The sequence below is a fragment of the Trachemys scripta genome, chromosome 1 (genome assembly GCF_013100865.1).
Source record: "Trachemys scripta elegans isolate TJP31775 chromosome 1, CAS_Tse_1.0, whole genome shotgun sequence".
NCBI classification, from domain to species: Eukaryota; Metazoa; Chordata; order Testudines; family Emydidae; genus Trachemys; species Trachemys scripta.
In genome coordinates this window covers 107,797,509-107,941,687 of record NC_048298.1, presented here as the reverse complement: position 1 = coordinate 107,941,687, position 144,179 = coordinate 107,797,509, and the positions used below count along the sequence as shown (strand labels likewise).

The 144,179-nt window shown below is 45.3% G+C and overlaps 3 protein-coding genes across 5 annotated transcripts in view; 1 reads left to right on the top strand and 2 right to left on the bottom strand.

Annotated features, from left to right (window-relative positions):
• Positions 1 to 19,405, bottom strand: part of ADIPOR2 (adiponectin receptor 2) — a 73,595-nt gene extending 54,190 nt beyond the window's left edge. The window contains exon 1 of the mRNA XM_034780911.1: positions 19,257 to 19,405. The gene's annotated coding sequence lies outside the window, so the exon portion shown is untranslated. The remainder of the gene's footprint in view (positions 1 to 19,256) is intronic.
• An 8,639-nt stretch (positions 19,406 to 28,044) lies between these two features.
• WNT5B (Wnt family member 5B) lies at positions 28,045 to 126,240 on the bottom strand. 3 transcript variants are annotated; one of them, XM_034780886.1, is made up of 6 exons: positions 125,821 to 126,239; positions 64,063 to 64,134; positions 48,829 to 48,977; positions 47,846 to 48,093; positions 38,001 to 38,293; positions 28,045 to 29,612 (listed from the first exon to the last, which is right to left on the bottom strand). In XM_034780886.1, exons 3-6 carry the CDS (start codon positions 48,906 to 48,908, stop codon positions 29,154 to 29,156), a joined length of 1,080 nt encoding a protein of 359 aa, XP_034636777.1. In that variant the 5' UTR covers positions 48,909 to 48,977; positions 64,063 to 64,134; positions 125,821 to 126,239; the 3' UTR covers positions 28,045 to 29,153. The 3 variants fall into 3 exon arrangements, with proteins under 3 accessions (XP_034636777.1, XP_034636768.1, XP_034636788.1); XM_034780877.1 differs by lacking the exon at positions 64,063 to 64,134 and having other exon boundaries at positions 125,821 to 126,240; XM_034780897.1 differs by lacking the exons at positions 64,063 to 64,134; positions 125,821 to 126,239 and adding an exon at positions 51,053 to 51,414.
• Positions 70,744 to 73,130, top strand: FBXL14 (F-box and leucine rich repeat protein 14). The gene has a single exon (XM_034780863.1). The coding sequence runs from the start codon at positions 71,422 to 71,424 to the stop codon at positions 72,622 to 72,624; it is 1,203 nt and encodes a 400-aa protein (XP_034636754.1). The 5' UTR covers positions 70,744 to 71,421; the 3' UTR covers positions 72,625 to 73,130.
• Positions 126,241 to 144,179: the final 17,939 nt, after the last annotated feature.

Sequence of the window (144,179 nt, the reverse complement as noted above, 5' to 3'; positions counted from 1 at the left end):
GAGAAGAGGACACAAAACAAAAAACCCACTAGCCTAGAGCACTCCCATACTTCATAAGGCTTTCACTGCAACCTCCAACAGATACCAAAGAGCAATATGCACACCAACTTCAAACTTGCACTCTAGCACAGAAGTTTACTCATAAGCTCAATACTGTTAAGGCAAAAACAACTTCCTAAATATATGCAATGTGTGACAGATTTGAGGAATACGAGTTATGCATTGCTTTGTGTGATCTATTGGAGGTTGAAGTGAAGGGTTCTAGAGCAGGGGTTCTCAACCTCTCTCTCTCTGAGGCCCCCCTTGACATGATATAAAAACTCCAGGGCGCAGCAGGGGGGCGCCTCGGGCCAGGGGCCTTGAGCATAGACGTAGTTTGACTTCTATCTGAGGGGGACAGGGGCCAGTGGGGCTCAAGCCACCTCCGCATGGTAGGGTCCAGGGAGAGAGTGTCACCTCCGACTCACCTCAGCAGGCCACCCAGCCTGTCTGGGTTGGGGCGGGGGGGGGAGGGTGCACCAAAAATTATAAAACTCAAAAGGTGGGGGGCTTAGCTCAAAAAGTTTGAAAACATCTTAGGGTGCAGAGAGGGGGTAGCTAGGGGCTGTGTGCAGGCAGGGGAGTAGCTCAGGGTGCAGGGAGAGGGGTATAAGGGCTGTGTGCTGGGAGGACTACCCTGAGGTCCCTGTTCCCGGAGGGGTCTGCCAGCCATGGAGCCAGGTCTCCCCACCCAGGGGAATCTTATCAGCTGCCTCTGCAGGAGCAAATGGGGCTGAGAGCTGAGAAGCAGCTTCAACTAGGGGCACCAGCAGGAGAGGAGGGAACACTGCTGCTGCCTGCTCCATAGCACCAGCCAGAGCAGCAGCCGCCCGTCTTCCTGCTTCCGACCTGTCCAGGGGGTGCGGAGAGGTAATGGGGTGGGGAACTGTAGAGCCACCCCCAGGACTGCCTGCTCTTGCATTGCAGTTTGAGGGGTGGGGGGGTGGAGGCGGGAAATGCCCTCCATGTCCCCAACTCTGCCCATGGGCTCAGGGCTCCTGCCCCACAGGGAGCACCAGGGCTCAGGGATTCAGGCCCATGCCTTCCAGCTTCAGTCCCGCGCCTCCCAGCTTCAGCCCAGTGGGGGACACTGGGGGGAGGGGTGAAGGTGGCACCGCAGATTGGGGCTTCAGGCCTTCGCCGGGCACCAGGGCTTCAGCCCCGTGCCTCCCAACTTCAGCTCCACGGGGGACACAGGGAATCAGGACTTCAACCCTGGGGCCCCGTGGCCCCCTTGAAAGGGCTCATGGACCCCCCCATTGAGAACTACTGTTCTAGAGTATTATCAGCAATGTTGTGAGCAATGTGAAAGCAATAAAGAATGCAAGAGATGACTTTTCCTTTAACTTATGTCCATGTGTTTCAGGTTTTGAATTGAGGGGGTTTGCCCTTATGCAACCTTAACTGTCACTAACTGAAGTTTGTGTGGGTTTATATAAGGGACTACAGTATCATTGGAGTTGCGAAGTATACAGAGCACTTATTAACACACACACACACACACACACACACACACACGCTTACTGGCCAACTTGAGACCACCTTTTATGTATATCCTCACCTCAGCCCAAGAGAGGGGAGTAAAAAGATGAACTTTTGAAACAGAGCAGAAGAGGACTATATGTACAAATATCTCAGAATAGAAAAGGAGAGTTGGAACAGATGTGACAAGAGATCACTAAAAACACAAATAATAATGTAGTAGTTTGAGAAGTACCAGCCACATCCCTATCTAAAGTTCATACAATAGGTTTCTCACCCCAGCAGTCTGTTGGCAACTGAAGATGGAAAGCCTTGGTACTCTCAGTATTCCAAAAATTCAGCGGGACTTGTTATCACTATACTGAAGGGAGAACGAAACCTTTAAGCTAAGTTGTCTGTCCTTCACGCTACTCACCAAAATAGCCTTTGACTTTGCCTATATTTCAAGCAAAGAACTCAACTGACTGCCCAGCTGATTTCATTCTTTTCTCAGGAAAAACAAGTAGAATGCACTTCCTGTGACTTTCCTTAGCAATCTGTATATGCAGTCAGTATAACATTCTGACACATACCCATTAAATGTCACATCCCTTAAAAAAGTATGACCTCCAATTCAAGATTAAGTAATCCACATACCATATAATTCTCTCCTTTTTCATTATGTTTGCTGACTCACTAATTTGAGAGTGCCAGTAACTCATAGTCACAGTAACAATACAGTCATTAGGCAACATTCTACTGAAAGACAAATTATACAAATGGGTGTTAGTCATCCCCAAGATGTCACCATTATTGCTAGACCACAGACAGTCTCTCAAGTTATACATCTGTAACAGATGTTTACCTACTACCAAGAGCTACTTGTCTCCTAGAAGGGACAATATAAAGTTGGTCTATCCTATATGATCACCTCATTTTGGTTTCCCCTCCCCCACCCATTGCCAAGGGCACATAGATGGAAGTTGTTCAAGTATTCCACTTATCTGAATAGATGACATTTTAGTATGTTTACCGATATGTGCTGAATGCCCTCCCAAAAGGCAACATTATGTGCTATTTATAGTACATTTAAAACTTCAGATGGGAATGTGTTGATAAAACTTAGTGTGGCTGTTGGGACATTGATTGCATATTGGTAAAGGTACTGGAATTTGGGATTTTAACTTCTGTAGGTCTTCAAGAGATTATGTGAACAGAATATTCATGAGTCTAACTGCTAGATAAATGCTAAGGTATTTACATAAAGAACTACTGAAGCAGAGAGAATAAGTCATGGAGTTTGTAATCATGTTTTGTTTGTTGCAACAACTTTATTCTGATGTGTGACAGGAGATTCATTTGGACTGTCTACGTTTGATACAACTACATTAAAGAATCAGCTGAAAGGGATGATATCAGATAGCATGAGAAGTTACCTTCATCCACAGACAGTGGGTTGTACAGTCACTGAATCATAGAAATGTAGAGCTGAAAGGGGCCTCAAGAAATCATCAAGTCCAGTCCCGAGCTAAGGCAGAACTAAGCAAACGGTCCTAGGCCACTCTGACAGGTGTCTGTCCAACCTGTTCTTAAATACCTCCAATGATACTGATTCCACAACCTCCCTTGGAAGCCTATTCCTATACTTAACCTGTTCTTTTCCTATTTTGGCTTGTGCTCCTTCCCCTTATTAAATGTTAAATTATGTTAAGTATCTGGTCACAACTAACTTTAGTGAAGACTGAAGCAAAATAGGGATTAAACACCTCAGCCTTCTTAATGTCATCAATTAGCAGCTCTCCTTCCACATTAAGTAGAAGGCCCACACTTTCCTTCATTGTATGTATATAAAGAACCTCTTATTGCCTTGTGTCCCTTGCTAGGTGTAACTCATTTTGTGCCTTAGCCTTTTTGATTTTGTCCCTACACGCTTGTGCTATTCTTTCATACATCTCCTTAGCAATTTGTCCGTGTTTCCACTTTTTGTAGGATTCCCTTTTGATTTTCAGGTAATTAAAGAGCTCCTGATAGGAAGAAGCCAATATGGCGCTTTCCTTCGCACTGGGATAGTTTGCAAGAGTGCCTTTATACGGTCTCCTTCAGAAACAGTCAGCTCTCCTGAACTCCTTTAGCCCTTAGAAGTTCTTCCCATGGGACCCCTACCTTCCTGTTCTCAGTTTGTTAAAGTCTGCTTTTTTGAAGCATCCCTGCAACAACTCCAAGACCCTGATTTCCAGTCAAAAAGATCAGAAGTGGACCCAGGTTACCCACACGATCAGTAAGGTCTGTACTATCAACCCTTAATCTCAGAGGATGTACTTTGGATTTATGCTAAAAGTGATGCACAAGATTGGTGCATCATCTCTGTTCCCCTGACATTGAGCCTTTCGTGCCATCCTTCCAAAGTAGTTACTGCACAATGAATACAGTAGAGTATTGACATACCTGATTATTCAACACCAGTTGAGCAAACGTTAACAACAGATAGTCTATATCAGAGATGGATAAAATGATAGGTAGAGTTTGCCCTTACAACAGAGTGAAGGAAGTACCATAGCTCTGGCATATCAGAACGTACAATAAAGGCACAGTTTGAACATAAATTTTACATCTCGAGCATAGAGCTAAAACTAAAATACCACACATCTTAACTGTCTTAGCAGCAATCCACCTCTTAATGAATGCTGATCTTTGGTGTGATTATTTCTTTCCTAGCCTTACCAAGCTTTAACACATTGCTACTACTCCTTTAACCCTCCATTCCACGTTGGCACAAGATGACCAGACACCTATGAGAATCCTACAAAAAAGGGAAGGAGGCCTTGGTTTGTATGCACTCAAAGTGATTGTAGAGAACAAGGTTACAAGTAAAATGAAATAACTGGCCCTTTATGGCAGATGCAAAGTATCACCAACAGATTCTGGACCATCATGCTGGGCCTTTGGAGAGGAGTGAAAGACAGAAAATATCAGATTGTCAAGAGTACTTAGTACTCCCTCTCCCCACCACACAAAAGCCCAGAAATTGCCCCAATAAGAGATGTATTACAAATTAAGTAGCATTAAGACACCAGCAGCCACTCTGGTGGTAGCAGAATAGTTAGAGAGAATGACAGGGACTCTTAGAATGCATTACTGTCATGTTATTTCTTTAACTCATGTACAATCAGTGCTGCGGCCAAGCCTCAAAAAGCCTTCAAAGGAAGCAGAAAACACAAAGTGGAACTACAAAAACAGAGACAGCAGCAACAAGGGCAAACATGAAAAACAGTACTGGATCTATACAGGCTGACAATTTGGATAAGGCTGTGTTCCTTATTTAAGCCATGAATCTTCCCCTGGCATCAGTTATAAAGCTAGTCAGTCAGTCTCTTAACTAAACCCTCTTGCTGTGTTTAGTTTGCCTATTCTCTTCAGGATATTACACCTTTTTCAGACCACAGATCTTGTTCCCCATTAAGGGAGACCAGGCTAGAAAGTCAGTGGCTAGCACCTAGCCAATCAGTTCCTTAAGAAGATTTCCAAACAAGCTCTTCCTTTTATTTCTACAGTAATGTCCCATTTATAAACAAGTGGTTTGCCTGAAAACTGAATCATGCATAGAACCACAAGAAAGCAGATCAGATGGTTTATATGCCTTTGTTTTACATTTTTGTTTTATAGTTCTTTTTGGATGTGCACCAAGCAGAATATGTAAGCCCAAATCAATAACCATACAAGATATGATGTTCCCCTTTAAAAGCTCTTTGTCTCATCCCCTGATAGGAGGCAACATTCCACCACCCTTACTTAATGCAATGATAATACAGAAAACACGGAGTTTAATATTATGGACATCCATATACAAGCTAAAATCTTGGCATAATTTACGCCTAAGCCTTTAAATCATGCCAAACAGCAGATGCCATTTCTGTGTTTCAAACAGAGGAAATGGATGTTGAATTACTACAACAGATAATTAGCTAGGCTTAGCCACAAATTCTTGCTAAGTTGTGAAGTCATTTCCTCTTACCTTTTTCTCCTATTTTATATGCTTTATGCCTATACATCTGTAATAGAGCTAGTTAGATCCAGATATGCTACTTGACACAAAATCAAGGTATAATGTTACTAGATAAATCAATCCAAAGAAACTCAGTTTTAATTTTCTATCTAAAGGCATTCTGTAAAAGACCCCTTTCCGTTTGAGGAAGTTTCATTGCGTAGGGAACCTGACCACATTCAAAATACCGTTGAACCCCAACTTTATCAACACTGATCTTATGAACAACCGGTTATGAGATCCATTTTTCTGCCACTGAAGTCATCTTTCTGCAGCTCAATGTGACTTCAATCCTTTAGCCAGCGTTCAAGCAGCTGTACAGATTTGGCAGCAAAGATGTAGTTCTCTCAAATAGGAAAAAAACCCAGACACACTATACATTTGTTCATTGATAGCACATATAAACAATAAGTTAACTTATGCACAATACCTAATATTAAATAGGGGCATCACTGTATTGCTAATAGTTCAGAGCCTGGTGTCTAATTTAAATAGAAATGCAATCAAATATAGTACTAATCTTTAATGAATGTATATCTAATAAGATATTTGTTTTGTATTAAAGAATCTGATACGTTCAAATGGTATGTTGAGGAGTTAATGTGAAGTGTAAATCTTTAAAGTGAACCACTCAAAATGCTATAAGATCTGATTAGCTGCATGACTCAAACCGTTGCTCAGTGTCACATATGAAACGTTCCTACTAACCTTACCACAAAATGTAGGAAACAATCAAGTATGGTACAGAGGAATGGACAGCTGTTCTGTATTATTTAATTAATTCTTATATCTACTGGACCTGGATCAAGCAAATGAATCAAATTATTTTATATTGCTGCAGGATGAACAAAAAACCATCCAGAAATGACTATGTAACAACTATGTTCTAGCTTCAAAATTGAAATTTCTGCAGATAGCTAAAGGCTGATGGAAAGAAGTTGGAGTCATGCAAAGTTGGTAGCCAAAGAACCACTTCACAAAGGGGTCCACCAAAAGTAACTTGCAGAAATAGGCTCCTGATCAGAGCTAAGACAGCAGTTGTTGAATATGGCCCAACATGTCTTTCATAAAATGCTATAGCACAGGATGTTCTGCACGAAGATACTGGAATATTCCAGACAAACTTGTCAGAAACCATAAAGGACAGGCCTTATTTTCTCATTAAATTATAAGGACAACTTGTATGCTGATTGGACATTTCAAGTCTTCCAAAAACGTCCCTTTCTGACTGGTCATGTCAGCATTGTTAAGAGGAAGAACCAGGCAATGCTAACAAAAAAACAAAACAAAAAAAGGTACAAAATGCCCTGTGTTGTTCAACATGTTGCTCCCTAAAATCAGAACATTTGGATAAGAGAGATTGAGCGACTGCTGCTGCCTAGCCAGCTAGAACACCCCCTGCTTGGAGACTTTACAACTAACACCTTGTTGCTGACAAGCACCTTATTCACTTTGTCTTTTAGGAGAGACCACTGAAAAATCTGGAAAGAGAATAAGAACACAGCGGTCATTAATTCCCTGAGTCACCTAAATGAACTCTCCCAAGAAACCAGCCATTGAGACTATGAAGCTGGTGAACTCACTTTTGTGCTAGTTCCAACTGATACTTAAGTTATTTTGCTACTTATTTACCCAAGTGATGACCGTTATTTTGTTAGAAGCATTTAGCTTAACATATGTACCTGAATTAAAAGCCTCTAAACGACTACAATGTATGATATGTACCTGTGTTTTACTAACTAGTTTAGTCTTAGGGTACATCCAGAAAAATTAGTTGCAAGAAACCCTGAGTGTTTCCAAAGAGTTCAGTCTAAAAAAAATAAATCACAGATTGTGGTCAAGAAAATTGATGGCTTTTTAGACAGATGGGAAGAAGCTTTAAATTGGCTCATAAGCTAAAGATTTTACCACTGTTTCACTGAAGTGGCATAAGAGTTTACTGAACTGATGGAACTGCATATAAATTAAAACATCAAAATAATTATTGTCATTAAATTTTGGAATTAATGTATGACATTTGTGTGTGTACAAGTGACAAACCTTGGCTATGAGAAACACCTGGACAAGTCAATTTTGACATTTTGATATTTAAGTAACTTGTCTATATTTCTAAATGCTACTTTGGAATTGTTTCAACTGACATGAGCAGGCTCATAATTCCAATGGCAGACAAGCTTGATTGAAGTAAATAAGGATGCATATTTAAGGATCCATAGTTCCATATTAATACCAAAATCATCTGGCTCAGACTAGTCAGCATAGATCTAGGATAGAATTTTGTCTTTGTACCAAGATTATGATAAAACCTTGAGTTAAATTGAACTGATTTATTGTTTCTTGAAAATTGCAATAACCAATGTCGAGTTCAATTTGACTTTATCTAACCATCTTTATTTTGCTCTCTGAATTTCCCATTGTCTTCAAAACTATTTTAGTTAATAACCCTAAAAATTCATAATAATTCTCTAGTCTATACTTTAGCCAAGGAACACAGATCCAAAGAACAGCAAGAAACCCAGTAGAGGTAACAGGTTAAATTTAACCTATCTTTTTCACAGCTCCAGGACACTGGAACGGGTTCTACATCACTGGTTCTCAAACTTGTGTACTGGTGACCCCTTTCAAATAACAAGCCTCTGAGTGCGATCCCCCTTATAAATTAAAAACACTTTTTTATATATTTAACACCATTATAAATGCTGGATGCAAGGCGGGGTTTGGGGTGGAGGCTAACAGCTTGTTTACCCCCCCCCCATGTAATAACCTCCGTGACCCCTTGAGGGGTCCCGACCCCCAGTTTGAGAACCCCTGTTCTACATAATTCAAGTCCCAGAACTCCACCAAACCAAGAGAGCAAGATGGTATTTAAAGCATTAGAAACTTGGTATGATCCAGTAAATTCATGGATTATAGATGATATGCAGTTTGCACCTGAAGCAACCCACTATGAAGTGCATTGCAGTAGTAGACCTGCATTGCAAAAACATGCTTCAGTTACCAGTTCAAACAAGTTAAACAATTTGTTCAGAGAGCGACAAAAAAAGTTAATCTCAAATTTTTTAGCCACCAGGCTTCTTGCTCCAACTACTAGATAACTTTCCTTTTCAGACTGTAACCTGCCAATATTCTTGAGATAAAAGCCAGTCTTGGCCATTCCCACATTTTCCATTGCACTGGCTTTCTGAAGAAACTCCACTTTCAGATTGGGAAGTCTAGATCTAGGCACTTTTACCAATACCAGAGTTCGACCAGCACTAACAAAAGGAATCTACTGATTAGATTCAAATGCATTATGCACATTAATTCTATAGAACCCAAGAGCTAGCTAACGAGTGCAAGTGCTTCTTTTCTTGCTCCATAGATTTAAAGCAGGGGTTGGCAAACTTTCAGAAGTGATGTGCCGAGTCTTCATTTATTCACTCTGATTTAAGGTTTCGCGTGCCAGTCATACATTTTAACGGTTTTAAAAGGTCTCTTTCTATAAGTCTATAATATAACACTAAACTATTGTTGTATGTAAAGTAAATAAGGATTTTAAAATGTTTAAGAAGCTTCATTTAAAATTAAATTAAAATGCAGAGCCCCTTGGACCGGTGGCCAGGACTCAGCCAGTGTGAGTGCCACTAAAAATGAGCTCACGTGCCTCCTTTGGCACATGTGCCATAGGTTGCCTACCCCTGATTTAAAGCCTCCACGTTCATTGAATGTTCCGTAGAAGGCAGCATGAATTTTAACAAAAGGCTTTGAATTAGCTGTATGGATCTTCATTACTGGAAGCTGTGCCCTAAGCCCCACTGCAACACTCCAAAGAATTCATGTAGAGATTAATCGAAATAGCACAAACGCGTACTTCAACAAAATCAGCAGGATTACAAAGTGACATCGAAGTTTAGCAAGCCAGGGTGGGTCCCATAATGCCCTCATATGGTATCACTTATCTGCTAATTAATTATATGAATGTGCACAATTGATTGAACAGTTAAATCAGGTCCCATTTTGGACCTTGCACTTCACATACGTAACAGTATTTTAAGAGTGCCATGCTATTCTAGCAATAAGCAGATATCAATACATATAATAATTGCTGCATTATACCAGGACAAACAAAAAACATTCCACTCATTCAGAGCAAGTAAGAAGCTATCATTCCCACCCTGTTCCAGGGGTCCTTTGTCTTATGTTTCACTACATCTGGGGATCTGGCCTAGAGGCAGCAAAAATGGCCTCATCTTTAAGCAAGGGGGAGCAGAACCCACAGTCCTCTGAAGGATGGGGAAAAATTACACCACAAGCAGAGAATCAGTGAAAGGTTTCCTATCTGGGGAAAGCTTGATAACGGAGTTTTGAAGAACTGCTGTCAAGTTTGATAGAGCTGATAAACTACAGAAGAGTACAGGTTAATTTGAAGTGGACACCAGGGGAAAAATTTATTAATTTGGAGACAAAAGAAATTGCAAAAAAAATTGGTTTTACAGGTGGGGAAAAACAGATTTGTTATAGGTGAAAAATAAATGTATCCATGTTTGCATGAACATATGAACAAGTATATATGGCTATATGTAAAAAGCAGGGCTTATACTTATTTGCAGTTAACTCAAGCGATCAATGCAAAACAAAATTAACTAGATTAAAAAATAGTCGTGATTAATTGCCGTTTTAATTGCAGTGTTAAATAGAATACCAATTTAAATTATAAATATATTTCAAAACATTGAAAATCAAATATTTATTTTAATTACAACAGATTATAAAGTGTACAGTGCTCACTTTATATTATTTTTATTAAAAATATTTGCACTGTAAAAATGAAAAAAAAATTATTCACCTCATACAAGTACTGTAGTGCAATCTCTACAATGAAAGCACACTTACAAATGTAGATTTTTGTTTGTTACATAACTGCACTCAAAAACAAACCAATGTAAAACTTTAGCGCCTACAAGTCCATTCAGTCCTACTTCTTGTTCAGCCAATTGCTAAGACAAACAAGTTTGTTTATATTTATGGGAGATAATGCTGCCCACTTCTTATTTACGTCACCAGAAAGTGAGAACAGGAGTTTGCATGGGACTTTTGTAGCCGGCATTGCAAGGTATTTACATGCCAGATATGCTAAACACCGGTATGCCCTTTCATGCTTCGGCCACCATTCCAGAGGACATGCTTCCATGCTGATGATGCTTATTAAAAAATGTGTTAATTAAATTTGTGACTGAACTCCTTGGGGGAGAATTGTATGTCTCCTGTTCTGTTTTACCCGCATTCTGCCATATATTTCATGTTATAGTAGTCTCAGATGATGACTCAGCACATGCTGTTCATTTTAAGAACACTTTCACTGCAGATTTGACAAAAGGCAAAGAAGGTACCAATGGGAGATTTCTAAAGATAGATACAGCACTCGACCCAAGGTTTAAGAATCTGAAGTGCCGTCCAAAATTTGAGAGGGACGAGGAGTGGAGCATTCTTTCAGAAGTCTTAAAAGAGCAACACTCGGACGCAGAAACTACAGAACCCAAACCACCAGAAAAACTGGTGGCACCGGACTCAAAGAATGAAAACGAACATGCATCGGTCTACACTGCTTTGGATTGTTATTGAGCAGAACCTGTCATCAGCATGGAAGCATGTCCACTGGAATGGTGGTTGAAGCATGCAAGGACATATGAATCTTTAGCGCATCTGGAATGTAAATATCTTGTGACAACGGCTACAACAGTGCCATGTGAATGCTTGTTCTCACTTTCAGGTGACATTGTGAACAAGCGGGCAGCATTATCTCCTGCAAATGTAAACAAACTTGTTTGTTCAGCCAATCGCTGAACAAGAAATAGGACTGAGTGGACTTGTAGGCTCTAAAGTTTTACATTGGTTTGTTTTTGAGTGCAGTTATGTAACAAAAAAATAAAAAAAATCTACATTTGTAAGTTGTGCTTTCACGATAGAGATTGCACTACAGTATTTGCATGAGGTGAACTGAAAAATACTATTTCTTTTATTTTCTTTTACAGTTCAAATATTTGTAATCAGAAATAAATATAAAGTGAGCACTGTACACTTTGCATTCTGTGTTGTAATTGAAATAAATACATTTGAAAATGTAGAAAACATCCACAAATATTTAAATAAATGGTATTCTATTTTTTAATTGTGTGCCAGCCCTAGTTTATGTGTTACCTTCATTCCCTCCACCCCAGATCTCAGCTCACACAGAAGAGCAGGAAGAGGAGCTCAGACACCCCAAAAGAAGTGGTGTTTCCCCAGATCCCTGAACACATGGTGGGCAGGGAGAAGGGCTCAGACCCCCTGCAAAGAACCAAGACTCCCCAGATCCCAGCACATATAGGGAAGGGGAGAATTCAGGTCTGACAGGCCCCCACCACATCTAAAATCCCCCACTCCCTCTGCTACTCACAGTTCTCCAACCCCTCCCATCTTCTCCCCTCCCATTCCCCTTAATCCCTACCCCCACTCCATCCCCTAAGCCTCCAGATCCCTCTTCCCTCCCCTAAGCCTCCGGACCCCTCTTCCCTCCCCTACCACTCATTCCTATAATACACCCATTCCATGCTGCAGACCCAAACCCCTCAGGCCCTATTGCCTTTCTTGCACACCTAATCACCCCTCCTCTCCCAGTAAGCATTTTCATGTGTAAATTTATTTTTTTTTAAAGACAGTTTCAGCATCTTCTGACTATTTTGCTGTACTCAACTTTTTTTTTTTTTTTTGGAGAAAACACACCACACCCAACAGTGACACAGGGTGATTTTTCCCAAATGTTTTCAGTTCATTCTCAGTTTTCTGCCCAGGGTGGATTTCAAAATTCAAGACGCAGGCTCAGAGAGGTGTCCCATTCATCTCAATGGGATGTTCTCATCTGATAGAGAATACCCCCCATGGTGATTAAAACAGCTTGAAACAATAGTTACGAAACAAGTGAACTGATTCACTCATGTCAATAGGTGTTCCCTTTCCCCCATCCCCAGGCTGGAATTTTTCATTGTTTCATTTTCATTTCATTGTTCTCATCTCCTGACCCCAGCCTCAGCTGTGTTCTTGGTGCATGTCTTTTCTAAGGTCTCCAGAGAGGGGCAGGGTTTACCCAGATCCTGGCTCACAAGGGATGGGAGTTGGGGAAAAGGGCTCAGACACCAACAGAAAGGCAAGCCCCTCCCAGACCCTGGCTCACAAGAGGGGAGCAGGGAAGAGAGTCACACCCCCAAAGATAGGCAAGATCCCCCAAGATCCTGGCACCTACACAGGAGAGGAAGCAGCCTTCAGGAACCACTGGTGGGACAGATCCCAGCTCACATACGGAGTAGGTAGAGGGATTCAGACCCCCCAGATAGGCAAGCCCCCCCTAAGACCTGGCTCCCTTGAAGAGGAAAAGGGGGGGTTACATCCCTATAGATGAGCTGGGGCCACTAGATTAAGGCACACAAACAGAAGAGGAATGTGGGACCTGACAGGCACTCCCAGCCCCTCTATAACTCACTCTCATGTCCCCTTCCCAGTGTCCCATCTCCTTATTCCACAACCCCTCTCTCATTATTCCCACCTACTCTTCCATCCTTAATCACCTTTTCTTCTCAGTATTTCCTTGTGTAGTTTATTTTATTTTCAAAAAATAGTTTCAATACCCTCTGAATGTTCAGTTGTGCTCAGATTACATCTGACCCAAATAAAAACCTCCTTTTGATAGAAGCAGATTGGGGCAACATGCCTCTTTTATTTCGGATTTCTGCCTCAGTAGATGATGCTCGGATTCAATGACCACAACATGTCTTTGAAGCCACCAAGGTCCTGTGATGTAGAAGTAGTTATCCAGAGAGTTAGCCTCTTCGCACATGCTCAATAGGCACAGAAATAACCATGAGGCTTATGATGAGCTTAATTGGAAAAGCAAAATCTTTTGAATTAAGATTTAAATTTGATTTCCCTCAGAGGGTGCATGTAATTTGGGGGTAACTGTAAAGCATGGGACATCCTGGTGTGATTAGCTGAGCCCTGGTTTGATCTCAATCTGTGAGCATAAAGAGGCTGCCAGAATCTCTCAACTTTAAGAAAAGCTGTCTTCCCCTCCCCTTCTTCCCCCCCATGGACTGTATCCCTTGGTCAAATGGCCCCAAATTTAGATCACTAACAGAACCCCACACCTCTGATGAGACACACTACATTTCAAAACAATTCAAGTAAACATGTAGATTTTACAGCATTTAGAGACAAGCTTGAAACAGAAAGCTTTCATTCTGCTATAATTTTTTGTATTACAATAACAGTCGGGTGCCAGGTACTTTTGGCCAGTACTCTAGCCGCTCCAAAGCCCTCTTTTTCCTTTTATCTTCTGTTCTCAGAGGGCTTTGTTAGCCCTGTAATAGTGAGTTACAGCAAGTGTCACATTCCCAGAGGATTCCATTAAATTTCATGGCCAAAGCTGAGTACTCTAATGATACTGAAATCCATCCTAATGCAAGTTTTCCCTACATGGACATAACTTCATGCCAAGAACCCTGTACTGATCCATAGGTGTAAGGATGTGTTTCTGCAAGTGATCCTGCACTAAGTCACGTGACCCCCATAAGCAGCTAGTCAGCATCCAAGATTCCCCATCATTCAAGTGCTTTTATTTTACTGAATGTTATCTCAAACAGCTTCCAGAAAACTGAGGAAATCCTTATGGACTGGAAAGAAAGAGGCTAGTATTCCTCCATGAGGAATGTTTCATTACAGCAGCACACACAGACCCATAATTCTGGAAAAGAGAAAAGGAACTCATAATGAATACATGCCACCATGCATACAATATCTTGTATCTAATCTGCTCATCTTTATTCCATGGCTGTCTCACCTCTATGCCAGATGGTGTCCACTCAAGCAATACTAAGCAAGTCAACAAGTCTAGAGCCCAACATTTAGACTGTGAAAAATTGTTTTGGTTTTTAGCCACTCCCTTCTTCCCCCACACCAGGATGTGACTCAGACACACAGTGATTTAGACATTTCCATGCAGTGTTGGAAATTCAAACAAAATAGCACCATGTGTGTCAAGAAGGAGTAAAACTGACTAGTAAATTAAATCATTAAAACTGAAATTTAAAAATCTGAGTTAACATGTGCAAGGAAGAGTTTGTTTTTAAGTATCAACATTGAAAGTGCTCATTTAAATTCCTGAGCTCCCTAACTCTGCCAGAGCTCCCCTGTTTAAGTTCAGTTATTCATCACCTCTCAAACCAAGGCCATGTCTACACTACAGTGCTACAGCAGCACAGCTACAGGCTGCACCTACACCACTGTAGTGCCACAGCACAGATGCTTCCAACAGCAACAGAAGGGTTTTTCCATCACTGTAGGTAATCCACCTCTAAGAGCGTCTAAGAATTATTCCATTGACCTAGCCACATGCACACAGTGGATTAGGTCAGCATAGCTGTGGTGCTCAGAGATGCGACTTTCACACCCTGGAACATTGTAGTTACATTAAGCATAGACCAGGCCCAAGTGAAAAGCAGCCTTAGCAGATGAAACTACTTTCCAGAAGGCAGCCAGCAAAACATCTCACACTGATCACAACCTTGCATGCAATACATAGCTTTCTATATACACAAAGGTTTTTGCCATTTCATGTGCCCCCAAAATAAACCTGGAGGTTTGTCCTGTTGGCCTGAACTGGGTTAAGTTAGCCCTTTTATTCCTACATAGACGATTCAGATAACTTGTCCAATAAGCACATATCTTGAAACATTTATGCTCCAGCTAGTTTTTCTGATTGATCTTCTGACATTAGAATCACAAGTCTCAGATTCCAGATTGACCACACAGTTACTGCCAAATGGTGGGCAGAAACAACCCTTCCACACATCTTATTGCAAGGCTTTGAAGAGGCTCTTCTCTTGCTTTTAATAAACTATGCTCTGAAAATAGGATGCTGTGTACTGAACCCATGTGATTTGAATAATAGAAGCCTATGTTAATTATCAGAAGTGAATGCAGTGGGGGGGAAATCTAGAAACTTGCATTTCAAATACTAAGAATGGGTGGCCAAAAACAAAACTAATTTTGCCACCACACCCTTACTTTTTGCAAACTGATTTCTTTCATAAGCCTTATTTATCAAGACCAATTAATTGTTTAGAGCCACTAACCCACCATCCAGGCACAACCCTAAAAAAATCAGTGCGCCTGCTGAAAGCAAGGGGAAAACATTTGTTTAAAACAAATTCAATTTTATACTTCCAAAGCTCTATCAAAGAATGAAAAGATGTAAAGTGATACAGTCTTTCCCCCAAACACTTTCCCCAAAGGGCTTTTCATAACTGCTTCATACTCCTGTGTAGCAGGTTCTTTTCTCAGCTACCCACCGAAGTATTAAAGTCCAGACTCTCAAACCATAAATACATTAGCCTTTGAAAAATGACTTCTTTCCATTTGAAAATGTAAATTTTACTTAGACACTTAGTTCATTGAGTACATTACTTAATGTAAACCCTGAAAACTTGCCCCACAAAATTTCTTTGTCAAGATTTTTCTGGGGTGTAGACAAACAGGGTCTCCGGAGAGGGAGAAGCGAGTCTATTCCTTTCATATATTTCACAGCATGATTACACAACTACATGCCTTAGAATGGCTTTTCAGAAAGCTATTAGTGTTCTAATACTTAGTACATTGAGACACAAGAATGTTGCAGTGTCTGAAACAGCAGCACAAGTGCTGGTCTGATGACACCATCAGAGGGGCCTCACTTTTTATTTTGTAATGTGTTGGAATGAAGCTAGATCACTCAAAATTCACCACCTCAAATATTCAACTGAAGGTTCTCTATGGTCAGTTTTGACTAAGTCAGGGGTTGGCAACGTTTGGCACGCGGCTCGCCAGGGTAAGCACCCTGGCGGGCCGGGCCAGTTTTATTTACCTGCTGACGCGGCAGGTTCGGCCGATCGCAGCCCCCACTGGCCGCGGTTCGCCCCCATTGACCCGGGACGGTGATGGGAAGCCGCGGCCAGCACATCGCTCGCGCCGCTTCCTGCCGCCCCCATTGGCCCGGGACGGCAAACCGCAGCCAGTGGGGGCCGCGATCGGCCGAACCTGCCGCGTCAGCAGGTAAATAAAACTGGCCCGGCCCGCCAGGGTGCTTAGCCTGGCGAGCCGCGTGCCAAACATTGCCGACCCCTGGACTAAGCATTATGAGCCCACTGCCAAGTGCAGTTACTGATAACCACCCCTTCACTAACTAAACAATGGCAACTCAAGCACCTGTACAAACAGGCTTTTAAGGATCCCTTGTGATGTCTTGTCCTTTACACCCAGTGTAAAGGGGTCAGAGAGTTTGCAAGAATTCTTGCAATTATTAACATGCTAGTGGGCATCAGCATTTGCCCACACTAGTACCATCACTATTACTACTCGTCATGGAACGTTACTGGTGGAAAGTTAGAAGAAAAATGGTCAAGTTGTTTAGACAGGCCTTAAGACCTGACAAGGTTTAACTAAACTGTTTCAGCAGTGACGATAGTTAATGTTCCAAGGGTGACCATGTAGTGACCCAATGAACCATACATATTACTGGTAGGTAGGTTATTTTACAATGAGAGGTTTCCCATTAGGAAAGCACTTTTGTTAATCAAGTGTTTTCTCATCGATGGTAACTCAGATCACTAAGAGAAACAAACATTCACCATAGGAGTTGCTGCTATATCAGTCTGCTGATAAACAATCCCTTCCCCTCCTCACCTCACATTTTAACTGCACTTAGGAAAGATCAGTTCGATGGCCTGGACTGAGTTGGGATTGATAGTGGGACTGAGCCTTTCACCTCTACGTCACTGGTTCAGATTCAGCCCAGCTCAATAGTTACCCTTCAGAGGCCAGATCAAATACTATGACATTTTACCATGCTTGAACTCTTGTCTACAATCTGATTTACTAACCTGGTTTAACAGGTTAAATTAGAATATTAAATATTTCATCAACTATCAATCACTGACATAATACTAAACAGGACCATCCTGTTCCACACTTGACTACTAAGCTGATCTCTAGGCTGAACGCAGTTAACAGAACCATTGGCAAGTGTACAAATATGGTAACGTGTCGGGATGTAAACAAGGCCTAACTGAAATGACTTATCAATAAAATCCCTACAAAACACGTCCTCGCGACAAAACCATCACTACAACAGGCACTAACTAGAACCCCTGCTGGCCAAGTAACAAATGAGACAGGGTGACAATGTTTCCTTCTCCCCTAAAGGCAGTCCTTCCAGACATAGTTGAAGCATGCAGAAGGGTGGTATGGGGAAACTTACTCTGCTTTCTGCCTGTGCTCCACCTGAAATCCCAGGGAGCAATTCCCAGTTGTCAATTCAGCACTTATCAACATGAAAGTTAGTAATTTTTCTATTCTGAAGTATTTTATAGACTGCTTTTGGTAAGGTATGAAAGTTACACATCACATAATTAAGAATTTCAAAGACTGATTTCTGGGGAGACCATAATTATTTTCCTCAGAAGTTAAAGTGTTTTGACACTGTTAATGTTCTACATCCATACCCTATTGCAGTAAAACATGCCAAGTAAAGACTTCATTTCCAAGTCTTAAAGAGAGGGTTATACCATAAGGACAATTTTAACAAATTAAATCATTGAAGAGAAAATTAGCTACTCACCTAAAAACCTCCTCAATTATACTAATAGGTGCAATTTTAAATAAGGAATAAATATACAGAACAGTTTCTGCAGTGACAAATGTGAATGGCAGTTTACAGATGCAAGATGGCAAAGTACACGTGTCAAAGAGATTATAATCTAACATTGAGTAATAGTTGAATATTTGTTGACATATAGCCAATATGGAGACATGTCCAAGAAGTCATGGAATCAATTCCACCTTTTTGTCTTATTCAATGCTTTAAATATCCTGAAACACTTATAGTATCCTCTACGCAGAACAGTGACCCTCTCACCTTTTACATTTTCATTGTATTGTTGTACATAATGGGTGAGCACTTGGTTGATTACATATTCTGTAAGTCTGTAGGGATACCACTTTTGTATCTCTGTACAGTGTTATGGCAAAAAAAATATATACAATTTATTTTTTAAAAAAAGTAACTCATTTAAGGCTCAATCAGAACTGTTTGGGTTTTGCTTATTTGGCTGTACTGAGCTTCAACCAGAATGACTGTTTTTCCTCCCACACAGAAAGTTTTCAGTATCTCCCTCAATCTGCTGAACTACCTAACATTAATTCTGGGGTGTAGACAAGTTCCCAAGGGCAGGCAAACTAAAAACCTCCTGATGCTTATGTTACATAGAGTTTTAGTCCACCCGTAAGGATCAGGAAGGCAGAATCCCCCTGCCAGACGGACAACAAAGTTCATAGCTTATAGGAGGCTTCGTGACCCACTTCCAATACTTCACGCATATAAAGCACTCTTCAGCGAGGGATCTCAGAGTGCTTTATAAATGTAAGCAAACACTATTTACTCCAACTTGATTTCTCGCCAGCCCTGGTGCTGGCATCAGTTCCGATACTTGTTGGGGGAATTGGAGTCTCCCCCGCCCTCGCACCAGTGTCCGCATCCCCTGCCTCGCCGGAGGGGGATGAAGGATGCCCCAGCCCCACTGGAACGACACGGGGAAGGCCCAACCCCCACAGCCCCCCGCGCAGGCCCCGGCGACCCTGGCGTAACGTCCCGCGCCGCGCCGCAGCCCCTCACCTGCCACTTCCCCCTTCCGGCGACCGCCTCCGTCCGCGCACTCGGGAGGCCCCACGGTGACACCGCCTCCTCCGCCACCGGGAACGCCGCTGCAGCAACGGCCACCGCCTCCTCCCTCCCCCTCCGCTGCCTTATCGCCTAGCTACTAGGACTTGCCCCAGAGCGTCATCATCACGCGGGCTGCCACCGCCAATGCCTACTCACCCTCAAGGCGCACGCGCAGGCCTCTACGGACACGTGCTTACGGGATGCCCAAGTAGATCTTGGGTGATGTAGTCAGAAACTAGTCCGCGCCGGGCTGGGGGAGTATAAGTGCGCATGTGCACGCAGCGCGCTGTGAGCTACGGCGCTCGTGCGCTTTCACCCTAACCTTTAGTACAGTTACGTAATTTGCGTAGTGATTCCCAATCCCTTCCTCAGGCTTATTATAGCTGCGTGTCGAGCGGCATCACTCTTTGGTTGGCTGAATGAAACGCGTGATGATCGCGCGGGCTTTTAGTGTCTTGTGAGCGAGGCTCGCGCCGGGAGGTTTTTGAAACCTGAGAAGCGGGGGGGTGTGGGGAGATGCCAGAGACTGCCTCACAAACACACGTTTGCCTTCCTCTGCGGGGGGAGTCCCCCCCCCGTCCCTGTGAGGGCTGCTGCTTTGACACGAAGGGGGAAGTATCCCAAGTGGGCAAGTCTCTCAGACACCCTATGAGGGGTAACGTCCTCCCTTTGGGGGACAAGTTTGTCACAATGCAGTTAGGGACAAGGGGATCTCTACATAACACTGCCATCCCCCCTCGGTGGAAGTGTGTGGGGGGGGGTCACCATCCCCTTCCCTCCACCCCCGAAAAAAATCTCCATAGTAGTAGCAAAGTATCCACATGCATAAGTATTTGCAGCATCTTGCCCAAAGCAACAAAGATTTAATAGAAACATAGTGCACATTATTTAAACATATATTTAAAAAGTTAAGATTCCCAATATAGCAGTCCTTGTTATAATACAAAACCCACCGCAACATCGCACCCAATCATATTTTTAAAATACAAAGCTCTGAGGGCAGGGGAATGTATGCATTAAACTTCTATCACAATTATATTTGTACATATATGTACAACATACACCACACATCAAAATATATTTATGAGACTTCCCTTGTGATGGTAAATTCATATGTATGCAGTACAGTACGTCAAAAAGGAAAATACAGATAGACAAATACTGTTCCACTATATAATTTAAAAGATAAAATTTAAGAAGCAACTATGGAAGTAGTTCAAATAGAGGGACAAGAATGATTCAAGGTCTCAAATACCTGCCTTACCATGAAAAATTTAAAATCAATTTATATAGTAGAACTGATCAGAAAAAATTCTTTAAAAAAATGTTCATTGGCATGGGCCTGGCCGCTGCTTCCCGCAGCTACCATTGGCTGGAAACGGCAAACCGTGGCCACTGGGAGCTGCGGGCATACAAATGGAAACAAACTGTCTGGCGGCCCGCCAGCAGATTACACGACGGGCCGCAGGTTGCTCACCACTGATCTAAATCCTCTGTGAGACGGAATTAGCTTTCTCTGCCCAGCTCTACTACTTAGTTATCAAAGAGTAGGTTAAGAGGTGACTTGATCACAAGCTGTAAGTACCTACACAAGAAGTTTTCTGATGGTAGTGAGGCTCTTTAATCTAACAAAGGCATAAGAAGATCCAGTGGCTGAAAGTTTAAACTGCAAAATGGAAACCAGGGCACATTTTTAACAGTGTGGGGTAATTAACTGATGGAACAATTTACCAAGAGATGTGTAGCGGATTCCCCATGACTTGACATCTTTAAATTAAGATTGGATGTCTTTCTATAATATATGCGCTAACCCAAAAAATTATGGACTAGATGGAGGAATTATTGGATAAAATTCAGGGGAGTAAAAAATAAGGAACAGGACTCGGACTGATTTTTAAAAGAACTAAATATGTCCATCCTAATCAAATAACCTTTTAAGAAAAGAAATGATAACTGTCTACAAGTTTTACTAAGGAAGGAGAGGAATTATTAACAGCAATGGAATTAAAATAAGCAAAGAAAAATATATGTATTAGCCAGCTAGTCCACAAAAACTGGCGATAGAAGTATGGGGTTCTAGTGCAGGGCATTTGTTCCCTCTTGGAACCTATTCAGAATTGTTTTCTTAGAAGAGTTCTTGGTGTTCCAGGTTACTTACCTATTTGTACTGAGGTGGCAACTTACTACAATTTGTACTGAAGCAAATTATGTATCCTAGAGCCAAATAATGATGTTTTTCCTTTTAAATACTGTATTGGAGTTACTATAATGCTGGATACCAGACTTCCAAAAATGTTCATTTGCTGAAGGAGAAAATTAATAGTTCTAATTGGCTAAAAATGGTGAGATTAAATTCAGCCTTCCACATCTCACATTCTTGGGTCTATGGGCAAAACTGCCATTTGTCCTTATGTGGCAATGCCACGGCCTGCCCCAGTCATGATTCTGTGCTTAGTTAGGGAGAGAAAGCAGGCGCTGCAAAGAATCTGCTGCTTCCTTCCTGCAAGGAAGAGGGAAGAGAAAGGACAGAAGGGTTGGGGATTGGGGAATGCCCTGTCAAAGACTTCAGTAATTTACTTCCCCCGGGATCAATTCCTCTCTGAATCATAATCCCTCCCCAGAGCTGCTTCTAGGGTGGCACATAGTTGTGCTGCCCTTAAACAAGGTGAGAAGTTAGGTCATAATCTAGACTTTATTGAATTGATGAGACTATGAAAGAGCCAGTCAATTGTTTCTTCGCTGGATTAAAAACTGCAGTGTTTTTCTCTGGACACTACTGTGAGCACAGAGCCAAGATTGACTGTTGTGGATGGAGAAATGGAAGTCTGGCTCTACATTAAACAGAAACACTAACAGTTCATTTAGCATACAAGCCCAGTCTAAAAAAGAAAATAATAATTTTACCTTCATGCCCCACCCTGAGTGAATTGTATTGTAACATACTAATATGTATGTATACCACTGCTCCCTATTGATGAGATGAAGAACTACTCATCTGTGTGTCATAGGCTATATAAAGTAAATAGCTAATGGAGATTCTCCTGTAGTTCAGGTACTAGGGGACTGTGTAGTTTGTGTGAAGCATAGTGACAGCTGTGATTGTCCTAGGTGGCAATGGATTCATTACTATATTATTCTAATTGTGCCTCTCATCCTGGTCATAAGCAGGGGTGCTGGAACAATTTGTATAGCGGGGGTGCTGAGAGCCATTGAATCAAACTTTAAATCCTGTATATAATGGAAACCACTTCAAGCGAGGAGGTTCAGCAGAACCCCAGCACTCCTAGTTCCAGTACCTATGGTCATAAACAAAGGTCCTGCCCTGTGCCCTTGATATCATCGGAAGATAATGATGCTGTGCTTATAGCCAAGAGAATTTTGCCTCTTGTTGCTGCTGCTTCACATCAAAGGAAGTCCGCAGGTGATCACTCACCATACCCCTCAACTTCAGCGCATCCAGATGAGGGAGTACTCAGAGAAACTAGTGCTTCAATTGAACATGAGGACTATCCATTTCTAAGTATTGTCACAGATGGGTTGTATGGCAGGCTGATGTCTGCAGAAGGCCATGCCTGTTGAATGTAAAAACAACCAAACAATATGGCCCCATCCCTGGGGCATTTCTTTCTCTGTACAATCGAGACTCTTCCCAGAGATCTGGTGGCAAAGTCCAAACAAACAGACAGACAGAAAGTCTTGTAATAAAGTACAAAACAAACAAAATGGTCCCATCCTCAAATATCTTCCTCCCAGGCACTCCTGGTAAGATTCCAAACTCTCCCCAGAGATCTGGTGGCTAAAGTAAATAATAAACAGCTAGAATTTATTTGCAAAAAGAAGAGAAAGCCATTGCAGAATCTCCCTACCCAGACTCTCCTACTATCAGGCAAGAGGCTGTCCCCTTCTCAGCATGTCTTCCTGTGGAGCCCTACAAATCCCAGAAACCCCAGGGGGATCTGTATTTCCCAGATTCCATTTCGTTGAGAGAAGATGGGAACATTGACCTCCCAAACTTCAAGCGTTCTTGACAGACTCAGCAGGCTGAGTTTTCTCCCACAAACTACTCCCTCCCAAAACCATTTTTTCTCTCTCAGGGCTTGTGTCTGTTGACCCACACATTTGTCTTTGAACAAGCCCCTTGGAATGAGGTAATATGGCTCTGCACACTTTCCCCCTTAGATCTTAAGGAGCCAGTGTACCCCATGACAGTACACAATTTACAGCCCTACCTGTCCCTCTTATGGCTGTCCAGTGTTGGGGAAGGAGGGGAGAAGTAGCTGTCCTCTGCTTCCCACAGGGAAAGAGAAACTGTTCCTGTTGTTGGTTCTCCTTCCTCTGTTCTAGCAGGTGCCAGTGTGCCTTTCACACTCTCTCATGCTCTCCTGATGAGAGTGGTAGAACTCCTGTGTCATCTGAAAAGGGAGAGGGAGAAGCGGGATGGCAACAGCTACACCTTTATCTCCTGCAGGAAGAAGTCTGGCAAAATGGAGATATGACAATAAAGCTTTACGGTGATCTTCATATTTGTTATATTGTTTTTAATTATTTTTATCCTTGGGTATAAAAGGCCATGCTTGTGCTCTGTTTTTCCTGGTGCATATTCTGGTGGCTGTAAGCATTTTGTCTTGTTCATCTTTGATAAGATGGGGGAGGTGGTTGCGGTCCAGTGGATATGGCACGTGAATGGGAATCTGGGATCCTATTTTCACCTCTGTCACTGACTCACTGTGACCTTGGGAAAGTCAGTATTCAAACCTCTGGTTTCAGGAAATTTAAGTTTACAAAATCTGATACTTACCCCACTGACCTATCTCCTCCAGCTCTGCCTGAGGTAGAATATATCAGATCAGCTCATGTATATAACATTTCCCTTTGCAACTTACAGTGCAATGCAACTTTATTTCTTAGAGTCTTCAATATAATCTGTATCCTAAAATGCAGTTAAATAAAAGCTGAGCGAGAAAATGTGTGTGATTATACACAGCTCTGTGTAGATATCATTGGGATAGCCACTTTAGAGATGCAGGTAGACACCTGCCCTCTACCAGATGGAAGATATCAGACTTCCTCCAAATGGAAACCTGAGGTTTCTTTGGGATGCTGTGTGAACACCGGCAGATGATGGCAATTGACAATGCTGTCTGTATTTCTTTGTCCAGAGGTTACAGATTGGTCCCACAGGGTGCACATTCTTCACAATAGTTTAGGGATGGAAAGGGCAGAATATCTTATGCATTTGAATTGCAAGCAAAATTTAGGCAATCAGGTATTTGGCTCAGAAACCAGACTAACATCTTTAATCTTACAGGCTACCATGAGCTATTTAATTACCATGAATGATCAAATCATTACTTCCACATTTCATTCAGAAAACAGCATCTCCCGCTAACACCAGGCTGGTATAGGGCATTTGTTCAATACAGACTCAGAGAAAAGAGTGCTTCTTGCTGAATCCCCAACACCACCTTAGTGTTTCTTTGATATCCCTCATTTAGGTACCAATCTAGCCTGCCTCTGTGCTGTTTTGTTAGAGCGATGAGTGTTATGGCGCAATGCCGTATGGCTACAATAATTAATAGTAAATATTAGTTATTAGCATTCTTAATTCATACACCTCAAAGTGCTTTACAAGGGAAGGCAAGTATCATTACTCTCGTTTTATATATGAGGAGACTGAGGTACAAAGATGTAAAGTGACTTGTCTAAGGTCAGTGGCAGTGCTGGAAATAGAACCCAGGTCTTGACTCCCCATCCTGTGCCTCTGGATCACACTGTCTACCTAGCAATGTGCAATTTAAAATCCACTACTTTCTCTCTCATTGGAAAGGAGTAGTTCCTCTTTGGTTTTCATATGCTGCTTGCCCTTCCTTGGCTTTGCACACATCAAGCCAATCTAAATATGCTCTGATTTACATTCTTATTACTATCGCAAGGAGGTTCTTCTGTGTGAGGGTGCCACATAAATTGTTCTTTAGCTAGAGATGGGCTGAACCAAAATTCTGGATCCCAACCCCCTGAACTTTGGGAAAGCTCAAAGCCAGTTCATTTGAAAAAAATCCAGGGAAAATTCTCTGAAAAACTGGAGGATGGCGATTTTTATTAGAATCCTTGTGTATGTTAGGTTATTTTTAATATAATTCTCAATGATCAAGGCCTCCAAATAACTGGGGTACAGAAACGCTTCCAAACATTTGGATACTTCTCTGAGCCTATAGAACAGTGGTAGGCAAATTATGGCCCGCGAGCCGAATCCGGCCCACCAGCCGTTTTAAGCCGGCCCTCAAGCTCCTGCCGTGGAGCGGGGTCTGGGGCTTGCCCCACTTCGGTGCTCCAGCCGGGACGCAAGGTCGGGGGCCACTCCACGTAGCTCCTGGAAGCCGTGGCATTGCCCCTCTCCAGCGCTCCGGCCAGAGAGCATGGTCGGGGGCTGCTCCACATGGCTCCCGGAAGCGGAGGCATGGTCCCGCTCTGGCTCCTCCACACTCCAATGGCCCAGCTCCAGTGGCTCCCTCCAGCGCTCCAATGGGAGCTGAAGGGGCAGTGCCTGCAGACGGGGCAGTGTGCAGAGCCACCTGGCTGCGCCTCAGCATAGAGCTGGAGAAGGGACATGCTGCTGCTTCCGGGAGCCGCTTGAGGTAAGTGCTGCCCGGAGCCTGCACCCCTGAACCTCTCTCCCTATCCCGCCCTGATCCCCCTCCCGCCCTCCAAACCCCTTGATCCCAACCTGGAGCACCCTCCTGCACCTCAAACCCCTCATCCCCAGTCTCATCCCAGAGCCCACACCCCCAGCCAGAGCCTGCATCCCTTCCTGCACCCCAACCACCTACCCCAGCCCTGATCCCCTCTGCCCTCCAAACCCCTCGGTCCCAGCCCAGAGCACTCTCCTGCACCCCAAACTGCTCAGTCCCACCCCAGAGCCCACACCCCCAGATGAAGCCCTCCCTCCCCGCACTCCACGCCCCAGCCTGGAGCCCCCTCCCGCACCCTGAACTCCTAATTGGTGGCCCCACTCCAGAGCCCACACCCCCAACCAGACTCCTCACCCCCTTCCTGCACTCCAACCCCAATTTTGTGAGCGTTCATGGCCCGCCATACAATTTCTATTCCCAGATGTGGCCCTTGGGCCAAAAAGTTTGCCCACCCCTGCTATAGAAGAAGCCCTTCAATAAGCCTCAAACAACTCCATCCATCAACAGGCTCCCGCTACTGGCTGTTGTCTTCATGAGGGAGGAAACCCAGTCATCTGCTACCCTCCTGATACCTTAAGGAGAGGATGGCAAGTCTGTATATCCTTTCTGGCATAGTCATGTAACATTTCCCACACTCTAGTTGGTGAAGGGGGTTGTGGGGCACATCATTCCATATCTTTCCAACAGAAGGCCTCCAACTTCTTCCCTGTTTGTTTCTTTCTCTTAAAAGTTGGAGAGGCTTGACATTTCCCTCCTCCCTTGGGTCTCCACTGTGTCATCACTTCCACTTGCAATTATTTACACCCACAAAATTTACTGTGGTGCAATGCTGGAATATGTGTTAAGATTCCCTTACATGTATGGTCTTTAATGTAAAAGCCAAGTGAAAAGACTTTGAATTACTGGATATATTAGCAGTGCCTGGGGGGTGTCATATACAAGTATTTAACACCTTTAAGCACTGTTGCAGTAAGGATGGAACAGAACAGGGGGGTGAGCTTAGAAGAAAGAAAAAATCTTTTTAGATATATCCAATGTGCAGTGAGTTTTATTACTGAACAGGAAATGTATAGTATCCCCAGATTGGATAGCTCACACATTTGAACTGATCTTGGGCTCAGGCCAGTTCCCGTTGAGGTTTAATTGGAGTTGGGTCAGGCCACTGTATTCACATTTTTCCATGCAAGGAAAATTATTTCTGTTACTTTGAATTACTATACCATTGGCTTTGGATTTTGTATAATAAAATAAATTTAGGCCACCTTTTGTATTCCAAGAAATTGCTCTCTGCAATGCCAACAAATATCTTGACTGTTGAATAAGAAACAAAAATTGGATTACAAAAATAAAAAGTGGACACATCTGTAAAAATAGGCAAACTAATCACTAAGCGTAATTTTTCTTTCTTGTGGATTTCTGGACTCTTCCAATACTTTAAATATGAAATATACATTTGCAGGATTTTCTGATGGTTGAAATAGTGGGTTCTGTAAAAGTTGCCATGTTTGATCAGAAATAGAAGTTGTAAAGATTTAAAAATCTAGCTTTCTGGACTATGGATCTTGTCCATTAATTGGAATTTTTTGTTCATTTGAAATTTGTCAATAAAAAACTTGGAATGTCAGTAAAAAATGGGAAGTATATTAGTAAATGTTTACATTTTGAGGTTCACTTCTCTGATTCCTCTATGCCTGCAAATGAACTCTGCAGATGCCATGAAGGGCAGGAAGTGTCCTGTGCTAGGATCAGCATATGTTCCATCCATATTTTACTAATTGAATTCTGTTATAATTGCAAGAAAGTTAAGAGAGATTAGTAGATTTTGCTAATGGGCCTCTGTTCAAGCACCTTTTCATTATTCTCCATTATCACCACAAGAGGGTGCAGAATGGACCTCACTCCTTGAACGGCTAGCCCACATTCTGGTGACAAAGTCATCCTTGGTACAGCTCCAATGATTATAGTGGGTTTACACCAGAGAAGAGTTTGGCCCCTTGGGCTCTGAAATAAATAACAAAACAGAATAAAACAAAACACACACATATACAAGCAAGAGAGAAAGAAACCTCAGTGAGGGGTTTTTAATGGTAAAGAGAAACTGTACATCTGGGACAAAAGAGGTGAGGAGGATTGAAAAGAGCTGGGCAAGGTGACCATTCATGTCCACTTTGAAGGGGAGAAATGGCAACAATGGTAAGGACTGAGGTTCAGTGTTCATCCAGTCCCCTTCCTGTATGTATGGCTCTCTCACACACTCCACTGACATACACATGAAGTATATTTCTTTCCCAAAGAGCCCAATAGGGCCAGGAGGCAGGTAGCAACTCCTCATCCGCAAAGACAAAGTGGGTTACAGTAGAGGGGAAAAAGGATCTCCTTGATAGACTACCCTAGACAGGGCTTTGGCAGATTTTTCTCATTGCCCTTGAGGTACAGAAGAGCTAGATGCTAGTTTCTTTTAAACTCTCAGGATACAGTAGTTCTTCCCAATTGAAGATCACACCTTCCTCCCTCACTTGGAACAGGTGGTCTCCCCACCACTGTGCAGGAGTCCCTGCTCTGTCCTCATTCCAAGCACTCTACATGGTACCTTGTATTTTAATCCACATTCTTCAGCACGAGACCTGGGTGACTTTCCCTCTTGTTTGACAAAGCACCAGCACTTCCTTTATAGGGAGCAGAAAATGGGTCCAAGTCCTCTTGTTTTGCTTGTCCAAAGGGCTTGGGGCCTGGAACATGAATAACTAAGGCTCTTCCATGTCTGATTGTGACCCCAGATGTCCAACACCATATAAACTTTTGAGTTTTAAACCACGAGATAGCAAAGGGAACCCACTTTTCTCTTCCACGTCTCTAACCATGAATCAATCCCCTCCTTCTGGAATGAGGTGGCTATGGGGGGAGTTCCTTTTGAGCAACTCTTTGGCTCCCTTCACTCTGATTATAACATCCAGGGGGAGAAGGGTCAGAGGGCAAATTCCCCCTTTGCTCCACAGCTGAATAAAGGGAGTGGCAAACTGTCCAGTCTGATGGGGAAATTTCAAAACCAAAATGTCTCTTAAATAAGCTTCTTTAATTATTATCATCTATTTATTTATACAAATATAAAATATATTTATATAGATTTATATAATATAGATTTGTTGCTTTGGTGGCTCTTTCATTTACAGACGTACTGGTCGACGATCTCTGTGCACTTTTTACACTTGACAAAGCAGCACCAGTGGAACTTGCAGTGACAGCGCTCCACCTGGATGCTCTTGAATTGGTCATAGCCCCGGCCACAGCACATCAGCTCACAGCCATCCATGCCCTCTGAGGTCTTGTTACACAGCCGGCCCTGAGTGCCCAGTGAGCCAGTGGTCTCATTGCGCAGGCAATAGTCAGGGCTGGGGTCAATGTAGACCAGGTCCTCCTGCGTAGGTGAGTTGAAGCGGTTGTTTACCAGCTCCAGCTTGCCCTTGCGACTGATCCTCATAGCAGCTGCACTGTCATACTTCTCCTTCAGCAGGTCACCCACCTTGCGGAAGTCTGCCAGCTGCAACCAGCAGGTCTTGAGGCTGCAGGAACCTGAGACACCATGGCACTTGCAAGCCACATCTGCTAGCTTGTATACAGCCTGCAGGGAGAGCAGATGGAATCAGACAAGAGCTGCATTAACCTTTATAGCACTGGGAACTGGCATAATTGCGCTGAGTTCCTCTTCCTTGCATACTTGTCCTGACCATCCCCCCAGTTCTCTCTTTCCCCAGAACAGACACAATCCTCCTTAGACTTTTGGCATTGCCATCCCCAGTACAACTGATCCCCTAACACTTCCACTTCTGTCCACAGTCCACCCAGACGTGGGCCTGCCAACCACTTTATCTTTCCTAGTTCCAGACCTGAGGGCTGAGTCAAGCACAGGAAACAGCAAGGGGAGAGAGCCCTACTATTGGAAATGCTCCCCAGTCTTCAGGACTAATTTACTACATCCACCTCTCCTCAAAGCCCATAGAAGCAATCAATGCAACAAAACACCTGGGAACTTGTCAATTTCCTATAGGTAAAACAGGCAAACGATGCTATAATTCTAGCATTATATCCATATCCTCTTGAAATAAATCCATGTACCCAGGCTCTTTCCCTCTATCCCCATTCAAGAGCTTTGTTCACTCTAAATACAGTTTCTGGAGGAGTCATTCTCTGTCAAAGAGGAACAGCTGGGATTGTAATAATGGTGTGAAAAATTAATAGATTCACACCAAGCGTATATAAGCAAGGCATTCACTCTCCAAGGAAAATTCATGTTTCTTCAATGTGTCACCATTCTGTGTACTGAGACTAATAACTGCATAGGATTTACAGATTTAAGTGCAACTTTTGCACCACCTTGTGTCAAGTTATTCCTCTACACCAAAATAATCCCTCAGGGCTTGTCTACGCAGGGACTACAGTGGCATAGCCAAACTCAACTATGGTATAGACGCAACATACAGCAACAGAGGGGTTTTTCTGTCACTAGATAATCCAGTTCCCTGACTGGTAGTAGCTAGGTCAACAGAAGCATTCTTCATTGGGAGTAAGGTTGGCATAGCTACAGCATGAATTTTTCATACGTCTGAGCAATGTAGATATATCAATCTAAATTTTAAGTGTTGACCAACCTTCAGTTTCCTCATCTAGTGTCATGGTATGGCTGGCCTAAATTTTAAACATTTAAAAAGCAACCACTAGTTTTCAGAGCTTCATTTAGGAATGCTCAACTTGAGCTACTTTGAGCCTGCTTTTCAGATACCAATGGGCGCAGTACCTCTGAAAATCCAGCTCAAAGTATTTCAAGTTGGACACCCAAAATTAATTATTGCCTTTGAAAAATTTAGCCCAGTGTGCAATAATCTCTCAAAAGCATGTGTAGAGATGATGTGAGGAAGAAGAGTCATGATTCTTCTTACCCTAATAAGGAGAGAAACAGACAAAAAACCACAAGAATAGAAAAACTCAAAATCAGTGGGGAAAAAAATTAACAGGTTGGGTTTGTTCATTACACTGAACAGAACTGTGTAAGTGAAACCAATCTCTCAACTAGTTTAGAGATTCCACGGTATTGCTACTAAGACTACTAGTGAGTAGGTGTATAAAGGGTGCCTAAGCCCTAATACGGCTGACAGCTAGTAGAGATTCTGCTTTAGCTCAAGTGGTAAATCCTTTGGGGCCCAGTCCAACTCTCAGAGAAGACAATGCTCTGAGCCCTTAGAGATGAGGGGCTTTAGTTCCATTCCTCTGAGTGTAATTTACTGGTAATTGCCCTTCATAGTGTAACATAACAGCTAAAGATGTGAAGCCTCTGGACTTGCCTTGGATTTGACTATAACTGTGCAACACCAACTACATAGCTACCTAAGGATCCCTGTACTGTACAAGACTGAACTACACTTGAATTTTCAGAGCACCAGACACTTCCTATATCCTAACTGGCTTGCCTGTCTGCTTGTTATACATTTGTGTTAGCACTTCTTAGTTATTGTTGGGTCAAATCCCAAATTATTCATGCCTCTGTTGCCCTTGCATATGTTTTTATAAAGTAGTTTGTTTCTTCCTAATCCTTGGCTTTGTTCCTTTAGGAAAACATTGCAACTTGATCCCCCTCAGTTAATATCATGGGACTGTCAGCGTTTACTCTGACTTGGGTTTAAATGGCCGATTCTCAAAACATCTGGGTAATGATTATGCTGTGGAATGTGTATGCTACCAGTACTCACAAGCCCCTAAGGAGAAGTAAGCCTGGTCCCACTTGGCTTAGATACACAGTCCCCCATCCATTAACTGTGGGAGTCACCACTGCATTAGTCCCAAAATGACTCTCCCTTTCTCTATCCCTTAGCTGCTGGGATGGGGAGAGGGTGGGAGAAATTGTAGGTTCTTTACTGGCTGAGCTAGGTTCAAGGTGAAGAATAACAGACCCCACAGAATGCTGTAAAGACTGGGTCTGATCAATGGCCCTGCCACAGAATCAGTCTGAAAGTATGTTCAATAAAAATGTTTAAAGCCTCCTTTCCACAAGCCCAAGTTCCTTTCTGATTCCTCTCTCATAAGAAGGGGGATGGGAAGAGAATTAATGGAGAATTCCTACGTGGTTAATTAGATGGCCCCCTCCCAGTCTCACCTGGCACTGGATGGAGTGACTGATGATTGAGGCCTGCTATATGTTGACTGGGTAAACAGTGTGGAAGGACAGACTGCCACAGTCTGAGAGACAGGGAGATAGATAAGAAATTAGGGGAATGAGAGAGGGAAATGGAGACCAAGTGGAGAAAAAGACAGATGGAAGGAAAGGACACGTTGAGATAACAGTCAAAGACAAACAAACAAGGGCAATAAAGCCAGGAGCCAGTACCTCTGAAACTCCAGAGTGGAGTGGAGAGGTGATGGGGTCAAGACTGTGTCTGAAACAGAAAAGAACATTGTTCTCTTCACATCCTCACCCCGACCTCCCAGCTCCTCCCCGTTAATCTGGGTAGGGGAAAATTCCCCCTCTGCCATCAGAGCTCCACACACAAACCAGGCATTAGGGAGAATTCTCTCGCACAAGAATTCTGTCTCTGAACCAAGATAGGATGATATGGCAAAACTCTGCCCAGAAACCAGAGGGAAAAAATGTCTCCCTTCAATTCAAACTCTGTCCAGAAACCAGAAGACAGAAATCACACTCTCGCCTGAAAATCAGAATGGGGATAGAACTTGAAGGCCACTTGCCAATGACCACTGGTCCCTCAGAGAATGGGTACAGCTTATGGCCAGGTGAGCCATGCTGTGGTTTTTTGTATGGTCCCCACCCCTCTGACCCTCTCATGTTCTTCCCTTTCCTTTCTGTCTCTATTTACAATATATGGAGTGCCAAGATCCCATATTGCTTCATATTCCCAAGCATAAAATCCTTAACGTGAAAATTTAGCACAATATAGAGATTTACCACTGTGTGAGTAAGTCACAGGTGTAGGGAGACAGGCTGGGCCACTACTCCATGAACTGGACTCCATGGACTGCCACTCTGTGCATTGGCAGTATGCCAGGCTCAAGCACAGGAAGCTATTCTTCTTGCTCTCTAATTGTTCATGTTCAACTTCATCAGCTAGAAATGTGTGGGTGTGAGAGAGAGAGACACTTTCTGCCTCATTGGGTCTGATTGTGTCATTCTCTTCTAGGCTGCTTACCTGTAGCTTTCAGTCACTCATTGTAATGAACAGCATATTAGAGGATCATTATCCTGGAGATAGGCTCCACATTTAACAGCAGTCCCTAGAGGCTACGCTTTTGTTTTAATTTTTCACCTAGTTATCTCACCTCTCCCCACATCACCTCTATTCGGAAGGAACATGTCAGATGCTAGTTCCAAGGAAGAAACTCATGGGAATTAGTGTGTTCCCCACGGCAACCGCTCATCGCTAGAATTCAACCCAGCCAAATACATCTTTTAGCTCAAACATAGTCACTTTTAGGCTATGTCTACACTACAGACTTTACAGTGGCAAAGCTGTACCACTGCAGCTGCATCGCTGTAAGGTCTCCTGTGTAGCCGCTCTATGCTGACAGGAGAGAGCTCTCCCACCGCATAATTAAACCACCCCACTGAGCGGCAGTAGCTATGTTGGTGGGAGAGTGTCTCCCGCCAACATAGCACTATACATACCAGCACTTTTGTCAGTGAAACTTATGTCAGTCAGGAGGGTGTTTTTTTCACACCCCTGACCGACAAAGTTTTACCAATAAAAGTGCTCGTGTGGTCATAGCTTTAAAATGAGATGTAAGATCATGCTCTTTTCTATATTTTAAGACCAGAAGGGATGATCTAGTCTGACCTACATAACACAGTCCATAGAATTTCACCCAGTGATTCCCACATCAGACCCAATGGTATGTGGTTGATCTTCAGCATATCTTTTAGAAAGACACCCAGTCTTGATTTAAAGACTCCAACTGATGAAGAATGCAATATGTCCCTGGGTAAAGCCTTTGTTCAGGCTAGCCGCTAACTGCAGACCATGAAATCTCCTAACCCTTAAAGCGCTAGCTACAAATTCAACCATAACCACAACCATGTACAAAACAGCAGCCCAAACACAGTTAAAATGTGATTGTATCTAGTACTGAAGACAAGACCTGACTGTTTTAAGCTGAATCCCTGAACCATGATACAACCCAGCTCTGTACAAAGCTATAGCACGGTTTGAGCTTGTGACACAGTAAGATTCCTGTTCACATGACAAGACAGAATGGGATTTTAACCATGTTGTGGGACAAACGTCTACTAACTTGATCCCCTCACATAGCTATTATTATAGTCTAGATGAACCCCTAGTCTACTGGCTGCTATTTGCTATGTTTGATCCTAGTGAGAATAATTAAACATAATTTACATGGTTGTTTAATGAAAAAACTGCAGCGGCCTCTCCAAATGTAGGGCAGTTAAACCCTCAGCGCTTTGAAGAATAAAGAAATGTTAGGTGCCAGAGCTGTCAGTCTGCTGCCTTTCACCAACTGCAATTTTACCTCAAAATTGGTTTTCCAAAAGGAGTGGTCAGGAATGCAAAAGCCCATAGCAGTATGCTGACATCTGTGCTTATGACACATGATGATTCCACAATCAAGAAAGAGAACAACTCTGGCTAAAAGACCGTCCTAGTTCAGTGACAAAGTGAAAGCAGCAATTAGAAATAAAAAAGCAATATATAACAAATGGAAAAGGGGAGAAATAGATGGCAATCAACATAAATTAGAAGTTATGAAGTGCAGAAAATTGATAAGGGAAGCTTAAGACATCAGGGAAAAATACATGTCTGGCACAGCTAAGGACAATAACGAGGTTTTTTTAATATATTAGAAACAAAAGAAATCCTAGTTACTAACTAGAGAGAGTAAAATTATTAATGATGCAGAAAAGGCAGAAGTGTTTAATAAATATTTCTGATATGTATTTGGAAAGAAGCAGGATGATTTACTCATATCACAGGATACATAAGTATCTTCTAATCCATTAGTAACTGAGGAGGATACTGAACAACATCTATTAAACATTTTTAAATCAACAAGCCTGAATAACTTGCACCCAAAAATCCTAAAGCTGGTTGAGGAGATCTCTGGCACACTGATGTTCATTTTCAATAAACTTTGGAATACTGGGGAAACTCCAGAAAACTGGAGGAGAGCTAATGTTATGCCAATATTCAAAAAGGGCAAGTGGGATGACCTGCGTAACTAACTATAAGGTGGATTACCTGGACATTAGTCCCAGGCAAAATAATGGAAAAACTGATGCAGAATTCCATTGGTAAAGAATTAAAGAATAGGAATACAATTAATGCCAGTCAACATGGTTTCTTGTCAAACAAATCTGATTTCATTCTTTAATGAAATTACATGTTTAGTTGATAAAGCTAACTGCATAGATGTAATATACTTAGACTTTTGTAAGGCATTTATTTAACTTAGTACTGCGTGACATTCTGATTAAAAAACTAGCAAGATATAATATCAATAGAACACACATTAAATGGATTAAGAACTGGCTAACCGACAGATCTCAAAAAATAGTTGACAATGGGAATCATTATGTTTCTAGTGGGTTCCACAGGGAAAGGTGCTAGTCCCAACATTATTCAACATTTTCATCAATGATCTGGAAGTAAATATAAAAACACTCCTGATAAAATTTGCAGATGACACAAAGATTGGTAGAATGGTAAATAATAAAGGCACTCCTACAGAGCCATCTGGATCTATTCAAACAAAAGGCATTTTAATACAGAAAAATGCAAAGTTATATATCTAGGAATAAGGAATGCATGCCATACCCACAGAATGCCAGAAACCAGTGAATCTGAAAAGGATTTAGGGATCATAGTGGGCAAGCAACTGAACATGAGCTCCCAGAGCAATGCTGTGGCAAAGAGGGCTAGCGTGATCCTTGGATATATAAACAGGGGAATAGTGAGTAGGAGTAGAGAAATAATTTTACTTCTGTCTACAGCATTGGTGAGACCAATACTGAAACAATGCATACAGTTCTGGTGTCCACATTTAAAGGGGATGTTGAAAAATTAGAGAGGGTGCAGAAAAGAGATACAAATTATTTGAGGGCTGAAGAAAATGCATTACAGTGAGAGACTTAAAGAGTTTGATCTGTTTAGATTGTACCTCATGGGGAAAATACAGGGTACTAAAGGATCTTTAACCTAGTGGAGAAAAGCACAACAAGAACCAATGACTGGAAGCTGAAGCCAGACAAACTCAAATTAGAAATAAGGCACAACATTTTAACAGTGAGGATTATTAACCATTGGAACAAACTACCAAGGGAAGTGGTGGATTCTCCATCTCCTCATGTCTCCAGATCAAGACTGGATGCCTTTCTGGAAGATGTGCATTAGCCAAACACAAGTTATGTTTCGGTGAGCCAAAGGTTATTGGGCTCAGTACAGGGATAACTGGGTGAAATGTAATGCTCTGAAAGACTGGATGATCTTAAAGGTCCCTTCTAGCCTGAAACTCTATGAATCTATGAATGACACAGGTGAAAGAAAATTCAGTGTCACAGGAATACCCTCATGCCACCACCAAGATCCCACTTTGGCAACCCCAGTGAGGTTGTGTGTTGGAAGAAAAACTGACTGAGGCCCAAATCCCCAAATGTGCCAGGGCAGTACAAAATTGATTTAGCAGGGCTGAGGATCTGGCCCTAAATGTCCATGGCATCCAGTGGTTTAGCAGACAAAAGGTTTTGGACACACCTTGGAGCTCCTCACTGGCCCTAATTCACTTGCTGGCCGGAGAAAACTGCAGTAGAACCTCAAAGATATGAACAGCGGGGTTATGGACTTCCCTGTCTACTGGACACCCTGTGAAACCAGAAGTCCTCAAACAGGCAGCAGAGCACACCAACAAAAAAAAAAAAAAAAGCAAATACTGTACTGGTACTGCCCCAGTGCTTCAGCCATGGGGGGGGTGGGGGCTGCAGCTGCAGTGTCGGGGGGGTCAGGGCTCCAGAGTGGGGGCTTGGGGCTTCTGACCCTTGGGAGCACTGGGGCTCAGGGCTTTAGACTGGGGGGAGTGCTGGGGCTCGGGGCTTCAGCCCCGCGGCTCCGTTCCCAGCTTCAGCCCCACAGGGGACATCGGGGATTGGGTCTTCAGTCCCGCGTCTCTGCTCCTGGTTTCAGCGGGGGGGGGGGGAGGGGCGGGGACACAGGGCTTGGGACTTTAGCTATGAGGGGAGCGCAGTTTCAGCCCCAGCGCTCTCCCCATAGCTAAAGCCCTGAGCCCTGGCGGCACACCTGCCTCCCCGAGCTGAAACTGGGAGTGAAGCCACGGGGCTGATGCCCCGAAGTCCCAGCACACCCCCCACACCAGGCTGAATCCCCAATCCCTGGTGCCCCTCCCCCCGCCAGCTGTAATCAGGAGCAGACTTGTGGGATGAAGCCCCGATCCCCAGTGCCCCCCACAGGGCTGAAGCTGGAACAGAGCCGCAGGGCTGAAGCCCCAAGGCCCAGCGTTCTCCCCAGGTTTACAGCCCTGAGCCCTGGTGCTCCCGGGGGCAGAAACCCTGAGTCCCCCGCTGGGAACCCTGGCAGCCCCTAGGGTCAGAAGCCTTCCACTCCCCCCCCCCCCCCCCCCGCCCCGACACACTCCCCCCCCCCCGCCCAACCCTGCGGCTGCAGCCCCAACTCCCCCGTGGCTGAAGTCCACAACGTCTTGTTCAGAGTTACGGACAACCTCCATTCCCAAGGCAAGGCATCTATAACTCTGAGGTTCTACTGTAAGTGCCAAACTGATCTTGACTGTAGGATTCACAAAGAAATGATGAAACTAGGACCCTGCACCATACCAAGGGAGATACTGGTATCCTCTGGCCCATAGTTGACTGACTAATACTGTTCCTCATCGCCACCCATGAGTGACTTGACACCCAAACACATAATGAGTTCTTGATCTGCCTCTGCTCCAACCAAAAGGAAAGGGCCAGCATCCAGCTTACCCTGCGACCAGCCTCATTGTTCTGCAAGTTCATGAGTGTGCGAGCCTGCTCCTCTGATCCCTTCGCGTAGTTCTTCTCCCTCTCCCTGGCATCCACAAACTCCTTGGCGAAACGGTAGCCATACTCCACATTATCCCCGCAGCCACCCCATAGCCAGTCTCGGGGCAAGTCCTTGGGACGGGCTGTCCGGCTGCAGCCACAGGTGGAAAGTTCTCCTTCGCGACATGCACGGCTGATGGCATTCACCACCCCGGCAGCACTAACGGCATAGGTGAAGGCGGTCTCTCGACTACCTGGGAGAGCAGGAGGAGTATAAGATTAACAAAAGACAAACCTTGTTTGATAAATACAACACCCATCATGGGGAGACCTAATAGACTGTACAGCAATGGAAAGTGGTTTGAGCCCAATGGCACAGGACATTTGAAATTAGGTTGAGAAAAGGATGGGATAATGTATTGTAAGGAACAATTCTGCACTGGCAGATAGGAGATGGACAGGATGGGTAATTCAGATAGGAGCTGTTCATAACATAGGTTTGCATTCCTCACTTTGTTTGTATCCACAAGACTCTGACTATCCTATCCCAGCAGTTTTAGTGTAGTCAGTACCAATAGCAAACCTGGCTCTCTGACATATCTGGGCTGGGACTGGGGACACTTTTATGGCCTGAGGTTGTTTCCTGGTAATGATATACACAGTGAAAAATAAAACATTTAATGCTCTCATTTTGGGAGGAGGTATATTTGTGGAGGAGCTGTCAGTGAAAGGTTATTATTATTAATTTTATTATTTATTATTTGTATTCCAATAGTGCTTGCCCAGTTAAGCGCCCTGGAAGCAAAAGTTCTCTATTTACAGAAGAGACAGCAGCCGCTCAAGCTCCCCTCTCCCACCCCTCACGTGGATCCAATGTGTTTTGATCCTGACCTGGAGGGAATGCACAAGAAGTGGGAGGGTAGTTCACTCTCCATAAAAATTCAGTTCTTGACCTATCTGGTGAGACTGCAAATAAGCGGGGACGAAGTGCAAGTAGGCCTTGCCTACACAAGAAAGTTGCTCTGCTTTAACTAAAGATGATTTTAAACCAATTTAGTTAAACTGGTGTGAACCCCTTGAATAGACACTTCTGTTTCAGTTAAAACCATCCTTATTTTATTTTAGCTAAAGTCAATTAGGAACTGGCTTAATCTAAACCAAAATAAGCCACTCTTAAACCGAAGTAAGAATATCCACACAAGGGACAATGCCAGTGTAACTATAACCATATCTGTATAACTATATCAGTATTATTGTTAAAACTTTCCCATATAGACAAGACCTATATTAACTGGTCAACAACTTTTTTGTTTAGACAAGGTCTTAGTGTCAATGTAACTGAGGAACTGAATACCTGTCCTCTAGGAACTTCCCTGCTTTGAGGTGTCCACCTTCCTCTGCTCAAATTATATATCTTAACTGTATGGTCTGTCCAGTTTAGATTGTAATGCCTTGGGGCATGGATCATAGCTCCATCTGTGTATTGTACAGCATGGACAAGAATGTCAGCACTCAATATACAAATAAGGAACTGAACTGAGACTCTCCAAGTCTTGCATGTATGTCACCAAACAGCCTTCAGGTGATACCGAGAATGATTACCTGAGCTTCATTTGCACCAGCAACCTAAGTATGAAGAGCTACAGCTCCAAAGTACTAGTACCAAATCCCAATATCAAACTGCCCACTAATTTTCTCAGCTGAATTAGGCCTGGTCTACACCTAAAACTTAGTTCACCCTAGCTACATTGCTCAGGGGTGTGAAAAATTCACCCCGAGAGACATAGGCTATGTCTACACTGCTCTCTCCTGCCAGCAAAATAAAACCACCTCCAAGGAGGGGCAGTAGCTTTGTCAGCAGGAGAGCATCTCCCACCGACAAAGTGATGTCCACACCGGGACTTTTTGTTGTTACTTTTGTTGGTCAGGGTGTGTTTTTTTCACAGCCCTGACTGACAAAAGTTTTAACCACAAAAGTACAGTATAGACATAGTCTTAGCTAAGTCCACCTAAGAACTAAGATAGACACCACTAAATGGATGGACGAATTCTTTCATTGACCTAACTACAGTTTCTTAAGGAGGTGGAGTTACTACAGCGATGGAAAACCCCCTTCCATCACTGTAGCAAGTGTCTACATTATGGCACTACAATTGTAGTTCTTATAGTGAGATATACCCTTACAGTATCACCAAAAATGGATATTTTAAGAATACATTGTAAATCATGCATCAGGCCTCCTCGGCAGGACTGAGCTGGTAGTTGTGTGTCCTCTTTTTCCAATTTGCACGTCCTCAGAAACCGTCATTATTAGCAACTTAACACCAGTTTAGTGGTTAACGACCCAAGACAAAGGCAGGACTGTGAGGGGTACCACCCTTGCATAGAGTGGTTTGTTGGGAAAATTTTCTAGTGAAATGCAAACAAGGAGAGGACTTACCATATAAAGAGAACCCCCATGAAACCCAGTGGTACAGTCATTTGTTACATTTTCCGCTGGACTATGGGAGTGTAGGAATGATTCACAGATTCACTTTCTCTTATGGCAAAGCGAGATGCGGTATTATGTCTGGCTTTTGTTTTTCTACTTAGTTCAACACAGCATGTCAGCTGCTGTTATTGCATTGATTTCCTTGTTTCAGAAAGAGAGGAGGAATAGCTACTAAATAAGCTGTGAAAGAGGTCCACCCTCAAGCAGATAAGTATTTGTATGAATGTATAGCATCCATGCTGCAGCATATTTATGCCACAATGCATGTGGTGTGTGCAGCAACCACACTGTAATGTATCTGAGTAACTGTACCAGTATAGATAAGGCTTAAAAGTGGTACAACCCCTGTTAGTGTGGACGCAGTTATACTGGTATAAAAATCCTTATACAAGTAGAGTGAGAGAAGGTGGGTGAGGTAATATATTTTATTGGACCAACTTCTGTTAGTGAAAGAGACAAGCTTTTGAGCTACAGAGAGCTCTTCTTCAGGTCTCTCTAATAACCTGGGACCAGCATGTCTACAACAACACTGCAATATACAGTAGTCGTATCGGTCTCAGAATATTAGACAGACAAGGTGGGTGAGGTAATATCTTTTATAGGACCAACTTCTGTTGGTGAAAGAGACAAGCTTTCAAGCTTACACAGAATTGAAGAAGAGCTCTGTGTAAGCTCCAACGCTTGTTGGTCCACTAAAAACTATTACCTCACACACCTCGTCTCTCTAATATACAGGTGTAGTTCATTCCTATACAGAGAGGAGAATAAGCTATACTGATATAAGGCACTTTTATATCAGTTATTATAATTATATCCACACTACGGGTTTTATCAGGTACAGTAAAAGCTGTTTCTTCCAGCACTTCACCAACCGGAAAGCTCTATAAACCGGCATTTCTGATCTTCGTTGAAATTCCAGTTTATAGTCTGGTTGGCGCGGGGTCGGCAGGGGATTGGGATGCAGGAGGGAGTGTGGAGCGCAAGCTCTGGGAGGGAGTTTGGGTGCGGGAGGGGGCTCAGGGCAGCGGGTTGAGGCACATGGTGCCGGATCCGGGGGGACGCTCCCCTCGGGCAGCTCCCCGCAAGCAGCGACCTGTCCCAGCTGCTCCTAGGAGGAAGCGCTAGCTCCACAGCTCCCATTGGCTGGGAACCGCGGTCAATGGGAGCTGTGGGGGTGGCGCCTGCAGGCAGAGGCAGTGCGTAGAGCTGCCTGCCGCGTCTCCACCTACGAGCAGCCAGGACAGGTTGGCGCTTGCGTGAAGCTGCCCAAGGTGAGCACACCCTGGATCCGGCATCCCGCGCCCCAGCCGGCTGCACTGAGCACCCTCCCGCACCCAAACTCCCTCCCATAACCCACACCCCCTCCCGCACCCCAGCGCCACACCCCCTCCCACATGCGAATTCATTCCCTCTTAGTTAACCGGCATTTTTCACTTACCTGCACTCCCTACTCCCCCAACATGCCAGATAAAACAGCTTTTACTGTATAACTATATCAGTAAAAAAAAAAAAATCACACCTCTAACCAACATAATTATACTGGTACAAAATCTGTAGACCAGGCTTTATAACATATTCAGCTGAGGAGTCTGACAGCACCAGTGCCCCGTGCGCACCTGACTGATATATATTTAAGATCCATGTCCTGAAAGTATAAAGTAGACATAAACCTAAATTGCAAAACTCAAATCTGGATTTCAAACCCATTGAAGTTTGGGGGTGCTTGGACCTACAGTTTTGGTACACCCCAGATCAGTCATGAAGTTGCGATCAGGTTTAGATCAGGGTCATCTCTAGTACAAAGCAAATATGTAGATCTATCTATCGAGGTTTTTGTAAGGTGTGGCACAGTGGTGTGTGAACACACATGGGTGCATTGATATCACCCCATTCAATTATCCTTCATTACAACGGTTATCCCTCATTTCAGACCCAAATTTACCTCTGTTCCACACAGATATGGAGTCATGTCACATGTTTAGTAAGTTATTTTCATTAAATGTGAGCAAACATGAACAGAGGTTACAGAAAATGTTATTTGGACTAATGCAATAAACACCACAGCATTTTAAGCTTCCTGTTTTTATATCCCCCATTCTCTGTCTGCATGCCAAGGCCATCTGAGTACTGTGATTGTCCATGCAGCATTTGCTCTATGCTCTGCTCCCAGGTTCTCTCTGCCCAGGTGTTTAAGGTCTGTCTTCTGAGTGACATTAGCAATGGAGTGCTCCAGTACCTTCTCTGTGGAGCTCTACTGCCCTCCAGTGTCCACTGCACAATCAAAGCAGTGAGAATAAACTAGGCTAGGGCGATATTGGGATGTGATAAGACAGGCTGTAGGCATCAATTGTGAAAATGCTAACTTGAGCTTTAGACTCTCCTTTCTAGACTCAAAGGTGAACCAATCCCAGCAACTCTTTTCAAGGGGATTGCCTGGAAAGGAAGGAGAGGCAGACCTGAACTTGGTGGAAGAGTGAGGCAAAAAAAGATAATCAGAGCTGATTAAAAAGTGTATTTCTAAATTTTTATGATGAAAAATTCTTTTTTTTTAATTGCAGAACATGTTTATTTTTCTTACATTTTCCAATTTTGACAATTACTATAACAAATATTAAATATTAAAATTCTTTTGGTTTTTCACCTTCTCTCCCTTTCACCCCTTTTTCCTTTTCTCCCCTTTTCCTTTTTCCATGTCATCATTGAAAAGAAAGGTGGCCAGAAAGGAAGGAAAACCAACTCAAAATTCAGACATTTTTCGTGGAACATATCATTTTTCAACTAGCTCTAGAAATTATAGGGCTCAACTGGATGACTTGGGACAGCCCAGTCAGGAGAGAATGACTGGATTGGGGTGGGAACAAAATATGGTTTCCTCTCAGAAGATACTCCCAGTAGTAAATTCTTTAAATTACGTTATATGTTTCTTTATCCTCCCCCTTTAAGAAATGCAGCCTTAGGAATATATGAAATCTCTATTATAGGGCAGGGACCAATTTCTGAATGGCAATTTCTGTATCTCAGTGATCAGAAATTCCTCTTTGCCAGACTAGACTAGACCAAAACCTATAACAATACTCAAAGAAACACAGTCACTTAAAAAAACAAATATAACACAACCAGTTAAAGTGCTACGCATCCCTGAACAAAATCTGCATGCTAGCAGACTGCCTTACCACTGTAAAATATACAAAACTAAGGCAGACTTACTAAACATAGACCAAGTCTATGTCTACACTACCACTTATGTTGGCAAAATTTATGTTGCTCGGGGATGTGAATATTCCACCCCCAGAGTGACATAAATTATGCTGGCATAAGTGGTAGTGTGCACAGTGCTATGTCCGCGGGAGCTTCTCCCGCCAACATAGCTACCGCTGCTTGTTGGGGATGGATTAATTATGTCAAGGGGAGAGTGTCTACATAAGAAATCTTACAGCGTCACAGCTGCATCAGTACAGCTGCGCTGATGTAAGCTCTCTAGTGTAGATATAGCTCAAGTAACCGTAAACTAGGGCCTACCATTCTAAGCTGTGGCCAAACTGTGCTTGGTGTAGTCTTGCGAGGGTGAGGGGAAAAGCTGCCTTCACACAACAGACGTACTTCCTGGATTTGGGTGCTTATGGGCAGCCCCTAGCATAACCTACCCTGTTTCCCCGAAAATAAGACAGTGTCTTATATTAATTTTTGCTCCCAAAGATGCGCTAGGTCTTATTTTCAGGGGATGTCTTATTTTTCAGAAATGAAAAATGCCTTATTATTGGTGGATGCCTTATTATCGGGGAGGTCTTATTATCGGGGGGATGCCTTATATTACAACGAGAGGCAAAACTGTAAGTAGGCCTTATTTTCGGAGGATGTCTTATTTTCGGGGAAACAGGGTAGAACAGTGCTTGGGGCTTCTTTAATTTATGCTCTGATTGCTGGCTGACAGACAAGAACCCTTGGAGCATTCTGGCCAGACCCTCTTTCTCCTATTACTTATCCCTTCTCCTCTCCCCAGACTCTGACATGCTCTGTACCACCACTGGGGATATTCCCCAGTGAGGAAATGCATCTGGTTTCCAGCTCCTTTATGCCACTGGAACAGCATAAAGGAACCAGGATGCAATACAGAATTGAAGCCTACAGGTTAAAAATGGGATAAAAGCACAGTACAAACTCTGAGAAGAATGACTTTACATCAACATGTACAGAAGAGATTGAAATGGCTTGATTTCTACTCCAATATCAAAAACATATTTCCTCAAATTATCTGAAATTATAGAAGACATTTAATAAAAAAAACAATCCCAAACAACTGTGCCTAAGCCTAGGAGAAGAGAGACAGCAGCAATAACATCACCCTATGTAGCAGCTTGTCACTGACAAAGGGCAAGTCTACACCTCCCCCCCTTAAGTTGATCTAACTTACCTAGCTCAGGGGTGTGAAAAAGACACACACACTCTCCGAGTGATGCAAGTTACAGCACCCTAAGCGGTGACCACACCAGTGCTATGTCAGCAGAAGATGCTCTCCCACCGACATAGCTTCCATCACGCACAGAGATGGAGTAATCATGCCGACAGGAGCACACACTCCCATCGGCATAGAGCGTCTTCACCAGACGCGCTACAGCAGCACAGCTGCATCAGTACAGCTACGCTAAAGCTAAGTGTAGTGTAGTGTAGACATGACCTCAGTAATAGACAATAATGATGAATTATCATAAAACTCATGACACTGTGAAGCCCAGTCCTGAGCAAGAGAGACCTCAGATTTATAGATTTGTAATTTTTTGCAACACCTATATCACTTTTCTTGCCATTCTAGTATTTTCAGTTTGTATCTGAGTGTGCACCCTCATGAGAATATACCAGGAACAAGGTACAGAGGTGGCAGGTTCCAATATCTGTATTAGAAGTTAAGTTTTTAAATAGTGGACACACCACAAACCATGTCCCCACTAGCCAGCACCATACACACACTACTAGACACACATGCACACCACCATGCATAAACACACCCTCTCTACCACAGACACCCACCACCACCCATACCATAACTAGCAGAAACATCTACACCAATACTGCCACCAGACATCCAGCACCACAAACACAATAGCCATCAGAGACACCTACCACCACACCCACACTAGACACTCACACAGGCCACCACTGGTTTACCACCAAAACCAAAGAGTGGGCAAAGTTACCAGCATCATTGTAATTGAAAGGGTGGGAGGAGGGCCTTTCTCTGTTTCTACCCCTTCTCCATTTTATTTTGGCTCCTTCTCCCTAATAACCCCCACCCTCCCTGTGTCCCCTGTTCATCCCTTGACCCCCTTTTCCTTCAGCTCTGGCTCTTGCTTCCCTTTTGTTCACTCTGATTCCCCACCTGGGTTTGGACTTGTCTCCTAACTCATGGACAAAACTGTGATGGGTGGAGAGGCACTGAAGGGGAAGGGAATCTGTCTCTACATGGGACACTTCCCGAGCCTTTGTTCCTGTGGAACTGCTGTAACTTCTTCTGGGAGCCAAAATTTACCCCTGACTTTGAATCCAGATGAGCAATGCCCAACAAGGGCCCATACAAACTAAGGGGTGTGTCAGGGGGGTAGTTCCTGTTATTGTATTACATAGCTCCATCCTCAAATGCATCCCTTCATGGTGGATTCACTTTTCATTCCCTGGAGGGCAAATGTTAATGTTTTAGGTTCCTGTCCCTCCATCTGTCCTGTTTCCCACCCAGTGACTCAAGAACATAAGAACAGCCATACTGGGTCAGACCAATGGTCCATCTAGCCCAGTCTTCCAACAGTGGCCAGTGCCAGATGCTTCAGAGGTAATGACCAAAACAGGGAAATTATTGAGTGATCCATGTCCATCCCTTGTCATCCAGTCCCTGCTTCTGGGAGTTGGAGATATAAGGACACCTGGAGCATGCAGTTGTCACACTGACCATCTTGACTAATAGTTACTGATGGCCCTATCCTCCATGAATTTGTCATCTATCTCTCTAGCTACACTAGATATACTTTTAGCCTTGGCAACATCCCCTCACTCTCCTTCCGGAGGAGCACGGGAACGTGCATATGGCCCTGGGTATGTTCAGGAGAGCGGAGTGGGAGGCTGAAAGTATGAGTGGGGGAGGATCAGAAGGGGTGTGTCCAGGAGAGGCAGAGGAATGTGAGGGGGCTGGATGGCCAGAGAGAATCCGCTGGGGCTTGACAAGGTTGGGAATCTGCAGGCTCAGTGACAGTGACCAACCCTCCAGCGCGGTGGCGCAAAGCTCCGCCAGCGGCCCCCGCGCTCTGCGGCCGTGGGACAGAGCCGCCTGCTTCAGAGCAGAGACACACGGGCTGCTCTGGGGGCAAGGAGAAGCTAAAGCTGCATGTATTGTTCCCCGGGCCACGTCCAAGGGAGCCTAGCTAGGAATCTCCACTCCCAGGCCTCGGGTGCTGAAGACCGAGGATTCACGCCATGCGCCATTAAATGGTATCCCTGAGCTCATCGGGGGGGGGGGGGGTAGTGCTGCATTGGTCATTCAAAAGTAAATAATTGGCTTTGGGGGGGGGGGTGGGAAGCGTCCTGACTAAAGGGGGGGGATGGTGGGGGGTGGCCTACTACCATTTTAACACCTTCTCTTTATTGTCCTGGCGGTCGGACACATCAAACTGCGCCCGGATTTCTCAGTGCCTCGCCATCGGAGGATTGCATTTCAAAAGGAGCGGGGACAATGTCCCCAGGTCACACCTCGATTCCAGCGCGGCAATGGCCCGTCAATGCGCCTCTTACCGCCAGCGGGGTAGGAATTGCCCAAACCTCCTCCCAGGTAAACAAGGGCTCCCACGCCAGGGAGTGCACATCTCCCCGCTTAGCGGGGCTACGCTCCCTGGAACTGGGGGCTCTGGAGACAAGACGTCAACCTGGATCGGCGGTGACTGCTTTTATCTTCTTCCCTCACCCTCCCCGATCAATACACACAATCAACCCCCCCTCCAAAAAAACAAAACAAAAACACTAAACCCCAGCTCCGCATTAAGGCGTGAAATGGGCTAGGGGAGGCCTTCCAGGCTGGTGCCCCCGGCCAAGCGCGAACAGAGAGAGGTGGCCTTGCTGGACGCGACGGGTTATGAGCTCCCCGCTCAATTAAGAAGCACGCGTATTTCAGGAAATGGAAACCGTTCGTTCAATGCGGATTTCGAACCTCCGCTAATGATTAGCCCTGCTTCTAAATGTGTATTTGAACAGATCAGCCTTGATCTACATCGTCATGAGTATACGCAACAGCCTCCCAGGCACCCACTCCCCATCCTGCCTCTGCTGCCACCCTTACCTATTTTCATTACCCTGCCAAAGACAGAGGTATTGTCCACTGTGCTGCAGTTCCATCTCCTCTGCCGAAACTGGTATTGGCACTCCTTGATGGCATTTTTGGCTCCTTCTCCAATGTACACCATGTGTTCCTGGTAGAGCTGGCAGAGTTTCCTCTGGCCTGGGGAGAGCCCGGGGAGTTGGCTGCACACAGGCTGGGCTCCTATAATGTACATCTCGGGTCTCTGAACTGGGTTCATAGCCAAAGACCTGGAATGAGAAAAACATCAAAGGAGGGGGAGAGACCAAAAAAATAATCAGCGAGTTCCGATCTCGGAGTGTCTCCAGGCCTAATAGGGCGTCCGTGCCAGCACCTTCCTGCCAGCCAAGGGCTGAGGCTGGGGGCAGATCTCTGGTACGGCTCTACCAGATGCTAATCTTTTCCACGGCTTTGGCAGGAACAAACACAGCGCGTTTGTAACCTGAGTTCAAACATAAAGAGACACTCGGGATGGGGAAGGCGGTGGGCTGAGGCTTTGCAAAAAAAAAAAAAAAAAAAAAAAAAAAAAAAGAGTTAACCCGTTTCTATGAACTGCCAGTAAGCGCTGCCTCTAACTCGGGACATTTCCCTCTGCCTAGGAGAGGGGTTTGTCGAAAGTTGGACAATTAATAGGAAACCTTAACGATCCTTTCGCCTGGGCTTTACCGCAGAGGGGCAATCATCCGAGATCCCAGAAATTCTCTCAAGCAGAATTGGGTGGGGAAGGGACGTGGGTTTCTTTCCAAGGTGGGAGGGGGGCGGATCTGGAGACTTCTTGCAGGTACAGCAAGAAAACCACGAAACCCGCCGATTTTCACTCGAACATGGGCACAAAGCCCCTGGAGCCCGGGGGAAGAGCAGCCCTGACTCCCCTCGCAGGCTGCAAAGTTCCACTTCCCTACATTGGAAAATCACCTGCACCCCAAAGGAGGACAACGAATGGAAAGCAGTGACTTGAGACTCACCACCAGGAATTCGCCTCCGCCAGGAGCTGGGTGCAGCTGCAGAGGAGAGCGACGGTGAGCAGCAGCCTCGTCCCAGTCATAGTGCGCTTTTCCCGGCTCCGGCGCCCTTGGAAGAGCCCTTGAACCGACAGGCTCCAAGACAAGGCTCCCTGCAAAACGAGGAGAAACCCCAGAGAGGGGCCTGAGTCCAACGGGCGTGCGGGGATCACATCAGGGTCCTGATCCAGGGAAGCCGAGCGCCCCCTCCCACTTCTCTCTGCTCCAAAGCTCTCCGGGCGGGACCCCTTGCGCACAGCCAGCCCTGCCTGCAGACCCCTCCCCCGCCCTGCTCCCTTCCCCAGTGACCGGCCAGCAGCACTCAGGGACCTGCAGGGCTTTTATGAGGGTCCATCTGCCTTTGATTGGTCCGCACGCCAGGGTTCCTGGGAATGCACACTTCCAGGGTTTGTCAGCTAGTGACACTTGGGGAGGGGGAGGAGAGGGAAGAGCCCTGCAAAGGGAAGGACAAGGCAGTGTGAGGAGAGAGAAAAGGAAGGGACAGCGTGAGCGGGGAGAGGGTGCACTGGAGAGAAAAAGGAAAGGAGAGAAAAGCAGCAGCCCCCCCCCCCATTTTTACATAGCTACCCTAACATCCCCACCCCTTCTTTACGTGCACAGTAGGGTGCAATCCAGCCCTCCCACCTAGCCAGCCGCCTGGAGATCTTCCAGGAATGAGGGCCACTAGGAGATCCTGCAAAGCAAAGGGCAAAAAAGAGCTGTTAATGGGGCTAACGTTGGTGGGGGAAGAGTGAATCATGCAGTCCCCTCTTCATCGGGTCTTTCTCCTCCCTGCCTCAAGCAAAACCTCTCCAGGGGCCCCTTCCCGGGTCGAACAGAAGGCGCTGGGGGTTGTAATGACCCCAGAGGGAAAGACCTGACCTGAGGCCTTTTTGCAGTCGCAGATGTAATGAGGAAGCTCCTTCTGGGACACAGGAGTCACTGGGGCAAAGGGTCTGATCCCATCCAGGCTGACTGCAAAGGAACCGGCTGCTGGCCAAAGCTCTGTTCCAGAAGTGAATGGGACAGAGCTCGATCTGACAGTGGAAACCTGCATCCCTCCCTTCACCCAGCCCAGACTCGCTGACCTTCAGTGTGAAGCGCTGCAGAGAAGGGTGGGGGCTGGACAGGACAGCACCTAAGGGGCACCCATACCTAAGCCCTCCTGCCCATCCCAAGGATGCCTCACCACTTGACGTTCATATTCTCCAGCGATAATACCCCCATAAATACAGAGTGACAACCCCTGGGAAATGTACTCTGCCCCAGGCACCAGCCATGCAGAAATGCACCCCAGAGGCAATACTCCTGGACCCAGGCACGCTACTGTCTCTTCCTTTTATCTGGCCCCCCTCATTGAATCCGAAAGTCTCTCCAAGTTACTTAGCCCCAGCCCGAGAGGTGGGGATCCACAGACAGCCCCCTCCTCATGGTATTTCTTCCTCGGGTCTCTGTTTGCTGGGGCAGGACGCACAGGCAGGTGTGTGGGGTTGGCAGGGGGCAGATCAAAGGGAGAAACTCGCTCCTTCCCCTTTGTCATGCAGAGCCGCTTCGGAAATGATCTGGCCTCTACGGCAGCAAATGAACAGCCCCCCCTCTCCTCCCGAAAATAGTCCTCCCCTTCAAAAGGACCCCATATAATACCCCCCAATCCCGTTCCTCCAGGGCAGGAGGTCTGTGAATGCACTGGCTGGAACAGCTAGAGATGGAGCAGAGATAGGGCTGGCACCAGAGCCTAATGACTTTATAGGTGGGAGGAGGGGAGCCGGTCCAGAGAAGAGGAACGAGAGAACAGCTTCAAAGGCTCCTCTTGTCCAAACATCCTTCGCCATCCCCTGCTCAACCCCACCAGGCAGCTCTGCGGCAGGAATAACCAGACAGATCCTCACCCGCTCAACTCACTCCTCAGGTAGCCAAGGCAAACACCACACTTCCCCCCTGCCATCCCCACCACTGCTGTCCGCTCATCGGCCCTGCTCGCCGCTCCCACTGCCCCCCCCTTCGCACACACACCCAATACCCTCACAGACCTGCTAACAAATCCTTCCCCCCCCCTCCATCTCGCAAAGGGGAGGAAACCAGACGCCCTCTGCCTCATTGCACACACACCTCTGTCTCAGCCCACACCTAGCCCGCCCCTCCATTCGCGCTTCTCTATCCCTTCCCAGCTTCAATGGAGGACACCCACAGACAGACGCCTACGCCCCCAACCACGTCCTCCTCTTCCGGCCTGCCATCGCCCCAGAGGAGCGCAGGTGGCGGTGGTTCTGCTGCAGTGAGTTTGAAAGGTCAGCCTGCCGCTCCCCTCCAGTGACTGTCAAGTTGTGCCAGAAACATGTAGGTTCCAAGCTCTGCAAGTTACCTGCCTTTCATACAGCCTCATAAACACCAGCAGGGACATTAATCACCAGACTCAGCAGCTCATTCCACTCAAGGGTTTTGGTGTGTGTGGGGGGGGGTTTAACCCAAATTCCTATCGCCAGCTACGGTGAAGTTGCTGTGTTTGTTTGTACCAGGCTCCGCTTACTCCACAGTCCAGATGTGCTCTACCTGCAGCTGGTGACCTGTCTCACCTGGCAGGCAGATGTGAGACTGCCAGCGCCAGAATTAGCCTCAGGACAAAAAGGCCTTGTGTGACCCAGATCCCCGAAGAGAGGCAAGCCACGCTGCCCAGGCACAGCAGGATCCATGTCTGAAGAAAACAGGACTACATTATTCACATCTTATACCTCTTCCCTCCTCCTACTTGTGTGTGTTGGAGGGGCTGTGGGAGTGGGGGTGTTTTTCAGGACTGTTTTTGTCAGTGATGGCAAAATGGACAGTTTCTCTTTCCAGTCTGGGGAGGAAGGAAGTTATGTGGGGGTGGATGGTTTTTCCATGACAAACAATGAATCTGCACAGAGGTGGTGTGATGTCACCCAAAGGTTTCCAGACAGCCTCAGGTATACGAGCCCCTCTTCCTTAGTGAAGGAGAGACTGCCTATTATAAGTGAAGTCCCCCCTTAGCAACAGAGGCAGAAGGAGGGGAGACCTTTAAAAAAAAAAAGACAGATAAGGGAAAAAATAAGTATTTGTACCATGCTGTAGTAAATAAATGACTCATGCTGGGAAAGGAGTAACTGTCAGTTTACTCATAGCCAATACTCCCTACAGAGCCCTGCGCTGGAAGAATCTGGGAGTGGAGTAAGCTGTCAGCTCCCCACAAGCCATCCTCTTGATTCTTCCTGTTAAGAATGTGGGAATGGAGTAGTATGAACCTCTGTGAATAAGTGTACATGTGCAGAGCCATAGAAATCCAAGGCACAACTGTGGAGCTACTTACCACAGGCTTCATCTGTGATTTTGGGCCTGTGGCTTAATCTTTTGCATAGTAGAACTGTGAGGCTTAACTCATTAAAGTTTGTAAAGTCTTTTAAATCCTGAATAGACATACAAAGTATTCATTATTAATTAAATAATTGTTAATTAAGAAAAGTTTTAACAAAGCTGATGATATATCACAGTGAAATATCCTGCAATTTCCCAGCAGCATCTCAATGGGTAGTAGCTGACAGCAAAGCAAAGCAAAGCAGTGATCTCATTTTGAAGCATAGGAACATAGAAATTGCCATACTGGATCAGACCACTGGTCCGTAGTCCAGTATCCTGTCACCGACAGTGGACAGTACCAAATGCTTCAGAGAAAGGTGCAAGAAACCCTGCAACAGGATTCCAGGTGGATTCTGCTGCTAATGACTGTCATTGTTGTGTGGTAATCTCTGTGGAGTTAAAATGTGAATTGTGAAAGTGATTCCTCCTTCAGATCCCACAGATAACTAGTCTCAAAGGTGCCACAAGACCCTCTGTTGCTTTCTTTAGTGACTGTGTTTATGGCCTCAGCTAAAGTGCTAATAGCAGGTAAGGTTTTGTTGAATAGCTCAGCCTAGGCAAGCAGCTCCCAAACTGAGGCCTGCAGAGAAGTTGGGTGGTGGTCTGCAAAGAGCTGTTAGGTCCCATTGTGCTATTTGACTTCCTTACTGCCAGCTGCTTCTAAAGATGTCCCTAGGGTCTTTACTGCAAACTTCTTTTAAGAATCTTGTGCTACATTTTTTAAACCAGCATTTCTAAAGCTGGCCCCTATATTAATATTTAGGCACTCGGATAAGTGCCCTGATTTTCAGAGGGACCAAATATGGATTGACCTAATTTTAGGCATCCTAGTTTGAAATTGTAGCCTTATTTCATTCAATACGATCTATCAAAGATCCACCACCACTTTCCTATTATTGGTCCCTTTGCATGAGGGATGTTGCGTGATCACAACTAGAAGAGGGGTGTCCACGAGAGAATCTGCTAAGATTTGATACATACTATACGAAAGTTGAATCCTGACCCAGGCGACATTGAAATCAGACCTGACAAATCCGAAAAGCTATCCCTACAATCTTCTGATCCTTGCTTTTTACTTGGGGAGGTCCCAAGTGTGACACTTTATCAAATGTTGTAAACAAAACACTGAAAGAAGTTTTAAGTCTCTTTCTGCTGCAACTTGTGTGATCATCATTCCTGCTTCTTGTTCAGTTTCCTCCAGACTGGGCGGGACTGGACACACATTCCTCCCTTTGCAATCAGAGCCCCTTTCAAGCTCCTGTTTATTCTCACAACTTGACTCTGGAGCAATTCCTGTTTCTAAGTGCTCACGATGTCCAATGCATCCAGGAGCATTTACTGCTGTCTAGATGGATCCTTCCTCCCAGTATGGACATGAGCCCACTTATTCATCAGAAGAAAAAAAAAAAAGATTCATATAAGCAGAGCCTCAGGAAACCAAGATCCAGCAAGGGTTCCATTACTGGGGAAAAGCGCCCCACCTCCTAGCCTAAAAGGGGAGCTCTGGGTCCATTGTCTGGCAGGAGTACCTCATGTATCCATAAGGAGTGCTCTAACTTCTGTATCTGTAGAGAGGATTCCTAGGTTCTGTTAAGAGAGGCACTACAGGTGGCCCTAGAGCCATAGGCTCCAGCAGCCAGATTTATTTTTACTGCCATTTTAGCTAAGGGCTCAAGAGCCTTGTTGCTACCATCAATTCAACTGAACTGATGTTAGAACCAGTGGAGAGGTTGTTTTTTTTAAGGTTTCAGAGTAGCAGCCGTGTTAGTCTGTATCCGCAAAAAGAACAGGAGTACTTGTGGCACCTTAGAGACTAACGAATTTTAAGTTTCCCAAGGCCAAAGTGTCTCCACCTGCCAGAATTTTAAATCACCTTTTATTCCTCCACCTTGTGTTGGGCTGTACTCTTCACCCAAACTTGCTGAAGTTGAACTCTTCAGCTATTATTACTGAACTTCCAGCTCCTTGGGCCTAAGTGGATTCTCCTTTATAAATCTTTCGAAAGCTAAGTTTGTTGTTTTGTCTTTTCTTTAATTATTATTAACTGAACAGCAACCAGAGCTGACTGCATTATTTCAGCTCCAGCTGGGGTTTTACCAAGGTATTATAAAAATCTGTTGAATATCCCCAGACACAGATCCTCCATGTCTGGCTGTCTTGTGGCGTTCCCTGCCTTGTTAAATTGCTTCTCCACACAATCTCTCCATTTCCAGAGAAAGGGGCTATTATTCTTGCCAGACTCCTCCAGCTCACACTGCTTCTTGTCTCCTTTGGTACTTATGCACTGTAGTATTTTATCTTTTTAAGTGCTCATATGCTACCTTTTTCTGCATCTCAGCACTTGTCAGCCTCTCTGGCACATCCACATTTCCTTTCCTTGTTACTTTGCTGCTACTTTAACCTTATTCTTCTCCATACTTCCTCTGGTCAGTGTTATTTAGTTTCACTGTCATTAAGGTCAGATACAGTCCAGAAAATGCCAAGATATACCTGCCAGACTCAGCATACCCTGTGACAGCTGTCTCCGAGGTGCATAACCAGGGAAAGAGAATGGAAAGGAATAGTGAGAAAACATGTTTGTTAAAAGCAATCAAAAAAGGACCAGATAATAGGCTGGATCAGCCATGTTGAAGCCAGAGAAGTGGATGGTAATAAAAAAAATCACTTAACACTTACATGACACCGTCTTCCCAGACCTCAAAGCATTTAAAAAGGTGGGTAAACCATCTTCTACAAATGGGGACTGAGGCAAAGAGCAGCTAAGTGACTTGCCTAAGGTCACACAGCAAGTCAGGATTAAACTCAATAGCCTGTTCTTTCATTCCTGTGCCATGCACAGGAATTAGGGTGGCAGGCAAAGTAGCTTTAAAACACCTTTACTCTTACCCAGTTCCTGGCCCTGCTTGGGGCCTGCCCAGCCTCCTGCTTAAATTAAAGCAACTTCAGGGCTGCTGTAACTGTAACATTCTCCTAGAGCTGCCCACTACCTAAGAAAAGCAGAACTCAGTAAATTCTAGCCATGCTCTCAATTTCAGGGGCTGGGAAGGGGAGACAGCACAGAATCATTTTGGCAGCTGTACACCATCCTGGGAACCCCCTTATGTTCGAGGTATTCCCCAGAGAATGAGGTTCATGGTCACCTAATTCCCACCTCTGTGCTCAGTCTTCTAGACCACAGTTGTATGTTGGGTCCAGTAGAAGACCTGAATCAGAAATACTGGACTATACACATGTGAGCTGGATGGGGCACGTTTTGCCCACACTTTGGACTTCATTATTCCTATTACTGAGAGAACTCCCTGGTTTCTGGGAGAGCAGCATATCAGCTTTAAACATGGACTCACAACCGTCTTAATTTCATCTACTTAAATGAATAAATCATTTAAGATTGTAAATCAGTAATAAAATGTTTATGGACAGTCTAAAAATTACTGAACACTATACATTTTAAAAGACAAAATATTATCATTTGATGGCTGTTTGCTGATTTGACATAAGTTTGGTGTCACAATCCAATTTCCACTCACAAAACCCACCTCAATTTGTACTAATTAACCCCTCTTCAGAGGGCTTCAGAACTCCCCTCTCACTCGACAGGAGATACATGGAGTCAGAGTTGAAACATAAGATAGGACAGGGTTGGGGAAGCATTCACTGCTGCTGCCCAATGCTATATGTGTTCTGTGCAAAAAAGAGTCCAGTCCTCAAGGCAGTATATCTGGCTGTTTCACAAGTGCTAAATTTATATGGAGGATTAAACACTTTAAAGGGAAAACACATTACATTAGAAAGAAAGCAACATGGAAAATATTTTCTTCCTTTATTTGCCTGCCAACACCTGAGTTCAGAGCTGATGTTTCACCTGCAACAGCTGATATCATCAGTCCCTCAAGCTGTGTAAGGAATGCAGCTCCCTGCTCTGCTAGAGGGTTAGTGATGGCCACAATATTTGCAAGAGAATACAGAAATGTAAACTCAAATTCTGGCATGAAAGCAAGTATAGCAGTCCCCATTTAAGATTAGGCTAGATATTAGGACAAAGTTCTTAACAGTAGGAGCAACTGGGCAGTGAAATAGCTTCCCCAAGGTGATGCACCTTCTCTGCAGAGATTCAAGAACAGGTCAAACAAGAGGAACATGCTGGATGACCTTCAAGTGGTGTTTTCTGACCCTGATCCTATAAGGTGCTCAGGACCTTTAACTCCCACTGAAGTCAGTAGGTGCTGAGGACATTGAACACTTCCCAGAATCTCACAGAATTACACTCCATGTTTCTGTTCACATATCTCAACTGAGTTTTGTTCCGTAATTTGTATTAACTCTGTGAAATAGCAAGGAGTGTACAGTACACAAGGTACTGAGTTTTGCTGTTGTTATATGGCTTCAAGTTCCCCATGAGCGAACAGCCTAGAGAAACATTTAGAAGCTCAAAACAAAAAGTTACTATCTGTAAGTGTCAGTCAGAGGGATCAGTTGTCTCCCATTTGTTTCCTTTACTAACACAACTACTAGTAATTCCTGACACATGACTATAGCTACCAATAACCATGAAAAATATTAAGCCACAATCAGTTCTATTTCAATGTAATTTTTCTCTCTCTGTCCTTTAATATCTTTAGAAATAGTTCCATAAACTCCCTGTAATAATAATAATTAATAATAATAGTCACAAAACCTTACTAGCATTAAGAAGGTAATCCCCAAAACACCTCTTTGAAGTATTATCATCCTCATCTTACAGATGAGAAAACTGAGGCACAGAAAGGTTGCGTGACTTGCCTAAGGTCACACAGAAAGCCTGTGGCAGACCTAGGAATAATGACCTTGATTCAGCAAAGCACTAAAGCATATACTTAAAGTTAAGCATGTACTTAAATGTTTTGCTGAACTGTGGCTAAAATCAAGATCTCCTGTCTTCCATTTCCATCCTTTGGCCACCCAATCATCCTTCCATTGATTAGGCAATATTCCCGCTTGGACACAAAGCACTCAACCCCACAAGTAATAAAGAAAATACATTGGAATTAAAGCTATAGTTATCTAATCTTACCTAGTTACATACATTTACTGTAACTAGGCAGGCAATTTCCCAAGCAAAGAAAACCTTATTTGCACCACATATTTCATAAGGATTTTAGTATAAACAGAATTTATAGAAAATATCAAAGCACTACAAATAAGGTCTTGTCTACATGCATTTTTTTTTTTTTACCAATTTAACTAATTAGTTTGGAAACCTCTACGGTTAAAATCAGTGCAATTTGTGTGAACAATCTTATTCAGTTTAAAATGATCTTGTATTGATTTAGCTTACATTGGTAAGGAGACAACTTAAGCTGAATCAGTAAGAGACACTCTTATGACAGATCTATAGACAAACCTGCACTGAAATAACCAAATCAATTTTAATTCATACCATTACTTATTTCTGTGCAAGTCAATGTGTGGACACTCTTATTTCAGAGCAAAAGTACCCTATTTAGAGCTGACAAAATCGAAACAGGACACTTTTATTCCACAGAGTGTTCATACATAGATTTGCACCAAAATGATTTATAGTGTGAATTAAAACTGATAAGGTTATTTTGGTACTAATTTATGTATAGACAAACCCTTAAACTGAAATAAGTTTATTTCACACAATTGGGTTTCACTGATTTAATTCAATCAGTTTCTAAACTGATTTATTTAAATCGGTACATTTTTGTCATGCAGACAAGACCTAACATTAAGGCGTATGGGCATGGGTACAGACACCTGAATTCACTCTCACGAAAAGGCACCTCTGCACACAAGTACCTGCTATTTCACATGTAAGGTTTTTGCCGTGGCAACTGGTACACCCTTCTCTGAAGTTCAGACTCTAAACTTCTGTTCTTCGAGACACAAAAGAAAGGAAAATTCAAAGCTAAATTAAAAAAATTACTAAAAATGCCAGTGCACTTCCCCCCATAGTTCTTCCTTCTCAATGTCTGTCAGATCCAGTTTGCTCAGTTTTCTAGTCAAAAGAGATTTTTTTTTAACTGCCAGAGCTGTAAATACACTCAGAAGCTCAACATCTAGCTCTTCTCCCATCAGCATGAGGTGTAAACTGCTAGCTTTGCGGGTGTTGCAGGAACCATAATAGAATGCAGCTCACTCCCCTCACAGCTGTGTTGGATCTGCAGGGCTAAGAGGAATGAAAATTTGTTTTACACCAGTGAACTCAGCAGATATGACGACGTGCTGGCAGAACTGCTCATCTAACCATAGGGACACTTTAAGGATGCAGTTATTATTCCGCACTGGGGCCAGACTCTCAAAAGACCTCAGGCTCTTGTTTAGGCACCAAGATAAGTGGACAGATTTTCCAAACAGCTCTGCACATAGGGGTACCAAGCAATTTTTAAAATCAGACGATAATTGCCATAACAGGAATTTCCAGGTACGGACCCCTTTGGAAAATTTAGCCTAAACGGATATCTAAGTGAGAACTGAACTGTTTGGAAAATCTGGCCTAGCCTGTGGACGCTGAGCACTTGAAAATCTGATCTATAGTGCCTACATTTTGCAGCCCATGAGTACTGATCTAAAATACTTGCCATTCCTTCACTAGGTACAATGATGTTGGAAAAGGATGTTTAGATTTCTATTATTTGTTGGTCCAAAATGAATCTTGGTTATGTTCATACCTCAAATGTCACCACACTGTCATACTCATGCTTGGGGAAGAAAAGAAAGTGTTATTGAGTAATTCTTATTCACAATGAAATGGAAATGTGTGTGTTGGGAGTACAATGACGATATCATTAGACTTCCTAGTTCGTGACACTCAAGTTACAGTTGTGCTGGCAGTCTCAGCTACGAGATACAAGGTGAGATCTTCAGCTTGTGTAAATAATCATAGCTCCACTGAATATGTTTATTTACACCAGTGGAGGATCTGACCCTGTGTATCTAGCGGTAAGAGCAGGGGCCTTTGAGCCAAGCCCTTAGATTTTATTCCTAGCACGTCTTCTGATATGCTGTGGGATTTTGGGACGCACTAGTTCATAGAGACTCTGATTCAGTTTCTCCATCTGCCAAATGGAGATATCTATTTCAACAGTGGTGTTACAATAGTTTGTAAAATGTTTCAAGATCCGTATATGAAAAAAAATATATAAATGTAATCTATTATTATTATTAATTCCCCATTCAGAATTATGTCTAGGCAGAAAATTATCAAACACAAGGGATTAACTTGGGGGAGATAATTTTTTCCACAAACTTAATAAAACTGTTTATTATGACCTTTAACTTAGAAGAAAAGCAAACACCCCCACAAAAATTTAGTGGGTAACAACTCAAATAAGGATTAATAAAAAAAAAAAAAAAAAAAAAAAAAATCTTGGAAGGCAGTTATTTCAGAATGTCATCCAAAAGGTCATTGACAATATTGAAGATTTCTTCTATGATTATCTTGTACACTTCTGTTCTTCTTGGTTAATGAAATATTAAATATGATGGATGGAAAGGGACAGGGGAAGTTCTGTGGGTGGAATGACTATTCATCTGGAATGCAAGCTGGCTTTGTTGACCAAATAAAGATTAATGTTCTTCCATTGGAATAAAGGGTTCTCCCATGGAAATAAAGTAGGTTTGAGGCAGGAGATAAGTGGTGGGGAGGGGTCATTTGTTGGCAGAGGCAGGGAGAGATGCTTACTGTTGTGCAGGAGGGTTGCATTTCATAATGTGTGTGTACGTGCATGTGGTTTGTGTGACAGTGTAGTCCAGAACAAGCCTGTGCCTGTGTCAGTGGATGAGTTTGTGCTTTGGATTGTATGCTGGAGAATGAAAGAATTCCTATGTAGGGATATATGCTCTTATATTACTACAGCTAGTAGAGATTTTTCTTTCCTTAGGTTGCAGCCTGTTTTTTAGAATGGCAAGTCCTTTAGTCTCTCTCTCTGATGCTACCTGTGTGTGGTTCAGCTGGCAAGCATTGTACCTTTTGTTTGCACCCAGAGATTCCTTACATGGGAAGTAATGTACCTATTGGTTAGAGGGGAGACTGGCAGTCAAGAGTCCTAGGTTCTATTCCCAATGGCATTGTCTTGCTCTTTGACCTTGGACAAATTGGTTAGTTTCTCTGTGCCTCATTTCCCCCATAACACTTACCAAGCTTTGTAAACATTTTTACGTCCTTGGGGACTAGCACTGTATAAGTACACAGTACTAACATGGTTATTTATTATTACATGGAAATATTTGAGAACTGTGGCAGTGTGTGTTCGAGACCATCTTCTAGGGGAAGCATATGTGGGATGTGATTGAGAATATATTTGTGTATTGCACATAATAATCATGTTATATTTTCATTTATGTGATGCTCCTTGCAGGGAGCTCTCTGGACATTTAACAAAATGTAACTAAAACCACATAGTCTTAAACATAAAGAGAGAGACAGTGTGTGTTTCATGCAAAGGTTAAACAAAAAAATCTGTTTAATATCACTTTGGGGATTAGAGAAGTTAGGGTAAAACAAATATCCAGAACAAAGTCTGAGCAGTTGCTTCCAGGAAAGCACGTGTATGTGTGTGCGCCTGCACATCTGCATATTCAATATGTCTTGCTGGGAAAACCAGGGGAAAACAGGAAGCTGGGCATTTTCAGTGCGGGGATTAGATGGAAACATGTGACCTAATCTAAGTAAAATACAGTTTGGTTGCCAACTGACTTGCTAAGATGCCATTGCTCTCTAGTCTCCATTGAAACAGAGGGGGGGCTTGACCTTATGGTTAAAACACTGGATGGGGAACTAGGAGATCTGTGCTATAGGCCTTCCCTGCCAGAGACTAAGCATGTGACTTTTGGAAAGTCACTTACACCCAGATCTTCCACGGTATTTAAGATCCTAACTCATATTCATTTCAGTAGGAGTTTGGTACCTCAATACCTGTGAGGATCTGGGCATTAGGCTAAAATGTTCAAAAATATCTAGTGATTTCAAGTGTCTATATTTTTGGGTGTCCAGCTGGAGACAACTCGGGCCTGATTTTCAGAGGTGCTGGATACCCAGAACTCCATATGAAGTCAACCTGCACGTGCTCAACACTTCTCAAAATCAGGCCCTTAAACTCTCTGTGCCTCCCTTTCACCATAGGTAAACAGGGATAATACTAAGCTGATTAGCCAGGGGTACTGTGAGGCTTGAAGCACTAATGGTTGTAAAGAGCTTTGAAATGCTCAGATGAAAGGTGCTAGAAACATGCAGAGGATTATTATTAGTCTCACGTACCCATAGTCATTCCACAAATATTTTCACAAGTTTCAGTGTGTCTAAAGAGTGTGATTGTGTTTTCTGCTTCAGGGTATTAAGGAATAATCTTAGTAGTAGTAGAGAACATTCATTGCTTCCAGGAAGACCAGGATGAACATACACTGGGGTGTGCTGGCAAAAGGGGTTGAACACCACTGCTAACAAGGCTAGGAAGAAATGGAAGCGCTCACGGGTGAAAGAGTGGAAAGAAATCTGCTTTTTCACACAAATCAGTCATTTTGCAGACAAAGAAACTGAATTGAAACAAATAGTTGTAGCCTGCCCTTCCCTTCACACACACATTTTGGGAGTTGGGAGTGGTGGGGATTGAAGGAAACTGTGCTCTCATTTTACACAAAAATGGCTTGTCCTATGGAAAAGCATGATCTAACATAAAATGAATGTACTGTAAACAGAAGAGTATTTTGCATACACCTACATCTTCAAACAGCATGTCTAAGACTTCTGATGTACAAAGATAAGCAGCATGTTTCAGGCTATTCTACGGCTCAAAGCCAAGCACCAAGATTGCTCCAGGTACCACAGAATCGAAGCATCAGGGAATACAGTTTCTGAATGGCACTTATCTCTGTTGCAGGGCCTCTCAGGAATTGCAGTGATGAATTTCTGATAGCCTGGCAGATTTGACACCAGGAGCCTCTGGATTAACTATTGCTTTTATGAACAAGGTGTCAAACCACGCTTCCCCTAGCCAATGCTAATATAAACCCCATGGTCAGTTTAAGACAGCATTTTGTATATTTTACTTGGAGTTTGTATTTGCTCTTCCTTCACACTGGGCTTGAATTGTGACTGATTTTCACAGTAAGTTCCCAGAGTAGTACTGCCCTATTTTTCAGCTTTCCTCTGAGACGTGGTATGGAGCCAATATTTATTGGGCAGGAGACATAACTTCATGAAATTCCAGTGAACTGCCAATTTTAGAACGTGATTTACTATTGGGAAATGTACTGATGGCTCTGTTCCAGAGAGGGAGTAGTTAATAGTTAAAATTAACTACTGCATGTAGTCCAGGGACAGGAAAATACCACACATTAAAAACCCTAGAGTTAAATGTAATCCTTCCATGGGCCAGCCTCACTCTTGCTAATGTGTGAATTATCCCTTCCTGTACCAGTGTGGTCCCATGTGCACCAGGAAGGATTCACCTGGGGAAGGGTGGATATTGGTATTAGTGCATGCACTCCCTTGAGTTCTGCCAGAGGGGAGCAACTTTAAATTCTACTGATAGCTGGACCACCCATGCCCCCAACCCAGCTGGTACTGCCCAATATTGGGGCTGCTCCAGCTGCAGGCAAGTTCTCTGGCAGAGGGGAAGTGGAGGACACTTTGCTTTGCCACAACCCCCTCCTCCGATGGCTTGCCAATACTGGTGACCAGGGGCTTGGCTGGGCATTTGCACTGGCATGGACTGAATCTACTGGAGTTACATCAGAGCTGGGTTTGGCCCTTTATTGTAACATTCTGAACTAGGTGGCGGTGGCAGCCCATCCCAGAAGGGGCAGATTGTATAATCATGTAATGGTCTGTTCAATGTGTGTTGTGTGTCCCCTCGAGTGACTGGTCCACAGAAGATATAAATCTGCTACAACTACAGGAGCTACTCTTTTAGCTCAAGTAGCAGAAGCTTATGCTTTAGCAATGGAGGTCTTGGATTCAATCCTCCTTGCTGAACCATGAAGTTGATTACTACACGTCCATTCTGTTTACTCTTCAAGACATTGCCATTAATACTTATCACATCAGTCATTTTCCCCTTCTTTAGCCTTTTTTGGTACCAAGAATGAAAGAAAGATACAGCCACAACCCTTTCGTGGCTTCTACTACAATTAATTATCAGTGTTGCAGTTTGGGATTGCATACTCCATTTTAGTATTTTCCCTCTAATATTAACATATTAAGCCTCATAAGTCCCCTTTTACACATGGGGAAAATAACACACAAGAAGTGAAGTGACTTGCGTATCCCCATGGCCCAAGTCTCCTAGAGCCCAGTCCCTTGCTCTAACCACTATACCATCCTCTCACACAGTAACAGACAAGCAGCACATCTCCTGTGTACCATGGCATTTAATTGTAATTTCCTGGATCATATATTTTTGTTCATCACACTGTCCTGTCTTTTTATTTATATGTGGCTTGATCCCTGTATATTACTGCAGCATTAGTCACATACCAAAATGTTGGCAATGTAACTCCTGGCTCTCAGTCCTGTATCTCCTGGAAGTATTGGGATTTTTTTTTCAAGGTCACTTATTAACAACAAACCTTGTCCCCGACTGCCTTCAAAAAAGCCCCAAATTTAAACCTGGTGTTTGCACTGAGATATCAGGTCTGAATTTTGCCCCAAAACCTTATTGTACATCCACAGTGCACTGTATGTTGAAAGATTCTATCAACACTGAAACAAGTCGATAAATGGCAAATCACGATTACTTCATTCGGACAGACTTGAGAAAATGTAATATAGAGAATATTAATTTTTAGCCCCTTAACATATCATAACTGTATTATCTGTATTACACTTACACACACACACACAAAATCTGTAGGTTTTCTTTCAGGAAGTCTTCAATGTGATCTGATATTTAGAACAAAAGTCTGCAAGAGAAGAGGAACATTATGTTTTAATCCCAAAAAACCACTGTCTGATTATATATTTTTATTATAATAGCTGGCCAGGAAAAGGATCAAGTGGGATGATGCACAATGCAGATTCCAAAAGTAATCCACCCATCTGACAGATCCTGCTCTGATGTATATGCAGTACATAATCGCCCTGGTTGCATTCATGGGCACAGATCTCTATTAATCCTAGAGACCTCTGCCATGGAATTATTTATTACAGTACAGAGGTATTATACAGAATCATTTGTGTTGAACATTTAAGAGATGAAAGTAAAGGAACCCCCACCTTAACCAGCTGCAGTTCCTCTGCCACCTTATTAACTGTAGGAAAATTCTTCAGTACACCTGGGTGCTAGAACTAAGGGCAGCGGGGGTGCTGCCACACCCCCTGGCTTGAAGTGGTTTCCATCATATACAGGGTTTACAGTTTGGTTTAATAGCTCTCGGCACCCCTGTCAGTATGGATGGGGTCAACTTAGCCTGTGAAATGGAAGAGTAGCAAATGGTCTCCAAGACACACCCTCCAGAAAATACCAGTGCCATGAAACGACAGTGCCTTCTCTTTGCTAGTTCATGTCAGGAATTGGTGATTAGAACAACTTTGGCTGTAACTGTCATAGTGCTACAAGAGCATTGTGGCCTGGTCTACTTGGGAAAATTACCCCAAAAATTCATTTTAAAACTAGTTTAACTAAACCAACTTTAAAACCACTTGCAGCCATCGCATAGACTAGACTCCAGGTGGAACCTGCTGAAGGAAGTTCTGAAATTGGTTTGCTAAAGACAGCTCAGGCCACCTGGAGTGCGGTCTATGCTACAATTCCAGCCAGCTTTAAATTTGGTTTATCTGGTTTTTCAAGCCAATTAAAATTGAGGGAAATTTCCTCAGTATACACTGGGCCTGGCAGAAATGTCCTACACTTAAAGAACAAATATCCATGGGGGGAAATCTCAAGAGATAGAAAAGTTAAAGTTAACATCAACTAATCACAGAAACTCAGCTAAACTCCTACATCTGTGTGTGTGTGTGCGCGCGCGCGCACGTGGGCAGCAGGTGAACCCCTGCTTTGGGAGGCAAGCCCATCGGCTCTGCCCCCCTGTCCAAGGCCCTGCCGGAGCCCCAAACCACTCCCAGAAAAGGAGAAGCCCTGACTCTGAGGGGCCCCTGCGACTGGAGGAGGCCTGGCCCACCCACCCCAGCCACATCGGGCTGAGCAGCTGCCGCCACCCTCCCGCCGCGCTGTACTGAGTCGAGCCGCCGGCCTCCCCCAGCACCGGTCAAGTCCGAGCTGAGCTGCTGACCTCCCCCAGTGCCAGGCCGAGCCGCCGACCCCTCCCATCCCCCGGACCCCAAGTGCCTGCCGGGCTGAGCTGCCAGCCCCCCTGCCACAGTCAGGACAGGCCAAGCTGCCGTCCCCCTAACACCAGCTTGTCCTGCCCCTGAAGGCCCTGCTCCCCTGCTGAGCCGCAGGCCCCAGTGCCCGGCTGAGTCTGCTCAGTCCACCGGCCCTCCGCATCCCTTCTCACTCCTCCATCCCTAGGAGGAGGGACACGGCGAGAAGCGAGGACAGGAGAGGGTGTGGAGTGGAGAAGCTGGTGGGGGTCTTGGGGAAGGGCCGGGGCCACTGCGGTCCAGGTGTCCCTGGCCTATTATACTCACCACAGAGAGAGAGAGTGTGAGTGAGTGAGTGTGTGTGAGAGAGAGAGACTCCTGCAGGTTTCTCTGCTCTTTTGGGGAAAGCTGCTGGCCCTTTGAATCAAATGAATGCCCTTCAGTAGTTGGGGCTTGGTGACTGAAGGGAAGAGGAAAGGAAAAACTGAATGTTAGAAGAGAAGCAAGGAAGATGGAAACATCATTATAGGGAGCTGGGTCAGAGGGAATGGAGCTTATCAGGAAGTTAGTTTAGGGGCTGGATTAGTGTCAACTAGGAGGGTGGGGAATACATTGCTTTAGGAGCTGGATTAGGGTTCAATGGGAGTGATAGAGAGCAAAAAGAAGAAAAGGGTCTGCAGAACATTATTGTTTTAATAGCTGCCAATAGTTTAATAGGTGCCATCATTCCCTTGGAATCACAGCAGCCACCACGCACTGGCAAGAGAGCTAGTATCAATTGGGAAATTTCTGTGGCTAAATTCAGGATGATTTTTTCCATATCCCTGGTTGGAGCTCTATCACTTGGAGTGAAAGCAGGGAAAGAGCACAGGGATATGTAGTGGGACACATTTCCTCCCATCAATAAGGGGTCAAAGAGCTCCTCTGGGCACAATCAGCCCAACCTGGCGTACCTATGAGGCCTGTCAAATCTGGAAAGGGAGTCTCCTTAGAAAGGAGGATCCAAGCCTGGGGCAGGATGGCATTCAGAGGGAAGCAGAGCCAGAGCTCTCTAGCCCCATAGAATAGGGGCTGCTTACCCACAAAGCTGCTGAAAAGCATCTGCCACCTGAACCCTCTGAAGATGTAGAGGGAGACCTTCTTCCCTTTGTTTCCCCTTTTGTTTGCAGGGTGCCCAGCCTGGGTCCTATTGGACACAAGAGAGTGAGTGGCCCAAACTCCCCTCACGGACACTACTGACCTCTTATCTTTTGGGGAACCGCTGGGGGAGTCCAGATTGTTTTATGGGCTGCAGCATTATTTAGTTTGCCCTTACCTTTTTTTTGGACTGCTTAATGCCTAGTAAAGGGTTGCTTTCCTCTCCCCCAGGACTTTGGTCAGAGAATCACACTCTGCACCTTAAACTGGCTCTACAGAGACACATAAGGCTAGAGAAGGATGTCTGTGATGAGAGGCACCCACCTTCACCCCCAAAGGGATACCCTAAGAGTACAACCTATGACCAGACCTTTATTCACTATCTTTACTATATGTTTCATTTGAACATGCCTGAAGGAGAGAGAGAGAGAATATTGTACTATGAATTAAGAGGCAAAGGAAACAAATAGGGACAGGCTAAGACAAGAACTGCAGAAAAGTCCATGGATATCATGACCACACATGTGATATAAGATATGGAATACATGACAGTGCAGTTTTATCAGCATGAATAACTCACAAGTGCTGAAGCCACAATCCAGTTATACAGATCACCCTGAACAACTGCCAATAAAAACTGTCCAGCCTGCACCAGTGTAATTTGGGGGTATTGGGAGGTGGGGGGGAAATGAAACATTTATCCGTTAAGTCCTTTCAAAAAGAGATAGTGACTGTTTGGAGTTGTTCAAGGGTTTGGAATGTTAAAAATAGTTCCAGGGGATAGATCAGCAGTCAGAGTGCCTATGAGGTTTTTGATAAATGCAGTTTATCAGGAGATGGTGCTAGCCATCTATGTGGTAAAAACATTTGTACCACATGAGGTCAGGACAAACATGGCATGAATGTCTTTATTTCTGCAACTAGGGGTTAAACAGAGGAAACCATGTGATAAATTGCATTTATTGTGCATTTTGACCATTCCACTTGCATACTGATATTTTAAAACTCTGAGTGGTTCCAAACAGCCATCCTTTAGATAAAATAAAAACCTACTATAAAAATGTTTTCTTTTCCCCCCTACTAAAACATGGTGGATCAGGGATTAAATTTTACAACCAGTCCAAGGCCCAGAATTAGTCAATTTTAGACCCGTGAGAGACTTACAAGGTTTGATACCCTGTGGACAACCAGGATTTAAAGATTCTTGCTGCATGCCATGGGAGAAAGAGATTTCAGGCTCTCCAAGAATATGCATCATCTGTTTGTAGCCTTTGTTAGTCACAGATGGCCTATATTAAAATCATGACACCCCAATACCAGATAGAAATACTGTTTTAAGTAATTTTTTAGGCCTTCAATGGTCGTTTTTTCTACCACTCTAATTTGTAAGGTAGAGGAATTGAAAAATAGTAATTAAAATACACAAAAACATTTATAGGATAGTTTTTTTTCTGTAACAAGTGTGGCATATACGGAATACACTATAATATAAAGGTATAAAAGTTACATGGACATTCGTTCAGGATGACACATAGCTTTACCACTTATGTAAGGCAACTATCCCAACATTCCGTAATGTCACCATTCCATGTTCTGTTTCTCTCATCTTTTGCCCAATGTGCATAGAGCTCAATCCTGCAGACACCTCATACAATTTGTTTCTCTGACTTTAATAAAACAATTCTTATAAATAAGGGTTGCATGATTGGGCCCATATAGTATATACCATGATATGCACTTGGAATGGTTAATGTATCAGGACTCCCATTACAATCCATTTTAATTTGCTCCCAACTTTATGTAAAATCTCTTTTATCGGCTGAGGTTTTCTGATTGCTCTAAACAGAAAAGTGGATTATATTTATTTAGAGTAAAATCTATTCACATAGGATATTTTATTATTAGGGAGAGGGTAGAAAATAGTCTTTCCTGTGTAAAATAGATAAAACCTAAAGGACCTGATCCTGCTGACGGATCCACACAGGAAATAGCCCCAAGGAGCCCAGTTGACTTCAGTGGGGCTGCACATTCACGTTACGGTCCCCCCAGGATGAGCATATTGCAGAATGAGGGCCTAAGATTTTTTCCCCCAACTAATAACTACAAAATGGGTTAAATTTTACAAGTTTAGATCCCAAACACCCAGTAAAATCTGCTATAACAGACTTCATATGGCCATGCAGAAACCCACTCAAGTTAATATAGGAAATCATGTAAGTGGATAAAAATGCAGGATCAGGGCCCATATATTTCCTGGTGGCTATTCATCACCAAGAACTAGTTTCCTAGCAAACATGCAGAAAGAATAATAATTATTATAATTAATATTTTAAAAAATGGCTTAACACATGTGCAGTGCAAAATGTCCTCTGAATTTAGAGTGAATATGCTATCAATGAACTACAGAATAATGTATTATTTATAATATCAATAGGAGTATGGGTGTTTTGCAGCTATTTCATTGTTATTTAATAGTCAAGCCTGGAACTGCACAAATCAAGAGAGAGATTAGCTTTATAATTTCCCCTTTTACCTAAAACAAAAAGTCCCAAGGGAAACAGATATAAAACTGTAACGTTCAATTTATGGCTGTGAACACAAATCAGGAAATGCATCAATGATGGTTCTCATAGTAATCTTAATTTATGACTGCAAATTGTCTATGCTAGGTGAAATAACCATTGGTGAAATGGTTTTCACCAATTATCTCCCCAGAATCAGTACTGAGAACAGTTTAAATTCCTTTTTTACACTGGAGACACTGACAAAATAATTAAAACTAATGCTATCAATTCAGCCAGGCTCATAGGAGCTTCTTGGCTCTATGAGCTAAGATGTGAAAAAATTATCTAAATTAATCTAGGCTCCAATAATCAGATCAGTTTTATTAGTGTTTTAGTTAAATGTGCTAAAAAGTAAGTTACCAAAACAGTGTTAAAAATGAGTCCTAAGGCTTTCCCTTGACCCACTGGGAATTTTGTTGTACTTTTCCAATAGAAAAAGGCAATATTGTTTTCTGAAATTGTTTTGAAAAAAGTTTTATCTGGCTTATACGAGCACTTAAGCTGTTTTTAACATAAGTGCAGCTGCACCCATGTTAACTGTTTACTAATGCACAAAAGTCTGTTAAGACCGGGCAAATACAAGTTTCAAGCACTCTTTCTTGAAATGCCTTTTAATGACCTCTGCCTGGTCTACATTAGCACTTACACCACTTTCAATATTTGTTCACATGCCCCATTGCTGAAAACAAATTTCTGTCCTGGTTTCACTTCCTAGTGTGGAGCCAATGTACTAGCCAGCCTTGTGGTTTAATGTCACCTTGATATACAATTAACCAAATCTCTCAGCTCACATATTCCTATGCAGCTTCATGGGAAATTAGGCCTAGACAAGGGTGAAAAAGGTTTTTTTTAAAGGCCATGTTAGCTAGCACCTCCCCTAACAACTCTAGCGCAGACAGGGCAGGCTGTGCTTCAGCACGTGCTTGCTGGTCGAGTTGAAACCCAGAGGCCCAGGCCTGTTAAGACACAAGCTGCCCTGCCTACACCAGGGCTCTAGTTCTCCCAAATCGAGACAAAGCCAGGGCGGCTGGGGCCCTTACAGCTGAGCTGAAGTTGCCCAGACATATGGCTACGGCGTTTCCTGGCTGGGGGGGGGGGGTGGAAGCTGTGACCTTAACCTGCCAGCAGCCGGGAGCGAGGGGTGGCAGTGATGGGGGGGGGGGGGGGGGCCCGGCGGCCCGGCGGGGGGAGGGCCGGGGGGGCTCTCCGGGGGCTCTGGGGACACTTGCGGGCAGGGACCAGCGTTGAGGCAGGGGCAGCGCATGGCTCTTTCGGTGACCGTGTCCAGGCCCCTAGTCTGGGTCCCGGGGGTGCTGCTGGGCCGGACGGGAGCGGGGGCTTGGGCTGCGGCCCGGTGGGGGATGGTTCCGCCGGGAGAGGAAGAGGCGCCAGGTCTAGGCTGGCTGTGGGGGAAGGGAGTTCCCGGCCGGGAGTTCCCGGCGAGGCGGCAGGGGCGGCGCGGAAGGGGTTAATCCGCGAGCGCAGAGAATGGGCCGCGCTGTTTCCAGGGTGACGGCTCGGAGTGTTCCGGATCGTACCATTGTGCTGGGGGGGAGGAGAAGGCTTCAGCCGTCGCCAGACCCAGCTCAGCGCCGCCTCCTTCTCTCCCCCCTCCCCCCCGGCCTGAGCGCGGCGCCTGGGCCCAGCGGCGAGCGCAGCGCGGAGGAGCGAAGCAGGCGGATCCCGTCGGCGGCAGCGCGGAGCCTGGGCCCAGAGCGGCGGGGTCGGTATCGGCGGCGCGGCCCCTTCTCCCCCCGCGCGGGGCAGCGGGCGGCCCCGGGCTGCGGGCTTGGAAGGCGGCTCGGAGACAAAGGAGGCGGCGGGTTCGGAGCCGGCACCAGGGACCGAGAGGAGCCTCCGGGAGCCCCCGCCCGGGGTAGGCGGCACAATGCGGCACGGGGCGGCCCGCCCGCACCGGCTGCAGCAGCGCGGGGGTCGCAGCGCGGCCCGCCCGGAGCGGGGATAGAGGCGACGGCCGGAGCCCCAGAGCCGGGCCGGGCCCCTTCCGCGAGCAGCGTCCCCCTGGCCTGTCACACGGGGCGGCGATGTGAGGGCCCCGGAGCCGGCAGCAGCCACAGCCGAGCAGCGGGGACCCAGCGGAAGCGGCAGCTGGCCGGGCCCGGAGGAGCCGAGCAGCGGGGATCCGGCGGGCGCGGCAGCCGGCCCGGCCCGGAGGAGCCGAGCAGCGAGGACCCGGCGGGAGCGGCGGCCGGGCCCGGGTGTGCGATGGAGACGCACATCTCGTGTCTGTTCCCGGAGCTGCTGGCCATGATCTTCGGGTACCTGGAGGTGCGGGACAAGGGCCGGGCAGCGCAGGTGTGCACGGCCTGGCGGGACGCCGCCTACCACCGCTCCGTGTGGCGGGGCGTGGAGGCCAAGCTGCACCTGCGCCGCGCCAACCCCTCGCTCTTCCCCAGCCTGGCGGCGCGGGGCATCCGGCGGGTGCAGATCCTGTCGCTGCGGCGCAGCCTGAGCTACGTGATCCAGGGCATGGCGGAGATCGAGAGCCTCAACCTGAGCGGCTGCTACAACCTCACCGACAACGGGCTGGGCCACGCCTTTGTGGCGGAGATCGGCTCGCTGCGGGCGCTTAACCTGAGCCTCTGCAAGCAGATCACCGACAGCAGCCTGGGCCGCATCGCCCAGTACCTCAAGGGCCTCGAGGTGCTGGAGCTGGGCGGCTGCAGCAACATCACCAACACCGGCCTCCTACTCATCGCCTGGGGTTTGCAGCGCCTCAAGAGCCTCAACCTGCGCTCATGCCGCCACCTCTCTGACGTGGGCATTGGGCACCTGGCCGGCATGACCCGCAGTGCAGCTGAGGGCTGCTTGGGCCTGGAGCAGCTCACGCTGCAGGACTGCCAGAAGCTGAGCGACCTCTCACTAAAGCACCTGGCCCGAGGGCTGGGACGCCTCCGCCAGCTCAACCTCAGCTTCTGTGGGGGCATTTCAGATGCGGGGCTGCTCCACCTGTCCCACATGAGCAGCCTGCGCAGCCTCAACCTGCGCTCCTGCGACAACATCAGCGACACCGGCATCATGCATCTGGCCATGGGCAGCCTGCGCCTTTCGGGCCTTGATGTTTCCTTCTGTGACAAGGTGGGGGACCAGAGCCTAGCCTATATCGCACAGGGCCTGGATGGGCTGCGTTCCCTTTCCCTCTGCTCCTGCCACATCAGCGATGAGGGCATCAACCGTATGGTGCGTCAGATGCATGGGCTCCGCACACTCAACATTGGCCAATGTGTCCGTATCACTGACAAGGGCCTGGAGCTCATTGCAGAGCACCTCAGCCAGCTCACAGGCATTGATCTTTATGGCTGCACCCGCATCACTAAGCGGGGCTTGGAGCGCATCACCCAGCTGCCCTGTCTCAAGGTGCTCAACCTGGGACTTTGGCAAATGACTGAGAGTGAGAAGGTCAGGTGAGAGGAGGGGGCACCTGGAGACCTCCATCTCTCTGGAGGGACTCACTGACTGACTGCTGCAATGGAGGAGAGAGAGAGTGGAGGGAGGGCACACACAGAGCCATGCTACCTGCCTACTCCAGCACTGGAAGGAGGGAGGGATAGAGAGAGCCCACCCCTATCCTTTCCATGCCACCTACCCACCTCTGCACTGGCTGGGGCAGGAGAGGGAAGAGAGAGAACCTCCATTTCTTCCATGCCATCACCAGTCCTCCATTGGGAATACATTACCCCTTTCCTCATCCTTCTCTGCATTGGGGATAGAGGCCTGCAATTTTATGCACTGGGGCTGGAGATACCCCTCCCCATTCCAGCTATGATTCTACCCCCTCATGCACTAGGGATTGATGAAGAAAGTCCCCCATTCTTATTCACCTCCAGTCCTGCTCAGTTTTGGGAATAGGGACCTTCTCGAATGGGGATGGGGATGGAAATGGGAACAACCCCTCTGCCCTCTTCCCCCCCTCCCCCCCCCCAAAAAAAAAAAAAGCTTATTAATCACATGTTCCATATCCACTGACCCCAGTCCTTCTGCCCTGGGTACAAAAACACCCCCTTGTCATACCATTCCAATTCTTTTCTTCCCCATTCCAACTGGGGATTGTGACAGAAATAGCCTTTCCCAGCTATACATATTCCATCAATTTCCAGTCCCACCCTCATCTTCACTTCTACCCGCTTTTGCCCTGTGGTTGGATACAATCTCCCATGACACCAGTTCTCCGGTGCATTGGATATAGAGAGAGCTACACTGGTCCCCTCCCCTCCTGAGTTGAGTATAGGGACATGATTCCTTTGCACCCTGCACTGTGGTTGGAGAGAGAGCCTAGACCCTCCACTCTTTTCCCATCTCCCTGCATTGGGCTGAAGGTAGACTCCTAATACTTCTCCCTCCTCCTTGTACTGGGGGTGAAGACACCATTTCCCCCTTACCCTATTCCCAATAGAGAAGAAGACAGATCCCAGTCTCTTCAAATGTCCCACCTGCACTGGAGGGATGGAGTCACCTTAGCTATTCATCTTCCCTTTCATTTTTCTCTCTCTTCCTCCCTGCCTTCTCTTTCTTGGAAGTGGGGATAAAGACATATCCAGCCACACATCCATTTCCCCTTTGGATTGGGGGTGAATGGGGCAGAGGGGATGACCAAGCTCCTATCTATCCAGAGGACTTAAGAAAGAATCTCCAGCTTCATTTTTGCTTTCATTTGAGATACTGTGACGTGGTTTTATTTTGAAATGCGTACAAAAAATTACTACTACAAAACAGCCTCTTACCACCACCACCCTCCCCTTGCTTACATCCTGTTTCTGATCCCAGTTTTTCTCATCTTTTCTTTCTTCAGTATTCATTTTCTTCCATGGTTTTATTTTTAAAGACATTTGAAGTTGCTGTTCTTGTGGATTTTAAAGTACGTTTTTTTCTGCTGAATATATTCTATATATATATATAAATATATATATAATGTCTGGCTACCTCGTTTTAATTTGTTATTTTTTCTCAAAAGCCCTGGAATTCTTACAAGAAAGAGATTTTGAGACTGAAACATTTTTGTGCCTAGACTGGAAAGATGCCCCTTGGGTTTGTAACTTTTTTTTGGTTAATTTTTTTTTTTAAGCTTTCCCTAACATGCCCCACCTTCACATTCTGACTGTGCCTCTCCCTCCCTCTCCACTGGGGCTTGGGGATCTAACTGTGCTTCTGCATTTTTATTCCTCTAGCACAAACATGTGTAACATGTGAGAATCCACACTGAGGATTGGGGTATTGAAATGTGTGAAATGCAAGTTCAGTTTCATATATATATATATATATATATAAAATATGCAAATATTCCCCTCTCCCTCCCAATTCACCTACAAAAAAAGGTCACTGTGTGAGGCTTCCTGTTTGTAAGTGGGGAGAGGAGCAGAACAGGCCTGCAGGGCCTGAGGCTGCGATGTGAAGGGGAGGAGACTGAAATTCATCTGTCTTATCTCTGTTCTGTCAGTAAAATGGAGCTGGTTCTTTAGATTTTTTTTAATTATTATTTTAAAGAGGAAGAATAATTGATGAATTTTTAAAGAAACAAATGTTGGCCTTTTTTCTTTACTGATTTTTTTTTTTAAATTCAGAATCTCAAATCCTCCACAATAACAGGCCAGACCATAGAGTTAAAGCAAACCCAGAGACCCCTATGGATTAATTGTACTGTTTGTGAATTTGTATAAAAAATAACAAAGATCCTCTTAAAACATTTTATATTCTTACAGTAAAAGGTTAAACTGATATTTATATAATAAAAGAGGAAATATGAAGTATGTTTTTGAAAAAAAGCTGTATCTGTGTTGTCTTTGGTTTTTTAAAGGTAGGTATCTTGTCTACTGGTTGCAAGAAGTGTGGTGTATAGCTTATAGAAGGATTTGGCCTGTGCTCTTGTTTTAGTGAGTGACTTGGTCTGAGTAAAAGGAAATGGGGAGTCTGGTCAATCCTGTGCAGGATGTTGAGTAATGTCATAATTAGAAGTTTACAAGAGAGCGTTGCTTCCTTTTGGAAGGACCAATATCGTATATGAGAACAGCTGACTTGCTCAGATAAATTGAGTGAAAGTAGAGATTAATGTTGAGGTACCAGTTCATTTTGGGGTTGGGTAAACGGCAATTGATCAAATTTGTTATGAAGGGACATGGTGTAAAGTGATGTATAGTAGATCAAACTTGACACTTTAGGGGGGAAAACGTTTTAAAAAAAAATTAAGACAGGTGGCAATGTTCCTGTTGCATTTAAAAATCCATGAAAACTGATTTTCTACTCTTTCCCCACACCCAAAAAGACCCTAAACATTTTCCTGCAATAATAACAACACAAACTTGCTGTCTTTTGCTAGTGCATGAGAACTTGCAAGTGAATAACTAGAAAACTGACTATGCTGTTTCACTTTTTCATTGTACACACTGAGATAAAAGTAAAGAGGAAATGGGAAAAAATTGGATTTTTAACATTGTTCGAATAATCTAAGATGTCCTTTTGTACCATAGAAATCTTTCTTTTTAACGCATGACTTCTAACCTGACAGGGTCCCTTTTAGACTATGATGTGAGGTTTGTGTTGTTGTTTGAGATAGGGGCTTAAGCTGTTTATAGTGCATGAAACAAAGCTTTTCTCCCCTCTAAGTACTGCAGCAGGGCTTTCTCTCTTCCCTCCCACCTCCCCCCCCCCCTTTTTTTTTTTTTTTTTTTTTTTTTTTTTTTTTTAAGAAGGGTTGGGGTTAGAGAGAATGTGAAATGATGGAAGGAGCAAAGCCATTGTTCAGGAAAGTTAAAAGAGGAGCTGTCCTTGCTTGCTTGCTTGTTCAGTCATGCATACTGAATCTCGCCATGTGAGGGTCCCTATGGAAAGGAGGAGGGTGATTCTTCCCCTCTTTTTAACATTCCTCTCCAGGCCTGGCTGTATTTAAGCTGCTTTCCTCCATGCAGAGGAGGGGCAGTGGGGGATGGTCTGGAGTTCCTGTACATTTGCATTTTAAGTACTTCTAGTGCTGTAGCAGGCTACTTTGTTTCATCCAAACTATTCTATCCTAGCCAGCTTCTCTCAAGTTACATCCAGGTAGGTGAGCTCTCCACAATATAGCCCTAGCAAAGAGGTTATGGCTGTCGCCAGTTGTAATCTGTTCTGGCTTGTATATTTTGGTGTATTTTTGACTGAGACTAAAACATTCATAATTCCTTCTTTCATGCTGCAGACACCCCCCCACACACACTTTTAAAAAAAATTCCACTTCCTGTTAGGAGGGCAGAGTTTCACTGGGTTCTCCTCTGCACCCCAGGGAGAAGGGCCAGCACCTAGACGGCTGCAGGATTATTTTTGTAAAACTCCAAGCTTTCTGTTGGGAATTCATCACAAAAGCTGCATTGTTCCCTTTGGGGAAAGCCATCACAATTGGATCTAATTGAGCCTGATACTATATCCATCTTCCTTTACTTGGAGAGGTACTGGATCTTTTTCCTTCCCTTAAAAAAAAAAATACAATAATTTCTTGACCAAAAAGAGGATATGTGAACCCCAGTAAACAATAGGAATTCCAGACCAGGTTCCAGTTACCAGTAGATATTTAATATCTGATATAGCTAGCTATGGTCCTTGCAAGGGATAGTAAATTGTACCTCTCTCTTGCTAGGCCACAGGCTTACCAGATTCCAACAAAAACATAGACCGCAAGCTATAGTATACAGATGATTTGTTCTCCCCATTCAATCAAACTTTAACATGGATAATATTTGAAGGCAGACATCAAAATTGCACATGCAACATTGCATCTTCTGTGTGGTCCTGAAGTCCTTCTAAAGTCAGGAACAGGATGGTTCTGAGGCAAAAATGTTATTTATAACTTCATGTCAGAAACAAGCTAGGTGGACCAACATACTATTTAAATAGAACCCAAAACCTTTAGGAAATTGTGCTGAAACCAGAGCCTCCCTGAATTTCTGTAGTATTAGAAACAGCAGACATTGTTCCCTCTTGAAATGGGCTACTGTCTCAGAAATCACAATGCTCTCTTGGTCCTAAACATAAGTCTTACTATTAGGAGTGGTCTGAGCTGGAGCAATGCGTCTATTTACTTGTAAGGAGATGGTTTCTAAAAAAGAGACTGATGCTAGTAAAGGGGGAGAGGAAACTAACCAATAACTCTCCTCAATATAGCATTCCCCAGTGTAACAGAGGAACTAATATTTTCGCCCTCCAGTCACTTCTGAACTCGGAGCTGGGTCAGTGCAAAGTTCCCATCAAACATGACTCATTTGGAAGCAGAGGTAGAGAATAGTAAAAATGTTATTTTGAAGTGAACTGGAAGGAGGAGAGGAAGGTGATCAGGAACAGTCAACATGGATTCACGAAGGGCAAGTCATGCCTGACCAACCTGATTGCCTTCTATGATGAGATAACTAGCTCTGTGGATATGGGGAAAGCAGTGGACCTGATATATCTTGACTTCAGCAAAGCTTTTGATACGGTCTCCGACAGTATTCTTGCCCGCAAGTTAAAGTATGGATTGGATGAATGGCGGGTAAGGTGGATAGAAAGCTGGCTAGATTGTCGGGCTCAACAGGTAGTGATCAACGGCTCGATGTCTAGTTGGCAGCCGGTATCAAGCAGAGTGCCTCAGGCATCAGTCCTGGGGCCGCTTTTGTTCAACATCTTTATTAATGATCTGGATGATGGGATGGATTGTACGCTCAGCAAGTTTGCAGATGACACTAAGGAGGGAGAGGTAGATACGCTGGAGGGTAGGGATAGGGTCCAGAGTGACCTAGACAAATTGGAGGATTGGGCCAAAAGAAATCTGATGAGGTTCAACAAGGACAAGCGCGGTGTCCTGCACTTAGGACGGAAGAATCCCATGCACCACTACAGGCTGGGGACCAACTGGCTAAGCAGCAGTTCTGCAGAAAAGGACCTAGGGCGTACAGTGGATGAGAAGCTGGATATGAGTCAGCAGTGTCCCCTTCTTGCCAAGAAGGCTAACAGCATGTTGGGCTACATTAGTAGGAGCATTGCTAGCAGACTGAGGGAAGTGATTATTCCCCTCTATTCGGCACTGGTGAGGCCACATCTGGAGTATTGTGTCCAGTTTGGGGGGCCCCACTACAGAAATTGGACATTGAAGAGAGTCCAGCAGAGGACAGCCGGGGCACATAACTTACGAGGAAGGGCTGAAGGAACTGGGCTTGTTTGGTCTGCAGAAGAGAAGAGTGAGAGGGGATTTGGTAGCAGCCTTCAACTACCTGAAGGGGGGTTCCAAAAAGGATGAAGCTCAGCTGTTCAGTGGTGGCAGATGACAGAACAAGAAGCAATGGTCTCAAGCTGCAGTGGGAGAGGTTTAGGTTGGATAGTAGGAAAAACTGTTTCACTAGGAGGGTGGTGAAGCACTGGAATGAGTTCCCTACGGAGGTGGTGGAATCTCCATTCTTAGAGGTTTTTAAGGCCTGGCTTGACAAAGCCCTGGCTGGGATGATTTAGTTGGTGTTGGTCCTGCTTTGCGCAGGGGGTTGGATTAGATGACCTCCTGAGGTCTCTTCCAACCCTAATCTTCTATGAAGTTAATTCATGTCATCCTAATCTTTACAATTGAAGTCAACAGAAAAATTCCAATTAACTTCAGTCATTATTATTAATCATGTTTGCTATATCACTGCCTAAGGACCAACTAAGAATGAGGAACCATTATGCTAGGCACTGTACATACAGCAGTACTGTCCCTGCTTTGAAGAGCTTTCAATCTAAACAGACAAGACAGACACGGGATGGGGGGAAGGGATGAAAACACAAGCAGAGTCAACCATGTGATGGCAGCATAAGGCATGTTCATTCCAGGGTTTGTCTAGGGGGCTTTGGGTGTGTTTAGTTAAGAGGGGATGAGCTAAGTGCAAGGATGATGGAGAAAGGGTAAGAGAGGCAGATACAACTTGAAGATGAGGGAAAGACCTGGAGGGAGCGGCAGGGTGGAGCAAACAGCCACTCAGCACAGAGCGGAAAAAGTCTAGTCAAAACTATGAAAAATTCTCTGAACGTCTGAAGGTCCCTGCTTTGGCTGCTTCTGCAGGTGCCCCTACTGGCTGATTCCTCCCTGCAATTTTCCCCCAAGGAGGGTGGAGGGCACTACCTGCATTTTCGTGTCCCCAGGGTAGGTGATGATGGTTTCCCCTACACAATTTTGAGTCAGTGTGCAAATGTGTATTTGAGAGGAGTCGTCTTGACTAAAGTCCCATTTTATGCTCTCCTCTCAATACAACAATCCCTATTTTGGGTGCTTGTCGTACCGGATTAGGCCCCTTGTCTCCCCATCTATAAAATGAGAATTGCTTCACAGAGGTGTTGAGATTTAATATAATTGGCTCTATGATTTTAAGATGAAAATGCTGTAAGTGCAAGGTATTCTGTATTTGTACTACAACTTGTTCTTGAACATGGTGATGCGTGGAAAGAGAAGGGTTAAGGTGAAAAGTGGGTGGCCAAGTCATCTAAAGAGTTTTTGGAATTGAAAACAGAAGTTAACACAAGCTTCTACTAACAACTCAAAGGTATGTGTTCTGTTAAATCTGCAAGTCTCACTACAAACACAGCCTGGTTCAAGCAAAGTGGGCTCTTTTGTTTTCTCCCTCTCTTCTACCATAAATCCCACTTCTTTGGCCAGCAGCTCTTTAATATTGCCATCTGTGGAGAAAAGATAATCGATAAACTGAAATGAATGGCTGAGGCTGTATTTGAAGACCCCTAAGGACATCTACTAGGCACTATGCCAATGCCGCTGGCATGATTGCATAATGCTCCTTGTCGTGTCCAGCCATAGAGTCCTTCCTGCTGAATTCCCCAGCCCTAAGCTGTATGAAATAAAGAATGAGAGAGTGTTTTTCAGGTTTCTCTGCCAGAACTTAGATTCCTTCCACATTTGGCAGTGACACTAGTGCTTTTTCCCCTCTTTAATTAAATCTACCAAACGCATTAACTAAATGTCAATTCAACCTTAAGTGGCATTGCAATGATTTCAAACCAATCCAGAGCTGACTTGTCTTTTCAAGGGGAAATGAAATTTGGAGTGAGTTTGAGAGCAGGAGACTAATACTAGTGAGCGAACACTAAGCTTTCACTCCATCCACGGTTGTCCAGCCTCTGAGCATAGATTTTCACATGGGACGTTTCTAAGGGCTAGTCTACACTGGCTGCGCTTTAACGTGGCTTGTGTGGTTGTGGCACAGCGCTGGGGCAGCGCTCTTAAAAAAACCCACCTCCATGAGGGGCGTAGCACTGGGAGCGCTGTCTACACTGGCACATTACAGTGCTGAAACTTGCGCTGGGGTTTTTTTTTTTTCCTCGCACACCCCAGAGTGAGAAAGTTGCAGCGCTGTAAATTGCCAGTGTAGACAAGCCCTAAGTTAAAACCAAATTCCTTTCACTATCATCTAAATGAGGATTTAAATTGAAGTAGCAAGAGGTATATGGCTACTGTATTTCTCCTGTGAGTATTTACCAAAGATTAGATTTTTTTGTTTTTAAATGTTGCTCCTACCTGCAGAAAAAACAAGTTACTGGCCCAGGGACAGAGCTGTTCTGCTATAGAAACAAACATTCTGGCTACTAAAGGATCTATAGTAGGTCAATTCCCTTCCCTCTTCATGATTCTAATTTCTCTAGACAGAGCTACCCCAGCTGTGATTTGAAGATTAAATGATTTCTCCCTATCCTCTTTTTTTTTTTAACCCTGTCCCTTCTGTCTGAGGTTGTTTCCCTTTGCTTTAGTGCAAGGCCTCTAAACATTTACAACACCATGAGTACCTGAAGAAGTTTGCAAAGTCTCCACCTAACTTGTAAGAGTGTAGAGAAACATGCTTTATCAGAAGTATACAACAAATCATATTTACTTATAGCTGCCTTGAGGGATAAACTAAAATGACTTGCATTCAGCAGCAATAAAAGCCCACCCACTCTTTCTTTCCTTGACAGTTACACTCATCTCTAAACACCCCTGGTTTAGACAAACTAAGCATGTGCATTTTTGCAAATCCCCCTGCCAAATGTGCAAGAGCTGTTCAATTAAGACACTTTTTGCCCCATCACAAGGGAAACATCTTTACATCTTCCAAATTAAAGCATATTCTGGGAGAGGAGTTATTGCGTCATAGTCTTCCCAACAGAAAAACCTGGCAAGTGCTGCCCTTTCTGTTACCTTTTGCCATTTGGCTGAAGTGACAAATGTGCTACAAATCCTTCTGTGTGTTTGTTTTTACAGTGGGGGAAAGAATGGATCTTGTGAAATAGTGAGGAGAGAGAATTACTTCATCTGATTTCTCTAATAACTACCCTGAATACTGTAGCAAAACAGAATGGGGCAAAGTAAAGAAGATGCAGTCCAAGAACAACTTGGATCAGAGGCTGTTAAGCTGAAATATTTCATTTGGGGGGAGAGGGGCAGGGAGAGAGAGAGACAGAATAGCTAACAGCTTTCCCAGCTGAGATCCTGGCTGGCACCCAGAGAGCAACTAAGCCAATTCTGCGTGCCAATTTTTTCCCCTCCCTCACAGTAGCACCCCCTGCCAGGTACTGAAACAGCTGATATTAGTGTGGGGAAGGAGTGAATTAGCCCAAGGAGGTGGCCAATTTTACTCCCATATGCCTCCAAGGTTTGAAGTGCTGACTGCAGCAGCCCTTGCTCCATAGTGTTAAACTTCTGTGTTTGACTGCAGTGCCCTTTTAATCTCGCACTCTTTGGACTACAATGGGCACAGGGCCCATAAAAGTATGGACCAAAAGTCTTGTGTCCTAGACCACAAATTGCTGGTGCAGAATCTCTTTGGTAGGTTGTCCACTACAGAAGAGGTGAGGGTTCTTCCCTCTCTGCTAATACTTATTAGGTCCCTACTCTCTTTGGCTGGAAGATAAATGAATATACTCGGACTGCAGCTATTTCTAAGACAGCCCTTCCCCATAACTCTGGCCCTAGTGCTTGGTTCAGGGGCAGTCTCTTATTAGGATGGTACAACTGAATGCCAAATACCGCCTCCTTCCCTCAGAACCACCCCGTCCTGTTCCTTCTGACAGCAAAGATGGGCCATGGTACAGGGAGGGATAGGGGTTACAAGGCAAGATGGCAACAGAAGCAAGAGTATGGGAAAACTCAATAAGAATGTACTAAATAACTGGGTGAGGAAGGAAGACAGGAGGTAAAGGCCAGGATTAGGGGGCAAGGGGTTAGTAGCAGGAGGCAGCCTCAAGGATGGTGGCAGGGGGGTAAAGAGCAGGCTCCAGCCAGTGGCAGGGGACAGTAAGTGCACCTGCACAGCTGAGAAATGGGGGCTTTATTCCACCCACAATTCAGCCCATCTCCTTATTCAGAAGATTGAGCTTAATCATTGTTTGAGCTTTTGTAATTGCACAAGGGCATTAAGCACCAAATAGGCACATTTTTATACCTGGAAACAAAATATTGCAAGCAGCCTCAACCCATTCTCTTATATCCCCTCCCCACCATCCATCCTACAATTAGCTATAAACTGGCCCAGCTGAAAAATCGATTGCCAATGTATTTACTGGTTACATTATTACACTGCTCAGCTTCTTTAAGAAATACTGACAACCCCTAACAGAAACTTGGTAGCGCCCACACTTCTCTCTCCATTAAAGACCGTATACAGCTCCCTTCTAGCGGGGGGATGCCTGACCAGCCTGTTCCCCCATAGCCACACTGCAGCCCCCCCACCTCCCTGTCTGTCAAATAGCAGGAGAGGTAAAGGCGCCAGTGGTGCTGGTTGAAGTGTGGCTCCACTGTGGCCTCAGGAAAAAATTAGCCTGGCAGGGGCTACGTAACGTAGATCTCTCACGCAGGGGCTGGTGAGTCTCCCCCGACTCCCGAGGGCAGCACATCCCCCTGGGTGCAAAGCGGGGAGGTGGCGACTCATGTATGCAGGGGGGCGCTGGCAGCACACGCCACGCTGACGGGCTCCGGAGCTGACAAGCGAACGGTTCCAGCGCGCTGCGGTTCCCACCGGAGAGGCAAAGACCCCGCTGGCGGCGGGCCGGGCAGGGGCGCTGCCTGGGCCAGAGCAGCCCGCGGTGCCGAGAAGCTCCGGGGCAAAGTGCCTGGTCCCCCAGTGTGTGCGCGGGCGGGCGGGAAACCCGCTGGCGGTGTAGCTGGGGGTCCACAGGGACAAAGCCAGGAGCCTCCTCGCCCCAGGGCCCCTGCTCGCAGCAGCACCACCGCCGCGGGGGTCGGCGCTGGTTCCTAAAGCGTCTGTGGGGCGCTGAAGCTCCGTCCCGGTTTGCTCAGCCCGCACGGACCACGCAGCGGCACTAGGCGGCAGCATTGCCCACCAATTGGGGCCCGACTGCTCGCCGGCCCCAGAGCCCCGCCAATCCCCACCCCGCCTCCTGCCAAGAACGTGCGGCCCTCAGCGCCCCTTGTCCTCACACTCTCCCTAGGCCAGCTCGCTGCATTTGCGGTAATTGACCCACATAGCTCCAAGTCACCCAGGGACTGCCTTGGGCCCTCGCACTCATCGGTCCAGCTCCCCGCATTTGCAGGGCTGGGGACTCCTACACAGGAACACACACACACACACACACACACACAAATCTCCATCCAGCTTCGGGAGCTCTGCAAAGAAATCACACAGGGATTCCCCCCACCCAGAACCTCTTCCAGGCTGATTAATAAATGGAAGGCCGAGGACGTGAGCAATAAGGACTAGATAATAACATAAAAATATATCACCTTGAACATTGCGTGCAATTCTGGTCACGCTGTCTCAAAAAAGGTATATTAGAATTGGGAAAGCTGCAGAGAAGAACAACAAAAATGATTAGGGATATAGAACAGCTTCCCTCTGAAAAGAGATTAAAAAGACTGATATTGTTTAGTTTAAAAAAAGATACTACTAAGGGGATGTGATAGAGGTCTATGAAATCATGAATGGTGTAGAGAAAGTGAGTAACAAAGTGTTCTTCAAGTGCTTGTTCGTGTTGATTCCAATCAATGCATGCATGCCGCGTGCACAGTCATCGGAAACTTTTTCCCTTAGCAGCTCCCGTCAGGTTGGCTGGGGAGCTCCCTGGAGTGGCGCTTTCATGGTGCTCAATATATGACCCTGCCAACCCGACCCCCCTTCAGTTCCTTCTTACCGTCCGTGGCAGCTCTTGGAACTCCGTCTCGCTTGCCTTGCAAGTGCTCCCTTAGCTTAGTTATCTAGTTCTCTCTTTGTTTCTTGTATAGTAGTTGTTGTTAGTGTAGTTTAGTATAGTTAGCATAGAGGTTAGTGAGCGGGATCGTCCCTATCCCCTCACCCCTTCTTGGGCTCTGGGGCATGCCACAAGCCCAAGGCTTTAAGTCATGCAGTGTATGCCATAAGCCCATGCCAAATAGCGACCCCCACGACTCTTGCCTGAGGTGTCTGGAGGAGGCGCATCAGTCCAATGCAAGATCTGCAGGGCTTTCAAGCCCAGGACTAAAAAGGAACGGGATTTCCATTTAACGCAGCTGCACATGGAAGCTGCACTCCGTCCAGCGGCTCCTGACCACCAAGGCCCAGGCCTGAGTGCATCAGTGCGGAGCGTTCTGGCATCAATCCACAAATCAGTGCCGAGGAAGGACGCTAGTGTGAGAGACCCTCAGCCCCGGCAATCCCCAGTGGCACCGCAATAAGGAGCAGTGGCCCAGCACCACTCTACTTCTCCAGTGCCCCACAACCGCAAAGAGTCTGACAGAGGGCACTCTCCTCAGAGAGCTGCGGGACTGCCAGGGGATGCTTCGCTTCACCAGAGGAAGGACCCGGCTCCCAGGCAGCAAGAGTCCATGCCGTTGTCTCCGGCATGCCAGAAGGCACCGTTGAGTCCGGCTCACAGCGACTCTCCAGCAGGGCAGTGCCAGGTGGAGGTGGCCCTCCACCCGAGACACTTTTGAGGCTGCAAGAGATCTCATCAAGATGACTGCAGCTCAACCCCTGGCCATTAGAGACAAGCCTCCAGCACTGTCAAGACCTGGTACTGTCCAGAGGCAAGCCCGCCATGATGCGGCGCTCCCAGTTGCTGGACTGGCACCGTACCTGGAGTTTGGCAAAAAGGCTTGAATGGAAAGGAAAGAGAGACAGGAAGGACCAAGCCCTCTGCTGTCCACCTATCTAAACGAGGTTCACAATACAAAACAGTGCTAGAGCTATTTGGAGATAAGTACAGGCATCACATCATAGATGAGGAAACAACAATCTCCCTCTCCATAGTTTGGCAGAGCTTTAATCTAGAATATTGCATATATAGTTCTGCTGACAAAAGTACTAGAAATATATTGATAAACTGGAGGGAGTTCAGCAAAAAGCAACAAAAATGATCATGGGGCTGAAGGTGCTGACATGTGAGGCAAGATGAACCATTAAATATAACAATCCCGATCTGCTCTGAACTGGGCTAGATGCTCCATGTAACGGGGCTGCCCTCTTTCAAAGGAATTTCCCACTCTCCAGTAGCCAGTATCCAGAGCCATTCCACCACTGGACTATAGACTGATCTTTCCACCAACCAGGACTCCATCAAGGAGGCTAACTACTGTAAGACCTCAGTCCCAGCTGGACCTGAGACAGATCATACTTTTTGACTTGATGAAGAAATTGTTTCACAAAAGGATTGGCACTAAAACGGAGAGTGGAGAGAGTGAATGTTTGAATCTATGGAATATGGGCATTGGGGAGGGAGGACATGGGGTGCTGAAATTATGTCAACTGTTTGAAATGGGCCACCTTGATTTCATTGGCCTCATTAGCACTACACAAGTGATTTTTCCTACCTTGGTATTCACACCTCCGTGTCAACTATTGAGAATAGCCCACTTCCACCTTAATTGAATTGGCTCGTTAGCACTTACCCCCCACTTGGTAAGGCAACTCCCATCTTTTCATGTGCTGTGTATTTATACCTGCCTCTGTATTTTCCATTCCATGCATCTGATGAAGTGGGTTTTAGCCCACAAAAGCTTATGCCCAAATAAATTTGTTAATCTCTAAGGTGCCACAAGGACTCCTCATTGTTTTTGCTGATACAGACTAACATGGCTACCCCTCTGACTCCTGGACTGGTTTTGGTGCAGTTGTCTTCAGTCAGATATTTGGGTTATCATGAACTAAATTGGGGATCAGCAAGGAGGTGGTGTAGTTGTGCCATTTGTGTCTAGGTTAAAACATCACTTGCCTCCGCACCTTGTATGCATGTCCTGGCATGGGTTTAAGATAGGACTTGTTTTAGTGTACTAATCACCCTGCTGTACTGCAAAATCCCAGCATGAGCCAATTAGGTTCCTCACTTGCAAGCTGCATGGAGACTATTTAAAAACACAGTAACAGAGGCTCAAACTAAATGTATACTCCAAACAAACAAAAAAATGCCACCACGGCTTAACAACGGAGTAGAAGAGGCAGTTAGAGGCAAAAAGTCATTCTTTAAAAAATGGAAGTCAAACCCTACTGAGAAAAATAGAAAGGAGCATAAACTCTGGCAAGTCAAGTGTAAAAGACCAAGAAAGGATTTGATCAACTAGCAAAAGACACAAAAACTAATAGAATTTTTTTTTCAACTACATCAGAAGCAGGAAGCCTGCCTAACAGTCATTGGGGCCAGAGGACAATCAAGGTGCAAAAGAAGCATTCAAGGAAGACAAGGCTATTGCAGAGAAGCCAAATCAATTCTTTGCGTTGGTCTTCACTGCAGAGGATGTGAGGGAGATTCCCATACCTGAGCCATTCTTTTTAGGTGACACATTTGAGGAAATGTCCCAGATTGAGGTGTCAGTACAGGAGGTTTTGGAACAAATTGATTAATTAACCAATAAGAAGTCACCAGAACCAGATGGTATTCAACCAAGAGTTCTGAAGTAACTCAGATATGAAATTGCAGAACTACTAACCGTGGTATGAAACCTATTGCTTAAATCAGCCTCTGTGCCAGATGACTGTATGATAACTAAAGTAAAGCCAATTTTTAAAAAAGGCTCCAGAGGTGATCCTGGCAATTACAGACTGGTAAGCCTAACTTTAGTATCAGACTAATTGGTTGAAACTATAGTAAAGAACAGAATTCTCAGACACATAGATGAACACAATATATTGGGGAAGAGTCAACATGGTGTTAAGTAAGGGGAAATCATGCTTCAGCAATCTATTAAAATTCTTTGAAAATGTTAACAAGCATGTGGACAAAGTCTGCAGACAAAATAAAATTACTCAAGATAGTTAAGTCCAAAGCTGACTGCAAAGGGATCTCAATGAAGTGGGCGACTGGGTAACAAAATGGCAGATGAAATTCAATGCTGATAAGTGCAAAGTAATGTACTTCGGAAAACATAATCTCAATTATACATACAAAATGGTGGAGTCTAAATTAGCTGTTATTACTCAAGAAAGATCTTGGAGTTATTGTGGATAGTTCTCTGAAAAATCTGCTCAGTTTGCAGCAGCAGTCAAAATAGCTAACAGAATGTTAGGAACCAGTAGGAAAGGAATAAATAGACAGAAAATATCATAATGCCACTATATAAATCCATGGTATGCCCACACCTAGAAAACTGCCTGATGTTCTGATTGCCCCATCTCAAAAAAGATATATTAGAATTGGAAAAGGTACAGAGAAAGGCAACAAAAATGATTAGGATCATGGTACAGCTTCCATAGAAGGAGAGATTAAAAAGACTGGTATTGTTCAGATTGGAAAAAAGACAACTAAGGGGGGGGATATGATAGAGGTGTATAAAATCATGAATGGTGTGGAGAAAGTGAATAGGTAAGTGTTGCCCCTTCACCTAACAGAAGAATCAAGGGTCACCCAATTACATTAATAGGCTGCAGATTTAAAAGAAACACAAGGAAGTTCTTCTTCACACAATGCAGAGTCAACCCATGGAACTCGTTGCCAGAGGATATTGTGAATGCCAAAAAGTATAATTGGGTTAAAAAAATAATTAGATAAGTTCATGGAGGATATGTCTGTCAATGGCTATTAGCCAAGATGGTCAGAGATGCAAACCCATGCTCCAGGTGTCCTTAAACCTCCAACTGCCAGAAGCTAGGACTAGATGACAGGAGGATGGATCACTCAATAATTGTGCCATTCTGTTCATTCCCTCTGAAGCATCTGGCACTGGCTACTGTTGGGAGACAGGATACTGGGCTGTATGGATTGTTGGTCGGACCCAGTATGATCATTCTTATGTTCTTACTATTGTGGCAGTAGGGTCACTGAATGCATCACTGAAGTGATTTCAATAACCATGTAGAGGATTTCATGCTACCATAGTGACCATGGGGGCTATCCAAGGTAACAGACAGCTCAACTCATACAGCTGGGCACACTGTTGATCTGGTATCTGGATTGGAGGTTAATGAAGTGAAGGTTACACATATATATTATGGACTGACCATTGGCTTTTACAATTTGAGGTAGGGGATTCTTTCTCTTCTGCTAGGGCAGGGAAATGTTTAGATGCTCCACCCTTGGAGGTTAATGGAATCAGGACATATCCTGGGAAAGAATGTTTTGTTCCTCTGACAGATCCCTCCATCAAGAATTTCATAGGACTTTAAAATACTCTTTCATCCACCACTGAGTGAGCAGGAAATAGACATTTTCTTCTCCAGATTCATCCTCACAGGCTTACTAATGACTTGCAACAAATGAAGTGAGAAGGAAGATGCTTAGGGCATCAATAGCAGAAATTTTATGCCAAAGCTGATCAGCTGTAATATGAATATTTTGAAGTTCGGCTATGCGGTGGACAAATAACTGGTTCTCTACCTTCACCATATCATCCAGAAAAATCTCAGACTGCAGATTAGTTTGGGATTGTCAATAGCTTGGTGGCTGACCTGAATTCCCCCAGCTGTGAGGAAATGTTTTATTTTGTGGACAAAACAAAACTGATCAGATTCAGAGTAAGCAACCTGCATCCATGGAGCAGAGCAATGTTTTTGGGGTTATAAATGATAAAAATCATCTGTGCTTGAATTTCAGCTAGTGTTGCTCACTGAGATATTGGAAGTGGTGAGAGAATTTTGTGTCCCAACCCGTGATTTGGGTCTAAGCCCCTTTTGGCTGGAGAAGGCCAGCGGGAAAATATTATGTCCATGACTATTTCCACCAGTAACCACCTTTCTTTGCTTTGAAAGTTCAGCCTTTGTTCAAGAAAACATTGTTTGCTGTTGATGAGCTGGGCCAATTATCATTCAAGCTTTCATTCTTGAGTAAGATTATTGAGAAGACTGTGGCAAGAAAATTCACAGAGCATTTAGAGATCTCAGATCTCCTTGACCTTTATCAGTCAGAGAAGAGAACTGATTTTGGCACAGAGTCTCTGCTGATTGCCTTAGTGAATGATCTTCTGGCATTGCATGAAGATCAGGTGTCCATGCTGATATGGTTAGATCCATCAACTGCCTTTGATACTGTTGGTTAGGAGGTGCCATCAACTTGCTTGGGAATGCTGTCAGGAGTGGATGGAGCTGCCCTTCTGTGGCTTGTTATTTTCTCTCAGAGATCACAACAGTTAGTTGCGGGCAGTTGCTTCACTTTCCAAAGGCAGGAAGCCACAGGGGACCATTCTGTTACCCCTTTTCTTTAGTGTATATATGGGGCCATTGGGAGGGTTAGTAAGGAGGCATGGGCTGTGGTGCTTTCAGTATGTGAACATCATCCAGATTTATGTCCATCTTATTTGACCCAGACAATGGACTGGAACATAAAGGAGGGCTGGCTAGCTAAATCTCGATCCAGACAAGATTGAGGTGATGATGGTGGGTTGGGGGAAGCAGCCAAAGGTGATGAAATAAAATTATACTGGTCCCTTTGATTGAGAATGTTCAACTGCCATTGGTCACACCTGTTCACAATTTAGGGATGGTGTTAGCTTCCTAACTGCTTTTGAATGATCCCATTATAGCAAATAACCAGGACAGCATTTTTCATCTGTGCCTGACCTGGAGGTTGCTACCTTTTCTTTCAGATGTGGATGTGGTTACTGCTATACACACCTTCGTCACTTCTGGATTACTACAATACCCTCCGTTGCTGAGTCTTCGCTAGGAAAAAAGAGGTGTGTTAACTCAACCTGATCACTCGTGAAAACTACTTATTGCCTTGTCTTCACTAGGTTTTTAAATCATGTTAGCTAACTTGAGATGAGAATGCACTTTTGTTTCCTGGTGAATACAAGGCCCATATAGGGGGAAACACCTTGAATGCAGCTGGGTACAGAAGGAAGCGGCCTGCTTATTAAGCTGTGTATCTTGTCTTGAGCACATATGATTCCTATGTTCCATGACCTACTTTAGTTGTCTGTGGGGTTTCAAGTGACATTGATTTTCACTAAAAAGCCCGAAACGGTTTGGGACCTGCCTGATTGAGACTGCCTCTTTTCCCATGCCACACCACCACAGATGTGAGAGCCCGAGATGGACCCCCTTTGGTATACAAAAGAGGGAGCTACTGATGTGGTGTTCTCTGTGCGCATGCCCAGATTCTGGATCCTACATCCTTACACCAATGCCACTCCCATATAGGCCAAATCTTTTGCCATTAAGAATATGCTGCAAAGACCATTTATTTGCAATGGCTTTTGGAGAGGTCTGAAGGTATAGAAATTATAATGGAATAGGCTATATTCCATATATTCAATGCTTGTTTATGTTCTTTTAATTTTGTTGTGTGTGGGTTTTGCTATGTTGCTGGGTGGCTGTTCTGTAAATATTAAGGTGCCTACAGATGTGGAGGGAAGTCCTCTTTTGCATTTGAATTGAAAGAAATAATAAAAGGTCATTCCCATCTTTTAACTTTTATGCAATAGTTATGCTGACACTGTCCTTTTCAGTCAGGAGGAGGGGAGAGAGAACTACAGGATTTAATTAGCTCTTTATAGCTCATTTCATTCATAGATATCAAAGTACTTTACAAAGGAAGGGACGTGTCATTATTCCAGTTTTACTGATGCAAATAGTGGTACATGGAGGTGAAGTGGCTTGTCCAAGGTCATACAGGAGATTAGCAGCAGAACCAGGAAAGAACCCACCTCTCCAGACTCCCAGCCCAGTGCACTGACTACTACCTCATAGGTAGCAAAGGCTGCACTGCCTTTTCAGACTCTGTAAAATAGCACCTGGAAGAAATGGACAGGACAGAGAAGCACTGACATGCAGGAAAACTCCCAACTACCGCCATACCAACCCCTTCCAGCAAAAGTCACTGTATGGACTAATATGTGAATGCTAGTTGTAGAGTTGCTCCTAGCTATTATACTCGCAGTAGCAGGATTTGCTGTAGCATAAATTCAATTTTTGGAGTTTTTCAGTCATTGTGGATTGATAAATTTCCCTCATAAAGTGAACTTAGCGCTGGTGAAAGGTGCTGACCAGACAGGCCTGGAAACGGACATTTTCTAGTTACAGAACAGGTCTGGTGTAGCATAGGAAGCAGTAGTGTCAGCTGCTCTGGCTAACTGTCCTCACCAATGTATCTTAGGCCTTGTCTACACTACACGGTAAGTTGATATAAGTTACACAACTTATGTAACTTAAGTTGATGTAGTTTACATCCACTTACCGTGGTGTCTACACCACACTATATTGGCGGGAGATGCTCTCCCATTGACGTAGCTTCCGACTCTCATTGAGGAGGAGTACTGAAGTCGTTGGGAGAGCAGCTTCACCAGGACCATTAAATTGATGCTGCATCGATTGCAGCAATGCTGATTTAGCCCCGTAGTGAAGACAAGCCCTTAGCCTGAACTTGGAGGGACCACATCTAGAGGTGAGAGGCCTAGACACAGTTTGGCCTCTGAGATTGCTAACAATGTGTCTCATTAGTGCCAGTTATGGTGGTGCTTTTTAAGAAGCAAATGTCCTGAAACCCCCTTCATTTCATTTCACCAAACAGCAATCAGATCCCAGTAACTTTCATTCTAGTCACCTGGACAGCACTGTATTAGAATGTGTGTCTGAGCTTTCCAGTCCCCACCCCCATCTCAGTATATTTCTATGCCCAATATACTAGGATGACATCTCGGTCACACACCTGCCAGGAACTCAAACAGAGGGAGGCTGTATGTGAGTGGCTGGGTGTAACTTGCATCCCTGTCCTTAGTGCCAAAAACAAGCACGTTAATGCTAATCTACCCCTGTCTCACAGCTCAACTGCTTTTCTGTGACTAAGCCCTTTATAATGGTTTTACTAAAATCCCCTTTTGATGGAAAAAATCCCAGCTGGAAGTTTCGGGCACCAGCACAATGTGCAAGTCTGCGGGTCCCTTTCCCTAGCCTCACAAAAGCCTCTAATCGAGTGGAAAATTTGCTGGAGGCCAGAGGTTTGGGTCTGCAATTATTTTTAAGGGATTACCAGGAGAGAATGGGGGTGTTTATGACCCTCCCTTCCTCTCTTTGTTTTTTGCTCTGTGCCGCTTTCAGACAGACCCAGCCAAAAGCCTTGACCACTGCAGCTGCAGAAACCACCAACCGTCTCAATCACAGTTTCCTCTCTGTGTACCCACAGGACCAGATCCCAAACTCCAGTTCTAAAGAACCACCACTCCTCCACGGTGTCATTTCCCTGGGAAGTCCTCACCAGTGAAGAAATGCAGTGTTCTGAACACCTGTTGGTCAAAGCGCTTCAGAAACTGAACCAATTCCAGCCCTGTGTGCCTTGCTAAACTAAAAGAAAGGGACTGGGAGGCAGTGTGGTCCACTGGATAGGACATGGGACTGGAACTCAGGAGAAGTGATTCTTTCTATTCCTGACTCTGCAAACATACGTCTGTGATACCTTGGACAAATCATTTAATTTCTCTGTGTCTCAGTTTCACCATCTGTAAAATGGGGATAACAACACCTGCTTGTTCTTTAAAGAGTTATGAGATCTATAGATGAAAAGGGCTAATGGCCAAGATTATCAAAAGCAACTAGAGATTTTGGCTGACCTACCTGAATTACCGTAAAGGGGCCTGAATTTCAGAGAGTGGGTGACTCAGCTCCTCTGAAAATCAAGCCCTTTTAACGTGTCTCAAGTTGGGCATCCAAAAATTGAAGTACTCAGAATCAGCAGTCATATTGAAAATTTTGGCCTAGTTGATTTATTCATTATTATTGGAAACATGGAGTTAGATAAAGAGTTAGTTCTCGTTCCATCTGCTCCCCTTAATAAAAAGTGACATCAGGTACAACAACAATGGGGAAACCATTATTTTCTAGTCTCTAAGCTGGGAATCTTTTGCATGGCCTACCATCCCAAAGCCTTATATGACTGCTTCACTCTTCAAGATCCTTCTCTCTGTATCCACACAGAGTCTGCTCTCCACAGATAGTGCTAGACACCTTCCAGTCTCCATTAAGAAGTAAAGGCTGCTCTCCATCTACATAGCCAGAGACTCTCTTCCCTATATCAGCAAACAGAACTCCAAATCTCAACCAAAGCATCTCAGGCCTGATATGGAGCATCCCTGGCTACTCCAGTCCTGGACCTCTCGTGGGAAGAGACTATTCTCTGTATTGTAAAAGTAGGGGTTTTTTATGTGATATAGATAAATGTGCCCTAAATATTATTATGAGCCTTCCAAACATAAGGTGATGAGAAACAGTCAACATGGATTTGTCAAAAACAAATCATGCCAAACCAACCTATAGCCTTCTTTGACTGGGCAACAAGTCTTGTGGATACAGGAAGGGGAAAGCAGTAGAAGTGATTTATCTCAACTTTAGTGAGACTTTCAGTACTGTCTCACGTGCCTAGAAAAATATAACCTAGACAAACCGATTATAAGGTGGGTATACAAGGTTGGGAAAGCATGCTCAGAGAGTAGGGAAATGTTAGTACCATTATACAAGGCACTAGTGAGACCTCATCTGGAATACTGTGTGCAGTTCTGGTCTCCCATGTTTAAGAAAAAAGAACTCAAACTGAATCTGGAGCAGGGAAGGGTTATTAGTATGATCAGAGGAATAGAGAACCTACCTTATGAGAGGAGACTCAAAGAACTTGACTTGTTTAGCCTAACCAAAAGAAGGCTTAAGAGAGATATGATTGCTGTCTATAAATACATCAGAGGGATAAATACCAGGGAGGGAGAGGAGTTATTTAAGTTATGCGCCAATGTGGACACAAGAACAAATGGCTATAAACTGGCCATCAACAAATTTAGGCTTGAAATTAGATGGAGGTTTCTAACCATCAGAGGAGTGAAGTTCTGGAACAGCCTTCCAAGGAGAGTGGTGGGGGCAAAAAACCTAACTGGCTTCAAGACTGAGCTTAATACATTTATGGATGGTATGGTATGATGAGACTGCCTACAATGGCATGTAGCAGATCTGCATCTGCTAATAGCAAATGTCTCCAATGGCCAGTAATGGGACACTATATGGGGAAGGCTTTGAGTTGCTACAGAGAATTCTTTCCCAGGTGTCTGGTTGATGGGTCTTGCCCACATGCTCAGGGCCTACCTGATCGCCATATTTGGGGTTGGGAAGGAATTTTCCCCTGGGTCAGATTGGCAGAGACCCTGGAAGTTTTTCACTTTCTGTGCAGCATGGGGCCCAGGTCACTTGCAGGTTTAAATTAGAGTAAGTGGTGGATTCTCTGTAACTTGAAGACTTTAAATCATGATTTGAGGACTTCAGTAAATCAATCAGCGGTTATAGGTTTATTACAGGAGTGGTTGGGCAAGGTTCTGTGGCCTGCAATGTGTAGGAGGTCAAACTAGATGATCACGATGCTCCCTTCTGGCCTTATTGTCTATGAGTTTATCAATGGATTACAATCAAGCTGGAAGGGTATATCAAGTAGCATCCCCAGAGATCTGTCCGGTTCTATTCAATATCTTCATAAATGATTTGGATAATGGCATAGAGAGAACACTTACACAGTTTGTGAATGATACCAAGGTGGGACCTGTTGCAAGTGCTTTTGAAGTATAGAATTAGAATTCAAAATGATCTAGAAAAACTGGAGAAATGATCTGAAGTAAATAGAATGAAATTCAATAAGGACAAATGCCAAGTACTCCACGTAGGAAGGAACATTCACGTATACAAAATGGGAAATGACTGCCCATGAAGGAGTACTGCAGAAAGGGATCTGGATGTTACAGTGGACTACAAGCTAAATACCAGTCAACAGTGTAAAGCTAACATCATTCTGGGATATATCACCAGGAGTGTTGTAAGCAAGACACACGAAATAATTCTTCCACTCTACTCCACACTGATAAGCCTCAGCTGGAGTATTGTGTCCAGTTCTGGGCACCACATTTCAGCAAAGATGTGGACAAATCGGAGAAAATCCAGAGGAGAGCAACAAAAATGATTAAAGGTCTAAAAAATATAACCAATGAAGAAAGATTGAAAAAAATGGGTTTGTTTAGTCTGGAGAAGAGACAACTGAGGGGGAACATGATAATAGTGTTCCAGTGCATAAAAGGTTGTTATAAAGAGGAGGGTGATAAATTGTTCTCCTTAACCACTGAGGACAAGACAAGAAGAAATGGGCTTAAATTGCAGCAAGGCAGGTTTAGGTTAGACATTTGGAAAAACTTCCTAACTCTAAAGATAGTTAAGCATTGGAACGCTTTACCTAGGGAGCTTGTGAAATCCCTGTCATTGGAGGTTTTTAAGAACAGGTTAGACAAACACCTGTAAGGGATGGTCTAGATGGGAAGTCCCCAAATTGTGGGATGCATCCCCTTGGGGGGCAGGGAGGACCATTTAGGAGGATGCGGCTGAGGCCTGGGCCAGCCCCCCCCAGGGGGTGGGGCGGGAGTGCCACCCAACTCCACTTCTGGCCCCAGACCCGGATGCCAGTGCAGCCTCAGCCATCTTACACTTGTCCATGTTCCCTCCTCCCCGAGCCAGGGTCCTGCTCCCGGCCCCAGGGCGGCCATGGACAGAGGTAAGGGGGGGAAGTAAGGTAAAAACTTTGGGGACCACTGGTCTAGATAATACTTAATCCTTTCTCAGTGCAGGGGACTGGACTAGATGACCTAATGAAGTCCCTTCCAGACCTAAAATTTTAAATAAATAAATAGTGGCCCAACAGGATTGGAGCCCAGGATTCCAGTGATTTAAGAGTCACTCAGTCACAGGAGTATTGAGAAGAAAAATAATTGACTATTTGTAAAATGCTTTGACACTTCAGGTGAAAGATCGCTGAGAAATGGAGAGGCTTATTAACTATCCTCTTCACCCCAGTCCCACATGTTCCTTTAAAATGCTAGAAACTGACTGCTTCATTTCCGTTTGGCCCAAACATCTCAATGATCTAGCTGATGCGTTCCAACATGAACCAACTGGAGGTATGATTCTGTCCTTCCCACCTAGGGGCCCATCCTGTGAAATAGTGAGCACCCTCAATTCCCACTGAGAATTGAGGGCACTTAGCATCTTGCAAGAGGCACTCAAGAGTTCAGAGGATCAGGATCTTAGTTCCTTATTGTAGCTCTGGTATCTAGGTGGGACAGAAGAGAATCAAGGACTGACAGGCACAATGACTAAGGCCATCCCTGTTTCTGGTATCCATTTCACAAAACTCTCCTATCCCAGCACTAACATTATGGACCTTTGGACTTCTTGGGGCACTTGCCAATTATTTCACATGTATAGGATGTCCCAAGAACACAATTAGAGAGAGGAAACCCCTTTGTAGTCCTTAATAGGGACCCCATACTGGTTGCAAGCTGGACAGGTGCAATTTTAAAACACACATACTGGCCTGCTGCTTACAGTATCACTATATTTTTCCAAGATACTGCTTCAACTCTACAGTCTCATCACTAAGGCTAAGAGTTAATCATGAGTATTTTTAATAAAAGTCATGGACAGGTCACGGGCAAAAAACAAAAAAATCACAGCCCCCATGACCTGTCCATGACTTTTACTAAAAATACTCATGATTGAATCTTGGGGGAGGGGACTGTGCTGCGCGGGGAAAGCCATGGGGCCTGCTGCTGCTCCAGCCTCTGTTGAAGGGAGAATCCCGGGGGGGCCCACTGCCGCTCTGGCCACTGCTGGGGGGCGGGGAGGGAGCTCCAGGGCCAGATGCATTGGCAGCTGCTCAGGTGGTCCCTGGGGCTAGCAGCCCAAGGCCGCCAGTGCGGCTGGCTGCAGGACCGCCCAAGTGGCTGGCTGCAGAGCCGTTCTAGCAGTGGCCAGTGTGGCTGTCCCCAGGGCTGCCTGAATAGCTGGCTCCGGGGAGTCCGGAATCCGTGACCTCCATGACAGACACAGAGCCCTACTCATCACTAACAGAGCAGGCAGCTGGAGAGCATGATTGAGCAGAGTGAAATAAAAGGAAAGGGAGAAGAACAGAAAGAATCCTATCCCTAGGAAATTACAATAGAATGCCCTGTATGCATGCTGTATGCCTCTCCTCTGCTACTATGCAAAAGGGTGGTCTAGTGGTAAGAGGAGGGAACTGGGAGCTAGGAGACTTATAGCCTGACTTTCAGAATTGCTGAGCGCTCTTTTCAAGGCTCACTGAATGATCTTAGGTAAGTCACACCACCCCTCTGTGCCTCGGATGTAAATTGAGAATGACATTGCTAACCTATGGTGTGTTGGGAGGGTAAATTCATGAATGTCTGTAAAGTACCTTGAGATCTTTGGATGGAAGTCACCACGGAAATGCAGAGTGTCTTAATGATCATCATCATCACCACTTCCGGGGCATGGTGTGAAAAATCTCTCAGAAGTCATTCCCTATGCCAGGGCAGGTTCTAGCAAGCATGAATTTTCCATCCCCCATCCCTTCTGTATTCTGCTTTCCTAGAGCATGGCCTTTGTTGGGGAACACGCGTAAGATGAGAAATCATCTTTTCAGATACAGGTTTCAGAGTGGTAGTCGTGGTAGTCTGTATCAGCAAAAAGAATGAGGAGTACACAAGTACTCCTCATTCTTTCTTCAGATACAATTCAAGACAAATAAGTGTAAACAGACTAAACCTATTTGACTGTGGTTCTGTGTTATAAGAGGTTTCTCATATTCAGCTCTATATTGACACAAACATACAAAGAGACTGACTGATTCCAAAAAGAGAGACAAGGACTTGTTATCATAAAAGCGAGGGGATTCCCGGAACTGCTTCTGTGCCAGCAAAGGATCTATAGCCATAATGTGCTGGCGCTATGCCGCTGTAGTCCTTGTAGTGTCGAAATACCCTAAGAGATAGACTTTCACTACAAAATACCATCCGTGGGCTCCAGAGTGCTGCACACAGACTAGGTGTGACACACAGATGTACTTTCTCTGCAAGGGTGTATGGATTTCACTGCACCCACAGAAGCTTGTACACACTAGCGGTTACTTCAGTATAACTTAAGTCACTCAGGGATATGGAAAAGCCACACACACCCCCGAGTGGCAAGTTACACCAACCTAAGCGCCAGTGTGGACAGCGCTATGTTGGTGGAGGAAGCTCTCCCACTGACATAGCTACAGCCACTCAGGGAGGTGGAGTAAACGGGAGAGCTGTAGCGATTCTAGTGTAGACTGGAGGTGAATTGCAGCTCTGGTTGCATTGTACATGGATCCTACCATGCTAGGAGAGTGACTCCCAGAGTTAGTGCCCTAGTGCACAGACCCTGCTGTTCTCAGAAACTAGGGCTGTGAATCCTGGCACTAGTGTCCTGGTGTTTGAATCCTTCTCTGTGATGTTTTTAACAAGAACCAGTCAGGAGCTATTCGGACACAGAATGAAAAGTCTTATTTTTCCTCAGAAAGAGATGACATTGCTTATATTGGATTCAAGGTGGGGGTGAAGGCGGGTTCAGCAGAGGGATGCAATTCTGGAGGCTTTTTATTTTAATAGATAACTATAACTACAGGGGAAAACCTCTGTCAATACCAATCCTATGGAAAATATTGCTCTTGTAGGCAGAAGAGAGACTGGTTATGTTTGTGTATTCAGGCACTGTATATATGAAAATATTTTAGAGGCCTCTATACTTAGCCATTGTGGTTTAGATCTTTCCCAGGCCAGGGGTAGCTGTGTAAGCATGTAGTCAGCACTGGCCAAACAAGTACTTTTAAAACTATACTATTATTAAGTCAGTTAAAGAAGGTTTCTTGTTTTTGAGATCTGTAACCCAAGATCCAATCGTTCAAAAAAACCTTCCAACATTTACTATGAAAACTGCTTTTCAGTATCTCTCTATATTTAACTGCAGCCAGACCACCTCAGGGGTCATGATATCATCTGGTATCGCCAGCTAGGCAGTGGTGAGGCTGGTCAGTACTCCAAGGAAAATCCAGGTGCTGCAGGAAGTGATGTAGGTGACTCAGTGGGCAGTACTCTTCCTCTGAGTCAGTACTGAATCAATGATCCAGCATGATGCTAGACAGTGCTAACCTGCTGGAGATGCTATCTTTCAGATGAGATAAATGAAGGCCTGAATACACTTGTGGTCATTAAAAACAACATGCCACTTCTCACAAGAATTGGAGTGTTAACTTGGCCAAATGCCAACATGAGTAATTACATTCGGCCTTGCTGCATTTTTCCTAAAATTTCTGTTAGGCAGTATTTTCCCCACTTTCTGTCCTAAATTGTTGCACTGTTCAATAGCTGCTGTGTTTCACTCAGAGGTGGTGGCACTTCGGTGATGGGTGAAGTGTTTCTATTGCATATATATTTGTGAACCATTCTGGGATTTTTCAGGATAAAAGGCATTAGGGAAATGAGAGATATTTTTAATGGTAGTTGTAAAGTTTTCTGCATTTGATATTTTTAGAGCCTTTGGTCTTTTTTTCTGTATAATCCAAGAGTGCCTTATTTCACACCTCCTTTCAGACATGAGTTTTCCCCTCTGATATACAGAAGCTCATGAATCCTGCATATACATAAAAAGAAGAACAGGAGTACTTGTGGCACCTTAGAGACTAACAAATTTATTAGAGCATAAGCTTTCGTGGACTACAGCCCACTTCTTCGGATGCATATAGAATGGAACATATATTGAGGAGATATATATACACACATACAGAGAGCATTATCACTTTAAAAGTTTTTTTTCTCTTAATTAATTGGCCTCTCAGAGTTGGTAAGACAACTCCCACCTGTTTATGCTCTCTGTATGTGTGTATATATATCTCCTCAATATATGTTCCATTCTATATGCATCCGAAGAAGTGGGCTGTAGTCCACGAAAGCTTATGCTCTAATAAATTTGTTAGTCTCTAAGGTGCCACAAGTACTCCTGTTCTTCTTTTTGCGGATACAGACTAACACAGCTGCTACTCTGAAATCTGCATATACATAGTAAATACTGTAAAGGTGTTGCACATTAATGGGATAATTGACACTGACAACTCAGCAGTCTGGAATTAGATCAACAAATGTCCTCTTCTTCCCTAACACCACAGACCTGTGATCACACACTAGGTTTGCTCAACAAGACCCCCAAAAACCATAAAAAACAACTGATTCTGGGATTTGGCACAAACTCAGCCCACGTTTGCTGAAAGGTTTGTGACCTTTCTCAGCACAGATGGGACTGAGCTACAGTTCTGCATTATAACCTGTAGTCTGAACAAACACGAAGCAAGATCAAACTCGGCAGCTTTGACTGAGGAGCACTTTGAAATTCTGTGTACAATCTAGGCAGAGATGTGTAGCAAAATTCAGAAGCTACAAACTCCCATGAGTAGAAAGCAAATAAAATGCCTGCAGAGACCCCTGCAATCCAAATTGTACAGTTGCACACAGTTTGAATCAACCTGCTAAAATACACACACCCAAATTGCATGTGTAACTGCTCAGTTTTGCCTATATGTTCTCCATTAGCAAGTCAGGTACATCTTTTGGAACATTTTATCCTGTCTCTCTTATGTCAATTCAGTTGATGAGCACTGGGGCTTGATAGCAGACATGACAAACGTTATCACCTGGGCAACCACTGAAAAGAAGGGGCTTGGCCAAAAGGTTAGTATCCACAGTGAGAGCTGGATCAGAACAGCTGCAATGAACTAGCTAGTGTTTATATGTATGGGTACCCTCTACTGGATGAATCAAGTTTGCTCTACTATGTGTCATAGGCCCTATACTGCTAACAGACATTCCCCTTTAGTTAATTTGGTAAGAGCCTGTGCTGTTGGAACAGGGAGACTTGAGTTCTATCCCAGCTGCCACTATGAAGTTCAAACTATGCATGGTATGCAATATAGGAGAACTTGGGAAATCCTTAGGTAGCCACAGATTTGTTACAGATTTGTTACTGTTTGGCCAAGCACAGTGAGGTTAAACACTCAGCTTGATGGCACTTTTGAAGACTGCATCCAATCAAGTTCCCTGGCACTTTTGAAGACAATATGCAAACTGCCAGGGAACATTCTAGTCATCAATGGGAAGACTTGATGGATTTTGGTGAAAATAAGAAAAGCAGGACACCAGAAAAGCCTGATCTTCGTGTACTGTCCATTCGGTGCTGCAGGCAAAGAAGCATTTTGAGGTCAGAGGCAACTCTGCCAGTTACCATGCCCTCCCTCCTGTTCATTTGCATACTTCAATTCCATTGGTTGAAATGAGTCAGCAAGTGAAACTACAGGTCAAGGCTGAGGTGCTTTGACAGAGTTGGGGGATAAAGGGGATCAGGTTTGGAATAGCAGGGACTGCTTCAAATCAGGGACCTTTACTTGTCCAGTAGTAGTGAGGCTGGAGATTTTCACTATGGCTCCCTTCATTTACCTTTGCCTGGTCTGCCTGCAGTACCAAATGGGCACTGTCAAGGGGAGAGATGACCAAAGCAGGCAGCAGGATTAGGGTTACTGGAGGGAGGGAGTGATGACTGGCTGAATTACCTCTGATGTCACAGTGCTATTGCTCAGACTTCCCTACCTGCAGCACCAAATGGGCACTGTGTCAAGGGAAAATTGTTGTTGATATTAAAGTGATAAAACAACAAGAGGGAGAGGAGCGGCTTAGACAACTTAACAACAAAAGGTAGGGTTAGTGGCAGTATCCTGTGCAACTGTTACAGGTTCAAGGATAGAGACTTATTGATGACTGAAGATGTCAGACTGGCATTCCTGGAGAATGAAGTACAGTATTTATGAAGAGAACAAGTGCAGCACTAGCATCAACAGTACAAGCTCTCTCAATTCTGATCTGCAGAGATCACTTGTAGGGCATGAATGTATGGCTCTGTCACACACCTCATTTAGTTCTTTGTCTCAGTGCTGAGATTGCCAGCAAGAGGGCAATTAATGCCAACAATGGTGGAACAGTAGTTTTGGCAATTTGGACAATTTTCTACTAGGAGCTAGATTGAGACCATGAAATTATTTCTCATAAACCACAAATCAGCCTTCAGGTGATATGCAACTTTCAGTTACTACTGATCTGGGCCAGATTTGTACTGATCACCTAGAGATAGAAAATATTCTATTGCCACATCCCCATTTAAGAACATAGGGACTTGCATGCCAGATCAGACCAATTATCTCTCTAGTCTGGTATCCTATCTCTGACAGTGGCCAGTACCAGACATTTCAGAGGAAGGTATTACATGTTTGTGGGGGTGAGGAAGAAATGTAACCAGCAAGAGCTGGAGGCTAGGGAAAATGTCTTGAAGAAGAAGTGTCGATATTCCTTATAATAGATATTAATTTTAGCCTAACTGTGGATCATATTATTATCTATATAAATGTCTAATCCTCTCTGAATCCTATTAAAGTTCTTGGTCTCACTGACATCTAGTAGCAATGAGTTCCACATGTTAATTGTGTGTTAGGTCAAAAGTATTTAAATTTTACCTATGTCAAATTTATTGCATTTCAATTTCACTGAATGTTCTCTTGTCTTTGTATTATTTAAAAATATATATAGGAATGCCTGGTTTACTTCTCATTAATCTGTGTACTTCTGTCATGTCCCCACTAACTCATCTCTCTAACTTACATACTCCTAATCTTTTTAGAGTAGCAGCCGTGTTAGTTTGTATCTGCAAAAAGAACAGGAGTACTTGTGGCACCTTAGAGACTAACAAATTTATTAGAGCATCCGAAGAAGTGAGCTGTAGTCCACGAAAGCTTATGCTCTAATAAATTTGTTAGTCTCTAAGGTGCCACAAGTACTCCTGTTCTTTTTGCTAATCTTTTTAGTCTCTCGATATCTCTAAGCATTTTTGTCACTTGTACCTGAATCCTTCTATTTCTGCAACTTTTTTGCGGGGGGGGAGGGGGGGTGGCTTATGGCGTGGCCAGAAGAAAAGTGTCCTAGTCTGGCACAGATCCCATTAGTCCTTAAACTGAACAGACCCAGTGCATCTCCATGCACTGTTGGCCTCTCTTCATCTAATGGTCAGGCAACAGAAAAAGGGAGCAATGGAACAGCATGGTATTGCACCAGATGCTTTCACCTTGCAGTTCACACTAGTGCAAGGGAGGCAATGCCCTGCTATTCCATGTCAGCCAATGCCAGGAAAACGAAATACAGCGGCAAGGCACAAACTTTATTCTCTGCTGAGAAATGGATGCAACAGTCCCAGCGGTGAAGTCCCCCAACCACTCATTAGTGAACATCAGAGATACTCATTTTCGGAGGCTTGTGGGGTGGATAGGCATGTCCCATTACAGTTCTCTGTAGATTGTGTCTCCATATGCTCAGATAATTGAGACACAGTTAGGGAGGTTCCCAGATGAAGACTGAGAACCCTCCTGGCCCTGTCTGGGCTGGGAGATGGAGTGTGAGCAATGGTCAGTTACAGGCTACCAGCTTTAGGCTCTCATGTAGTGAACCCTGGGTATACAAAACCATTATATCACTGATCATTAAATAGCACCTTCCATCTAAAGATCCCAAAGCACTCGACAATTTGATTACAAACTGTAAAGGTCAGGATCATTTTACCCACTGGTGTAATGCAGCTATTCCTGAGGTGGAGCACAGCAGCTGCTCAATAACACGTGACACAATAAATTAGGAAGTGAAGAATACCTACTTGAAATTACAGGAGTTTAAGGGGACTGTGTAATTACCCATATTGGAATTTGGGCAGGATATTAGGGATTAACAACTCTATTTTTGTGAAAAATGCCCCGGGATTTTTAATGACAATTGGTCAGGACCCTATTTTTACATCCCATGTGAATGATGGTGCCCTCCAACAGCACAGTACCCCCTAGCTCCCTGCTCGAACATTGGTTCCATGCTAATAGAGAAAAGGGCATCTCATGCATCACTTCCTCAGCCTGTGGGGTTTCCTTTGATGTTTTCTACCTGGAGTACTAACCTAGTCCCATTTTGCTTAATTTAGGAAATCATAGCCTGAGATGACAGAGCAGGAGGAGTGGGGAGCAAAACATAGGCGAGGAAGTTAATGCTGAGAGCAGAGAGCTTATAGCAGTGGGTCCCAACTTTTTGTATTAACTCCCCCCGTGCCCTGCCCTGCCCTGCCACACACAGTCTGGGTATTTCTCCTACATTCATCACTGTGGTATAAGAGTGAAGTAGTGATGGCCCCTGTATTCTGTTGCCCCCTGCCCCCAGATCAGTTGCTACATCACTCCTTTTTCTGTCCATTTTGTCTTTCACTCCTGTCCTTTTAAATCCCAGTTACCTTCTTTCTTGTTTTATTCCTCCTCCTCACTCACCAGAAGGCTACATGCTGCCTTGGGTAGAGATCCTTTGGTAACAGCTGCTCATGCTCTCATGGCTGAGTGGAGTGCTGTCCTAAGCTTAGGTTGCTCCTTATAAGTGCTGCCCTGTATGCATGACCCATTCTCATGACCACTGACATAAGAGGCCCCTGTAGGAATGAAAAGGAGAGCAGTGGCTTTGAAAAATCTACCCACTGTTTTTTGTGCATATTTGCATAGGGGGTTGGGATGAGGGGGTGGGTGTAGATCACACTGATTTCTCTGCCCACACTGCTCCTTTGCACTGTCTGGTATGCTGTATCCCCTCACGAGGAAGGGCCTGGCTGACCAGGGTGGGAAACAATAGTTTTGGGTCTCAGAATCCAAAAGAGATTATACTCGTGGTGCACCTATTTGTCTCTCTCCCTGGATCCCAAGCCATGCCTCAGCGTCAATATGCTGAAACGCTGATCTAAAGACCAAAACTCCAAAACCCACCAATTGCCTTCAGACAGGCAAGGGCTCAGATGCTAGTTTCCATGTCAATAGCTTTATTGGCAGGACAAAGCATCAGATTGTTGCCAAAGTTAAGTATTAACTATAGCACTATTACTTGGTGCTCTGGGATTTTATGTAACATGTCCATTGTTTCAGAGGTGTGGACTGAGTCTGACAATTTCAGTTTTCACTACTGGAATCAAAGGAGCCAAGTACGCCTCTGCCAGTTACTCTGGGTATGTCTACACTATGGGCGCTACAGTATCACAGCTATGCCACCACAGCTGTGCCGCTGCAGCAGAGATGACCCGTACCTGCTGATAGTGGGGGGTGGGGTGGGCCAGGGCCAGCTCTGGCTTTTTTGGCGCCCTAGGCAAAAAAGCTACCCGCTTATCCCCCCTCCCCATCTCCCCAGCGCGGCAGGCGAGGGCGCCGAGCCCGGCCACGGGCCCGCAATCCCCGACCGGCCGCAGCACCGGGGGGAGGGCGGTGAGCCTGCTGCGGCTCCACTCTCCCCGGCGGCCAGAGCGCCGGGAGCAGGGTGGAGAGCCCGTCCAGGGGTCTCCGCTCTCCCCGGCAGCCAGAGCGCCAGGGGGAGGGCGGAAAGCCCCCGGCGGCCAGAGCGCCAGGAGGAGGGTGGAGAGCCCGGCTGGGGCTCTCCACTCTCTGCAGCAGCCAGAGCGCCGGGGGGGGGGAGGGCGGAGAGCCCGGCCGAGGCTCTCCACTCTCCCCGGCGGCCAGAGTGCCGGGGGGAGGGCAGAGAGGCCCCGGCGGCCAGAGCGCCGGGAGGAGGGCGGAGAGCCCGGCTGGGGCTCTCTGCTCTCCCCGGCGGCCAGAGCGCCGGGGGGAGGGCGGCGAGCCCGGCCGGGGCCCCGCTTTCCCTGACCGGCCGGAGCGCCGGGGGGAGGGCGGTGAGCCTGGCCGGAGCCCCGCTCTCTCCGACCGCCCGGAGCACCGGGGGGAGGGCGGCAAGCCCGCTGTGGCTCCGCTCTCCCCGGCGGTCGGAGCACCGCGGGGAGGGCGGCAAGCCCAGTCACGGCCCCGCTCTCGGGCTGGAGCGCCCCGCCGCGCCGCCCCCCTCCAGGCACCGCCCCAAGCACATGCTTGGTGGGCTGGTGCCTGGAGCCGGCCCTGGGTTGGGCCCACAACCCCAGCACAGCTCGAGTCACACACACCACTCCCAGAAAGCAGCGGCCCCTCCCTGCAGCTCCCAGCTGTTCCTTCTGCCTCTCCCTACTGGGCACAGTTCGCAGGCTCAGATGTCCCACAGAGAGGGAACCTGGCCACACCATATGACCGAACAATGGGGAGGGGGGCACGTGACCCTGCATGCCCCTCCATACGACACCTCAGCACTGCAGCACTATAGTGTAGACACTTCCCACATCAACAGAAAGGGTTTGTCTTTCAATGTAGTAAATTCACTTCTCCAAGAGACAGTAGAACTCTTCCATCTGCCGAGCCACAACTTCACTATGGGTTAGGTTAATCTGATAATATTGCACAGGGCACAAAATTTTCCAGAGCCCTCAGCAATGTAGCTAGGATGATCTAATTTTTAAGTGTAGACCAGGCTTCAGCGTATGACCTTGGGCGAGTCACTTACCTTTCTATGATTCAGTTTCCCCATCTATAAAATATGAATGATAATACCGACAAAAAGGGGTTATGAAGATGAATTAGTTTTCACTTCACTTTCCAGATGTAAAGTGCTAAGCATTATTATTTAGAACTAAAGAACAGAAAATTCAAGAGACAGAGCTGATCGGTTTGTAAAATAATGTCTGCTAAAGACTATTAATTTATTAGCTGCCCTCCCTAACAACAGCAAAGAGGACAGGACAGGACGGCTAAAGAGACAGGATAGCCACAGTCTGCGATAAGGGCTGAAGAAAAATGTCACAGCCTCTCCTCTCAACAACACTATGTTATAGAGAGTATAAACAGCACCCAGCTAGATGATAATGATAATACTCTGCACTTTCTGCACCACCTCACAGACATTCATTTGCATTGCCGTTATGAGGCAGGCTATACACATGGGGAAAATGAAGTACACAGATTTGTCCAAGGACAGAGAGCTTGGAATAGAATCCAGGAGTCCTGATTCCCAGTCCCCTGCTCTAACAACTGACACCTTCTAAAGAAATCTAATTTTATAGGTCTGTATTGTTTTAGTGAGGAGTTCTGCAATTTATTATTGGTATTGCAGTAGTATCCAGGGGCCCCCAGTGTATTAGGCACTTTAGAAACACAAAGGAAAGTTTCAGTCTTGTGGGTTACACATCATCAGAACCTTGGGATAAAAATAAAGCCGTATATGGGATAGTTTGAGTTTTAAACATATCTTGTGTGCTAACAAGACAGCCAAACACAGAGCTTGTTGCTCTTCTCACAGCAATGTCAATCAGGAGTCACTCAGCTAAAAGAGATGAAACAGAGATCAGAATCAAGCCTAAAAAGTATACATTTTAAACATCTTTAGCTGACAGGTCACTTCACTTCATTGACTGTCTTTATGGATTTCTTAGATGTACAAATTTCTGGGTCCGAATACAACAGCAAATCCAAGGACTCCAGGAGAGTTTGTTGTCATGACTGCACCTCTTTCTATTTAGAATTATACTTAGTATCATACCAACTCCTGAACCCAGTGAGCCAATGTGTTTAAGCTATGAACTTTTGTTTTTCTAAGGTGACTTGTCCAAAGACAACTCTTCGTTCTTATTGGGTGTTGAGCAAGAAAGATATGGTTGTCTCAATTTTATTTTTGTAGCTAAAATTAGTTTGTTTTTTTATTTAAAAAGTAGGTTTTATGTCCCTCCTTCAAAGACAAGCTGCTGACCTGAACTTAAAAGTCCTGTGTGAGTTGACTGACCAGTGAATCCAACCCAAGGTTGAAAATTAAAGCTGGCTTCTCACCTTAGATTCTACATGAACTCAACCAAACAGCGCTGTGCCCCATACCGCATTTCAAGGAGAAGGTAGATATATTTAGCTTGGTGTACGCCCTTCCCAGAATGCAGCATGGGGTACGAATGGTTGAGCAGAACAAAGGTAGGAATCTAGCAGAAAGGTCTGTTACTTCTGCTGTTCAGTATGGTGGGGTTTTTTTGTTGTTGTTGTTGGTTTGGTTAGCTGGTTTTGTTTTAAAAAACAAGGAACTTGAACTAGGAGGCAATATTCATCTTCAGGTCACCCAGTGAACCCAGGACTTGTGAGGAGATCCTGGAAAGCGTGAGTTTTAATTGACCTATATAGCAGATTTGTTATATAGATCAATTAAAACTGATGCTTGCTGTGCCTGCAAGGCTTGCTGTGCCAGGAGGGGGAGCTTAAAAGGGAAAACCTACCACAGGAAGGGATGGTGAACAGGGAGGAGGCTGCCCTGCCTTGGACAGCTGAGACAGGCCTGCCAAGAGGGAGACACCAACAAGCCTCACTGCTCCTGAAGCTGCACTACCCAGCTTCAGATCAACATGCCCCATGAGGAGGGGCTGGAAGTGGACCCTGTGTAGACGAAGTTCAAAAGGCCGACCTAGGAATAGTGCCTGGATTCCAGGTGACACTTGCTTTTTTTCAATTTCCCATGGACTCCCCTCTCCCATAAGGGAAGAAAGAGGGGAGAGGACTTTTCTTTTTTTTCTGTTTGTTCCAAGAATCCCTTGGGTGTCAGCTGGGGCCTGGGGGAGAGAGAAAGTACAAGGACCTGAAGTGGGGTCTTGAGGGGATGCCTGCCCCTCACAGCGCCCTATATCTACAGCAGTCCCGTAAGATTTGAGGAGAGACTAGGTGGAGAGGAGACTGCATCAGAAGTCTCCAATTAAGTTACTTATATGTCCATAATATTTGAACACCTCACACTCTTTTAAATGTATTTCTCACATAACACGCCAGTGAAGTGGTGAACTGCTTTTATCTCTATTGTACAAATGGGGAACTGAAGCATAAAAAGGCTTACAAATGTATTTAGGTGCCTAAATATACAGATAGATACTTTCGTAAATCCTGTTAGGCACCTAAGAGAGAATAAGAAGTGGGCTGTAGTCCACGAAAGCTTATGCTCTAATAAATTTGTTAGTCTCTAAGGTGTCACAAGTACTCCTGTTCTTCTTTTTAAGAGAGAATAGACTTTCAATGGGAGTTAGCGAATTAACCTGTTTAGACACTTTTGAAAACTCACTACGTGCTTGTCTGCATCTTTAGGTGCCTAAATACCTTTAAAAATCTGTCCTTAAGTGATTTGCTCAAATTCCCACAGGGAACTGAACCCAGGTTTCCCAAGTCCCAGGCTAATGCCCCGATTACTGGGCCATTCTTCCTTTCTCCATGTCAGCCCCAAATGTAAAGGTGTTTGGGGGGAAAAATAAAGAAGCTGCAATCCTATATTGTGACAGTTTATACTTTAAACCACATTAAAGGCAGGGAGGGAGCTGAAGACAATGTAATAGGGGCTTTCCAGTTTGGAGGAATCTCTGTTTTAGATCATAATTTTCCTCTGTATATAGGAAGGTGCAGCCCTGCCTTTATGGAAAGTGCTCCTACCTACAGTACAATGGGAATCGGAAAGTCTAAGATTTTTGGATTGACAGCCTTACCCTGAATTTTTCTTGGTCATTTTAAAATAAAATAGACATTGGGAAAAAAAGTCCCTTTTTGTTTAAAATTGTTCAATCTGGAAAATAACCTGTTATCTATTAGAAGTGAATCTGGATGTCGGGGCACGTGGAATGCTCATGACCTCTCTCTGCAGCTGCATGAACAAGGCCTCTCTCTCTCCACTCAACAAAGGGCCTCAGCCTGCCACCCTGACTCACATGAGTGACCTCACTGAAGTTTAAGGGAACCCTCCACCCCATTGAGGGGAACTCTTCAGTTCAGGACAGGACAAGGCAGAGCATGGCTGAATGGGAGGTTTCAGTGTAAATGCAGAGTAATTTTCCTTGTCCTCAAATAGAAGCTATGACAGGGCTTGGAAATGAGTATGGCCATTGTGCCAAAGGGCTTTAGCAACTCAATCAGACCTTAAGTGCAAGTGTAACATCCACAGACCCCAGTTGTTGGCACGCGGGATTGAACCTAGGACCTCTGAAGCTTAGTATGAGTCTCTACTCCATGAACTAAAAGCCACCTTAGCCAAGATTGTAGCAGACTCATCAATCTCTAGATGTCTAGGAGCCACTAGAGGGGACAGAGTGCCACTGCAAGCAGGCATGAGTTATATAAGGACTGTTGAGAAAGACAGAACTTTACCAATTCTTTCCTGTGACAATAAAAGTGGATTTTTGTGGGGGAGGGACTGTCTTCCATGGAGATTGCCTAGTCTCCCTCCTCTTCCCTTCTGTCCTGGATTGCAATGACCTTATTTTATACCATGAAGGCTGAACAAAAACTTTGCCACAGCTCGTCAAATCTACTCCCGAGCCAGCCAGGGGTGAGAAGTGAGCATTGGTCTGGAATGATCCAATGTGCCCAGATGAACCAGTATTTATTACTAATCACAGAACCCTGACCATGTGGGCTGCCCTGGTGGCCCTAGAACAAAAGACCAGACTGGTGGGAAATGAATCAGGGTCTTCTATATGGGAAAATAGGGCACTTCTAGCGTACGTGACAAATCTAAGAGTTAACCAGGCCTTAGAAATTGCTAGGGCTGGGTCTACACTACCCGCCTGAATCGGCGGGTAGAAATCGACCTCTTGGGGATCGATTTATCACGTCCTGTCGGGACGCGACAATCGATCCCCGAATCGACGCTCTTACTCCACCAGCGGAGGTGGGAGTAAGCGCCGTCGACGGGAAGCCGCAGAGGTCGATTTTGCCACCGTCCCTACAGCGGGGTAAGTCGGCTGCAATACGTCGAATTCAGCTACACTATTTGCGTAGCTGAGTTTGCGTATCTTAAATCGACCCCCCCCCTGTAGTGAAGATGTAGCCTTTGTAACAGTGCCCTGCCTTAAGATCACTGATCAGTAGAGCTGAGTGAATAATTTGCAATATATAATTTAATGACGTTTGACTCTTTTTCCTCTTCTCGGATTTTTCAACAGTAATTTATAATTTTCTCAAATTTTATCATCCAAAATTACTTGGCAGATAATTCCTACAAATAATTCCTGGTATATAGATTGTTTGTGAACATTTCGTTGCCAGTACATGATAAGTGAAATTCAGCTGCTTGATTAGCTTTGATTGAACACACAGTTGACAGGTATGGTTTCTGTTCCTCAAATGGAGCAATGCAACTCTTGGAATCAGGTTTCTGATGCAAATATTTGCATTTATAACTTCAAAATACAAATTCCATCAACACTGTCTATTTGCTTATAACATATTTTTTCTATGAACATTCCTACCAGTAAACTCATTTGCTAAAACATTAATGGAAATCACATACAAAATTGTACAAAAACAATCAACCTGAATTCAATTTTTTTAATTCTAGAAAGTATTAGTGGAAATGTTTGAGATATTCACCTAGCTTTACTGATTACCTAGCTTTACTGGTCTGATCCAATGATGTAATGTTTGTAATAATCTTGCCAGAGAAATACACAGGGGAAGTTTCTGTGAGAACTGGTCTTTCCTCCTTCAAGAATATGTCTCCTTTTGGTGTAGATGAATAGATATCACACAACTGTTTGTGAATCTGGCCTCTGAATTTTCAATTGTCTTTACTCCAAACACAATAGGTTGGTGATAAAAAGTGGGACCAATTGCATTTTAGAAGAGGAGCGAGAACAAAGCAATGCAAAACAAAGAAAGAAAGGGCTTGTTTCAGAGGTTGGTTTGGATTGTGCTTTGATGCAGCTTCAGAACAGAGTGTTAGCAATTCTGGGGAGAACCTGAAAGAGTTTTTAGAAACAATTGGTACAGGGCCTGGGAGAAAAAGTTCCTGGCAGTAGTGGGACCAAAGGTGTGTTTTTTGTTTTGTTTTGTGTGTGTGAGAGTGAGAGACTTCTTAGCTAGAAGATGTATGGTAGTTTTCAAGAGAGCCTGGTTTGGACAACAGTCAAGCAAAAGATTGTCTCAAATCATAGGTTTAAAACACCCAGTTTCCACATGAGATGTCTAACTACATTGGAAGAACAGCAGAGATCTGATTTGTATATGCAGTAGAAAACATAGTTTAGAAGGAAAATTTATTTTAGGTAAAAATTCTGGATATTCATTTGAAAGCACAACACAGAGTAAGAAAAATTAACTTCTCTCAGCCTCTCCAAACCAACCATGTGCACACAACCAAGAATTCAATTTGCAATGAATTACAAGTCATCACGCACAAAACATTGGAACAGTCAGCCAGAAGAACCAGTGAGAATACACTTTCATAGAGCTGGTCAGAAAATGGAATCTCTGTAGGGTTCCCAACTGTCTAATCACACAAACCCAAACACCCTTGCCCCACTCTCTTCCCCGAGCCCTGCCCCTTCTTCGAGGCCCCACCCTGCTCACTCCATCCCCCTTCCCTCCGTTGCTCACTCTCCCCCACGCTCACTCACTTTCTCTGGGCTGGGGCCAAGAGGTTTGTAGTGTGGGAAGGGACTCCGGGCTGGGGCAGGGGATTGGGATGCATGCTCTGGGAGGGAGTTTGGGTGTTGGAAGGGGGTTCAGGGCTGGGGTTAGGGTGCGGGAGGGGATGTGGCATGCAGGCTCCGGGAGGGGGGTCAGGGATGGGGCAGGAGATGGGGGGTGCAAGCTCTGGGAGGGAGTTTGAATGCAGGAGGGGGCTTAGGGCTGGGGCAGGGTTGGGGGTACGGGAGGGGGTGAGGAGTGGGGCTCTGGCCGGATGGGGCTTACCTTGGGCAGCTCCCAGTTGGCGACGCAGCGGGGCTAAGGCAGGCTCCCTGCCTGCCCAGGCACTGTGCCGGAAGCAGTCAGCAGGTCCCTGCGGCCCCTGAGGGGGCAGGGGTCTCCACGCACTGCCAGCACCCTGAGCACTGACTCCACAGCTCCCATTGGCAGGGAACTGTGGCCAATGGGAGCTGCAGGGGCAGAGCCTGCCTTAGCCCTGCTGCGCTGCTGATCGGGAGCTGCCCAAGGTAAGTGGGGCCAGGGGGCTCCATGCATCACCCCCTCTGCGCGCCGCTCCTGGAAGTGGCCAGCACGTCCCTGTGGCCCCCTGGGGGGGGGACAGGGGGCTCCCCGCGCTGCCTGCACCTGCAGGCACCACTACCGCAACTCCCATTGGCTGCAGTTCCCGGCCAATGGGAGCTGCGGAGTTGGCGCTTGGGGCACGGGCAGCGCACAGAGACTCCCTCTCCTCTCAGGGGCCATGGTGATGTGCTGGCCACGTCCAGGAGTGCCGGGGGGTCAGGGCAGGGAGGGAGCCTGCCATAGCTCCCCTGCGCCGCTGGACTTTTAGTGGCCTAAAATCTCCCAGTTTGGCATCAGTGGCCTCCGGGAGATAGAGCCTGATTCCAGGAGACTCCCGGCAAAACCAGGAGGGTTGGCAACCCTAAATCTCTGTAAACCTCACCTAAACTAAACCACATGTCCTAGTGTAGATGCAGGGTAACACCTTCAGATCAGTTTTAGCAGGTTGAGTTAAGGCCTAGACTTGAGCTAAAGATGTTACCCTGAATCTACACTAGAAGTGGCTAACATCTTTAGCTCAAGTCTAGGCCTTAACTCAACCTGCTAAAACTGATCTGAAGGTATTACCCTGCATCCATACTAGGACAAGTGGTTGAGTTTAGGTGGGGTTTAGATAATTTGTGTTGTCTAGGCCTGACCTAAACTTCATCCACATTTTTCTGGTCAAGGCAAGGCCTTAGTCTAACAGGTTCCCTTCGGGCCTAGTTAATGTACCAGAGCTTTTATTATGGACCAGAAAGTGCAAGTAGTTAGTATGCTCTCTGAATGCTACTCTAGTTATGAAGAAACACAGACATGTATTTACATAATTTGGAAGCAGTAGTGCAAAAATACTATGAAGCTGAGTAAAGACAAGCAAGTGACTTTTTTTTTTCAGGACAGTGCAGTTTTCTTAGGACACAGAATTGATACTGAAGGAATACTGAATGAGGGAGGCAACCTAGTGACAGAGGATGTGGAAAAAGCTAATGTACTCAATGCTTTTTTTGCTTCTGTTTTCACAAACAAGGTCAGCTCCCAGACTGCTGCACTGGGCAGCACAGTATGGGGAGGAGGTGACCAGCCCTCTGTGGAGAAAGAAGTAGTTCGGGACTATTTAGAAAAACTGGACGAGCACAAGTCCATGGTGCCGGATGCGCGGCATCTGAGGGTGCTAAAGGAGTTGGCGGATGTGATTGCAGAGCCATTGGCCATTATCTTTGAAAACTCATGGCGATCGGGGGAGGTCCCGGATGACTGGAAAAAGGCTAATGTAGTGCCCATCTTTAAAAAAGGGAAGGAGGAGGATCTGGGGAACTACAGGCCAGTCAGCCTCACCTCAGTCCCTGGAAAAATCATGGAGCAGGTCCTCAAGGAATCAATTCTGAAGCACTTAGAGGAGAGGAAAGTGATCAGGAACAGTCAGCATGGATTCACCAAGGGCAAGTCATGCCTGACTAACCTAATTGCCTTCTATGAGGACAAAACTGGGTCTGTGGATAAGGGGAAAGCAGTAGATGTGTTATTCCTTGATTTTAGCAAAGCTTTTGATACGGTCTTCCACAGTATTCTTGCAGGCAAGTTAAAAAAGTATGGGCTGGATGAATGGACTATAAGGTGGATAGAAAGCTGGCTAGATCATCAGGTTCAACGGGTAGTGATCAATGGCTCCATGTCTAGTTGGCAGCCGGTATCAAGCAGAGTGCCCCAAGGGTCGGTCCTGGGGCTGGTTTTGTTCAATATCTTCATTAGTGATCTGGAGGATGGCGTGGACTGCACTCTCAGCAAGTTTGCAGATGACACTAAACTGGGAGGAGTGGTAGATACGCTGGAGGGTAGGGATAGGATACAGAGGGACCTAGACAAATTAGAGGATTGGGCCAAAAGAAACCTGATGAGGTTCAACAAGGACAAGTGCAGAGTCCTGCACTTAGGATGGAAGAATCCTATTCACTGTTACAGACTAGGGACCGAATGGCTAGGAAGCAGTTCTGCAGAGAAGGACCTAGGGGTTATGGTGGACGAGAAGCTGGATATAAATCAACAGTGTGCCCTTGTTGCCAAGAAGGCTAACGGCATTTTGGGCTGTATAAGTAGGGGCATTGCCAGCAGATCGAGGGACGTGATCATTCCCCTCTATTCAACATTGGTGAGGCCTCATCTGGAGTACTGTGTCCAGTTTTGGGCCCCACACTACAAGAAGGATGTGGAAAAATTGGAAAGAGTCCAACAGAGGGCAACAAAAATGATTAGGGGGCTGGAGCCAGGGCCGGCTCTAGGCACCAGCAAAGCAAGCTGGTGCTTGGGGCGGCACATTTTTAGGGGCGGCATGGCCGGCGCCAGAATGCCGCCCCTGCTGCCCCTAAAAATGTGCCCCGACCGCCCTAGCTCACCTCCGCTGCTGCCATGGCATGCAAAACAGGTGATTCGCACGCCGCTGCTCCCCCTCCCTCCCAGGCTTGAGAGCCTGGGAGGGAGGGGGAGATCCCAAGCAGCCGCGCGCCGCTGCTCGCCCTCCCTCCCAGGCTCTCATACCTGAAAGGGAGGGGGAGATCCCGAGCGGCTGCGGTGCGCGAAACAGCTGATTCGCGCGCCGCTGCTCCCCCTCCCTCCCAGGCTTGAGAGCCTGGGAGGGAGGGGGAGACTCCGAGTGGCCACGGTGCGTGCGCCGCTTCTCCCCCTCCCTCCTAGGCTTGAGAGCCTGGGGAGAGGAGGCAGGGCTGGGNGGGGGGTGGGGTAAGAAAAAAACGGGGGGTGGGTGGCCAAAATTGATTTTGTTTGCGTCTGGAGGCACGGGGCTGCCCGAAGCCGGTAGCGCTCGGGCAGGCCGGCTCTTAAACAGAGCCGAAGAGTCGGGGAGGAGCAGAGCTGCCATTTTCTTGGACATGTTCAGCTTTTTGGCAATTCCCCCCGGACGGGGGTTTGACTGCCGAAAAGCCAGACATGTCCGGGAAAAAGAGGACATATGGTAACCCTACTTTATACTGCTCTAAACTGTTAAAACATCTAACCGAATTGTTAAAAGGTAAAAATGGGGAATGTTAATAGAAATGGCAAAAAGAATGTGACACAGGTGACCAAGCAGCATCGGCACAGGTGTAAGAACCTTCTGACTCCATTTTTTTCCTGTAGTGCTGGTTTGTGCAGGGCCGGCGCTTCCATTTAGGTGACCTAGGCAGTTGCCTAGGGTGCCAGGATTTGGAGGGGCGGCATTTTTCCGCCCTTGGCGGCAATTCGGCAGCAGGGGGTCCTTCCGCACTCTGGGTCTTCGGTGGCAATTTTGCGGCGGGTCCTTCACTCGCTCTGGGACCCGCTGCCGAAGTGCCCCGATGACCGGGAGCGCGGAAGGACCCCCGCCTAGGGCTCCAAAAACCCTGGCGCTGCTCCTGGGTTTGTGAGACCTCCTGGTTGGAGTAGGAACTGTGATCTCACTCAGATTACACAATGGCAGGGAGAAGTTTATTGTATACACATCCTACGCCCTGACAAGAACTAGTATTTATGCTCAAATAATACACCTTAAGGTACAGTGTATAGAATAATGAAATTCCACAAACACATGTATGGTAGAATGTACTAAATCTTGATAGCTGACCATAAAACTTTACTTAAGTTCTTAGAACCCAAGGCTGTGTGAGTCTGAAGTGATAGTATCTAGCTGGGACATTCCAAATCTTTCCAAAAAAGACACAAAAATGAAAATGTCAGCATAGTTACTGAATAAAACCATGACATTGTACCAAGCCCAGATTCTGCAAAATTAAAATGAATGGGTAGGTCAGCTAGATAGTGTCCTAGGAAAGCCCCCAGATTGGCTAAATTTGTAAAAGAAAAATACTGTGTAATTTTATTTTATTTGTTCATTGTATCCACTTTCTATGTTGAGTATAAAACAAGATTTCAGAAAATTAGATGTGTAGTATACATAACACCCATGAAATAATTAAACCACTTTTAAAAGTGAACTTCCAAGTGAGACAAATTTGGGTTTGTGTCCTTTTTCACTATTGTATGATGTATGAAGAAGGTCTGAAAGCTTTTGTGACCAAATAAGAGAATCCTCTTGTTTTTTTCTTTAAAAAGTCAGATCTTGTCTATCTTGGAGATGCTATGGTTAAGAACTAGTGAAACTATGACATAACACATTAGAAATGAATACTAAAAGTTGAACAATTGACAAGGAAAGAGAATTTTAGTCAGACTGTTTAAAAACACTGGTTTCTGTTTGTTTTTGTTAATGCCTACATAACCCCAACAACTAAAGAACACTTGGGAAAACAATTACTTTATTAAATATTCAATCTCTAAGCCCTTCCCGTTAAGCTATAACAACTTGCAATAAACATCTTAGACTCCCAAAAAATCCTCCAACAAAACCAAGGAAGTCTTGACACGTCTAGATTTAAGGTAAAAAGCAAGCAGCCCTTTTTTCTACATCAGAGAGAAACACATTTTATTTCTTTTTCAGGTCACCTTTAAAAGTTGTATGCAACAGTGTCTGGACACAGATTACTGATCTGCCTAGGACAGTTTGTTCTAATTGAATATCCTTGCCGGAGAGTCATGTAGTCAAGAGTTCTGTGAGTTTTGGTCTGAACTAGTCTCTCCTCATTAGAGATCACGTCAGCATTCTTGCTTGTGTGTGGTTGAATTAATCTCACTCAGTTTTTCTAATTCTCCTTTAGACCAATAGTTTTCAATCTTTTTTCATTTGCAGACCCCTAAAAAATTTTGAATGGAGGTCCGTGGACCACAGGTTGAAAACCAGTGTTCTATGGTAATGACAACCTTTCATGGACATAGTCTGCAGACCCCCAGGGGTCTGCAGACCACAAGTTGAAAACCACTGCTTTAGACTCTTAAGCTAAAATTTTCAAAAGAGACTAATAATTTTGGGGAACCAATTTCAGACGACTTACAGGGGTCTGATTTTCAGAAAGTGCTAACCCCTCACCTCTGAAAATCAGGCCCTTTTAAAGTGGCTCAAGTCAGACAACTCAAAATTAGAACCACCCAAAATCAACAGTCCTTTTTGGAAACGTTGGCCTTAATTACCTCTACTCCAAATACAACAGCACTAACCACAAGGCCATTGGGTTAGTTCAAGGAGTTCTAGTCTACCATGCCAGGAATCAAACCATTTCTTTCATGTGGTAGACTAAATCAATCAAGAGTCTCTTGCATGGTTGTGCAAGGCACTAATGATTTCATCTTTCAGTCTTTCTTTAGATATGCAAGGGCTGCAGGGTTGGACTGTAAAGGCTAGTCTCTGGAATAGGATTTTAAAACAAATTAATTCAACCCAGCAGAGAATTATGTCCTTCCCTTCTCCACTTCACTCCTCTCTCCTCTGCTCTTCAAAGGCTGATGTGTATATAAAGGTTTTCCTAAGTAAATTAAAAACTACAGCAAACTCAAAGGAATCAAATTCTAAACAAAATAGAAATAGAAAAGGCATACTGTGGGAAATATCTGCCAACCCCATCTCTGAGATTCTGACGGAGGCTGAAAGAGAGACACTGTCCCTTTAAGGATTGCCTCAGCATGCCTGATCTCTGGGAATGATCAGAGTTGCAGCATAAACTGTGTGGATTGTAACTGGCAGACAGGAGGTTTCCTGAAGCCCACTGTATTGTATATACTCAGAGAGGGAGTGAGCAATCGGGGGAGGGGGAGGAATAGGGACCCTCCACTCCTGAGAGCTGTTAGGTTTCTCATTGTACAGGCAGGTTTAAAAATAAAACCTAGGAACAGGGAGAATTGGCTTCCCAAAGTCCTAGAGAGAATGAGTGTCTAACATATATCTGTTTGAGAGAGGGACTGAGCTGCAAACCATGAGCCCAAAGCAGCCAGGAAATGCTGCAGCAAGAGCCAGACCCACAGCTCAGCCACAAGAGAACAGGTCAGTCTGGGATGCATGAGACTGGCTGAGGAGTTATATTTAGACAGGTAAACATACACAGTAGAAGAGATGGGATTCACACAGACCTAGCGATCTGCTTTTGCTGGGTACCAAGAGGAGCACCCACAGCAAAACCATTGAAGGGTAAGAATCTGCAGCCTAGAGCATCACTGAATATAAAGTTATGGGACAGACTAACAATCTAAGCACTTCTTCCCCATTATTCTCAGCTTTCCCAGCCCCTCCACGTGGTTTTCATATTAAATGGAAAGGCTTTTCAGGGGTGTGTCCGTGTGAAATTGCAGTCTGAAAATAGCTGCAATGCTAAGAGCAAGGTGCCTATGGCAAAGTAGGACTGTACTCAGATGAAAGACCTCTAAAGAAAACCATACTAGGAGATGCAGGAGGTGATGCTGACAATTCAGTAGGCAACGCTTTCCCTTCTGATGCTTAATTCAGATCCGATACCACAACATGGGGTTAAGGCCCTGCATTACTGTGGATGCCATCTTTCAGGTAAGATGTAAAACTAGAGGCGAGGCTACTTGTGATACTTTTTGTAAGGGTTTAAATTCTTCTTGTTCCAACCAAATTCCAACTAAATAATTAGATTCTCCTCATCTAAATTCCCCTGTAGCTGCAACCAGATAGGGTATTTTTCAATTCCTGTCCTTAAATAGTCAATGTTGTTTAAATGTTGTTTAGACTGTTAAAAAAGCTGCCATGCTTTACTGTAGAGGTGGCTGCACTACCAAGGGTAAATTAAGTGAGCCCTATGTATATATAGCTTGTAGCATGTATTAGTTTCAGCTTGGAAAGCACTTTGGGATGGAAGGTATTTTATAAATATAAGATTTATATAGCTACTCTGTGAAATGTGAAACTGCTGTGCTAAATAATGACAATCTGCTTCCGGCTGCCCCATCACTCCACCTCATTATAAACAGAAAAGTTCACATAAGTTTTCTAGACTGGGATGCCAGAAGGGGCCATCAGATCATCTAGTCTAACTTCCTGTAGAATACAAGCCATAGAATTTCATCCAGTTACTCCTGTAGAGACCAATAACTTGTGTTTGGCTAAAGCACATCTTCTAGAAAGGCATCCAATCTTGACCTGAAGATTTTAAGAAATGGAAAATCCACCACTTCCCCCTTGATAGTTTGCTCCAATGGTTAATCATCCTCACCGTTAAAAATTTGTGCCTTAAATCTAATTTGAATGTCTGGCTTTAATTTCCAGCCATAGTTTCTTCTTATGCCTTTCTCTGGTAAATTAAAGAGCAATATAGTCCTGCAGTTTCCCCCCATGAAGGTACATATACATCATAGTCAAGTCATCCCTTAAGCTTCTGTTTGATAAGCTAAACAGACTGAACTCCTTAAGTCTCTCACTGTAAAGTATTTTTTCCAGCCCACAAACCATTTTTGTGTCTCTTTTCTGCACCTTCTCCAATTTTTCAGCGAAGTCTGCATCCCTTTTATCAACAAGTTTATGTCCCTTTCTCTATAAAAATACAGTATGAGCTGCAGTTAGTACAAATTGTGCTGCCTTGAAAGTTTTGGCTATTTGAATCCTGATTTTAAAATGATTACTGAAGTGCTTGTTGTGTGTTCCCAAGTTATTCTGAAATGGTTTAAGTGACACTGTCAGTCAACTTATACTTAAGTTTTGCTTTACAAAAATAGGAAAAAAACCTAATTAATAGAAATATGTTTATACTGATTTCAATAAACAGGCTATTTCTGATTATTTGCTCCCCTGCATTTCTGGAAATCCAAATCCAACAGCATCATAGTAGTGCAGAAGCACTCTACAGAATGTGAAACTTACCAGCCTTTTGATCCAGAATGAAATGCAAAGAGCATTGAAGGGGAAGAGTAACAGAATTGCCAACTCTTGTGAATGTACTGCAAGTCTCACAATATTTGGCATTTTACTAAGAGCCTCAGCTCCTGTAGACAAGTGATTACATGAGAATCTCAGCTTTCATGTAAAAAGGTAAGTTTTTAGACCTTGCAGTTTCAGAAAAAAAAAAAAATTAAAAAAAACAAAAACCCACACGGGAAATAAAAAGAACCCCAATTTAAAAGAAGCACATGATTTTTAAGCCAATCACACATTTGGGGGGGCTTGATTTAAGATTTTTCAAATGTTTGAAGTTGGCAATAATGAAGTGAACTAGACTGTAAAATCCTTTCAACTTCAGTACTCTGAGGTGGGGATTAATAACATGTGAAGACACTGTAGTTTTAAGTACCACATATGATATTTATCTTAGAAAGAAGGTGAATTCAGGGTGTGTTTAAAGAGAAGAGGCTGCTAATATTACAACTACAAAGTGAGCAAGGAGGAAACTACTTTCCAACAGGAAGGAATCCCTCGCTGACACTCCTGGGCATAAAAACACACGTGAGAGATGGAGCCTGGGAGCACAGGAAATCCACAGATGGAGAGAGGCCAGCTTGCCTATCCAATTCTGCCTCATACTCTGAATTGGCAGTTGGATCTCACAATGGTTTTCCTTGCGTATACTTGTCTAATTTCTTTAAAAGAAGAAAAATAAACTGTAACATACACTAGTTTCTGACACACTTGGTAATTTATTCCATATATTGACAATGCTTTGTATATAAAGAATTGCCACCTTACTTCATATAAGTTGATGACTAGGACAGTAGAGTAAAAAAGAACCTCTCTCTTTCCCTTCTATCCCCTTCTACTTTATTAAACCCTCCAGAACTTTGTAAACTTAGTCAGGCCTGTGTCTTTATTTTCTTTCTTCTAATGGACATGCACTTTGTTTCACTCCCCTTTTAAAATAAAACCTGTGTATGTGATAGAGGATGGACATGTGCCAGCAAGCAAAAAGTGCTATGACAATATGACAGCCATTTCAGATGGCCAGTGCATGGCCACTGCGCATAAATAAGTGCATGCATGAGGGAGAGAGTGTAAGAGCAAGAGTGTTTGTGCACATGGGTGAGAAAGTCTATAAATGCAAAGTGAAGAACAGGGTGTTGCCAGTGTCCATGCACCCAGGCATACTGGGTAGGGTAAGGGGATGCTTATGCAGACGTGCAAAGGGAAAGAGAGCTTGTGTGTCCCTGCATATGTGCATGCCTGCGATCATTTATGCACCAAGGCTCATATGAAACTGGAGGGAGAGAGAAATCAATGTGTGTGAAAGAGTATGTCCTGGCACAAAAAATATATGTGTATATGTGTGCACAAGTGCATATGTTAGAAAACATATGTGCCCATGTATATATTGGATGGGGGGAGATATGCTTACCAGTATAATCTAAGTGTGTTGGCATGTGCAAGGAACATGTTGATGGGCATATATAAGAGTTCTTTGAGTGAGCAAGAGGGAAAGAATTGGAGCAGGTGGGAGCATGAACACTGGTACATGCAGTGTTGTTGTGTGTGACACAGAAAGAATTGGCTCACATGAGAATGTGTGCGTTGGTGCAGGTGTGAGCATCCACACTTGCACGCCTGGGAGAGAAGAGGAGTGTGTGGGCACACACGTAGGGTGACCAGATAGCAAATGTGAAAAATCAATACAGGGGGTGGGGGGTAATAGGCACCTATATAAGTAAAAGCCCTGAATATCGGGACTGTCCCTATAAAATCGGGACATCTGGTCACCCTACACACACGTGTGTATGCCAGTGCTAGTGTGCATGTGAGAAAGGAGTGAGGTGTACATGTGTGAAAGTATGTGTGTGCACACCCACAAATTCTATGCAGAGGTGGGGGAACAAATGTGTTGTGTACACATTCAATCAAGTTTGGAGTAAGAGATTTTGTGCAAATATGAATGTGACATTACACAAGAGAATCGGTGTACTTGTGCAATGCCAGGATAAGAATGATGATGGGTGTTGGTACACAAGCACATGAAAGCTGTTGCACATATTTATGCATGAGAGATTGAGAGTTCTAATGGCCATATTTTGGGGAGCATGTGTGTTGGCATACATGAAAGAGATGGGACTATGTTGGTGCACGCAGGCACATAAGCTGTCAGTACAATGGTGCTTGTAGAAAACGTGTGTTGGTGCACTTGTAAAGCTGGTGCAGGAGAGAAAGAGAACGCTGATGCATGATGATGTCATCATGTTGATGTGTGTGCAAGAACAGGCATATGTATGTTCGTATTCTAATGTATATACAAAAAGGGTATATGCATGCATGTACATCATTCTGGGATGTATTAGCAGGAGTGTTGAAAGGAAGACACGAGAAGTAATTCTTCTGCTTAACTGGAGTATTGGGTCCAGTTCTGGGCGCCACATTTCAGGAAAGATGTGGACAAATTGGAGAAAGTCCAGGGAAGAGCAACAAAAATGATTAAAGGTCTAGAAAACATGACCTATGAGGGAAGACTGAAAAAAATTGCGTTTGTTTAGTCTGGAAAAGAGAAGACAGAGGGGACATGATAACAGTTTTCAAGTATATAAAAGTTTTTTTACAAGGAGGAGGGAGAAAAATTGTTCTTTTTAACCTCTGAGGATAGGACAAGAAGCAATGGGCTTAAATTGCAGCAAGGGAGTTTTAGGCTGAACATTAGAAAAAACTTCCTAATTGTCGGGGTGATTAAGCACCGGAATAAATTGCCCAGGGAAGTTGTGAAATCTCCATCATTGGAGATTTTTAAGAACAAGTTAGACAAACATCTGTCAGGGATGGTCTAAATAATACTTAGTCCTGTCATGAGTGCAGGGGACCGTACTAGATGACCTCTCGAGGTCCCTTCCAGTCCTATGATTCTATGAGGACAGTGAGGGGGTGCACAGGTGTCAATTTGCTCTCGTTCACAGGTTTGTGCGTGTTCCCATGTAGACTCATAGACTTTAAGGTCAGAAAGGACCATCGTGACCATCTAGTCAGACATCCTGCACATTGAAGGCAACAGAACCTCACCCACCAGCTCCTGCAACAGGCGCATAACCTCTGGTTGAATTACTGAAGTTCTCAGATCCTGATTTAAAGACATTAAGTTATAGAGAATCCACCATTTACTCTAGTTCAAACCCGCAAGTGACCTGTGTCCCATGCTGCGGAGGAAGGCAACCCCCCCAAAAAACACAAAAAGCCCCCCAAAAACACAACCTATGGGTTTATATGCTTGCATCCATAAGCCATGACACAGGCACAAGGCAGACCTAGTCTGCCTAACAGACATGTACAGGAGGGTGGGATTGCTCAGCAGGATAAGTAATGGCATGTACAGCCTTTCCACCTATGGGTCACCGATTAAAATCCATCTCTGGTTTGTAGTAACTGAAAGCTATAACCTAGTAAAATCAGTCCGCAGCCTTAGTCCAGGTGCCGGTAGACAAACGTACTGAGCATAAAAAACACTATGTACGTTGCTTCTGTCCCAGCAGAGAGGCCGATGATTGAATTAATCGCAGAAACTGAATTCTCTCACCAGGACAAGACAGACAAGGTGGGAGAAAGGCAGTACTGCTAGCGCCCAGCTGTGGAGAAAGGACCTGTCTCCAGGACTATCAGTTTGGTACCTTTCCCCCAAGATTTAAATGTACAGCAACACCACGCACTGGAGCTTCAGGCCTCCCAGAAATACCAGACACCTTCCTGCTCCTGGTGTCCAGTTTTCGAAGATGCCCTGAGCAATCGCAAGTCGAGAGACCCAGTCGGGGAGACAGGCGCCCCCCCCCCCCCCCGGGCTGCGGCCGGCTCTCGTTACCCCGCAGCTCCCAACACGACGTTCAGACTCCAGTTCAGAAAGCACAACGTGACAGAAAGTTGAGGAGAGAGTTTCGCGCCCACCCAGCGCGTCTGGGCCACGGCGAACTAGGCTGGGGACGCGGGGCCAGGGCTGAGCAGCGCGCTCCTCAGCGAGAGACCCCGGACCACAAATCAAACTCCCCAGCAGCAAACCCGAGGGGCAGCTCCCGCCAGCAGCGGGGGGCCTGGGAAGCCCTCCCCTCACCTGCCTGCTGCCGGGGTAGGCGGCGAGCTGGAGAGGACACAACAAAGCTAAGGGAACAGGCAGGGCCGGGGGGAGGTTTCCTGCCCCCACACGAGCAGCAGCTCCAGCTTTGTTCCAGGAGGGGAACGGCGCAAGGCTCCACCGGTGCCGCCTCCGGGAGAGAAACCGCTTCCCCGCAACCCCATCCAACCTGATTTGGGGCCAGAAACAGCTGCCTGCCCCTGCCCCTCTGCTGATCCCGCTCCTGCCCCGTGCCCCCAGCCCGGCAGCCGGCCGGGCGGAGTTCCCGCTCCCACCCCCTCAGCGGCACCCGGCCCTGGGACTGCTCCTCGGATTTACAGCCCGCCCCAGTGCCTGGGGCTCGGCACCAAGAGGCTGGGCCGGGGAAGAGGCCAGCCAGAGCCCCCGGACGCGGGCTGACAGCCAGCCAGCCAGCCAGCCCCTCCCCGGGGCGAAGGGGGATTACGGCACCAGGAAAGCGGGGATGGCTCAGCCCAGAGCCCCCGGGTCTGCCCATGTCCGTGACGCCCTCCGGCCAGCATAACAGGAGCATTGGCAAGCCCCATCCCAACCCTCGCCCGCCCCTGCTCAGCCCAGCCCAGCCGCCTCCTACCTGCATCTGGTGGCTCCCTGTCAGGCTGGCTCCGCAGGCAGCAGGTGAGTCCTGTTCCCGGGCAGAGGGAGCCCGGCTGGGGGCGCGGGGGAGGCCACTGCAATGTCAGGAGACAAGGAGGAGACGCACCTGCCCCCGGGGCCCACCGGCTCTCGCTGTCCTTTAGCCTTTAAATCCGAGGCTCATCCGAGCCCCCCTGTCCCAGCAGACTTTAGCGCCCCCAGTGCCCGGGCCGCCCGGCTCCTCGCTCAGCTGCGCCGCTGGACCGGGGCTGCTCCCCGGTACCCGCTCTCTCGCGCTGGGGCTGCCCCGGGCTCTTCTCCCCGCAGCGGCTGGGACCGGACTTAACTTCCAGCCGCAGTTTGTGGCAGCTGCGGTGCCGAGTGCAGGGGCCGGAGCTCAGCAAGCAGATCCCGGGGGCTCCGGCAGCCTCCGCCCCGCCTCCCCCACGCCCTGCGCCAGCCCCCGGGCCCGCCCCGCCTCGCACGGTGCGCAGCTACACAGAGCCTGAGATCCCCGGGGACCCCCTGCCTCGCCCCAGGGGATCCCTTCGCTAGCCTACAGCCCAGGATTCACTACATCCCCAGCCTGGGATTCCCCAGCCCTCACAGCCTTTACAGAGCGAGATCTTCTGGTCACATTCAGTCCCCAATCCCGGACCCCCTTGCTCCCCGGGGGACACACCCAGAGCCCCCTACTCCCTTCCGGAGACGCCTCCCCCTGGGGGTTTAAACTTCCTGTAAGAAGCCAAGCATGTATGCATCCCCTCTCCAGAGCCCAGGGCATGACATCCTTCTCCCTCCACCCTCTAGTGAAACAGACACCTTCCCTCATTCTCTCTGGGGCACCTGACATTGGCCACTGTTGGAAGACAGGATACTGGCTAGATGGACCTTTGGTCTGACCCAGTATGGCTGTTCTTATGTTCCAAGATGTAAAGTAGTCTGGTTAGGGAATGCAGCTCCATAGGCTAGTGAAACTTCAGATAATGTACTATATACCCCTGACTAAATCTTTGGTAGTCTGGGGAGGGAGCTCTGGGGGCAGGGGGCATGGCTGTCCTGGGGTAGGGGGTATCAGCGTGTGGCCTGAGACCACCGCTGATGCTCCAAGATGGATGGGGGCGGCGGTGCGTGGCCCGGGACCACCACTGGTGCTTGGGGGAGGGGGAGGAGGGCAGCAGTGTGCAGCCCAGGACCACCATTGTTGCTCCAGGGAAAGAGGGCAGCCTTAATCAGGATACACATTCAGAGTGCATTAGGATTCACACTCAAAGATATGAATATCAGACTTCACATTCACAGTGCAATAGGTTCTACATATTAGTTTCCATATTCAGGATCAGAGTCTGTTTTCATTTATACCAGTATAAATTTGGAGGTGCTTCAAATTTAGCAGTCACTACAGATTTACACTGGTGTACCTGAGATCAACATCTGGCCCTCAAGGTTACATACCAGCACACTAGTAGCAAGATTTACATTCCCGGCCTCTGAGTTCAGTTACACTTACACACTAGTGCAATAATACCAGGATTTGCAGTCTGGCGTATTGGGATCCTCGCATCAGAGCTCTAGTATCAGGATTCCAAATGCAGCAGGGCTAGCATACAAGTGGTCTAGATTCTGATGTCAGTTATACCAGTTCAAATCCAGAATAACTCTGCAACGGAGTTACCCCAGGCATAAATCTGGCCAACTGGAATCACTCTCTCTTTACACCATTTTTACTGAACTCAGAGTCTGGCATAGTGAGTGTAATTTGAGGCACACATCCGCCCATTAGTGTCTGGTTTCAAACAGCTTTGAGCTTCTGTTCATGTTCTGAGAGGAAATATTTATCTGGGCACTTTTAGAGAAATAGGTAAACATCTGAATGCAGGATATATAGTAAAAAATAATTGAAGGTTTTGGCTGTCTTAATTTATGACCAAATAATCCAACGTTTCCCATCACTGCACTCAGTTATACCTTCTTTCAAAGTGAATTAGGGAGAGCAGAGGTGTATCTGGGAATAAATAGTAACTCACTATTTTTGGTAGGAAATAAAGAACCATTGTCCTCAGGACTTTATAACCAGAAACATAATAGCTGTTATGGCAAATACCAACTAATTAGAGGGAAACACCACCTCCAAATTGCACTGTCTGCAGTGAGTGGTGGGTGCCAGTTTTTCTCACCTGGAGCTAAATGTGTTTTATGAGATGGGATGTTGTTCCCTGTGTGTTTGCAGAACTTTAACTGTTGAGCATCCAGTCTCCAGAGAACAAGACACAGAACATTTTGTTCACTAATACACACTGGAACTGGCTCCAAAGGATTCTCTATCTGAGAAGGGGTGCTTCGCAGAGCTGACGTATCAACTTGTACTGGACCATTTGGTGTGCTACCTAACTACTGCGCTGCCTATCTACCCTGGTCTGGGGAGGTCCAGGAGCAACTGGTTGTTAGGGGCTATTGGGCCAAAGCTCCACCACTAATGCTATAACTGTGTAGTGTGGCTGACGTACTGCGTAGGGACTCCTGGTGGGGGTGGTGGTTCTTTAAGCCCCTGCAGGTTGCAGTACACCTGGCTACCATTAGGGGAGTACTTGAGGGCAAAGGGAGAAGGCACAGAGCTGGGAATACATATAGAGGCTCCAGTAAGGCTACCTACAGAGGCAAAATATTGGGCTGGGTGCACGTGTTTCTTGTAGTTGCCGGCCATTGTAGTCCATTCAGCACATGGAGGGGGAGGAGAAGGGAATGCTGGTTTATATGAGGTTAATTGAGAGCATATCACTCCCTGCTGTCACAGTCCTTCCTCACTGCCTCTGTTCCTGCTTCTACAGATCTAACGGGAAGTAGGGGAGGTGTCTGATCCTGGTGGTAGTGGTGGGTGTCAGGTACAAGAGGGAAGAGTTCTGAGCCTGGACAGTTGTGTGTGTTTGTATGTGCATAGAGAGGAGTGTGATGTTCTAGGCCTGGGGGGGTGTTGGGTGGGAGAGAGTTTGGCTCTGAGGGAGTGGTTCTGAGCTGTGAAGAGGTTGATCCGACAAGGCAGGTTTCTTAGCCTGGAAGGAAGAGGGGTGTATGAGTGGAGAGGTTCTGAGCTGGCGGGGGTTGGAGAGAGCTGAGGAGGTTTGGGTAGGTTTTGAACTGGGAAGGGAGCAGTCGAGGCTGTTAAGACTGAGTGCAGGGAAACAGAGTGGTTGGTGAATGAAGATGTGGATGAATTGGTGAGGCATGTGGGTGGGTGGGGAACACAGTAGGGAAGATGGTAGGGAGTGATAGAGGGATACATGTATTTTTTTCCCACCCAACCCCTTAGTGTAAAGTATCCCAGTTTTTCATTCTGGAAGGGGAAGAGGGTGTCTCTTTTTCTTTCCACTGCCCACAAACCTCCCTTATCCCCCACTAAAACACTTTTCTGTGATATCCAGACCATACCATCATAGTTTTTGTACTTTAAATATATGATCTACTTTCGAGGGAGTTGGAGGGGGAAGTACACTTTCTACCTGGAGCCTTACCAGCTACTTTGAGCACGCGCCACAAGTGAGGTAATTTCCACTTCTGTAAAATCCATGGAAGAAGATGTCCAAACTCATCTAAAGAGCGGGATGACTCCTGCTTGGGTTAAAAAGCCTCACCAGTCAAAACTGAAACTGTGAGGAGAGTGAACTTTGTCCCATGACCAGAGACTGGGATCTGAGTGATAATGAGAGGGGACAGTGTCACAAGAGATCTATGCTTTGTAGCAGCAGGATTAGGAAGCCTGCTGCATCACACCATTTGTAGTGAATGATTTAACCCTTACAGTACCTGGGAAGAGTACAAGTCATGTTCAGTTTTTCTGTTCACCCTCTCTCCCAATGGCCATAAAAGTCATATTTTCCCCACACCATTCTTTCTCTTTCACCAAGAGAATGGACACTGCCCTCCTCCCCCCAACATGAATGAGAATGATCTAAGCTGCAGAAAGAGGGAAGGTAGGCTTCTGAGCAATCTGTGTTCAGTAAGAGATGAGACATTTAGACCCACTTGATAAAAGAAAGACATATAAAAAGTATATTGAATGTAAGTCCCTCTCTTTATGCAGCATGATCTACAGACTATTTTAATAATCTGTACATCCAAAGATGCTAAAAAATATGAGATTGAGACTTTATCATCAGAGAGCAAGCAACACATCCCCAAAGTACCTTTAGCTAAAGTTAGGTCCAGAGGGGTATTTCTATGGTCCTCTTGAGCTTCTATCTCTTGGGCAGTTTCTCTGTCAATTTAGTGTCTGTTCGATACGATGCCCCTCTCCAACCTCACCAAACCCCATGTCAGGCCCATGCCTACTCAGAGCTACCTTTTACTTGTACCTTTCTTTACACTTCCTCTTACTGGGACTGATCCTTTGTTTTTTAATTCCCATCCAGCCTTCTCTCTAGGTTGGAGACTGGTAGAAGGAGGCAGGTTAAGTGAAAAGGGCAGGCTGTGCGGATCTGTGAGAGTTTCCAATAGGAAAGGATGAGAGAGAAGATGGGACTTACAGAATCATTGAAATCAGAGCTGGAAAAGGTATGTCCAGCTCCCTGCCAAAGCAGGACTAATTCCAGACAAGATGCCTGACTTGCCTTGCCTCTCTGGTATTAAAACCTTCACTGCCCCACACCCATCTTCTTTACTTGCCCCTACAGCCCCCTAACATACTACATATTCTCAGCTGTTATCTACTTGGGAACCAGATAGTTTCCCATAGGCTTAAAGCTCATGACCTGGGAATTTGTGGTGCTGCACAGGAAAAGGAAATTTCAGGCAAATACCTGGAAATATTTCCTAACGTTGACGTCTATTAAGCTGTGAAATAGTCTCCTCAAAGACATAGCTGAAGCTCCATCCCTTGAGTCATAAAAACAGGAGTAGAGCATGGGAGAATACCATATATTATATGGAACATTTCTGCACTAGTCCCTGGGGAGGTGTGGGAAGGAATGGACTTAAATCATTTCTAGTTCTAATTGATATGAACTTACAATGGCTTTTCCAGCCCCCAAGCATAACTTTACTCACTAAAAACACAATCTCATCCACTGGCAATTGAAAAAGGATTCTTCTTGGCAATCATCACCAAGGGCTGGTAAAGTCTGTTTTGAATTCTGGAATACAGATGTGAGGAGAAGCAGAGGCCAAATGGAGGCTCCATGGGTCAGGCAGGACTTGCCCTCTTTTGAATCAGATAACCTACAGTATATGCTTTGGCTGCTGCAGTTAATTGGCTCAGAGTTCACTTATATGTATCAGTTGCATCCACACCTTTTCAGATAGCACCAGCCTCCAGTAATACAGACCACGAAGGGTCACAACAACTTTCTTATCAAGAAATCTTTGCAGCTATATGTCATATAACTTTTCCAGAGATAGAGGCTTTTCTCTTTCCTCCTCTGTGTGATGTGCTACTCTGCTCCCTGGAAGGTTTCCCTGGGACTGGGAGACATTTCCCTCAGCAGGCTGTTCCCAGCAAAGTCCAGGTTGGCAAATTGCCAGGAGCCAGAGATTTACAACTATTTTGCTTAAGGTTTTGCACTTGGAGCTAGATGGACACAACCAATAGTGTTTTTCACACTCATATCTTCCTTGAGAAACAGCCTGTTGTTTACATTCACCAGCTGTAAAATCTGTGGCCCATCTGCTTTGCCCTTACCGGGCAGTTACAGGGGAAGGGCAGTTGTGGGAAGCACATTAGGACACCACAGGCTGCCTGGGGCCTTGAGTTGCACTTTGGCCACCCTGCTTCAGAAGCACCATAAAGACATATGAGGTACAGGAGCTTTGTCCTGCCCCACCCCCCTTCCCTGTTTGATCACCAAACACAGGGAAAAACACAATTGTTAAGTAATTACCAAAAACCTAGAAAACAGAGTTATTAGCAACCTGTCAAATGAAGTCAAGATTAAAAGACTCTGTAGTAGCCAGAGAGATCCTGAGATCCAGGAGAGTAGGTTGTCTCTCTCTGTTGACTTGCCCAGCATCATACACTAACCCTGTAGCAAAGCTGGAAATAACATGCAGAGCTCTTGATACCCAGTTCTGTGCTTTGGTCATTAGACAAGCTCCTCTCGCTCTGTGACCATTACAATGGAGTTTGTGGGTTCAACAGTTCTCTACCCCAAATAGGAAACCCCAGGTCATGTGGCAGCTGAAATGGAACGGGTAAAACAAGGAAATTTCCAGAGAACACTGCAGGTTCAGAGCCAAGTGAAGGACAGGAATGGATCGATGGAGTTGTCCATACACAGGGAACTAGTGTTTCCTCACTCATTTTTTATTGCAATTGATTCTTGGGCGCAATTCACTAGTGGAGAAGCCTGGGGCAGACACATCTCCAGGGTTGGCTCTAGGCACCAGCGCTCCAAGCATGTGCTTGGGGTGGCACTTTCCAAGGGGTGGCACTCCACCTCCCCGCTTTTTTTCTTTTGCTTGGGGAGGCAAAAAGCTGGGAGTCGGCCCTGGCCAGAGCCCTGCTGCTGGAGAGCCAGAGCATCGTCCCCTGGAGCCGAGCCCGGGCTGTGGCAGCGAGAGGGGCTCCCGGAGTGCGTGAGGAGCCAGGGAGGGAGGGAAGCGGGGCCCGGGATGCAGGGAGGGAGGAGGGGTCCTGCTGCCGCAACCGCTGCTGCTCTGAGTCTCCCCAGGGCGGCGCAGCGTTTCCCCGCCCGAGTGGGCTGTGCAGGGCGCTGCCGGGCTGAGCAGGGAGCGCGGATCCCGGCTCGCGCGCTGATGGGGTGAGTGGCTGGGCAGCCCGAGCTGCCAGGGAGCTGCCCCCTCCGGCCCAGGACCCAGCCCGCCACACACCTCCCCCGCCACAGCCCCGTGCTGCTTGTCCCGGGTCCCCACAGCACCAGGGGAGGGGAGAGGCAGAGCCCGGCTCTGAGCGGGGCAGTGGGGGATACTGCCCTGCCGGGGGACCCCCACAGCTCGGGCACCTGGGGGTCAGTGTCTGTCCTCTCGGCTCTGCCTGCACGGGGCTGGGGAAGCAGCTGTCAGCACCTGCACCTCCAGCCCTTGCACCCCCCATCCCGCTCACAGCCTCTTCACTTTTACCTCCCAACATCGCTCTTTCACCGCACCCCTTCCCCTTGTACTCTCCCTTCACCCGCACCTCTCCTGTTGTACCCTCCCCCAGCCCTCTCCTCCCACACCTCCCCCTTCCCCTGCACCTCTTCTCCTGCAACCCTCCTGATACCCCCTCTCCTCCTCCACGAGTACATCACACCCCGCTTCTCTGCCAGTGTAGAGCCCCCAAGCACCCCCACACCCGCTCCTCTGCCTGAACCCTCTTTACTAGATCCCCATCCCTTTCCAGGTACAAGGTTTGAGGGTTAGCCCCTATGCCTTCCATGTGCATTTGGAGCACTAAAGATGGGGTTGCGGGCGACAGGGGCGGGGGCGCGCGAGATTTATACTAAAGTGAAATAAAAATAGGAGAAACGGTTTGATCCCCACTGCAAGTGTAAACAGGGATTGCTGTGGTGAATGAGGAGGTCACATTTGGGGTGGGGAGAGCCCAGGGCTGGGGCGGCAGGGGGAGAGCACTGGTGGGTGGCAGCCAAAAATTTTTTTGCTTGGGGTGGCAAAAAACCTAGAGTCGGCCCTGCACATCTCAGATGCCATAGAGGTCTCACAGACCCTAAGGAATATAAAGGATTATCATTCAGGCAGATTTCTACCCCAGTCCAAAAAGCCTATCCTCTTTCTCTCTGATTTTTAACAAGAGACATGGTGGTTATTTCTGTATTACAGCCTTGGAAAGAAAGTGGGTGTCAGCAAACATTGCCAGGTAAATAATAGGGGTCCAAAACTTCAGGACCAACACATAACAGGGGCTTGCATTGAAATTGTGGAGGCAGAGATGCCTTCACTCCCCTCTGGAACAAAGACCCTTCCCCACATTCTGGAAAAGCTATTCCAGACCACTCCCTTTCCTTCATTCAGAGCCAGATCTCAGGATAACAAGGACAACTGGGTGACAGGAACATAAGAATTGCCATACTGGATCAGACCCAAGGTCCTGCCAATCCAGTTTCTTCTCTCTGACAATGATCAGCAACAGATGCTTCAGAGGAAGGTGTAAGAACCTTGTAGCAGGCAGATGTGAAACAATCTGTTCTCCACATCGGTCTCATCCTTATCTCTAACAGCTAGAGATTGGCTTAAGTCTCGAAGCAGGAGGTTTAATATCCCTTCCAAAATTAGAACATAAGAACTGACATAATGAGTCAGACCAATCGTCCATCTAGCCCAGGATCCTGTCTCCGACAGTAGCCAGTACATAACAGGGCAGTTGGAGAGATTTGCCCCATCTTCCCATCCCGGCTTCTGGCAGTCAGAAGGTTAGGGTTGCCCCGAGCATTGGGCTGCATCCCTGATCATCTTGGCTAATAGCCATTAATGGACCTATCCTCCATGAATTTATCTAGTTCTTTTTTGAACCCCAGTTATACTTTAGGCCTTCACAATATCCCTTGGCAACGAGTTCCACAAGTTAATTGTGAATTATGCAAAAAAGGACTTCTGTTTGTTTGTATTAAATCTGCTGCATATAATTTAATTAGGTGACCCTTGATTTTGTATTGTAGGAAAGGGTTAATAACTTCTCTATTCACTTTTCCCACATCATTCATGATTTTATAGACCTCTGTAAAAAGATTCTCTTTGGGTGCCTCCATAGTGGGGCTGGGGCCCCTCGCCATGCCCAGTTACCATAGAATCATAGAACCATAGGGTTAGAAGGGACTGCAAGGGTCATCTAGTCTAACCCCCTGCCAAGATGCAGGATTTGTTGTGCCTAAACCATCCAAGGCAGATAGCTATCCAGCCTCTTTTTGAAAACCTCCAGTGAAGAAGATTCCAGGAGTTCCCTAGGTAGTTTGTTTCATTGTCCTACTTTCTTACAGTTAGGAAGTTTCTCCTGAGGTTTAATCTAAATCTGCTATGTGATAATTTGAACCCATTGCCTCTTGTCTTTCCCTCTGTGACAAGAGAGAACAATTTTTCTCCATCTTTCTTATGGCAGCCTTTCAAGTATTTGAAGACCATTATCATGTTCCCTTCTAATCTCCTCTTTTCCAAACTAAACATACCCAGTTCCTTCAGCATTTGCTCATGTGGCTGGCATTCCATCTCTTTGATCATTTTTGTCATTCATCTCTGGATCCTTTCCAGTTTCTCTACATTCTTTCTATACAGTGGTGACCGATATTGGACACAGTGCTCTAGCTGAGGCCTAACCAGCATCAAGTAGAGCGGTACTATCACCTCCTGAGACTTGCATACTATACCTCTGTTTATGCAACCCAAAATTGCATTTGCTTTTTTTGCGACAGCATTGCATTGTTGACTCATCTTGAGGTTGTGATCCACCACAATGCCCAGATCCTTCTTAGCAGTGCTGCTGCCAAGCCAGTTATCCCCCATTCGGTACTTGTGCATTTGGTTTTTCTTCCCTAATTGTAGCACCTTACATTTGTTTTTGTTGAATTTCATTTTGTTGTCTATAGCCCAGTTTTCCAATTTATCAAGATCCGTTTGAATTTTAGTTCTATCATCCAAAGTGTTTACAACTCCCCCCCAGCATTTTGGCATCTGCAAATTTGGTCGGTATGCTCTTTATTCCTACATCTAGGTCATTAATAAAGATGTTAAATAACACCAGACCCAGAAGAGATGGCTGTGGAACTCCACTTGAGACATCCTTCCAATCTGATGTCATTCCATTAATAGCTACTCTTTGTTTGCAGTTGCAATTATGTATCCACTTAATGGTTGTTCTAATGAGCTTGCCTTTCTCCAGCTTATGAGAATTACATGTGGGACTGTGTCAAAAGCTTTGCTAAAGTCCAGGTATATTATGTCTGCCACATTCCCTCTATCCAACAAACCAGTTACCTTGTCAAAGAAGGAAATCAAGTTGGTTTGGCATGATTTGTTCTTAGTAAATCTGTGCTGCCTGCTAGTGATCACCCCTTCATACTCCAGGTATTCATAAATTGAATATTTTATACACTGCTCTAGTAGCTTTTCAGGTATCAACTGATCTATAGTTCCCTGGCTCCTCCTTTCCCCCCTTTTTAAAGCTGGGCACTACGTTAGCTCTTCTCCAGTCTTCCAGGACCTCTTCCGTCATCCATGAGTTTGCCAATATTATTGCTAGTGGTGCTGAGATTTCTTCAGCTAATTCCTTCAGCTCCCTGGGGTGAATAGCATCAGGCCTTCCTGACTTGAATTTATTCAAATTAGACAGATCTCTGATGTATTCTTTACTTATCGTGATCTGCATCTTTTCTCCTTTATTGTCTTTGATAACATCGCTAGTCGTCCAGTCACATGTTCTTTTTTGTGGAAGACTGAAGCAAAGTAGGAATTGAATACCTCCGCCTTCTTATCATCTTCCATTACCAGCTCACCTTCTCCATTAAGCCGTGGACCCACACTATCCCTGATCTTTCTTTTTTGTCACAGGGTTGGCCCAGTACAGGCCACAGCCTCTTAATCCTTTTAGTGGGCCCTGCCCTTCTGGGCCTGCTTAGCTTACAGGTGGGGGACAAGCAAAAGTCCAGTTTCAGCACAAAACAAACCCCTGCTAAAGTCAATAAAAAGCAAAAATGTCCGAGGCATCACCTTATTTCAGGTGTGCCTGGGTAGCAGCTTTATTGGAGTCCTTATGACTGGGTAGCCAAGTCAGGGTATGTCTACACTTAAAACGCTACAGCTGGGCCATTGTAGCACTTCAGTGTAGACACTACCTATGCCAACGGGAGGGGTTTTCTCATTAGGGTATGTAATCCACCTCCCCAAGAGATGGTAGCTAGGTGGACAGAAGAATTCTTCCGTCGACCTAGCATTGTCTACGTGGAGCCTATTTAGATCGGCTTAACAATGCCACCTGGGTTGTGGATTTTTCACACCCCTGACTGATGTAGTTAAACCAATCCAATTTTCTAGTGTAGACCAGGCCTCATTCTCTCCCTACTGGCTCATCCCTGGGGTTCGCTAGACTCCTCACACAGCTGGCGGGTGTGTGTGTGTGGATTCTGGCAGTAGAGGTCCTTTTGCTGTCTCAGGAGCCACTTCAGTGGTCCAGCTGCTCACTTATCAGGGTGTCATAACTATAAAGGGAAGGGTAACAGCCCTCCTGTGTACAATAAAATCCCTCCTGGCCAGAGACACCAAAATCCTTTTACCTGTAAAGGGTTAAGAAGCTCAGGTAACCTGGCTGACATCTGACCCAAAGGACCAATAAGGGGACAAAATACTTTCAAATCTTGGTGGGGGGAAGGCTTTTGTTTGTGCTCTTTGTTTTGGGGGTTGTTTGCTTTTGGGACTAAGAGGGACTGAACATCAATCCATGCTCTCCAAATCTTTCTGAACAAGTCTCTCATATTTCAAACCTGTAAGTAACAGCCAGGCAAAGTGTGTTAGGTTTATCTTTGTTTTCTCAACTTGTAAATATTCCTTTTGCTAGAGGGTTTACCTCTGTTTGCTGTAACTTTGAACCTAAGGCTAGAGGGGGTTGGATCTGGTCTCACCAGGAATTGGTGGAGGGAAAGGAGGGGGAATGGTTAATTTCTCCTTGTTTTAAGATCCAAGGGTTTGGATCGGTGTTCACTAGGAAATTGGTGGAGAAGTCTCTCAAGGCTACCCTGGGAAGGGTTATAGTACTTGGGAGGTAGATATTTGGGTGGGGGGAGGGGGAGAGGTAGACAGAGTTTCCTAAATAACTCATAAATAATTTGGGTGGTGGCAGCAAAAGCAGACCTAAGCTGGTAGTTAAGCTTAAAGGTTTTCATGCAGGTCCCCACATCTGTATCCTAGAGTAGAGAGTGGGGAAGGAACCTTGACACAGGGCTTCCCCTGTTGCAGGCTCCAGCTTCCTTCTTGTAAAGGCCTCCTCCCTACTATACATGACTGGCAGGGCTGTAGGGGCAGGGCTGCCTTATCACACACAGCCTCCCAAGCCCCTTCCCTGTCTGTGCAGGGTTTATACACCTCTTCCCAACCTTTATCATATTCCCTCCTAGTTGTTTCTTTTCTAAGCTAAACAGCCCTAATCCTTTTAGTATGTCCATGTCTGGTAGCTGTTCCATAAGCTTCATCATCTTTGTTGTCCTTCTTTGAACCTTTTCCAGTTCAACTATTTGACTCCTTTTTGAGATGGGGCAATGAAAACTGGACACAGTATTCAAGGTGTAGGCACACCATGGATTTATCTAGCGGCATTATGAATAGTTTCTGTCTTATATTCTTTCCCTTTCCTTCCAGTTCCTGAGATTGTTAGCCTTTTTGACTGCTGTTGCGTATTGAGCTGAAGTTTTCAGAGAACTATCTATTGTGACTTCAAGATCTCTTTCTTGACTAATCACAGCTAATTTAGAACCCATCATTATATATGTGTAGTTGTGATTATTTTTTCCAATGTGCATTACTGTACTTTGCACTTATCAATGATGAATTTTATCTGCTATTGTTCTATTCTGTTGCATATTTTGAATCACCATTAATTATTATAACTCCTATATATTAAATAGGTTACACCACTCAACCTGAAAGAATTCTACTACACAATGGGTTTTGGTGGAGTAGGGGGATGCTGAAGAAGAGATGGAAGTCCACTAAAGTCTTCAGTATAAACACATACAAGAATCTAACAGTTATTTGTAAGAGTTGGAAAAGCCCCAGCACTCCTTCCATGTTGAAATAGGTGGAACAGGCCAGAATGTTGCAACTCAGTACAAATCAGCACTGCTGTATAGGGAGAAGGCATATAGGTTTGTGTTCACATGGTGTTCTTTTGCAAATTATTTTAGCAGAAGCAATAAAAGATTGTATATTGGGAAACCTAGGGAGAAGCTGATGAATTTACACCTCTTCTCTATTTAGTTCCTTTATTTTTTTCTTTTTCTAACTTTTATTTTTAATTTCTTTCTCTACCCACTTAAATGTTCTGTTATAATTTACTTTGTAAAGCAAGAGACACCTCTTGCTGTATTCTGTCAGGAGCCAATTAGATATCATCTTTTCGCAATAAAAATAAATTAAAAAACTGATAAGGTGTCATCAAAATAGATGAAATGAATAGATAGAAAGCAGTCAAACAGAGCAGCACAGGTAATCAATCGGGGTCTCTGGGGGTTTCCATTGGCCAAATCCCTGGTAGACTGGGGATGTTCTGCAAGAAGTCTGTATAGCGGGAGGTCCTGAGTGAGACCTGTATTAGGATTAATACTGTTAAATATCTTCATATTAAGGGAGGACACATGGACTAGTCATTACAGTACAGGGATGGGTGTCAGGAGAATTGGATTCTCCCCAGCTCGGCCATAGACTCACTGTGTGGCCTTGGGTACACAGGCTCTATATAGTCTTTAGATTCTCCTTTACTGGGGATTTCCCAAGCAGTTGGTTAAACTGACTTGAAGGTTCTTTTGAATAGCTGGAGCAGTACAAAGCAGCCTCTGGCCCTTATCATTTAAAAAGCCCCCAGCAACATTGCTGCTGTGTGCATGCCAGCCTAGTCTATGTACCCACATAGACTTATAGACTTTAAGGTCATAAGGGACCATCATGATCACCTAGTCTGATCTCTTACACATGGCAAGCCACAAACCATTACCCACCCACTCTTGTTATAGACCTATAACCCTCTGGCTGAGTTACTGAAATCCTCAAATAATGACTTAAAGACTTCAAGTTACAGAGAATCCCCCATTTATTCTAGTTTAAATCTGCAAGTGACCCATGCCCCATGTTGCAGAGGAAGGCGAAAACCCCCCAGGGTCTCTGCCAATCTGACCCGGGGGGGAAATTCCTTCCCAACCCCAAATATGGAAGTTATTTAGGCCCTGAGCATGTGGGCAAGACCCAAGAGCCAGACACCTGGGAAAGAATTCTCTGTAGTAGCTCAGTGCCTTCCCCATCTAGACTCCCACCACTGGCCATTGGAGATATTTGCTACTAGCAGTCACAGATCAGCTACATGCCATTGCAGGCAGTCTCATCATACCATCCCATCCATAAACTTATCAAGCTCAATCTTGAAGCCAGTTAGGTATTTTGCTTCCACTTGGGAGATTGCTCCAGAACTTTACTCCTCTGAAGGTTTCTAACCATCATCTAATTTCAAGCCTAAATTTATTGATGGCCAGTTTATATCCATTTGTTCTTGTGTCCACATTGGCGCTTAACTTAAAGAACTCCTTTCCCTCCCTGGTATTTATCGATCTGATGTATTTATAGAAAGCAATCATATCTCCCCTCAACCTTCTTTTGGTTAGGCTAAACAAACCAAGGTCTTTGAGTCTCCTCTCATAAGGTAGGTTTTCCATTCCTCGGATCACCCAAGAAGCCCTTCTCTGCACCTACTCCAGTTTGAATTCATCTGTCTTAAACATAGGAGACCAGAAGTTATACAGTATTCCAGACGAGGTCTCACCAATGCCTTGTATAATGGTACGAACACTTCCCTGTCTCTACTGGAAATACCTCACCTGATGCATCCTAGGACTTCATTAGCTTTTTTTCACAACCACATTATATTGGTGGCTCATAGTCATCCTGTGGTCAACCAGGTCTTTCTCCTCTGTCACTTCCAACTGGTAAATCCCCAGCTTATAGCAAAATATTCTTGATGTGAGTCCTTAAATGCATGACCTTGCACTTTGCACTATTAAATTTCATCCCATTTCTATTACTCCAGTTTACAAGGTTGTCCAGATCATCTTGTATGATATTCTGGTCCGCCTCTGTATTGGCAACACCTCCCAACTTTGTGTCAGCTGCAGATTTTAGTATATGATATTACCAGTGACCTGGAATATGAGGTGAATAGTAAATTAATTTCATGTGGTGATGAGATAAAAGTAGGAGGGGTGGTTAATACTGTACCATGGCGTAAAACTGCAGAGGACCTGGAGAGTTTAGAAAATGGGCAAAGACTAATGGGTTGAGATTCTGTTAATGCAGATAATACACTAGAAGAGAAAAGTTATCAGGTCAAAATACACAGAGGGAGAAAATTGCCTAGAGCATAGTGATGCAGACAGAGTGTTGGGGAAAAAGGAGTACCATGAAGCACAGTACATGCAAACATGGCATGTGATAGTGTTGTTGTAAAGAGGCAAATGGTGCTCTGGGATGGATCTACACCCTCCTAGGCAGCCCCAGATAGCTGACAATTCCTTGTTATTCAGCACTAGTAAGACCACAGCTGATTTCCTGTGTTCATTTCTGGGCCTCACAAAGACCAGAGCTGAAGTAAAGAGCATAAACAAAGGCAAAAAAAAAAAAAAGTGAAAAGAGAAGTTAGAGGAAGTGTCCTATAAGGAGACACTTAAAGAAGTGGGTATGTTTGGAAAAGACATGGCAGGTCTAGGGGTAGAACAATGGTCTATAACTACCGGAGAGCTGGTTTAAAAAAAAAAAAAAAAAAAAGGACGGGGAGGGAAGGAAATAAAATGGGGTGAGACCAGGAGTATAAGCCTGAGGTTATAAAAAAGAAAATCCAAGTTACATTGAGTTTACTGTGAAATTTTTGCCAAATCAGACAATGGAGTGATCTCCTATAAGAAGCTGCTGACATACCATCACCATGTGTGTTTAGGGGATACCTGCATAAGGTTGTGAAACTAGTGTATAAGTTTCCATCAATAAGTTAGACAGAGGAACTCTGTCATTATATAAGGCTGGGTGGCTCTAGACAACACTTTCAGACCTAACCTCTCTATATATTATAACAGGCATGAGGAAGAGATGTGTACAATTTAGTAATTATAATTTCTCTCTCCTATGCAGGAGGACTCATTGCACCAAGGGTTTATAGGAAGAGTAATATGGAAAACGATACCAATATTTTGCGGGTATACAACCCTCTACAATGTTTCCACAAAAAGATTTTCTATAAAACATGTGTCACAAACAGCTTACTCACTGGTGTGGTATGATACAAAGATTTTATTGGTACTCATTTAGGATGCTCTGTTTAGTTCATGGCTTTACCACTGATGAGTAATTCCACACACCAAATGTATGCCATTATAACCTTTGTACCAAACCACCCTACCATGCAGTCTTTGCTTTGGAGCTGCCCTTCATAGTTAAAAGTCCTTGCTTGGTAGCCATATCTTTACAATGCAAGCCAAAGGGAATGTAATTAAATTGTTTAGACATTGTGTCTCCTAAACATAATAGACAGACTCACACAAAGAAATTAATAGCACCAATGCACATATGGTATGCCAAGAAAAACAAACCCTAATAACTAAACAGATTACCAATCACAGCCACAAAATGAGAGAACTATCTGGCAGTAGTGGTTTATTTTTCTTGTAAGATATTATGACGAGCGTGGCATAAATACCTGGGTAACCAGCTAAACAGCTTTATATGGGATAGTGACGCTCCAAATGCAGTGGGTCCCTTCATGCATGGAAACACTATTAATTCTAATGAAAGGACTAATTCCCAGCTTTTGAATGGGTCAATAATAGAGACGGGTATATGAAAGCACAAGGAAACGTTCTAAATAAATAACTGAACCAGTTACTGGTGGGTCTGATTGAGGGCATGGAATCGCCAGCTGGTAGGAACAGAAGCTGCCAAAGCAGGAGCTGCTGCACTAGGAGGGAAGGGGGTAAAACAGGGCTCAGACCAGGCTACCCCTCTCAGCTCCTCTGTGGACCCAGAACTGTGCAGGGGAGATTGTGGGCCACTAGGGTCCAGTTGGTGCCTTCCCTCCCCCTGTGGCATGGGACGCCATCTGCAGACAGCAACCCACCAGAGACTCCAGCCAGTAGACACAGGAACAGCCACGGGAAGGCCCTTTTTCACCTTTGGACATTCCAGTGAAACTGCAGAAAGGGCTCTGTCTGTTCCTACCCTGTGCTGTTTGCACCAATGCTCCCCCTGACCAGGGGTGATAGTAGAAATAGGGACTTACCGGTACGGAGCTGGGTTGTGGCCAGCTCTGGCCTCCGGAAGGGGTGGGGATGGCGGGGTCAGAGCCAGCCCTGGCCCATCCTGTACCGGTAAGTGCCTTCCCCCTCCCCCGCTGGGGTAGCAGCGGCAGCCGGGGCTCCGGCAGCAGTTTAAAGGGCCCAGGGCTCAGCCGCTGCTACTGCCCTGGGTCCTTTATCCGCTGCCGGAGCCCCCGGCTGCCGCTGCTACCCCAGGACTCCGGCGGCTATTTAAAGGGCCCAGGGCAGTAGTGGCAGCAGGAGCCCCGGCCCTTTAAATAACCCCTGGAGCCCCACTGCCGCTACTCCAGCGCTCCGGCAGCGGGGCTCTGGCGGCAATTTAAAGGGCCGCCTGGGGAAGCCGAGCCGCCTGGATACGCTGTACCGGGGAGTACCGACTTACTTTCACCTCTGCCCCTGACCCCCAGAGGTAGGGTGACCAGATGTCTTGTTTTTAAAGGGACAGTCCTGTTTTTTTGGGGACTTTTTCTTATATAGGCGCCTATTACCCCCACACCTCCTGCCCCGTTTTTTCACAGTTGCTGTCTGGTAACCCTACCCAGAGGTCCATTTACACAGCCGAGGCAGCCAGCATCTGAGCCTGAGGCGACAGGCTGGGGCTGCCCTGCTAAAATCAGCTGTGTAGAGGGTGTGGTCTGCGGCTCCGGCTCTGAAGCCCAGGAAAGGGGTGTCGGAGAGTGAGCTGCTGCTGACCCAGCTCTGTGTAGTGCGGTAGCGGTGCCCCCGGGCTGGGCAGCCACACCCCTCACAGCGCCTCTCCGTGGGGGAGTTCACGCCACCCCCCCGCTCGTGGCCCTGACACGCGGCGCTCTTTGCGGGCAGCCCCCAGCTCACGCGGCGCGCGCGTTCTGCCCGGCCCCTCCTGAGCCGCGACTCGTGGCAGAGCGTTGGCGTTGCTAAGGCTCGCGCCTTTTCCCGTAGAGACGGGCTTGAGCCTGTTCGGTAAGGACTATGGAGCACATTTGAGCCCTCTGATTGGCTGCCTGTCTCCCTCTTGCCCGCCTCCTCAGGCAGCGCAACCAATCACAGCCGCTGGAGGCTGAGCGTGCCCGCGCTCTCTCTCCCGCCTCAGCGCCCCGAAGGCAAACTCACAAGAGGGGAGAGGCGAGCGGGAGAGTCCCGCCCAGGGTCGGGGGGAACAGCCTCTGGAACAGCCCCTCCCCCCCCAGCCTGGACGGGGGAGCAGAGGTGAGGCTGGGGCTGAACCAGGGTCTGCAGAGCGCCACTTAAAGTGTGTGCGGGCGTCTAATGCTCCCCCCAGCTGAGCTTCCCCCTTCAGGTGCTGCCCCCCTGGCCCATGTGCCCCCATGTCCACCCCATCATAGGCCATCCCCTGCTTCCCCTTTCCCGCCCTTACCTTACC

Coding starts and splice junctions, on each gene's coding strand:
- WNT5B (XM_034780877.1), bottom strand. Junction 48,094..48,828: donor GCGGAGGCGAATTCCTGGTG/GTGAGTCTCAAG, acceptor TTCTCATTCCAG/GTCTTTGGCTATGAACCCAG. Junction 38,294..47,845: donor TGGCAGGGTAATGAAAATAG/GTAAGGGTGGCA, acceptor CTGCTCTCCCAG/GTAGTCGAGAGACCGCCTTC.
- FBXL14 (XM_034780863.1), top strand. CDS start 71,422: ATGGAGACGCACATCTCGTGTCTGTTCCCGGAGCTGCTGGCCATGATC.